This window comes from Delphinapterus leucas, chromosome 3 (genome assembly GCF_059928025.1).
Source record: "Delphinapterus leucas isolate spDelLeu-1000000601 "Yukka" chromosome 3, BTC_Dleu_Yukka2, whole genome shotgun sequence".
NCBI classification, from domain to species: domain Eukaryota; kingdom Metazoa; phylum Chordata; class Mammalia; order Artiodactyla; family Monodontidae; genus Delphinapterus; species Delphinapterus leucas.
Genome location: NC_143131.1, coordinates 8124433 through 8268611, shown reverse-complemented (window position 1 = coordinate 8268611; position 144179 = coordinate 8124433). Strand labels below are relative to the sequence as shown.

General features: G+C 42.5%; 3 protein-coding genes and 1 non-coding gene across 5 annotated transcripts; 3 read left to right on the top strand and 1 right to left on the bottom strand.

Moving 5' to 3' along the window:
* Nucleotides 1-65279: 65279 nt before the first annotated feature.
* MTRR (5-methyltetrahydrofolate-homocysteine methyltransferase reductase) lies at nucleotides 65280-102806 on the bottom strand. Its single transcript, XM_022581369.3, has 15 exons — nucleotides 102712-102806; nucleotides 101549-101710; nucleotides 99721-99874; nucleotides 97851-97968; nucleotides 95526-95904; nucleotides 93112-93234; nucleotides 91463-91616; nucleotides 90280-90368; nucleotides 86585-86765; nucleotides 84637-84679; nucleotides 83896-84082; nucleotides 81024-81142; nucleotides 79502-79594; nucleotides 79205-79387; nucleotides 65280-76962 (listed from the first exon to the last, which is right to left on the bottom strand). Exons 2-15 carry the CDS (start codon nucleotides 101672-101674, stop codon nucleotides 76821-76823), a joined length of 2091 nt encoding a protein of 696 aa, XP_022437077.1. The 5' UTR covers nucleotides 101675-101710; nucleotides 102712-102806; the 3' UTR covers nucleotides 65280-76820.
* A 65-nt stretch (nucleotides 102807-102871) lies between these two features.
* Nucleotides 102872-111387, top strand: FASTKD3 (FASTK mitochondrial RNA regulator 3). Of its 2 annotated transcripts, XM_022581367.3 has the most exons (7): nucleotides 102872-102960; nucleotides 103847-105308; nucleotides 105985-106070; nucleotides 108062-108236; nucleotides 109321-109390; nucleotides 109728-109842; nucleotides 110963-111387. In XM_022581367.3, the coding sequence occupies exons 2-7, from the start codon at nucleotides 103880-103882 to the stop codon at nucleotides 111059-111061; spliced, it is 1974 nt and encodes a 657-aa protein (XP_022437075.1). In that variant the 5' UTR covers nucleotides 102872-102960; nucleotides 103847-103879; the 3' UTR covers nucleotides 111062-111387. The 2 variants fall into 2 exon arrangements, 1 of the variants encoding a protein (XP_022437075.1); XR_016392590.1 differs by having other exon boundaries at nucleotides 109207-109390; nucleotides 109728-111057.
* A 1105-nt stretch (nucleotides 111388-112492) lies between these two features.
* CFAP90 (cilia and flagella associated protein 90) lies at nucleotides 112493-135279 on the top strand. The gene is given in 4 exon segments (XM_089908669.1): nucleotides 112493-121043; nucleotides 133079-133195; nucleotides 133502-133708; nucleotides 135065-135279. Coding segments are annotated over 4 exon segments (651 nt in total). The 5' UTR covers nucleotides 112493-120896; the 3' UTR covers nucleotides 135245-135279.
* A 5425-nt stretch (nucleotides 135280-140704) lies between these two features.
* LOC115802656 (U6 spliceosomal RNA) lies at nucleotides 140705-140811 on the top strand. Its single transcript, XR_004023168.1, has one exon. It is a non-coding gene; the product is annotated as a U6 spliceosomal RNA (small nuclear RNA).
* Nucleotides 140812-144179: the final 3368 nt, after the last annotated feature.

Sequence of the window (144179 nt, the reverse complement as noted above, 5' to 3'; positions counted from 1 at the left end):
AAAAGATTTTATCTCACTCATTCTTATATCCATTATATCTAACATGGTCTGTGGCGTGCACAGCAGGTCTTTCCTGACAACTAGATTCAAAATGAGTAGGGGAATTTCCTGGCAGTCCAGTGTTTAGGACTCAAAACAAGTAAATGAATGAACAGGGACTTCCCTGGCCATCCAGTGGTTAAGACTTCGCCTTCCAATGCAGGGGGTGTGGGTTCAATCCCTGGTTGGGGAGCTAGGCTCTCACATGCCTTGCAGCCAAAAAAACCAAAAAATAAGACAGAAGCAATATTGTAACAAATTCAATAAAGACTTTAAAAATGATCCACAAGATATAATGAAAATCAAAATATATATTTAAAAAAGTGAATGAATGAATGAACAAACAGGAGAATGTTCACCCTTTCTACTTTTAATAATGAACCATTCCATGTGTTGAAATCATATCCTAGGAATGCCTATCCCCACATCACTTGAATGTGCACAAAATGTAGGCTGATGTTTTGTGACGACCACTCTATCTCAGCACACTGCAGACACACAGGGTGGAATTCACCGTCATGTCACAGGTAGTGGGCAGTGTCCAGCCTTTTGTAGATAAGGTAGGGTATCGTTATGATACTCTAAATCTAGTGATTTTTGTTTAACTGAAGGAAAAGAGAATGAATAGAAGAAAGCAGATGTGAAAATCGAGGGGCTGGAAAACCTGTGAACTCAGGTGTCACGGAGGTAAGAACTAGATAACAATGAAGTAGATAACGCGGATGGGATTGCTCAGGACGTAAGCATGTTCCTCTCACATGAAAGTAACACAATTATTCACAATAGGAAGGACACCGTTATGTGTTAGAGAAAATTCATGATCACACATTTTGGGAAATTAAATGTCCAGGCTTGACTAATACCAAGGGCATCTTGACTTTCACTCCATCTTCATCACCCTGATTTGACACCCCAGGTGTTCAACCGGATCTTATTTTGTATCACTGTTTCTAGTAAATTAAGATACAGTGAAATTAAATTGTCTTCAGCAGAACCTATAAGAACCATAACTTCAGCACAACACTGAATTCTGAAAGAGTCTGTGCCTCATGTTTTTGTCTATGAAAATGGATATGATGATAGTGCAAGTGAGGACATCAAATCTACATGCTATGTGAAGCTAGGGGACTGGAGAGAAATCTAAGTCTAATGAAAACAATAAAAATAAGTAGTCATTAAAAAAAGTTTACAAATAACCATGCTCATAGCAACTTGTGATATCTGCATCAAATAGAAACATTTATTTGGTAACCTTGGTTGCAGCAAAAGAGCATAAAGACAAAATTATGCAGTGACTCCAATAACATTAATTTGTGCACAGAAATAAGATGAACCAAAGGATAGCCACTAAGTTTGTGTTGGGCAAAACAATGTCCCCCTCTCCCAAAGGGTCCACATCGTAGTCCCTGGAACCCAGGAATATGTATGTTACATGACAAAGGGGAATTAAAGTTGTAGATAGAATTAAAGTGGTTAAGTAGATGCCCTTAAAATAAGGAGATTATCCTGGATGATTTGGGTGGGTCCAATCACAAGGTCCTTAAATGTGGAAGAGGAGACAGAAGACATCAGGGTCGGAGAGGTTTGAAGATGCTACTCTGCTGGTTTTAAAGATGAAAGAAGGGGCCATGAATCAAGGAACAGGTAGCCTCTGGAAGCTGGAAAAGGCACGTAACAGTTTCTTTCCTAGAAGGAAGGCAGTTCTGTTGACACCTCAATTTTAGTACAGTGAGACCCATTTGGGACTTCTGATCTCCAGAACTTTAAGATAATAAGTGGGCACTGTTTTAAGCCACTAAGGCTGTAGAATTTGTTATGACAGCAATAGGACACTAATATAAAGATGTTTTCATACGATTCATACAACTGTAGAATGTATATAGAACAAATAAATTACTTTCAAATAAATTAAATAAGAAGGAGCAGACTAGAGTTAACTTTTAAACATAACTTCTAATATCTGGTCAACCCTGAAATGACTGAGAATTGTGTCTGGAGGGCACATATTTACTCACTTCTGAAGGAACGACTGCGTGGTTGTGGAGGCTGCTGCAGTGAATGTATCAGAGCTGGGCTTTGACAGAAAACATACAAAAGTGAAGGCTAATTAAGCCTTAGGCTTGGGGGAATGTGTGAATGTGTATATGAGAAAACACTTTTCCCACTTCTGCAGCTCTAAAAAATAAAGCAAAAGTTGATGGAAAATTATGTTGAAAACTCCAAGTATGGGAACTAATTACACTTTATTGATATAGTATTGAATAGCAAAAACACATTCACAGAAGTTCTAAAGGAAAAAACTCAGAGAAAATCAGGCATAATGTAAGTTTACTTGCATAATTCTCTAGTGGAAATGAAAGGCAGGGCAAGGGTGGGTCATGTGTTAAGATTCTTGTTCTGCCCCCCAGAGACAGGCTCTCTCAGCTCTAATTTTGAGCCAACACTTGGGGGTACCCAGTTCCTGTCATGCACGGGTTTTTGCCTCTCCCAGGATAGATGAGCAGCTTGTTTCTAGCGGAAACCCCAAGTATGGAGGAGACCATTTTCAGCTTCTACTCAAAAATAGAACACAGAGTGAAGTCCGCACTCTATATAGGGAAGCGGGCTCTGTTATCCTGCCACGACTGGATTGTGTTCAATTCCTGTTTCTACTGGGTATTTTAAATCTTGACACTCTCTATATGTAGATATGTATCCATATCTCCATCTTTCTATGTATATGGAGCGAAGGGCAGGGCCTTTGACCAGAAGTTTGACCTTATCAGAAATGATGAGTAGCCTGTGGGATGTCTGGCTTTTTGGAGGGAACTTGGAGAATGTTTTTCTATGGTTCATTAAGTTGGGAAAGAGATGTCTTGATCTTTTTATTTTATAAATACATGCAGAAATGAAAAGACTTGAAGAGTCAGCAATGGAGTTTCAGCAAGACTCTTCTTCAGCTAAATTGGATAGTGAAGAAAGTAGAGCCTTGAGTGGTGGCCATCCAGTTTCACATTTTGGAAAGAAGGAGACAATGTCATCTCCTCTATGAAAATGTAGGCACAAGAACGCAAATCAGTGTACACCTTTGTTGTAGCATATTGTACCATGAATTAATATGAATACATTAATAAAGATTCTTTTGGTTGGTTTTGGAAATTTTTTTTCTTAAAAAAAGATCAGTTTTCAAGTTTGAGAAGCATGGCATAACCTAAAAGAGTACAGCTTTCAACCAGGAAGCCTAGGTGGTCTTTTTTTTTTTTTTTTTTTCTATTTTTACCTAGCTGTGTGATCTGAAATGACACAACTAATCCTTTGTTATTTAAATGTTTTTATGCTAATGGAACTAATAGTCTTATTTAAGCCACAGGGAACTAGTCAGTCTGTATGCATATGTTTGTGCAAATTATACATCCTGATATTATGCGGTGGGAGTCGTCAAACCTCAATTTCTTCATTCATAGACACTGCTTTTCCAAATATTTGGTTGGCCAAAAAGTTCGTTCGGGTTTTTCTGTAAGATGTAATGGAAAATTTCAATGAAGTTTTGTCCAACCCAATATTTTCTTCACCATCTATCCTATTGTATTCAACATTGAAAAAACAATTTAATTTTTACTTATCAAAATGTCCTTTTCAACTTGAAAACCCAAATTAACATGCCTCTGATTTTATGCTATTTTTCCCCTTTAGTCAGTGAAAGTTCCTTGAGTTTATGATCTAAGCCTACAATTTTGTACTGTGGGAGTATTTACAATAATACTAAGCACATAGTAGATGACCAATGAATTGTCTTATCTAGTTAGCAGTAGCTTCAGCAGCAGTAGTAATTGTAGTCACTGCATAGATATTTTCAGCAATTTCACTGTTTTAAAGTTTGCTGCTTAACTCTTCCTAAGTTTTATTTTAACTAGAGAATTAGTGAGGGGATTTATAAAATATTCAACATTTGTGCTGCGTTTTGCCAAGAAAGAAGTGATCATTTGTATACAGTAGAATTACAAAGAAGACTTTCTCCCTTTATACTAAGTTGCAAAGGTAAGAAAATAACCTATATCAAATTTATTCACTCAGTTAAATTCAGATTTACACACTTATAGGTGATATTAACATTGGCTTTAAGTAATAATATTTAAGTGAAGAAACAGGAGTTTATGGATGACTAAGAATTTTTCAGTTTTAAGAAATAGAAATAAACTCTGGTTAAATCAAGGATACAGGATGTTTTTATAAGGCTATGATTTAAATAATAAGATGAAAGAGGAAACTGAATCAGCAGGTTCAGCATCTCCAGAGACCTCTGTGGGATGCTCTGATCCTGAGTGTCCCTCTGCTCCAGGGTATCATTACAGGGTAAGTGGGGTGATGGATGTGGTTTGGTCCACATGCATCCAATAAAGGGAGAGTTCCTGAAAAAGCTGTTACTAAAAGAAGTGGTGATGGATGGTGGATTGCAAAAATGACATATGTCCTTTACGGTAAATGGTCAGTTTCCAACAGAGTAGAGAAATTATCATGAAAGCATTTACAATCATATGTTTTTAATTTTGGAAAGCAAATTTCCATTAAACCACAATGGATTTTAATGTTAAAAGGAATTTTGAAAAGAAATTACATTCTGTACAACAACTTAGTTTCTTATGCTGCCCCCAAGATAGTAGGTAAGAAATGTTCCATATTTTTGTGACTTTGACATAAAAAACTTTTAAACTGCTGTATCTGATAATATTTATTCAAATTGCCTTCAGTGAAACAGACAGTACATAGACCAGCAATTGTTGAAGCATCATAAAAGAAAGGGAATGATACCCGGCCACTAAGTCATAGGAAAGGACCAAATGGCAGCTCTTTTGCCTAATGAAATGTCTAGCTTTATTTAGATTCTTATGGATTAATCTGGGGGAGGTAATACCATGTAAGTGAAATGAACAAATAGAAACCTTTCATGAGAAGTGAAAATCGTACTGAAAGAATCTTAAGAGATAAGGGTCTAACAGTCTAAACCAGGAAAAGGCAGCTTTGGAGGCAGAATGTCAAGAGTAGATTTAATGCAGGGACCTCATCTTCCTTGTTCATTTTAACACCCAGATCCCAGAATAGTTGTTACATTGAAGGCATGCAATAAAAAATGCAATGAAATGAATGAAATAATAAATGGAAGGTTGCTGAAGCACAAAGTGCTAAGGATCCAAGTGTGATCTTCTAGCCCTGTCACTGAAACTTTTCTAAGACTAATTTTTAGATGATGAGGTTGAATTAGATCACCTCCAAAGTCTTCCTCAGAGAAGTTAATGAGCAGCACAATCATCATAACTCAGGAGTTCTCCTCCAGCAGCTCTTTTAAATGCCACATGTCACCAGGCACAGGCAAGTTCAAAGCAAGCTTACATAACCAAGGAAACATAAAATCTTCTCTCCCTTTTTCCATCCAGGTGTGGTCCCACTTTCCTTGTCCTCTGCTGCTGATAGTAAAGAGTAATGTATTAATCAATGAGGGCTTGAATTGAGTACCCTTCAATAGTGGACTTTTAAAAATTAGAAGTGTGATGTGGATATCTGAGTAGAGGGTTCTGTCCAGCTCTCTGTGTCAGAGAATCCCATGGTTCTAGCTAAGTGTGTTTGCTTTTTCCACTTCTTCTTCCTAACTCTGCAGGGCATGAAGTCTCCATTGGTCACATTTTCCCTTGAATAGGGGTCACATTTTCCTCTTTCTTTGTAAGTCTGGTAATTTTGGATTGTGTCTTGGTCATTGTGAATAATATGGCATAGAAACTCTTCTGTTATGTTCCTCTGGCAGGTCTTGATTTTTTTGTTTTCACAGGCAGTTAACTTGATTGGACTCAAACTCCAAGCACTGTCTTCCTCCTGGTGGGTAGCGCCCAAAATCTCTGTTCAGTTCTTACAACATTAGCTATGCTGCTTGTGATCTGTGTGCACAGGAGGGGTTCGGGACCAGTAAGAGCTTAGTGTGGAGTTGATATCCCAAATCTGCAGCTCTCCATCTAAGTCTCTCCTTTCAGGGATTTCCCCCCATTACCTTCTAGCTGCTGTAGTTTCCCCGAAATCTGTCCTCTGATTCCTCAAGCCTGTAATACAGCAGGTTTCTATGTGAGTTTTAGACACCTTATAGGCAGGTGACTAAAGCCTGCTTTCTGGTAAAAAGCTTTAAAAAAAGAAGAGGAAAGAAAAAAGAAACTTGAACTTCACACTATACTATTTGCTTCCTTTTGGTCACCCTCCAGTTCCTCTAAGGTGTTGTTTTGTGTACTTTGTTCAGATTTTATGTAGAAATATTCAAGACGGTTGGTCTTGTGAGATATTTGGCCATAACCAGAAGGGGAACTGCTGAGGCATATCAAGGTTAATTATTTCAGAGTCTAAATAAAGTAATGGATTTGAAAGGAGTAGAGAGGAAAGTTTTTCTCCCTCTCTGGAGATGTGCTTACATTTTGTATATTAGTACTGTTTCAGATTGAGCCTCCAGTTTTGGGGCTTTTGTTTTGTTATAAACAGAAAGTAAGACAAAGAAGAAGAAACTGCTCGGAGGACCAGGTTTCCCAGGTCTCTGGAGCAGAAATTCACAGGGCGTTCCATCCAGATCTGTAATGTTTATGAATCAGATAATGGAAGTGGTGTAAATATACCCAAACAAAAAAGGTAGATGAATTGTCTCTTGAGTGCACCTGGTGTTACCTTTATATCTGTCAGGTGCACTCATGAACAAGGATCATTTGAAAAGTCAGACCTTCACAGGCTGTGCTGAGAATGGAAGAAATCAGGTATCTGGACTTGGGACACTGGGGACCACAGATGAATTCAGGCTGGTCAGACACGAAAGGTAGAGTAAGACCCTAGTCATTAGCCATACAACCTTTAGGCTAAACTAGGACACTTTGGGCACTAATAATAATTACTCCAGGATGATTGGTTATAAACTGGGAATGTCTTGGACAGTGTGACATGTGATCATCCACTCCTATGTTCATTTCTATTTCTCGTCTCCAACCATCCACCGAAGCAGCAGGGGCCCTCAACTCAGAATGTGTAGCTCTTCTGTGGTGCAGCCCTGGTTGGTTGACCCTACCTCTGTGCACATGCTGACGGCTTCATTTCATACCTTTGCCACGTCATAGCCTTCTGTGGACCTGGGATCCGTACAGACCTCTTGTCTCTCTTCCTATGATTTTCTCTCTACAGGCTGACAAGAATTTTCCCCAGCAAGGACGCTCTTACTCATTTCCTGGACCAAGGAAGCTGAAAGCTTGAGTTAAATGCAATCCTACCTTTTCAAAATTTCTCCGCTAACCATTTACTGGGGACAATTGGTACACATTCATGTCTTTACCATAATGTGAAAAAACATGAATCTAAGGCACAGATAACAGAAGTGAAATTGACTCTCTTATCCCTGATGATTCCCAAGGGTGGTTGCTGTGTGAGCAGCTTAGGGACCACTATTGCATTTCCAAATTGTGGCTCTCCATTTACATTACACCCTAATATTCTCCAATACTGGTAAATATAATCCTTAGTCATCTTTGACTCAGCCTAGAATATTTTACAATTTAAACAAAGAAAATTATTTGAACATTTTTTTCTGTTAACAGGTTGTAAAATGCAATGCAGTGTTTAAGTAGTTTGCATATGTTCATAATTCCTTGGCGTCCCTAACTTTCATTCTGTGGTGGCTGCAGACCTACCACAACAGAAGAGAACAAAGTGCTTTAACCTTTGAAAGCGTAGAGTCTTATGATAGCAACAAAATTCAAGAGGCATCTAATTAGAATATTCATACCAGCCAATTTTTATTCCACTTCTGCTCTGTATAATTTCCCAATTATGCTATTTCATTCAAATTATTTTATTTTTGAATTTTTAAAGGATATCAGTTTAAAATCTATTTATTCAGAAGGGGCATTAAAAGGTCTTCAAATTCTTCTTAAGCAACGATACTTTTGACCAAACTTTTAGTTGAGCTCTTTTCCCACTTGATTTTACTGCAGATTTTAGTACTAGAGTTGTGAGCTCCTGCCTGGAAGGTATTCGTTCAGTGCACTGTTGATAAAATGAATGAGGAAGCCTCAGGGGGCATGAGGCACTCTTTTGCTGGGCAGGTATGGGCGCTTCCCTACCATGGCCTTATATTCAGGAGACTCATGCATTCAGGTTATTTGCTTGGCTGTAGACCTTTTGGTTAACCCTCTGCTGTAGAAGTTGATTTAATATTCTGAAAAGAAAGACACAGTGAGAGAGAGGACTGGAGTGAAATCTCCAATAGAACAGGAAACAAAAACCAGACAGACAAGCTGGTCTCAGTTACTTCTCAATTTCCAAATCGTACAATTACCACCCATCTCCAGAGCTCAGGCTTTGGGGTCAGATGACCTGAATCTTATCACTGACTCCATCACTTACCCTGTGGGTCAGACACATTATCTGAACTGGTGAAGCCTTGGTTTCTTACTCTGTAAAATAGAAATTTTCACAGCAACATATTGGGATTAAATTAGATTAAATAACATAATGAATGTTACATGCCTGTGCCTGCCATGGAGTAATGAGAGACAATATATATTAATAACTGGGCAAGGGCCAGACCCCATGTAAAGATAGAACTCTGACCCACCCTCTGTCACAACCAGCCCAGGAGGCCTTCTTGTAGGAAGTCAGACCACTATCTCTAGTGACTGATCCTGGAAACCAAACGATAACCCCTGGAACCATCTGCCCTAAATGAGCAGCTGCCCCAATTTTTGTCCTGCTTCCAATTTAAGACAAGTGAGAGAAAGCAAAACGTGCACCCGTAACCAATCATACAGGATGTCCTGCTTCTACTTAGCCCACCTCCCGCCCCCCAGGCCAACAGCCTCCGATCAGGGCACACCTGCCCTCTTTTTTTTTTTTCCTGTAAACCTTTCCCACTCCTCTGCCTGCCTTTGAGTCTCTGCCAAAACACAAGCGATGGTGAATGACTCCTTTGCTATGGCAAGCTCTGTATAAATAGTTTGTGTCTTTCTCATGTGGATCCTCTTTGTGTATTTCCATAGTATTATTCAATAAATATTATGAATAACAATAAAATAATTGTTGAATTAAATAGGAAATCAATGAGTACATCTCCAGACGACTCAGACTTATATTAATTTAGCTCATTTTATGTTCCTATTTTTCTTGATTTTACTAGAATTATTATCTTAAATTCATTTCACTTTGCTTAATCTTGATTTTCTAGGTAAATTATTGATGGGAATTTTGTCCGGTTTACATGCCCTGTTATTGGCTTGCTCTGCTGGGTAACTTTACAGTGAATCTGCCTTTCTCTTCTAAGGTCCCAGCCCCCTGACTCACTGTCTGAGATTGGACCACGTGCAGGAGGGGACAGTGGCTTTCACAGCAGACCGGGTCCTATCCGTTGCTTCTCCTGATCTTTCAGGCTTGTCACAATGCTCAGGTGGAAATTGGTTTGGGCTCTTGAATATATTCTTCACAAAGCCCGGTGGATTTCTCGGCTTAGTCCCTTGTAGTTGTAGAGTTGTGTACAAATTGATTCTTTCACGATTCATTCCAGTATTTCTAATGGGTATTGAATTTGAGCTAGTCATGTCTAGATTTCTGAAGCTTTTCCTTTCAGAGATTTTCTCCTCTTATGTGAAGAAAATGCATCACTTTTCTACCCTTTATCAATCTCTTGGATCCTATCTGCTTTTTCAATAACTGCTGAAAACCCAGTAATTAACCTCCATGATCACAATTCTTAGTGGCCCCATGGTTATCTTATCTATCAATGTTCTTGGTGACACTATGGAGATGAATCACAGATACACACGTTGCAGAAGACACCCCATGTCTGACCCTTTCTATTCTGTGACCTCCCAGCTTAGAAACATCCAGAATCTGTAGGCCTAGACCTCTGACCAACTGTAATGCACAACCTCCTATGAACAAGATCAAAAAACAATTTAGTTATCATGTAATCTGCTACACAAACTTCTTCAGTCCCTAAACACACAGGAAAGAAAGACAAAACAAAACAAATCACTGAATGTGGTTTCAACAGTGTCAATTAAATGGGGATAAAATGAGGATAATTTACAGCAGTAATTTAGTTAAATTGTTGTGCTTAACAATGGGTGGTCTGGCACAGAGCTAGTTAGAAGTGGAAACAATACAGCCTGTAATTTTACTGTTAATTTCAGCCTTGACAGATGCTAAGTTTAAGCAGAGGAAGTCCTGGTCAGGGGGGAGAGAAATGACCTATTTCTAGCTACCATGAAAAGCAGTCATGAGAGGATATAGTTACATATTCATTTTTTGAATAGTTACATACTCATTCAAATGAAACATAAAGAACCCAACTCTGGATGGGATTTTAGTTCTGGTCACTTTGTAACTGAGGGTCTGGAGTAGGAAGAAATCAGTGTGATTTTTTTTTCTTTGTAAAATAGGGAAGAGGAAAATATTACCTACTATCATATCTGATCAGGAGGTTATTTTGAAACTAACAGGAAATGGTGGAGAAGGAATATTACAAAATGTAAAACATTAAGTGCATGTGAGATATGGCTATTATCATCCCCATTGCACTTTGTTGTCAAATGTTTGTACTTTATGTCTGACATACAAATGCAGATTCACGGGTATGTTTGGGGATAAGAAAACACAGAGAGAATTTTTAAATTAAAGGTACTGGTGTTACATTTTCATGAATTAGAAAGTATTTATGAAAGTCAAACCTTCCATTGCCTTTACCTGGGCATTTGCCTTTGCCGACTAGCCAATCAGGCTTTACCCATTTCTTTTTGTTGGCAGTGTCAAGATATCCATGGACTGGTCCAGGGGCAGAAAACTTAAGAGTCAATGGGGTTCAACTCCAGGACTCCGTGGTGAAATAGGCAAGGCTTCCTCCAGTGGATGAGGAAGAGGACGGTGTGGCCCTGCAGAAGGTATAGCTGCCGGGGACGCTACAAGAAAGATGACAAGAGAATCATGCAGGCATGCATGTGTCGGGGCAGCAACACCAGGCTCCGGAAACTTGGAACTGACAAATTTCTGCTCTCACAAGTCTGAGATGGGGGTCCTTGAACTTGCAACAAAAGATCCCTAACTAACATGCATTTTAAGACGCCACCAATTTTTTAAATAAATGTATTCTTTTTAGAGGTTGTTATTAGTAAAATGATAGGTTATAATACTTAAGCCACCAAAATGTAATAGGTTACTTCCTAAATTCATTCTAAAAATATATATGAAAAATCTCCCAAATGCCAAATAGAATGCTGCATTCAAGACCATTTAAAAATGTGGTTGGCAAAATGATGAAGTTCAGAGTCATAAAAATCAGGACCATCTAAATGGCCCTAGAGAGGAAATTTGTAGTGAAATCGCTTTGCCTTGGCTTACCAGCTACTACTGCCAAGTGTGTGTCAACCAATAAATGGAGAATGTGCCCAGAGAGGTCCTCCCAGATTCCAAGGGCAGCAATGTGGCTCCATTTGTATTCCCTGATGACTTTTAGGTCCCAGCCACAAATCCAAGATATGGAAGAAAGGGCACCAAACCTGTTCCTACTTTGTGGGCAAGAGAGACACAAACAAAAGAAATTCCATAGAATTTTTTCCAGGTCTTACATATGGATGTCTATGTACTTAGGACACAATTTGCCCAGGAATCCCACCTTTTCACTTAGCGGTCTGTCTACTGCTCCAGTTGGCTACTGGTCCTGGGCCATTAAGAAGGATGCTGTAATGACAGAAGGTAAATTTGATATTAGTTATTCTGGACTTGGTACTTGACCATGACTGATGAGATTTGTGTGCATATCGTGGACCAATACACATTGTGAACCAATGGTTCATAAACATCTAAACCATGCGTTTCACCAGATTCTGCAGTCAAACCTCTAAGACATTTCAAATATCTTATGAAATTTCACTTGAATGGCTGTGGTTTGCTCAGTAAGACTAAAAAAATCAAAGTATTATAAATCCCTAAAGCAGTCTATTAAACCTTCCCACAGAGAGTTATTATGTTTTCATATCCTACACAGCTCATTAAAACTTCTATTTTCCTCTTTTTAATGTTTGTTTAGTACCTTTCTGCAGCTCATGCATTTATTTTCTGGAATTAGGTTGATTTTTTTCTCATTTGTTGCCTTTCTTTCAAAATGGAAATGGCATTATTTTTCTTATTATAAAATGAATGGGCAGTCACAGAAATAAGTCACATAGGAAACTATTAAATATTTAATCTACCTTTCCAAAGCTTTTTCAAGCACACATACACTCATATACATGCAATTATACAACAGATTATAATACGATATTATTAAATTACCTTACTAGTTTTAGATGCTTGAACTAGTTGACAACATCTGTTTGCCAAAGCCTCCCGCTTTCCTTAGCCTGTGCTAGATACTCTAGTAAGATACTCTCAGCTACCTCTTCCTCAGACCTGTTCTACCCGTGGTCAAAACGATGGTGTAGCTGCCTCAGGTAAGCAAGGAATTTCAGGGTGGTTGTTTTGCATCACTTTTCTGGCCCTCAGTGGCCCTCACCCAACAATCCTTGAAGACCTGATTTCTGAGCCCCTTGAGATTTTTCACTCTGCCTTCTTGGAGTCCTGTTGCTCCTGTCTTTTAGGACTTTGATTTCCTGTTCTGTTGGATCCTTGATGGAATCCAGCTTACACACATGGCTCAGATTCACAGCCTAAAATAAGATGTGCCACAGCCTCAACACAGTCTGATTTGGTCACTTGATCCTGGATCCCTGACTTTGCCTTAATTAGGAGCTTCCAGAACCTATTCCAGGAACAGGAACTCTCACCTTTGCATATTGTCTCAAATCTTACAGTGTTTACAGTTCTGACAACAAAACCAAGTATTTTAATTGAATAATTAGAAATGAGTTGGAAACAACAACATCTGAAGGAATGTATTTCATTTCCTAAGGCTTTTGTAATAGATTACCACAAACTTAATCATTTAAAACAACAGACATTTATTCTCACCCTAGTTCTGGAGGCCAAAAATCTGAAACCACGGTGTCAGCAAGGCCATGCTCCCTCTGAAAGTTCTAGGAGAGAATCCTTCCTGGCCTCTTCCAGGTTTTGGTGGCTCCACCTGTTCTTTGGCAGCATCACTCCAGTCTCCCCCTTCATCTTCACAATGTCTCCTTCCCTCTGTTTCTCTGTGTCTTCTCTTTTTATACAGACACCAGTGATTAGGTTTAAAGTGCACCCTAATCCAGGATGAATTGACCACTAGATCCTGAGCTAATTACATCTGAAAGACTTTATTTCTGAATAAGATCAATTCTAAGATTCTGGATGGACATGGATTTGTGGGTGACTCCATTCAGCCCACTACAGACAGCAATATATGGTTCCATCCCACAACTGGAACAGAACTCGCAGGACATAAGGGGAAATTAAGGACATGTCTTCAAGAGATTCAAATGTCATAAATGTTTTTCAAATAAGTTCACCATCGCATTCCAATTCCAACAAACAAGGATACAGAATATTATTCTCTAAAATTGTTATACAGATCTTTGAGTTATCATATTGAGTTTCAAGATGCCAGTTAGATATTGAGACTGATCACATGCATTTGTCTCCACTGCCTTCCAAATGCCCTTAAGATGACAGTTAAGCTCTAAAAACAAAAGCCAGAGAGGATATACCTGGAAGGCATCAACAAAATTTGGAAGGTGGAAGGCAGATGGATTAAATCATAACTGACCTAAAAGACTCAAGATGCTGATAGCCAGGTACCTGCAGTGAAGGATGCGAAGAACAAATGAATTCACACCACAGAGCCCCAGGAAGGTCCAGGAATCAAGAATAGGTGTGAGTGGGGTTGAAACAGAGGGACTGGTTAGAAGTCTGTACCAGAAATAGTTAAAGCCCCAGATCGCCTTTCTCACAGTACACAGTCAAACAAACACCAAGATCCCAAACCAGCAGAATATTGACATTTCAATTCCCTAAGTAGTTGAATAGGAGAGATGCTGAATTCATGACAAGAGGTGGCTGCAGGAATGAGTGTCATTATGAAAACAGGAGAACTGAATGAAAGTCTACTATAAAATGGTGAGTCATCCCTGTGCCTTTCTAGCTTAACTCTAAAAGCACAGGGGAAAGACCTTATGGCCTAAGCAGGAGCTGGGAGAGTTCTTCTCTTGGAGAACACATGCCCAACTGAAAATCCTCCATGTAAATACTGGGTCTGCTGCTGTGTGCACAGCAAAAGAGTTGGGCTCTTGCATGATTATCCTGTGGTGAAGCCCACCACTCAATAAGCCCTGTCCCTACCCACAGAACTTCCCAGTAGCTATTTATGACTCGCTAGTGGCTATGAGTAGACAATCAATCAAGACCCAAGATTTGAAGAAAACCTCTACCATGAAAGGCGGTATGGAAAGCAACAAATAGAAAATAAGAACTACAGAGACAATTCAGGGAGCAAAATGGAATTATGTAAAAAATAAATAACTGCTTCAGAGAAATACAGAAAGCGCACCATAAAACAAAAAGAGAAGGAATATTTTGAAAGAAAAATACAAAGAACTTGCAAAAATTAAAAACTGACACTAAGGTATTTGTCCAGGATCTCACAATGGTTGGTCTAGGGATAGAGCTGGATCTGCTAATTTCTGGTCCGGAGATCTTTATTCAAAATTGCTTTCTCAAATTTACCTACCATTATTTCCACTTTTTAAAATTTGATGTTTTAATATAACTTTACTAAATGAATGCCAGAATGGTTCTAACATTTGGTATGATTTTAATAAATTTCCACATGTGGGTACAAGTGCTTCCCCCCTGAAGTTGTGACTTAACTTCAGTTCTGTTTTATCTAAGCTGGATGCTGTGAAGATGCTCTGAAGCCACCAGAGCCACTGGTGAGTGCAAACCTGGTGCGATATATTTGCCTCTGAACGGTTTACTAATTGGTATTTCTAAATCTTCAAATCATGGCTTAAATATTCAAAAGATTTTTTCCTTAGTGGTATTTCAGAAATGTCATTCTCAGAGAATTCTGCGGACTTACATATTTCATTTCTCATCAATGTATAATTTCTATGAACCCATCAATTCATAATTCCTATGAAGCCAAGAATGATTTTCACAAGGGCTTGACATTAAAAGTACTGTAATCCTTGATAGACTCTGTGACCTTGAAGAGTTTGAAACAATGACATAGAATGTCTCTCTATAAAAAAATAATATGCATTTTTTGTAAAGAACGTTGATTCTTATTGGCAAGCATTTAGAAATATATATGTTCTGTAAGGCCAAACTCCTCTTATAAAAGTCAGCTATTTTTAACATTATGTGTCACTATAGATATAAAGCTGGCACTTACTGAATAAACAATCGTATTGAAAAACACTAGTTTTCTTTTAAAAGAAATCAGTATCCAAATTCTTAGTATGCATGTTGTGTAGAACAACGGAAAAATTTTAAATGATGTTTCAGTGAGAGTTAAGGTAAACTAACTGCTTTAAGAAATGGTTCCAGTTTATGGTTTTCAAATATTTTCTCCCGTTCTGTAGGTTGCCTTTTCATGCTGTTGATCATTTCCTTTGCTGTGCAGAAGATTTTTAGTTTGATGTAGTCCCACTTGTCTATTTTTGCTTCTGTTGCCTGTGCTTTTGGTGTCATATCCATGAAATCATTATTTAGATGAATGTCAAGAACTTTTTCCCCTATGTTTGCTTCTAGGTGTTTTACAGTTTCAGGTTTTATGTTTAAGTTTCTAATCCATTTTGTATGGTGTAAGGTAGGAGTCCAGATTCATTATTTTGCATGTGGATATCCAGTTTCTCCAACACCATTTGTTGAAGAGAGTATCCCTTCCCCATTGCGTATTCTTAGCACCCTTGTCAAAGATCAGTTGACCATACATGCATAGGTTTATGACAAGGGACAAACTACTATGACTCAACAGCAAAAAATCATAGTAGTAATAACCCAATTAAAAATAGACAAAGGACTCAGACTTTTCTCCAGAGAAAGCACACAAATGGCCAATAGGTATACGAAAAGATGCTCAACCTCATTGTCAGGAAAATGTAAATTAAAACTACAATGAGATACCACTTCATTCCTGTTAGGGTGGTTACAAGGTTAAAAAAAAAAAAGGGAGAAAAGGGTAACAAGAGTTGTCAAGGATGTGGAGAAATAGAAATTGGAATCGTTGTGGGTTCCAATACCCCAACTCTTCGTGAGTATTTAAAATGGTGTAGCAGCTATAGAAAATAGTATGGAGGTTCTTCAAAGAGTTAAAAATAGAACTACTATATGCTCCAGCAACCCCACTTCTAGGTGTATATATCCAAGGAAATTGAAATAGTGATCTCAAAGAGTTATCTGCACTTCTGTGTTCATCACAGTACTATTCACATTAGCCCAGATACAGAGACAACTAAAGCGTCCATAGACGGATGAATGGATAAGGAAACTGTGGTATATTCATACAATGGAATATTATTCAGCCTCAAAAAAGAAGCCTCCAGATATAGAAATCCTGCCATTTGCAATATCATGGGTAAACCTGGAGGACATTACACTAAGTGAAATAAGGCAATCACGGAGGAAAAAATACTGCATGATTCCACTTCTATGAGGTATCAATAATAGTCAATCTTACAGAGCAGATAATACAATAGTCATTGCCAGGGGCTGGGTCTGGGGGGAATGGGAGGATGTTTAATTGTTATAAAGTTTCTGTTTAGCTAAATGAATAAGTGTTAGAGATCTGCTGTACACCACAGTGCCTACAGATAACAGTACAGCACTGTGCACTGCAAAATTTAAGAGGCTAAATCGCATGTTACAAATTATTACATAAATAAATATATATATATATATTTTTTTTTTTAAATGAGACACAAGGAAACTCTGGAAGTTGTTGGTTATGTCTATTACCATGGTTATGATGATGGTATCTCAGGTATTTGTATATGTCAAAACTCATCAAATAGTACACATTAAATACGTACAGGTATTTTTATATCAATTACATGTCCATAAAGCTGCTTATATCTGCCTATCTGTATAAATCCATGGTTCAAGCACCACTGAAGTTATATTTTCTTATTTATGTTTGTTTCTGTTTTTCTTTGTATTTTTGCTCAGATAAATCCTTCCAGGTCAGGAGAGGAGTACAGGGAGTTCTCTGCTCTGCAGTCATTTGAAAACCTAGATTGGAGGGTTTCTGCCCTTGTCCACACTCCAGCTCTGCCCATTTTCAGTTAGAGACACTCCCTGCAGTGGAGGCTTCACTGTGAGATATTTGCCTCTGCCTTGACACCTAATATTAATTCTAGACTAGATATTTTAATCAATTTTTTGAGCTATAAATTACATAAAATAAAATTCAACAGCTTTAAGTGTACAATTCAATAAGTTTATTTCGGGGCTTCCCTGGTGGCGCAGTGGTTGAGAGTCCGCCTGCCGATGCAGGCGACACGGGTTCGTGCCCCGGTCTGGGAAGATCTCACATGCTGCGGAGTGGTTGGGCCCGTGCACCATGGTCGCTGAGCCTGCGCGTCCGGAGCCTGTGCTCCACAAAGGGAGAGGCCACAACAGTGAGAGGCCCGCGTACCGCAAAAAAACAAAACAAAACAAAACAACAAAAATAGTTTATTTGTATTTATGTAGCTACCATCACAAGATGTAGAACATCTACATCATGCAAAAAATTTTCCTTGAGCTTCTTACAATCAATATCTTCTTCACCACCCCCTCTACCCTCCAGCAAACATTATTCTGCTCTCTGTCACCATAGTTTTGCCCTTTCTAGAGCTTTGTAAAAATGGAATTATACATCGTGTAATTTGTGTGTGTGTGGTTTCTTTCATGTCATGTAATGCTTTTGAAATTCACTCATGTTGTTGTGTGTACATGTAGTTTATTCCTTTTTCATACTGAGTAGTGTTCAATTGTATGAATGTACAACAATTTGTAAATCCATCCACTAGTGGACCGACATATTTGGGTTATTTCCAGTTTGAGGCCATTATTAATAAATCTGCTATCAACATTCATGTAAAGTCTTTGGTTGGACATATGTTTTCATTTCTCTTTGACTGAGTAGCTAGGAGGGATCACTGAGTTGCATGATGAGTGTATGTTTAGATTTATAAAAAACTGTCCATTTGTTCTTAAAGTGGTTATATACCATTTTGTTTTATCACCAACAATTTTGTGTCACATGTGAGCACATGTGTGGACCTATTTCTAGACCTACAACAGTAACTTGAATTTCCTACCTTCACTTCCTATGTGCCATTGTCATCCCTCTTTATTCTACCCGTATTAAAATCCTTCAGTATGTTATGACTCAAATACTCATTTTCTTTTGATGAGTTTAAGAAATGAGAATATCTTTTATTTTTTACCCACATACTCTTTCCAGCATGCCTCCTCATCTTATGTAGATCCATATTTCCATCTAGTGTTATTTTTGTTCTGCCTGAAGACTTCAACATTTCTTTTAATGCAAGTCTACTGGTAATTAATTCTCTCAGCTTTTGTCTGAAAAAAAAATCCTTTATATATAGTAGTGTGTGTATGTTAATCCCAAGCTCCTAATTTATCCCTCCTCCCCACCTCCATGTTTCCCCTTTGGTAACCATAAGTTTGTTTTTGAAATCTGTGAGTCTGTTTCTATTTTGTAAATAAGTTCATTTATATCATTTTAAAAATTAGATTCCGACATATGAGTGATATCATACATACACTACTATATATAAAACAGATAACCAACAAGGACCTACAGTGTAGCACAGGAACTCTACTCAATACAGTATTCTGTAATAACCTATACAGGAAAAGAATCTGAAAAAGAATGAATATATGTATATGTATAACTGAATCACTTTGCCGTGCACCTGAAACTAACACAACATTGCAAATCAAAAATACTCCAATAAAATTTTTTTAATCCTTTATTTATAAAAGATATCTTTGCTAAAGTTAGAATTCTATCTTGATAGCTTTTTTCCTCCAGTACTTTAAAAATGGTGTTCCATATTCTTCTACTGTACATAGTTTCCGGAAAGAATTCTGCTCCTATCTTACCTTTGTTTCTCTGTATGTAATGCATCTGTTTCTCTAGCTGCTTTAAGAGCGTCTCTTAAAAATTTGGTTATGATGTCCCTTGGTGTGATTGTCTTCATTTTTCCTCTGCTTGGGTTCTGCTGACCTTCTTGAAACTGTAGGTTTATCATTTATACTAAATTTGGAAACATTTTGGCCACTTATTTCTTCAAATACTTTTTTCTCCCCTTCCTTTCCTCTCCTCTGAGACTGCAATTATAAACAACCACTTCGTACCAGCCACCAGCGTTCTGTTATTTCTTTTACAGCCTCTTCTCTGTTTCATTTGGGATAATTTTTATTAGTATGTTTTTTTCTTCTGCAGTGGGTAATTGGCTTATAAATTTTGAATTTCAGGTATTACATTTTTCTTTTTTAATTTATTCATTTTATTTATTTATTCTTGGCTGTGTTGTGTCTTCATTGCGGTGTGTGGGCTTCTCTTGTTGCGGAGCGTGAGCTCTAGGCACATGGGTTTCAGTAGTTGCAGCACACGGGCTCAGTAGTTGTGGCTCATGGGCTCTAGAACACAGGCTCAGTAGTTGTGGCACACACGGGCTTAGTTGCTCCACGGCATGTGAGATCTTCCCGGACCAGGGCTTAAACCTGTGTCTCCTGCATTGGCAGGCGGATTCCCAACCACTGCGCCACCAGGGAAGTCCCCACAGGTATTGCATTTTTCAAATCTGAAAATGCCATGTAGGTCTTTTAAATTTTTTTACATTTCTTTCTTCATTATATTCATGTTCTCCTTTATGTTCTAGAGCCTATGAAGAATATTTATAATAGGTCTTTAACATTGTCTGGTAATTAATTCCAGCATCTCTCTCATTTCTAATTATTACTCTTTTTCCTGGTTTGAGGTCATATTTTCCTTCTTATTTGTATGCTTAGTACTTTTGAATGATTCTTAGAAATTATGAGTTATTTTATTTTGTCATTTTATGATGCTGATTTGATATTTTATCTTTTAATATTCCTTTATAGAGTGTTGGACTTCAGTTCTGGCATTCAGTTAAGTTACTTTAGATCAGTCTGATTCTTTTGAGGCTTGCTTTTAAGCCATGTTTTGGTAGGTCCATGGCAGACTTTATATAGACTAGTTTTTAACAATAATTTCTGTACTAATCTCTTCAATTACATGTAGTATGAATTAAGAACCCCAAACCAATGCATATTACAGGCTGGATTTTCTGTTTTCTCATGGGTTTCTGTTTTCTAAACATAGCTTACAACTAGAGCTCCACATGGGCACCGGATCCCTAAAGAGTGAGCAGAGGTTTTTCGAGTCCTTATATTCTGTCCTTTTATAAAAAGTTTATTTCCAGTTCCACTCAGATCAAGAGAATATTGTCCCTGCAGGGACATTGAACACCTAGTATTAAGACAATATCTGTTTCTGATATCCCATGTACAATATAATCAATGCCAACTCAGGCTCTGTATTTAAAGCCCCCCTCATTTAAGGCACCTGTGGTGTTTTTATCCCTTGCAATCTCAACTCTGCATTTTAATTTTACATTGACTATATTTATTCAGCATGGGCCAGTTTTTGACATGTGTTCATTGGTGGAAGGTTGAAGAGAAATATATTCCAGGTCAGCACAGTCTCCCTTGGACTAGAATTCTCACGGTGCTGTCTGTCTAAGGGAGATGGTCCCAGAGGCTCACAGCTGCCATGGGTGCTGGAAGAGCTATTGACAACAGAATTTGGGTCTAAATGAGCCTTCATGTGAATCTATTGAAAAATGTCTTGGCTTTTCCGAGTGTCCAAAATAAATGGAACGACTCTTTACAGCAAAAGTTGGTATCTGCTGTGTTACAGAAAGAGAATACATAGGAAATTCAAAAGTTTCATATACCTAAATGTGAATTAGTAATCTACCTGAGGTCACTCTCCTGAGACTTCGCTAACTCTTCATTTCAACTGTGTGAGTCAATGAAACACCAGTAATTTAAACATGGAAAGCAAGAAGCTTTCATCAATATAAGCTCAGTATTGTCTGCCTTAATGCTAATTAGCAAAATCTTCCTTTTTTTTTTTTTTTTTTGCGGTACGCGGGCCTCTCACTGTTGTGGCCTCTCCCATTGCGGAGCACAGGCCCCGGACACGCAGGCTCAGCAGCCATGGCCCACGGGCTCAGCCGCTCCGCAGCATGTGGGATCTTCCCAGACCGGGCCACGAACCCGTGTCCCCTGCATCGGCAGGCGGACTCTCAACCACTGTGCCACCAGGGAAGTCCAAAAATCTTCTGTTTTAATACAACTTAGTTGAAGGGGCGTTAGGCATTTTTTTCATAAACATTTTGGGTGTAAAGTGTTAGGTAGCCAAACTTTTTCTGAATTTGTTTTTATTTTTATTTTCTTAAAGCTATTCTTTGAGTCTTAGCAGAGTGAGCTGTGGGGAAATGGGAGGCTTAGGTCTAGGACACACTGGTCACAGTACTTTGGAGGTGATACAAAAGCAATGTAGGCAGCTTTCCCACAGCAAATAGTTTCTCTCCTCAAAACCCGACCTATCACAAAGGAGAAAATCCAATGTTATTTAGCAGACTCAATAAACTTCTCAAAAGAGACAAAAATCGCAACCTTCTTTCTAATGTATGCATTTGAGAGAGACACATTATCTTGGTTTGCTGCTTCAGGCTGTCAAAGTTTTGTAAACATCAATGTCCAATTCTGGAAGGATGAATGTAGGATTGAGACGGGCTCTGGGTTTTTGCCCTTAATCCCTTGCTCTCCTTTGTTTCCCAACATCTAATCTTTATATATATATATTATATATATATATATATATATATATATATATATATATATTAGTGGGATTCAACTTGGGCCAAGTGGGTAAAACTCTGTGTCCTCCTCGGCTGAATAACAACTCATTGTTGGCTCCAAATGCTGCTGGCCTTCCCTCACAAAGGACCACTTCCACAAGCTGCAGCATCTCATGCCGTCCCAGAAGAGGACCTGCTGGTACCCAGGTCCCAGCTTCATTTTATTACACTGCTGAAACTTATTTTCTGAAAAGCTTCCAGAAAATAACCTGACCACATTGTAAAGTTCACAGTGATGGGTTTTAAGATAAACAGGACGGCTGGCTATTTTCTAAGCACTGAGAGCTCACCCTGGTGAGCGTCCTGGTCTCCAGGCCTGGCAACCTGACATTTGCTGACTGCCAAGGATCGAGGGCCCAACACAAGCCCAGCCCCTGCCCAAGGGGCCTTCCGTGTTCTCAGCACACCTATCTTCCCTCCTTCTTTCTCTCCCTCTAGGTCACAAAGCCGTTTTCCCCTAGCTGTGCTGCGTTTGTCGCCTCTGGGTCTATGAAAGGACCATCCCTTCCCGGTGATGTCTTCCAGGCGCTGATTCTTCCCAGGGCAGCCATGTGGTTGGGAGTTTGGACGGTACCTGCGGCCCTGGCCATGGGTGAGAGCTCGGAAGAAGGTCTCTCTACGCCTCGCCGTACCAGCTCCACTCTTAACTGTTCTAATTGTGCTTCACATAAATTTTATTTTAAAGAGAAAGGAGCCGCACAATTTAAAACGAACAAAACAATAAGGCCACTCATTTTGCGTTGTTTGTGTTTTTGACAAAGGCTCCCAGCGCTGTCTGTGGCGGGCCCCTCCTGACCTTTCTAACTTTCCTCTCACCTGGCTCCACAGAAACGCTCTGTCCCCTCAAACACTGCTTCCTCCCGGCCTCCCAGCAAACTGCCCCAAGCAGCCCCTCGGGCTTTCACCAGCTAATACTCTCTGCTTTGCCTGGACATAGGCTGCTGATTGTGGCACCTGCTCTTCCTCTGCTCGGTCCCCGCCTCCTGGGAAAGCGGCCGCAGGGCCCCATCTCTCAGGAGTCTCCTCCTCCCCGGTCCCGGCGACTTCACACCAGAGCCTGACGCCTCTCCTCCTTCCAGGCACCCAGGGCTGCGAGCAGAGGCCCAGCTGCCCCGCATCTGACGGCCCCTCGCCGCCCCTGTGCCCACAGCAGCCCGCAGAGTGGCCTGCTAGCCGGGAGCCAGCAGTCACCCCAGCTTCACGAATTCCAGTTTTGCATAACTTTAGACAGAGGTTTGCGTTTTCAGGAAGGCATCTTCCGATGAGATTGCTCCTATGAAGGAGTAGGTTTGTATTTAAATTCGGCTGCTGTCAAAGGGATGATTTTGCTGAATTACGTTTATCCGAGCAGGTGCCGGTCCCTCCCCAGGGATGAGGTGTTTGGATGCAGTCAGTCGACCTGATCTGGCACGCGGTCTCCCTCTTGCGAGGACAGGGACCTGCGGATGAATGGGAGGAGGAAGAAGGAAAGAGAAAAGCACCGAATCTGGGCATCTCTCGATGAAGGCCGACCACATCTGGGTGCGGGCAGTTGTGGAACTTACTGAGATGACTGACGCCGCTGTCCTGCTGGCCGTCCTCAAGCCAGGCATTTCCCACGTGGCGCTGGCGTTTCTCCCACTGCACGTGCGGCGGCTGTGCTGTCGTGATCATGCACACACCGTCCCACACTCCTGCTGCCAACTGCGCACGGCGATGCGAGGCTGTCCTCTCGCGCATGCGGAGCTAGCTCGCGCCCATTTCTAGGCACGTCTGGTTTAGCTGTGAGCACTCTCTGGCCCGGGTACCTTTGGGAGGTGACGCGCGGCAGGTGGGCTGGAGCAGATGTGCTCCCGCAGCTGATGGGCACCTGCGGGCTCTGTGCTTCGGCCTCGCCTGCCCCTCAGGTGCTCCGCAGGTGTTCGGCCCGCGGCCACCTGCACCCCAGGACCTCGGGAGCCCGGGGCCGTGTCTAAGGGCAGGACGCGCACCCGTGGCCACACCGCAGGAAGGGGCCCCGTTCTCCTCACCTGGGCCCACTGCCCTCCCTGAGATCAGCACTTCCGCTGCTGCCTCTGCTTGCGGTTGCTACCACTCGACAACCCCCCCACCCCGGGGGAAAGGCAAGGGTCTCGCCCAGGGCACTGCTCTCGTTCCCAAGACCCAGGGCTCAGGAGACAGAGAGCTCTGGGCCTGCACACAGCGAGGGAGACAGTATTCTCCCCACCACTCTTCACTGTGATGGCTAAACTGATTTTAATTTCCCCAAAGAGTCACAGGTCTCTCATGGGAGAGAGTTCATTCTGGAGCCGGCCCCAAAGCATCACATCAGCTGGCCTCTCACTTCCAGGGTTGAGCGGGAAACAGACCCATCACTGTGTCAGCGCTCCTTGCCAGTATTCCCATCCTCAGCACCCGAGGGCTGCCCAGATGCCCCCCAGTTCCTGCCTTCCTCCTCAAAACCAGAAAAAGCATATAAACATGTAAAATAGATCTATATAAATGTCATTGATTTACCCAACAGCTGCTAAACTCTCAACTTCCATCATCTCTTTTGTCAAAAAAAAAAAAAAGACGAAAGAAAAGCCGAACTAAACTAAAATCAAATCAAATCAAATCTACCTGGCCTTAAGCATTCCTGTCTTTCTGATGATCTCAAGGGCAGAGTCTAAGATAATTAGCAATCTTGACTCATTGAGCACAGCTATCTTATCCATAATTTCTCAATGAATTAAAGTATCTCACACTGTTCTTTTGAGGCATACCCACTAATTACGACAGTGTTATCTTAGTTGTAGAGAAAGCCTTCCTTCCTAAAAGCTATATGAATATTATGGGTTTGAACAAGTCCTTCCATCACTGGAGGGCAGGAAATGGCTTTGCTCTGACAGGTTACTCTGTATTTCACAGAACAATGAAGAATCTAAATGGCTTCCTTGATATTGACAACTCTGCCATAGAGAATTATAACTTGTTTACGATTTTGTAGAGCCCTTAAAGACTCCCAAGGTTATATCATTGCCCAAGTTTTATTGACATGTGTTTGTTACTGCTTTTCTAGTATCCTTCCACTCTTCAAAGCTGCGTATTATTTTTCTTTTTAATTGTACAAGCTCCCAGCTGCCCCAAGGACATTTTGGTAAAATATTACTCCTTGAAATATTATTTACATTTACGCTCAATCTAATGATAGTAATAATAACTTACTTTTGTTGAAATTACATTCCTACCTGGCCAGGAATTTTTCTAAGTGATATATATATATATATATATATATATCAACTCAATGAATCATTAGCATGTCCCTATAGGTGTTATAATTATCCCCATTCTGCAGAGGGAAAACTAAGGCATGGAGAGGTCAATTAACATCCTAAGGTCCCAGTAAGTGGCAGAGGGAGAGGTTGAGCCCACGCAGTCCCGCTTGTGCCCACCCACTCAGCTGAACAACCTTCATTCCCATGAATGGACAATCATAGTTCCCTTTCAAAACTTGCCAGATTATTTTGAGGGTATTATTTTTTAAGGGGCCAAAGTACACTTTGGAAGATTTAAAATCCAATATACATATGCAGTACAGTACTCTGATATTTTGTACAATTGTGGCCTTTTACATTTTTTCTTCTCTAATCTTTGTATGGTAAATGATAAGTTAAATAATTTTGAAAAAATACTGAATATAATGTAACAAAGGTTTGGAAAAAATGTTTCAGACTATGTGATCATAATCTCTCAAATTATGAAAATGTGAAGTATCCCCTAGACCTGAATTCACCCCAAAGACCAAATAGTGCAGGAAATTACACTGAAGCTCCCAGTTACCCACCCTGACTCCCCAGGCTTCCTATCTTGCACAGCTCACGCTAACGGGGCGTAACCCTGACCACAGAGGGATAATTCATTCCTGGGGTCTATTTTTCCTAGCTGCTTTGTGATCCTCTTGAGAGCAGGAAATTGAATCCTTTACTTCTTTGTATCAGTGCTGCGTCTCCAGAATTAATAAAAGTTTGTGGATTAGTCTCCTCTCCTTGGCACTTCCCAAGCTAGGAGCACAGAGCTTTCCAACGTCTATTAGCATAGTGAGGTTGGCAGATTCAGGCACAAAGTGTATTTTCACTTCAAGCCGAGACTTGCAGGGATGTCTTCATTTCTACTGCTCCAGGCACTTTGCTGGTACAAGTTGTTTTTCAGATTCCCTCAGATTTATTCAGGTCAAAAAGCCACTCAGAAGCAAAGCCAGACATGGACCTCATAACTGATGGAGGCTGGTCTTGCTCTGAGCATTTGGCTTTTTTTCTAGATTCTTCTTTTCTTAATAGAACCACAGTCCTCTTGCTGTTTCTAACCACAGACACACTATTCCCAGGTGGTGCCAAATGCTGATCTCACTGAGGCCAGGAGCTTCTCCTGGGAAGTTGAACTGATAGAGATGCCCCAGCCTGGACCACGGCTTAGAGGATGCCTTCCCACGTGCATCAATACATGGTGGGTTATTTTGCAATCACCTATGCGTTCCCTTACGATGTACTGGGATCTAGGCATCCTCTCTGTTCTTCCCCGTGGTCGCTTCTCTCTGAAACACAGCTCTGCTCCTAGCAGGCTCGGCCACCCTGAAGCCTGTCCCCTCCCCAAGGTCGTTAGAAAGCGCATTGACACCATCCATCATGACAACCCCAGTGACTTCTCACTCCTCACCTTCGTACTCTAGGAACTGGCTGTTCAACCAGACTCTTCTTCCCCCTCACAGGCAGCTGCTCCTGCCTAGCTCTCTATGAACTGCATCTTCCTTAGTCTCTTGTGAGCGAGTTAGCAAAAGGCCTTCATATCTAGGAAATGTTGCACGTCTAAATAAATTATGTCTCCTGAGCATCCTTTACCCACGACTATGTCAACCTCAAAAGTTCTATGATATATTAATTTTGTAAACATTGGCATTCTCTACTTTTCCTGTTTTTCTTAAATCTTTATTGGCTAACGATTTACTTTGTTTTCTTTGTTCCTTTTCTCTTGTTTCTCCTGACGTTAGAGGCCAATTCTAACCATACCCACCGGACTCATGCCCACTTCAGGTTCTTCCCTTTTCTTTTAAGGGTGTCATTCCTCATTGAATTTGCTTTCTTATACAAAACCAGTCAGTGACATCTTTGGATGCCTTTTGTCAGTGTCTGTAGAGTAATTACCAGGACATCTGTGTTGGTCTTGAGAGTTTATTCATAAAAGAATGTCTGTACTCTAGTTGGACATCTGGTCACCCCAGCATAAGATCTGACATTTCACACCTCTGCCCTTAAGCCTGATTACATCTGCAGTGTTGAGGCTCCATCCTGGGGTGAAATTAAAGCCCCATTCAATTTCTTATCCAAAGACATGAAGTTCACATTTCACTCTAGAAACTTAAGTACTGGGAGCTATTCAATTAGGAAATATCTATCAAGAAATGTTCAGATTACCTCTCTCATGGCCTATGTGTCATGCAGACGTGTCCAACAAGCAGTGAGTCCCTTGTGGAGCTGCTCTGAGGACAGATGTGGGATGCAGATCAAGGAAGACCATCGGACCATGACAGGGTTAGTGTAATGGATTCTACATTGTGCTATGACAGCTGGAGAAGACCTAGGAAAGGAAAGGACATATATGCATACTGGATTACCCCAGAAAGAGCCAGGGTCCATGACTGAAGCTTCGAGAGGAGGAGGCTAAGGTTGATGTTCTAATCAGAGTGGATTTTTATTGTCCCATAAGGGGCGGCTGCCCTCACTCTGATGGCACACAGGTCTCACGAGTCCTGAATGGCAGAGGCAAATCCTCTATCAGTCACACTTCTCCCCTCCTCCCAGGTCAGATTTCTGGTGCATCAGCATTATGAGGGTCCATGGTGCTGGTCTCAGCTTAGGGATGACCAGGAGAGCAAATGAAGAAAAGACAGAAGGGAGCTGTTCTGCCTGAGAGGTTTATGGGAGGGGCACCCAGAGAGGACCAGGTCTAACTTAGACTGTATCTCATGACTCCAAAAGACCAGGAGAGCCTTCCAAAGTGGGTGATGCAACCTCATTTTTTATCCCATATCTGATGACCATAAGATAGCCCTTAGACTGAATTGATCTACTGCAAATTCATTTGTTCACTTAAACACAGAATGCAAGTGTCAAGAGGCAGAGCAAAGAGAAGAGGAAAGAGAGAGAAGGCAAGGGTGCTGGGGGTGGGGTTGAGTAATGTGGGAAAGACCATGAACTGCGAGGTTTAAGGAATAGACAATCCTTAGATGCTGGGTGGGGAGCACTGTAGAGCCAAACGTACTTGGTGTCTAGGCACCCTGGGTTCTGGGAATTCTTTGGATGCATCTATTTTATCCCCATCAGTTCCCACCTGTTTTTACCTCAGCATCCCTGATCATCCCTCCCACTAGCTACCAGGATCAGCAACCATCTTGCCTTACTGTCCTTCCCTTCCATCTGGTCAAAGCCCCAGAAGTGGATAATTTAACATCAAGCACTCTTAAATTCCATAAAAGACAATCTGCAGGTTAGAAAGAAAAGAAAGAAAGAGAAAATCTATTGATATAAACACATTAGAATTATTGTTTATATAACAAGAAAATGCCAACATCTGTTTTGGCATATCTCTAGAACTGGCAGACTAATTTGTTTAGCACTTTTCTACCAGGGGTTGGTGATATTTCAAATGTTAAATGAAAACAATGAGACTGTGTTTTCCATAGCTTGACTCAATCACTAAAATGGGAAAAGGTAAGATATTTAAATTCTAATGTACGGGCTTGGTTGTTTTGATTTATTGAATTGATAGTGCCAAGTACACAGTATCTTATAATTTCTGAATTGAGATTTTTAATTATAAACCATTAGGTTTTATAACATTTATGATAAAGTCTTAAAGACCAACTACTTCACTTAAAGGCAAAAGTAACGATAATCTCTTACAAATGTCTCATAATGTCAACCTAGACCTGCATACTAATTTACCTTGAGTTAAATATGGAAACGTTTCCCACTCTTTATGTGTTTTGTTGTGTAAAACAGCTCTAAATCCCTCAACTTATTTTTTAGCACTTTGATAGATCGATTTAATACTTTTAAATTATACAGAAAGCCCGAATCTTTCTTTGCAAACACAGGTACAATCTCCAGTGCTCAGAAGGACATTTCCATGTGTTGTCTTATATCTGGAGAAGATTTTGGACCATCACCATAAATTAGAAAAACAGAACAATTTATTAGTTTCTTGAAAGGAGTTCAGAAGTAGATACGACATTTTTTCGGAAAGAGAAACAGAACTAAAAATCTGTATGCGGTTAATGAGATAAAATAATGATCCGGGGGTTGGTTTCAATCCTTCGTGTTTGTTTCCCACTCATCTCCCTCAGGATCAGGCACAAAGGATGCCCACCTCAGTTGGGATCCTGACAGCCACCTTTTCCAGTCCTCTCCCCTATCCAGGTCACCTGTTTCTGAGACCCCACCATCTCCTTAAGCCCAGCACTCTATTTACGGAAATCTCCTGAAACCCCTTACCCTCTCTAAACTGCTCCCTCAGCCATCACACTTTTACAGAAACCAAAAGGTTTGCTGGAGGCTGCTTCCACACCTGACTTCTTCCCCCACCTTGGAGGAAGGAGGGAAAGTTTCTTCCTCCTGGCTGCCAGCGAACAGTGTCAGCATAGTGCATCATCGTCTTTCCCACTTCTCTCTTGAGAATCCCATATCACGTGATGATCCCTCTGTATTCTCCAGCGGTGCCATGGCTTACTCCTCAATTCACTACTCCTCTCTTGTTTGGGGATGCCACCCGGGTTCAGCGTTCTTGCCTCCACCTCATCCCTTGCCAGCACCAGAGTTACTAGGGCCTCCACATTCATGCCTCATTCATGACATGATATCAGCTCCAGTAATAACTTCCCCCTGATGTCTCTTGTCTTTAAATGGCATGGCCACACCACAGATGATGCCATTACCCAGGATGGCTCCACCTTGAAAGAAACAGATCTGAAATTCTCTGCCACAATAACAACCCCCTTTCTTTGCCCTTGCCCCGTGTACCATAACCCACTCTTAACCTGCTGAAATTGATTCCTTACATTCTCTAGACCTTCATCCTCTCTGGGCTGTGTTTCTCCCATTAACCACCTGCCTCTCGCCTCACCTTTTCAACTTCATTCTCATGAAGGCCCTATAATCCACCTCCCTGTAGAATCTCCCTCCCTGCCTTGCATTTTCCCCACTGAGGTACCCATTCCTGGGATGCTGAGTCATGCTGGAGAGAAGTGAAGAGCTGCTGTCAGAGCCATTCCAGACTCAGGTTCTCCCAACATGTGCACCTTCAGGGCAGCTGTGCGGTTCTCTCACTCATCCCTGGTTAGTGCATTTTTAACTTCCTCATGATGTTGTACTTTTCTCCAAGGATTTATACCTCCACTAACACCTTTTCACTGCAGATGTTCTTCCTGAGCACCTCATTGAAAATAAGACGTCATTAGCTATGAACTACTTTAGTGCTGATAGGCTTTTCATCAAATTCTGACTTTATTTTCCTTTTTCCTTATCTTTTCTAAGTTAGAGGAAGGACTCTTGTTTCCAGGGCTTACCCCATCACAATCAGGAAAACTTGTGAATACCATGCATCATAAATACAAAAACAGCCACACTTAGGCACATCCTAATTAAACTGCTAAAAGGCAAAGACAAAGCATTCCATGTGGTTTCACAATCATGAAAGTTTCAAGGTGAAAAATAGGGCAAAAAGTTTTGCTCACTTCTTTGCAATGTCGTCTTCTGCAGAATTGTGTGAGGTGAAGTCCTGCGTTTGTTTGTTTTTGGTTTGGCTTGGTTTGGATTTGGTTGTCCTTAACTCCAAACGTGTTTCTCTAAGTCCTATGAAACTGATAAAAGCTTTGAGCTGCTGCTTTTTGCCCAGACTCTAGATCCCTTACAGCTTCTGAATCAGTAATTTCCATAACGAAAAGAAAAAGCACAAAGAATGGACTTTCTTCAATGTTTCCTTCAGTTATCTAATATGTTCGTTTATAAGTGATCTGGATCCTAGAAAATTTGGTCAAAAACTATTTATGGAAATAAAATTTCTTTCAAATGTATGTTGGCTATCAAAACAATTTGATAGAAAGGTTAAACTACATATTCATTGGCTTTCATACACATAGGAAACCATATTGTGGTTTTGTCACCTTTTCCTGAACTTAAAGTGGTAACATTTTTATGTAAGTTTTCACCTTTACTTTTCAAATCCATTTTAGTTAATTATTCCTGTTCTATATTGTGTCAGGACGAATGTAAGGGTATATACACCTGTATAGGAAAAAGATGCAATAAAAGGAATATCTAGCAATTGCGAGATTTAACTAATAAATCAAATTAGGTTTCGAAACTTTTATCAGATTTCTTAGAAAGAAACAAATTATATTTCTATGTATATATGTGTGGGTATGCGTGTATGCATAGTGTGGGTGAATATATAGACAGTGGCTAAAAATCATGGGCTCCAATAACCAACAGTTGTGCTTCTATCCCAGTTCAGCATTGCCTGAGTGGTGCCAATGAGCAAGTTTCCATTTTGCTCCTTTTTATAATTGCTGTCTCTTTATTTGTATTCTCTATGTGTTGAGACACCCTTCTCATACTTTCCTTTAATTGTTTAGATGGCTTTTGTTTTTCTTTTTTTAATTTTTTAAACATATTTGCAACAGCTGATTTAAAGTCTTTGTCTGGTAAATCCAATGTCTGGGCTTGCTCAAAGACAATTTCTGTCAATTATTTTTTTCATATATATGAGCATTAAAGTTATGCTTTCATGTTTCCTTGAATGTATCAGAATTTTTTTGTTGAAAACTAGACATTTTTAATTATATAATGCAGCAACTCTGGAAATCAGATACACACTCCCCCAAGGATTATTGTAGTCACTGTTGTTTATTGTTGATGTACGGGGATAATAACAACCCTTACTTCATAAGATTATAAGTATTTGAAAAATATAAAAGCATGCAGAGTATTCCAGGAACATATAAGTATTCACTCAATATAAGCTGTTACAGTTATGAGCAGAATCAAATGTGGAGGGACATACATAACAGTGTTAACAGTAATTGTCCTTGGGTAGATAGAATTATGGATATATGTTTTTAGCTCTATATATTTTAGGTATTCTATGATGATGCATTTGTAACAAAAAAAGGGAAATATAAAAATATAACAGAGATAAAATCTGTCATTTTTCAAAAGTTTGTAGTTTTCTAACTTATTAAATAAAATATTTAAAGCCAATGATGACCCCTCTGCCTATATAGTAATATTTTTATGTTTGATTGGAAAGTACAAGGAATAAAAGACATAGATCACCTTCAGTAATTTAAAATTCTTCAACAATCACATTTCCTTCTCTTGTACTTATTAAATGACATTCAGGTAGGGATCAGGGATGTGTGCCTGGTTTCCCATGAGCAGCAGAGAGCTGTACATCATTTTGTGTTGGTATCCTGGGGAGGGAGCCAGCTTCAGGTTGTGGTTGTGTATGCACCTTGGGAGTAGTGACCCACTTCACTGGACTAGAGACCCCCCCACTCTCTAGTCACAGTTTGTGACATTGAGAGGACCATGTAGCCTATGGGTGTCTTGGTTTTAATCAGCATTATTAGGTGCTAAAGCACAAGTGGTATCCTCCATCCCCCAATCTTCTGGTTCTATGGACTTTTCTTCTTTGGATCATGGAAGCTTTGCACCATTTGGAGGAGAGAGATTGGGTGGGGAAGGTCCCCAGATTAACTGAGGTTGAAGATTAGTTAACTGATTCAAATATATAAAAGTGAGCTATTTCCTGTACATCTGAGTTTGCGGACTCAGTTGTGAGTGTTGTGGAGTCCTACATTATCATAACTCTCATTGTACATTTAAGTTAATTTCATGAAAAATTATTAAAAATATATATAATTTTTGAAGATTATTTTCTGTTGCAATTATAATTATTAGTACTAAGACAAAGAATAAACTATGACTGGGAGGATTTATTTCTGCCCCTATTGTTGCTTTGACCAAACTGCCACATAGAGCAACTTGCTGCTAACCAATCTGATTTAAATTAAAACATATTTAACTAGATGATGTGCCACCTGTTTCTTCTTATGCACCCATTTACCAGTTTGTTCCCACCTTCCCCCTGCCATCTTGAGGTATCTACTCTCCACTCATCTCTTTGTAAAGCCTTAGATGAAGAGTCACCACATCAGGGCTGTCTTTTCCTGCTCCTGCAATGCTTGTATGCCTGAATTATCATAAAAGGAAAGAAAACATGTCTACTTATAAATAACTTTGTGACACGGTCAGAATCATTTGTCCCATCACAAATTACTGATGAATATGATCAAGTCCACACCCACCAAGATTTTTTAAATCATATTACAGCAAAGTTCTCTCGCTGTTCTCTAGCAAGACTTATTTTCATAATACCAGCAGCAGTTTTTCAAAATATAAATTAGGATTTATCAATAGCAGCTCTACTGATATTTGGGTCTAGATAATTCTGTATTGTGGGCTGGGCAGTCTCCTGTGAATGTTTTGCCTAGTAGATCCCAGTAACAACCCACCCTCCAGTTGTGACAACCAAAAATGCCTGGAGACATTGCAAAATGTACCCTGGGAGACAAAATCACCCCTAGCTAAAAACCGTAATAGAGGTGAGCACTTACTCTTCCTGTACATTGTACATAGAACAATTTTACAGAGGATTATCTTTGAATTTTATTTCCTCTGTGATTCTTTCAGTAACTGCAATCTTAAGAGCTTTGAATTCCCAAAATGATGTTTATCGCATTCTCGTTCTCACTGTGATTTGCAAAGGTGAGGTGAGAACTTCAAATCTTTCCACGAGGAAATTTATGCAAAACAGATTGAGAGAAAAGCAATTTCAGATTTTATTTTCATATCTACTATGAAAAAATCAATCAAGTATATCCTCCCTAAACGAAACCGGTTCAGATATTATTTTAAAACAATTTCTGCTTGTAGTAAACATTTATGGAGATGCAGTGGGTGCAAGCAATCATTTCTGCTATTCTTCACACACTCTGGGCTCAAGGAAACACTTTTATTTATTTTCTTTTTGCGGTACGCGGGCCTCTCACTGCTGTGGCCTCTCCCGTTGTGGAGCACAGGCTCCGGACGCGCAGGCTCAGCGGCCATGGTTCATGAGCCCAGCCACTCCGCGACATGTGGGATCTTCCCGGACCGGGGCACGAACCCGTGTCCCCTGCATCGGCAGGTGGACCCCCAACCACTGTGCCACCAGGGAAGCCCAAGGAAACACTTTAAGTGGAAAATTACACTATATATTTCAAATACGCCCAGACAGAAATTTTAAGTTACATTTCACATTTTATTTTATTTAGAACAAATGAAGCAGATTCTAAGTAGAGGATTTAGATACACGAACATCATGTGAAACCATCCAGGTTCCAGAATATAGACCTCTATAGCTGCAAAGGAAGTTTCAGAAAAACAAGAAGCAAGAAAGCAAATTTCTTCATCCCACTCACCTTCTGAACTGAGAAAAAGGTGTAAACAATTACTGGAATTCTTCAAAAGTTCAATGCTTCATTACTTGGTGTTTTGGGTGTTTTGTGGGGCCTTTATATTGAGACTTATCTTGTCTTTTTGATCAACTGAAGATTTCCATGCAAGGTTTGTTTCGATGGATGTATTTACTACCTTCATTGTGGTGATGATTTCACAGTGTGTACATATGTCCAAACTCATCAAACTGTATACATTAAATATGTACAGTTTTTTGGTATATACATTATACCTCAATTAAAGCTGTTAAAAAACAAAGAGAATAACCTTTTTTATGCAAGGAGGAACAAAAGATGGTGTGCTGGGCAGAGGGTCAGTATAATAGGACTTAATAAATCAATCATCAACATGACCAGGTACCAACCCCTTGTAAATTAAAAACCTGGTTGACTTTCCTTACCTCACATCTCCTCTGGAAATATTTGTGAAAGTTGTTTGCGACATCACAGAATCATCACAAAGCTTGTTGGTCCCATCCGGGCCTCACCCAAGAGTCCTTAGGATCTGTTCACACAGGAGCGTGTTATGGGGTTTACCCACGAGGTCCTCTGCAGCTTCACTCTGATGAATGTGCTTCTTAAAGGTTTACAAGGATCTTTAAGTAGCAAGCACATCTGGGACACAGGGGCCACTGAGGCTACACAAAGAAAAATGCCACTAAATTGTTTCCTAAATGGTCGGATTTATCTCAATGCTCGCTTACAATGGAATGAGACAAACCATTTACATAAAGCTTAAGTACAAAAAATATAATACATTTTTTGCTGTACATAATCAGGATTCTCTTATTTTGTCCCCCAAATGTTGGCAGATAGAGATGAAGAGGGGGCTGGTATGGAAGGAAGCTTGGGGGACTGTTGGCAATACTCGGGATCATCCTTCATGAATCTATTGTTTATAAGAGATGCAGAGGTTTGGGTTATAGAACCTGGCAACTCGCCAAGAGCAGGGAGTGAGCGGGACACTTTCACTTCGGGGATACCAGCTCAAAAATATGCCTGTTTTCCTCTGAGTTGAGGCTGGGAGCCCATGAGAGTTGGTTTCTGCTGACTGGCTGGGAGACACCTGCCCGCCACTTCCCCGAACTTATGACATTGATCCAGGGCAGCGGGCAATGGGCACCCTGCCTGCACTGCCTCAGCTGGTGTCTTAAACTGATTTTGAAAACAACGTATCTGTCTGGTGTCATCAGACAACTTTCTTAGATATAGACCTGGACAGCTCTCAAGCGAGGATTTAAGACCAGTAAGTTGATGAGCAGAAAAGATGAAAGTGAAGACCACTGGAAATCTGTATTACACATTCCTAACCACCAAGTTTCCAATGACTGTAATAATTAAGATCGTAAGAACTGAGAAACTGAACGGTGCATCCGATGACCCAGTGAGGAAATACCCGGCAAAACAGGAGCATTCCAACAGGACAACCAAAATTCCATTTTCTCCTTCAGCTGAAGGGAAAGGCAATGCTATTTCATTCTACAAAAGCTCCACTGTAATTAATATAGGCTGCTTTTTTTTAAAATGTAATTTTTGAGAATAGGGAGGTCAGTAACTTCCTGCACTTTTCACCGAGGCCTGAAGTTGGCTTTAGAAAATGTCCAATGACAAAGTAAAACAATTCCAAACAGGTTTATTGTGTATCACAAAACAAGCAACAGTATTTAACACAGAATGAGGCATTTAACAATTCATGTCTTCAGAAGTCACATCAAATGGTAAAACATGCAGTTATCGTCACTCACTTTATAAGAATTCTGCATTGGACCAAATGTATGCATCTTCTCTGAGGAGGATGTAGAATTTCAGTAGTGAATCTAGATGCTCCAACTGAAGGGTTATACCGCATTTTTCTTCAAAGTGCAGAAGTTCAAGTCTAATGTTGGTCAACAATCGTGGTATAGGGGAAAAGCAATCAACTTAGCAAAAAATCAAAACATGAACTTTTTTAGCCAAAGCTAAGGATGACACCTTTTGGAAACTTGTGAAGCAATTTGAAGTCGACTTCAAAGAAATAAAAAGTCAGGCAATGTTCTAGGTAGTTCTCATTTGTCCAATCATCATATCTGTAGCAGCTTTCACCAGCCTGTCTCTGACTTTCCTCTATCTATGGATTTGCCTGAAGAGGAATCCTAATAAAACTTCTAATTTCTATATGCGTCACATTGACATCCCTACTACAGAACAGACACTACAGTGGTGTGAGGGGTTTGTTTGTGTTTGTTTGTTTTGGAAGGTATAAAAGTTAGAGGGATGTCAGATTCTGGAAGACTGAGTCTGGGTAACCCTAAATTCTGAACATGACTTTTCTGGCACCACATCCCTCGTGGGGATGGGTTGTGTTCATTGTTTTCTGTTCCTGAGTACAAAGACAGTTATAAGAACAAATTTACTTAAAGTATAGCCAATCGGTCCTTTGTTTCTAACTGGAACCAGTAATATCCAAGTGAAATGATTAATCATCATCTTAAACTAGGCACTGCCAACTTTTTATAAGAAATTAAGCCATTTAGGGAATTCCCTGGAGGTCCAATGGTTAGGACTCTGCCCTTTCACTGCCGAGGACCCGGGTTCAATCCCTGGTCCGGGAACTAAGATCCCGAAAACCGAGCCAACAAGATGCACAGCTCGCCCAAAAGAAAAATAATATATACCTACATGGTATATATTATTTACACTTAAGAGAGGGAAGCTACTAGGCAGAAGGATAGTTTGGACTTTTCAGAATCCAGATGTCCTTCCGAGCTTGTGAGTCTTTCACATTGAGCCATTAAAATTTTTCATGTAAGTGAGGATCAAATTGCCTCTGATTGCTGATTAAATTAGGAGAAGTGGCATACAGCAGAGGTCCCCAACCTTTTTGGCACCAGGGACCAGTTTCGTGGAAGACGATTTTTCCACGGACCAGGGGTGGGGTAGGGGGGATGGTTCAGGCGGTAATGTGAGTGATGGGGGGCCGTGGGGGGCCATGGAGAGCAATAGGGAGCAATGGGGAGCAGCAGATGACGCTTCACTCGCTCGCCCACTGCTCACCTCCTGCCGTGCGGCCCGGTTCCTAACAGGCCACAGGCTGGTACCGGTCCTCGGCCCGGGGGTTGGGGACCCCTGGCATACAGCCTCTTCTTACCTGACTTACACTTCAGTTTAAGAAATACTATCGACTGATTTTCTACCACCACGGCCGTGCGGTAAATTTGACACTACTTTTCTCCTTTCTGGTCTGAGAGAGCTCCTGACTGGCTGGCTTCATCTTGTCTGCGCGGTAAAATAGGCTTATCTGAATTAGATCTGATATCATCTTTTTTCTGTACGTGGGCCTCTAACTGTTGTGGCCTCTCCTGTTGCGGAGCACAGGCTCCGGACGCGCAGGCTCAGCGGCCATGGCTCACGGGCCCAGCCGCTCTGCGGTATGTGGGATCTTCCCGGACCGGCGCACGAACCCACGTGCCCCGCATCGGCAGGCGGACTCTCAACCACTGCGCCACCAGGGAAGCCCTGATATCAACTTTTTTCATGGGTAATAAGCTTGATTTTTTTCAATGGCAGAGCTAATATGATCTTTAGAAAAGGCTGTATATGAGGTGATTTTTGCTAGGAACTGTGCAATTGGTGTCAGGCTCTGAATTAGGTTTAATGGGGCTCTAAGTCACTTTGCTATGGGAACTATTTTCAAGAAGAGAACAGGTCTCTATTCCTGTTGATTCTGATACCAAATTTTTGATAATAAACTATATTAAAGTTGAATCAAACCTTGTTCCATCTAAAAAAATGTATAATTCACCTTTAATGTAAGTCCATTTTAAAAAGAGCATGGAGGGAATTCCCTGGTGGTCCAGTGATTAGGACTCTGCACTTTCACTGCCAAGGGTCTGGGTTCAATCCCTGGTCAAGGAACTAATAAAAAACATTTAAAAGAGCATGGAATACAGTCATTTAAAAAAATCACTGCCGACACTTCAGCATTGCGGAGAGGCAATCAGGCAGGGATAATATATCTCATTCATTGTTTTTCAATATCCAAAAGAGAAAAGAAGCAAAGATCAGAGCAATATATTTTCTTTGGATTTGTAATTTCAAAACAAATAATGAATGCCTTGGTTCTGTCTTTATTGAGTTACAACACATCCTTAAGTCAATTATCAATCAATTATTATGAGTGATCTCAATAGGGGAGAACAGCAGAAATAAATTCCAAACTAGTGCCCAGGCTGCAAATATTTTACCCTACATGGTAATGCACTGTGCAATATTTGGTATTCCCTTTTGTGCATATCTCAGGTCAAAGTAAATATTACTGTATGTTCTCTCATTTCACAATCACTGATCAGAGAAGCAAGGGAGTCAGAATGGCTTTCTGGCGTCTGCTATAGATAATTCACAGGTGGGTAATCAAATATTAATCAATATTAGCTACGCCGTGTCAATAGAATCTCCAAATACACCATGGATGAATGGATGCCCTGGACATGATTGATGCAATCACCTTAAAAAGAATAGTAAGAATTTGGATATGAGTTGATTTAAGAGCATCATTTGAATACTCTATTTATGTGGAAATTTACTACTGAGGCAGTGGTACTTGAACAGGAGCCCCCCACGTGCAGAGTGGTTATTTCTGAGGCCAACATAGTTGAGTTCATTGTATCTGCTCATGGTAGCTGTTGTCTGCTGTTATGTAGCCATCTTTTGATAGACAAAGGCTGAATTCGGATATAAGCAATGGAGGTACTTCAAATACCGCACACATGAGAAAAAAAAAAAAAAAAACAACGAAGACTCCCTAGGCCTAAAGAAAGTTGATGCCCACGGAGCAAAGTCAATGCTGAAAGTGGTTTGACAGTGTTGGGGTAATGGACATGATTGATTCTAAAAGTGAGGGAAATCTCATAAAGGGGCACTGGGATATTTGTAAATTCAGACACTAAGGAGGCTGCACATCCAATGTGTATTAAGGACGTGTTTACACAAAATGACTAGCTGAACGCAGACCTGATATATTTTTTAATAAAATCTCCTTTGATCTGTGGTTACACAAACAGCATCCCTTCAGGTAGCCCCTGGGATTCCCCTGCTGAGACTTTGTCCATAACTTGAAAGGCATCTGACTCATGAACTCTACCAAAGTCTCCAGTGGGAACTCTCACCACACAGGCTTTGATTCCCATTAATTTCACCCTTTTACAAATAAATAAGGAAATAGAGGCACCTTCGCCTGCACTCTGGGCAGTTGATCCTGCAAGATCCAGGAATCAGCCCACAGGACTGTGCAAGCGGATCGTGGGTCCCCACCTGTGAATGTCCAGGACATCTGGCTGGGAGGGACCAGGTCCCCTTCTTTTCAAGGTCACCTTCTCCCACATTCGCTTCCTTTCTCTTTGCATCACTGGTGAGTCAATGGGGCCAGACTTGTGGCTCACGCCATTCCCATGGGCTGAACCCTCCTGGGGGCAGAGGCTTCTCCACGGCAGGGAGCCCTCACGTCCACTCACCCTCTACTCCTCTCAGTTCCCTTAAAATCTCTGCCCACCCTTGACACACACAGGGAACCCTCTTTTTTCCCAGTATTAATGCCGATTCTAGTCAGAATCTACAGGCTTAGTGAAATGTCTCTGAAGGAGCAGGGAAGTTCAGAACCTCCCATAAGCGTCCAGGGTCAGCAGCACAGAAACATGCCTAAAGCGAGTCAGACAACTGGGTAAGGAAACACCCAAGTCTGGGGATGCTGGGTCTTCACGCAACAGAGGCTGATCCTGTGACCCCCAGAGCACCTCAGAATTCATGGAGTCCATGTCATTTGGGATGACAAAGCCCTCAGTGTCATCAAAGCCATCATCTACAGAGCTATTTGGGGGAGGCCACCCGCTATGCAGCGAGCAGGGATTCTGTGGCACTGCAGGGTTGATTTTGGATATTAGAGAAAGCACTGAACACTGAGAATCACTTCCGAAGAATTTCAGTGTGAGACTAAAGCCAGTTTCCTAATGAAAACAAGCCAAACTTCAACTGTATCCAGAAATAACCCTAGAAATTAAACTGTGATTAATATTGCCGTCTAGTTCCTTTAGCACGATTAAGTTGCTTAGTGCAGCTTAAAGTATTCAGCTCTAATTGTGCTTCTTATGGTGGAAAAAGAAAAAAGAGTGAAAAAGTCACACAGAAATTGAAGATGTGACCAGTGTTGGCAGGAGTCCCAACCATCGCAGCCTAAGGAAGAACTGCTGTGTGGAGAAGGTCCCAGCAGAAGTGTAGACACCACCATGAACGCCCACCGCATGGCGGCTTCATGGGGCTGTGTGGAGGGGAGGCAGCAACAGTCGATCAGTGATGGGAAAGCAGAGAGTCCACGGGAGGCTAAAATGCTTGGACTACAGCTAACACTATTCTAAACCAATTGTTCTTCTGTTAAGTAATCATTCAAAATGATAACACCCACATACCACCACGCACCCACTGGGACGGCTAAACTCCAAAAACTCGGCAATACCAATTACCAGCGAGAATGTAGAGCAAGAGGAACTCTCCCTCATTGCTAGCGGATGCAGCCATTCAGCCACTTCAGAAGACAGTTTAGCAGATTTTACAAACCTACCGGATCCTGATTTAATCAGAGGGGACCAACGGGGAAAAAAGCAAACTGGTTGGAAGGAACTTTAATTACAAAGGGAAATGACGTGGGTAGAATGGGGGAGGGAGAGAGCAAATCATTTCCTAAGACATTATTGTCTCCCATTTATAGATGGAGAAATGGAGACTCAGAGGGTATGAGCCACTTTCTCAAGGTTACATGGGTCACTTGGGCCCAGGGTTAATGTCCCTTGCCCCCTTATTCCTGGGGGCTAGAAGGAGACTAGCCGACTACACAGAATGCCTGGTTTCAACACTAGTGGCGTAATAGTCTACTGCAGAAGAAAAAATAACAAAATGCACCACCTCAATTGCCTTACAGGGTGCAGAGGACCTTTGCTGCGCTTGAAAAAGATTCGAAGGCGGAGCTGTAAACAATGCAAACGTTGTCTCAGGGCGCCATCTAGGGGACAATTCGTGAAGTGACACTCTTTTCCTCAGATGAAGACGGCAGGTCTTCAGTTCTTGCTTTTCCCGTGTTCCTTTGGAATCTGTGTACCCAAGGCGACGTGCCATGGTTTCACAAGCAAAGTTAACAAGGCAGTTCATCATCAGGGGGCCCTTTACCTTGCCCCCCACCCTGTCACCTGCGTCACCACCACTGAGCTTTGCCGGCAGCCCCCAGGGTCCACCTGCCTTCTCTGCTCACCTGGCTGGGGGGGGGGGGGGTTGCTGATCCCTTGCCTTGATGGCGTCCACCGAGTCACACGTGTCCAGCTTGCTGACGTGGTTAGTTTTGTGGCGCTGCGATGGGCGGTTGCGACGGGCTAGCCTGGCAGTTGGGGCGCCGCCGGTTTCTCTGGCAGTAGGCTTAGACCGAGGATGGGCGGCCATCACGTGGACCACAGGTTTGTCAAAACAACGTCAGTTCCTCTGCCCGACGTTTTCCTTTTCCCCTGCGCCCTCTCTTCCTTTCCTGAACAATTCAGTCCTCAGTGCAGAGCCAGGTAGGCACGTGAGATGGCATCAGGGCGCGGTGGGACCCAGCAGGTGGCCGGCATCCCGGCCTGGTGGGGGGGGGGTTATGCCATCCACTGGGGCGGCGGCCCCGCTCGGGAGGTGGGCCCTGCTGCGCACACCGTGGACCCGGGGTGGCGTCACCAGGCGCAGAGCGAGGCCCCTGGGGAGAGCCTGCTGATTTGTCCCCTGTGCTCAGGTCCCCGGGGTGTTTGCACCCTCACCACCCGGGCTCCTCCCAAGCACTCTCTGAGCCACCTTCGCCTCACCTGCTATCTGCAGCACAGGTGAAATATTTCTCATCTGGCCCTAAATCCGGGGCTTCTCCCTCTAAGCTGAGGCTCTTCGATGCTCCTGGAACCCGAGGTCCTGCCTGAGAGGTGGATTCGCTCCCCGAGGTGGACGGACACCCCTTGGTTCTCTGCAGCTGTAACCTGCACGGAGACTCCAAACAGAGAGGCTCCTCCTCAGCACCGGCAGCTGCATAATCCAGGAGGACGTTACTAGAACATTCCACCAATATCTCCCACTTCCTGACATCCACCTCAGCTTTTCACTTCTCTATTATTTGGTCACTGGTGTAAGAAAGTGAAAGGAATCCATGAACCTTTGGCCTTTCCTGATTTTGTCTGAAGCCTCCAGGGCTGGACAGCTCCTAACCTGGGACGGTTGGATAAAGTATCCAGGGGTCATTCCACCAGCAACCGCTAGAAGCTTCTACTCTAACCCTGAAGCTGCCCTCAAGTTAAGCAAGAGTGATATCACGCCTGTTGTCATTTCTCGATACTTTAGCCATTTGGACTCCCCAGGGTTAATGTCATGTACAGATAAAAGTGCTTCTGCTGCACTAACATATTATAACACGTGGAAGATGTATGACTCTCCCTATGCAGGTACTTTGTTATTAGTCAACTGAATCATTCCTGCAGGTGCCTGGGGAAGTCTGGGGCCAGCTGACATCTTTATGATGATTATGTAATCTTTGTGCCTCATGCAACTAAAAATAGCTAAGTTGGAACATTTCCATAGGCCCACATTTTTTCTGCATAAGTGAAAAATGTGCTTATTAAGTCTCTCGAATCTGCTTAGCGTGGCTCTTTGCTTTAAATATGCTTTATGCTGTTATTGGTCAGTAAGCTGGCCTGGAAACCCCACAGTTAGTTAGGTGGCTGATTTTCTGTGCAAAGTCTAACTGATTTCTCAGCAAACAAAAGAAAGAAGTCTGTATTGTCTCCCTAAGCATCCTATAGCATTGCTGTTGGATAACTGCTTGTGTTTACCTGCCAGTCCTAAAATGAGATCCATCCAAACTCTTACCTGTCTCCTTGCTGATGTGTTAACATGAGCAGCCTAAAGAGTTAGAACATCATTTCTGAGGATTATAGAGTAATTAAAGTTTCTGTACGTTCAATCAATATCCCCATGAGGCATGCTTCTGGGCTCTATCGCCAGTTGGTAAGTTTGGCTCAGACACAAGGAAGCAGCATTTCAGTACAGGCATGAGCTTTCCCCCATGTTGTCCTGGATGCTCAATGCCCTTCAAGGACTCCTGTATCCTAACCCAAGAGGGCCAGCTGGGGGAATATCTGCTGTCCTCCTATCCAGGTGTGTTTGTGACATAGACAAGTACTTTAGTGGCTTATGGATGGCACAGACAGAAAAGTTGAAATTTGTAGTTGATGTGAACCTGAGAATGTGTTTTTTTATCATCCAGTATTGAAGAAAGTTTAAAGGATGCAAGTGAAAGCTCATACCTCATTATAATTGAGTCACCCCAAAGGCTGGAGGCTTATATTGATTGCCATGGATCTGCAAAGCAAATGTACATAAATGCTTCAGTCCCATTTTACTCTTGGGAAATTTAAATCTAGGTATCAATTATTTAATACTGGAATATGTATAATTAATGTTCAAGGTGTTGGGCGGTCTATGCAGTGTCTTCAGTCTGTTAATCTCGACCACCGGAAGAAGAAATAGTTTATAAAAAGAGGGGAGGAGACATGATCAGAGACTATCAGAAAGTAAGTAGACAGTTGAAGAAAAAACTGACCTACCTTTTCTACATACTGGATCTTGCTACAGATACCTCTGGAAGAACAAAGTTTATAGAACAATGATGATTTTAAAGCTTCTCTGTAAACAGACCTATTTTTATTTTTACATGACTGGCGGTTCTAGAATCTTGTTTTATGATAAAATTGCAATCTGTAGGTGCTGATGTTTTCTACATAGGGTTTTATATTTGTTGTCTACACAGCTGTTTTTGGAGGAGGGGCAGGACGTTGCCTAGTGCTGCACCTTGTGCTGAAGCCATGGCATCAGCCTCAGCCAAACCCCCAAATTTTGTACTCAATTTCTGGTAAAATGCATGCTTCCAGCTATGGAGCCCTAGACAGGGCTTGCCTGTGGTCCATAGTGTTACTGCCTCAGCTCTTTTGTTTCATCAAAGCCAGTGCTGTCCCACTCCCTGGAGAGGGGTATCAATCCATGAGCTTGTCCACATGCACCTGGTAATCAGCAGACCACCACTAGTCATTAGACAAATGCAAATTAAAAGCACAATGAGAAAATGAATCTAGTCACAGCCCTCACACCCTTCACAAAAATTAACTCAAAATGGATCACAGACTTAAATGTAAAACATAAAACTATAAAACTTTTAGAAGAAAACATAAGAGAAACTTAGATGACCTTGGGTATGGCAATGACTTTTTAGATGCAATGCCAAAGACATGATCCATGAAAGAAATCATTGATAACTGGGACTTCATGGAAATTGAAAACTTTTGCTCTGCAAAAGACAGTATCAAATGAATTAAAAGACAAGCCACAGGCTAGGAGAGGATATTTGCAAAAGATACATCTGATAAAGAACTGTTATCCAAAATATACAAAGAACTTTTAAAACTCAACAATAAAAAAAAACAAGTTAATTAAAAAATGGTCCAAAGACCTTAACAGACACCCCACCAGAGAAGATGCAGATGGCAAATAAGTATATGAAATTTTGCTCCAAATCACGTACCATCAGAGAAATGCAGATTAAAACAACAATGAGATACCACTACACACCCATTCGAGTGGCCAAAATCCAGAACACTGACAACACCAAATGCTGACAAGGATGTGGAGCAACAGGAACTCTCATTTATGGCTGGTGGGAATGCAGAATGGTACAGCCACTTTGGAAGACTGTCTGGCAGTGTCTTACAAAACTAAACATACTCTGACCATATGATCCAGAAATTCTGCTTGTTGGTATTTACCCAAACGATTTTAAAACTTATATCCACACAAAGACTTGCACATGGATGTTTATAACAGCTTTCTTCACAATTGCCAAAACTTGGAAGCAACCAAGATGTCTTTCAGTGGGTGAATAGATAAATAAACTGTGGTACATCTGGACAATGGAATATTATTCAGAGTTAAAAAGAAATGAAAAGAAAGAAATGATGTTGAACCTTCAAGATGGCAGAAGAGTAAGACATGGAGATAACCTTCCTCCCCATAAATACATCAGAAATACGTCTATATGTGGAACAACTCCTACAGAACAGCTACTGAACGCTGGAAGAAGACTTCAGACTTCTCGAAAGGCAAGAAAGCCCTCGTACCTGGGTAGGGCAAAAGAAAAAACAGAGAAAAAGAATAGGGATGTGATCGGCACCAGTGGAAGGGAGCTGTGAAGGAGGAAAGGTTTCCACACACTAGGAAGCCCCTTCGCGGGCAGAGACTGTGGGAGGTGGAGGGCGGAAACTTTGGAGCCGCGGAGGAGAGTGCAGCCACAGGGGTGCAGAGGGCAAAGTGGAGATATTCCCGCACAGAGGATCGGTGCCGACCGGCACTCACCAGCCCAAGAGCCTTGTCTGCTCACCCGCTGGGACGGGCGGGGGCTGGGAGCTAAGGCTCAGGCTTCGGTTGAAGCGCAGGGAGAGGACTGGGGTTGGCGGCGTGAACACAGCCGGAAGGGGACGAGTGCACCACAGCTAGCTGGGAGGGAGTCCAGGAAAAAGTCTGGACCTAAGAGGCAAGAAACCACTGTTTTGGGGTGTGCAAGGAGAGGGGATTCAGAGCACTGCCTAAACAAGCTCCAGAGATGGGCACGAGCCGCGGCTATCACCGCGGACCCCAGAGATGGGCATGAGATGCTAAGGCTGATGCTGCCGCCACCAAGAAGCCTATGTATGAGCCCAGGTCACTACGCACACCTCCCCTCCTGGGAGACTGTGCAGCCAACCACTGCCAGGGCCCTGTGATCCAGAGACAACTTCCCCGGGAGAACACACGGCACGCCTCAGGCTGATGCAATGTCATGTCAGCCTCTGCCGCCGCAGGCTTGCCCCACATTCCGTGCCCCTCCCTCCCCCCGGCCTGAGTGAGTCAGAGCCCCTGAATCAGCCACTCCTTTAACCCCATCCTGTCTGAGTGAGAAACATACGCCCTCAGGTGACCTACACACAGAGGAGGGGCCAATCCAAAGCTGAACCCCAGGAGCTATGCGAACAAAGAAGAGAAAGGGAAATCTCTCCCAGCAGCCTCAGGAGCAGCGGATTAAAGCTCCACTGTCAACTTGATGTACCCTGCATCTGTGGAATACCTGAATAGACAATGAACCATCCCAAATTGAGGAGGTGGAATTTGGGAGCAACCGTATATATATATATATATATATATATATATATATATATATTTCCTTTTTCTCTTTTTGTGAGTGTGTATGTGTATGCTTCTTTGTGTGATTTTGTCTGTATAGCTTTGCTTTTACCATTTGTCCTAGGGCTCTGTCTGTTCATTTTTGTTGTTTGCTTTTTTTTTGTTTTTTTGTATAGTTTTTAGCTCTTGTTATCATTGGTAGATTTGTTTTTTGGTTTGGTTGCTCTCTTCTTTCTTTCATTTTTTTTTTCTTATTACTTTTTAACTTTTAAAAATTATTTTTTAATAACTTTATTTTACCTTATTTTCTTTCTTCCTCTCTTCCTTCCTTTCCCTCTCTCTCTCTCTCTCTCTCTCTCTCTCTCTCTCTCTCTCTTCTCCTTCCTTCTGTCCTTCCTTCCTTCCTTTCCTTCTTTCTCTCTTTTCTTCTGAGCTGTGTAGATGATAGGGTCTTGGTGCTCCAGCTGGGTGTCAGGCCTAAGCCTCTGATGTGGGAGAGCCAAGTTCAGGACATTTGTCCACCAGAGACCACCCGGCTCCATATAATATCAAATGGCAAAAGCTCTCCCAGAGATCTCCATCTCAATGCTAAGACCCAGCTCCACTCAACGACCAGCAAGCTACAATGCGGGACACCCTATGCCAAACAACTAGCAAGACAGGAACACAACCCCACCCATTAGCAGAAAGGCTGCCTAAAATCATAATAAGGTCACAGACACCCCAAAACACACAACCAGACACAGTCCTGCCCACCAGAAAGACAAGATCCAGCCTCACCCACCAGAACACAGGCACCAGTCCCCTCCACCAGGAAGCCTACACAACCCACCCACTGAACAAAACTTACCCACAGGGGGTAGACACCAAAAACAAGGGGAAAAATGAACCTGCCTCCTGTGAAAAGGAGACCCCAAACACAGTAATTTCAGCAAAATGAGAAGACAGAGAAACACACAGTAGATGAAAGAGCAAGGTAAAAACCACTGGACCAAATAAATGAAGAGGAACTAGGCAGTCTACCTGAAAAAGAATTCAGAGTAATGATAGTAAAGATGATCCAAAATCTTGGAAATAGAATGGAGAAAATATAAGAAACTTTTAACAAGGACCTAGAAGAACTAAAGAGCAAGCAAACAATGATGAACAACACAATAACTGAAATTTAAAATTCTCTAGAAGGAATTGATAGTAGAATAACTGAGGCAGAAAAATGGATAAGTAACCAGGAAGATAAAATAGTGGAAATAACTATTGCAGAGCAGGATAAAGAAAAAAGAATGAAAAGAATTGAGGACAGTCTCAGAGACCTCTGGGATAACATTAAAAGCACCAACAGTCGAATTATATAAGTCCCAAAAGAAGAGAAAAAGAAAGCGATTGAGAAAATATTTGAAGAGATTATAGTTGAAAACTTCCCTAATATGAGAAAGGAAATAGTTAATCAAGTCCAGGAACTGCAGAGAGTCCCATATAGGATAAATACAAGGAGAAACATGCCAAGACACATATTAATCAAACTATCAAAAAGTAAATACAAAGAAAAAATATTAAAAGCAGCAAAGGAAAAACAACAAATAACATACAAGGGAATCCACATAAGGTTAACAGCTGATCTTTCAGCAGAAACTCTGCAAAAAGGAAGTGGCAGGACATATTTAAAGTGATGAAAGGGAAAAACCTACAACCAAGATTACTCTACGCTGGAAGGATCTCATTCAGATTCAATAGAGAAATTAAAACCTTTACAGACAAGCAAAAGCTAAGAGAATTCAATACCACCAAACCAGCTTTACAACAAATGCTAAAGGAACTTCTCTAGGCAGGAAACACAAGAGAAGAAAAAGACCTACAATAACAAACCCAAAACAAATAAGGAAATGGTAATAGGAACATACATATCGATAATTACCTTAAATGTAAATGGATTAAATGCTCCAACCAAAAGACATAGACTGGCTGAATGGATACAAAAACAAGACCCATATATATGCTGTCTATAAGAGACCCACTTCAGACCTAGGGACACATACAGACTGAAAGTGAGGGGATGGAAAAAGATATTCTATGCAAATAGAAATCAAAAGAAAGCTGGAGTAGTAATTCTCGTATCAGACAAAATGCACTTTAAAATAAAGACTATTACAAGAGACAAAGAAGGACACTACATAATGATAAAGGAATCAATCCAAGCAGCAGATATAACAACTGTAAATATTTATGCACCCAACATAGGAGCACCTCAATACATAAGGCAAATGCTAACAGCCATAGAAGGGAAAATTGACAGTAACACAATCATAGTAGGGGAGTTTAACAATCCACTTTCACCAATGGACAGATCATCCAAAGTGAAAATGAATAAGGAAACACAAGCTTTAAATGATACATTAAACAAGGTGGACTTAATTGATATTTATATGACATTCCATCCAAAAACAACAGAATACACTTTCTTCTCAAGTGCTCATGGAACATTATCCAAGATAGACCATATCTTGGGTCACAAATTAAGCTCTGGTAAATTTAAGAAAATTGAAATCGTATCAAGTATCTTTTCCAACCTTAACGCTATGAGACTAGATATCAATTACAGGAAAAAAACCTGTAAAAAATACAAACACATGGAGGCTAAACAATACACTACTTAACAACCAAGAGGTCACTGAAGAAATCAAAGAGGAAATCAAAAAATACATAGAAGCAAATGACAATGAAAACACGACGACCCAAAACCTGTGGGATGCAGCAGAAGCAGTTCTAAGAGGGAAGTTTATAGCAACACAATCCTACCTCAAGAAACAAGAAACATCTCAAATAGACAACCTAACCTTACATCTAAAGCAATCAGAGAAAGAAGAACAAAAAACCCCAAAGTTGGCAGAAAGAAAGAAATCATAAAGATCAGATCAGAAATGAATGAAAAAGAAATGAAGGAAACAATAGCAAAGATCAATAAAACTAAAAGCTGGTTCTTTGAGAAGATAAACAAAATTGATAAACCATTAGCCAGACTCATCAAGAAAAACAGGGAGAAGACTCAAATCAATAGAATTAGAAATGAAAAAGGAGAAGCAACAACTGACACTGCAGAAATACAAAGGATCATGAGAGATTACTACAAGCAAGCATATGCCAATAAAATGGACAATCTGGAAGAAATGGACAAATTCTTAGAAAAGCACAATCTTGCGAGACTGAACCAGGGAGAAATAAAAAGTATAAACAGACAAATCACAAGCATTGATATTGAGACTGTGATGAAAAATCTTCCAACAAACAAAAGCCCAGGACCAGATGGCTTCACAGGAAAATTCTACCAAACATTTAGAGAAGAGCTAACACCTATCCTTCTCAAACTCTTCCAAAATATAGCAGAGGGAAGAACACACCCAAACTCATTCTATGAGAACACCATCACTCTGATACCAAAACCAAACAAAGATGTCAAAAACAAAGAAAACTGGGCTTCCCTGGTGGTGCAGTAGTTGAGAGTCTGACTGCCAATGCAGGGGACACGGGTTCGTGCCCCAGTCTGGGAAGTTTCCACGTGCTGCAGAGTGGCTGGGTCTGTGAGCCATGGCCGCTGAGCCTGCACGTCCTGAGCCTGTGCTCTGCAATGGGAGAGGCCACAACAGTGAGAGGCCTGCGTACCACAAAAAAACAAAGAAAACTACAGGCCAATATCACTGATGAATGTTGATGAAAAAAATCCTCAGCAAAATACTAGCAAACAGGATCCAACAGCACATTAAAAGGATCGTACACCACGATCAAGTGGGGTTTATCTCAGGAATGCAAGGATTCTTCAATATACACAAATCAATCAATGTGATACACCATATTAGCAAACTGAAGGAGAAAAACCATATGATCATCTCAATAGAAGCAGAAAAAGCTTTTGACAAAATTCAACACACATTTATGATAAAAACCCTCCAGAAAGTAGGCATAGAGGGAACTTACCTCAACATAGTAAAGGCCATGTATGACAAACCCACAGCCAGCATTGCTCTTAATGGTGAAAAACTGAAACCATTTCCACTAAGATCAGGAAGAAGACAAGGTTGCCCACTCTCACGACTCTTATTCAACATAGCTCTGGAAGTTTTAGCCACAGCAATCAGAGAAGAGAAAGATATATAAGGAATCCAAATCGGAAAAGAAGAAGTAAAGCTGTCACTGTTTGCAGGTAACATGATACTATACATAGAGAATCCTAAAGGCTCTACAAGAAAACTACTAGAGCTAATCAATGAATTTGGTAAAGTGGCAGGATACAAAGTTAGTGCACAGAAATCTCTTGCATTCCTATACACTAATGAGGAAAAATCTGAAAGAGAAATTAAGGAAACACTCCCATTTACAATTGTAAACAAAGAATAAGGTACCTAGGAATAAACCTACTTAAGAAGACAAAAGACCTGTATGCAGGAAACTATAAGACACTGATGAAAGAAATTAAAGATGATCCAAACAGATGGAGAGATATACCATGTTCTTGGATTGGAAGAATCAACATTGTGAAAATGGCTATACTACCCAAAGCAATCTACAGATTCAATGCAATTCCTATCAAACTACCAATGGCATTTTTCACAGAACTAGAACAAAAAATTTCACAACTTGTATGGAAACACAAAAGACCCTGAATTGCCAAAGCAATCCTGAGAAAGAAAAATGGAGCTGGAGGAATCAGGCTCCCTGACTTCAGACTATACTACAAATCTACAGTAATCAAGACAGTATGGTACTGGCACAAACACAGAAATATAGATCAATGGAACAGGATAGAAAGCCCAGAGATAAACCCACACACATATGGTCACCTTATGTTTGATAAAAGAGGCAAGAATATACAGTAGAGAAAAGACAGCCTCTTCAATAAGTGGTGATGGAAAAACTGGACAGCTACATGTAAAAGAATGAAATTAGAACACTCCTTAACACCATATACAAAAATAAATTCAAAATGGACTAAAGACCTAAATGTAAGGCCAGACACTATCAAACTCTTAGAGGAAAACATAGGCAGAACACTCTATGACATAAATCACAGCAAGATCCTTTTTGACCCACCTCCTAGAGAAATGGAAATAAAAACAAAAATAAACAAATGGGACCTAATGAAACTTAAAAGCTTTTGCACAGCAAAGTAAACCATAAACAGGATGAAAAGACAACCCTCAGAATGGGAGAAAATATTTGCAAACGAAGCAACTGACAAAGAATTAATCTCCAAAATATACAAGCAGCTCAATATCAAAAAAGCAAACATGCCAATCCAAAAATGGGCAGAAGACCTAAACAGACATTTCTCCAAAGAAGATATACAGATTGCCAACAAACACATGAAAGGATGCTCAACATCACTAACCATTAGAGAAATGCAAATCAAAACTACAATGAGATATAACCTCATCCTGGTCAGAATGGCCATCATCAAAAAATCTACAAACAATAAATGCTGGAGAGGGTGTGGAGAAAAGGGAACCCTCTTGCACTGTTGGTTGGAATGTAAATGGATACAACCACTATGGAGAACAGTATGGAGGTTCCTTAAAAAACTACAAATAGAACTACCATACGACCCAGCAATTCCACTACTGGGCATATACCTTGAGAAAACCTTAATTCAAAAAGAGTCATGTACCACAATGTTCATTGGAGGTCTATTTACAATAGCCAGGACATGGAAGCAACGTAAGTGTCCATAAACAGATGAATGGATAAAGAAGACGTGGCACATATATACAATGGTATATTACTCAGCCATAAAAAGAAACAAAATTTAGTTATTTACAGTGAGGTGGATGGACCTAGAGACTGTCATACAGAGTGAAGTAAGTCAGAAAGAGGAAAACAAATACCATATGCTAACACACATATATGGAATCTAAAAAAAAAAGGGTTCTGAAGAACCTAGTGGCAGGACGGGAATAAAGTCGCAGATGTAGAGAATGGACTTGAGGACATGGGGAAGGGGAAGGGTAAACTGGGATGAAGTGAGAGAGTGGCATGGACATATGTACACTACCAAACATAAAATAGATAGCTAGTGGGAAGCAGCCACATAGCACAGGGAGATAAGCTCTGTGCTTTGTGACCACCTAGAGGGGTGGGATAGGGAGGGTGGGAGGGAGAGGCAAGAGGGAGAAGAAATGGGAATATATGTTTATGTATAGCTGATTCACTTTGTTCTAAAGCAGAAACTAACACACCATCGTAAAGCAATTATACTCCAGTAAAGATGTTAAAAAAAAAAAAAAACAGAGGAATGGATAAAAAGAAGTGGTACATATATACAATGGAATATTACTCAGCCATAGAAAGGAACGAAATTGGGTCATTTGTAGAGACATGGAAGGACCTAGAGACTGTCATACAGAGTGAAGTAATTCAGAAAGAGAAAAACAAATATCATATATTAATGTATATATGTGGACTCTGAAAAAATTGGTATAGATGATCTTCTTTACAAAGCAGAAATAGAGATACAGACATAGAGAACAAACGTATGGATACCAAGGGGGAGGGGGAAGGGGGGTGAATTGGGAGATCGGGATTGACATATATAAACTATTGATACTTTGTGTAAAACAGATAACTAATGAGAACCTACTGTATAGCACAGGGAACTCTACTCAGTGCTCTGTGGTGACCTAAATGAGAAGGAAATCCAAAAATTAGGGATATATGTATACATATAGCTGATTCATTTTGCTGCACAGTATAAACTAACACAGTATTGTAAAGCAACTATACTCCAATACAAATTTTTAAAATTTTAAAATTTAAATAATAGTAGAAAAAAGCAGGGTTGTAGCAGTTGATCAATGAGCATTTGTTGGATGGATGAGTGGAGTGAGTGGATGGATGGGTGGATGGATAATGGATGGATAGGTGAGTGGATGGTGGATGGATGGATAGATGGATGAGTGGATGGGTGGATGGTTAATGGATGGATGACTGGATGATGGAGGGATGGATAGGTGGATGGATGATGGATGGATGAGTGGATGATGGATGGGTAGGTGGATGGGTGGATGGATGATGGATGGATGAGTGGATGATGGAGGGATGGATAACTGGATGGGTGGATGGATGATGGATGGATGAGTGGATGACAGATGGATGGATGGATGAATCAACATGTACATTAAGCTGAAAACACAGCTCCCAGCTTTGTAGCTGGGCCACTCAGTAATGTCCCTGCTGCTCCAGTCCTCCGCTGTCTCTGTCTGTTTCTCCAGCCTCAGGAGACTCTCCGGTCTGACCCAGCTTTCCCAGCCAAGTGATGCTGAGTGGCTGAAAAGGTCACAGAGCCCATTCTTTCCCACAGCCCCAGCATGGAGAGTGGGAGGATTCCTCCCCTGCAGCTGGGAGGGAGACTGTGAAGTGACATCACTCGATTAGGGTCCATGCTGTAAACTTGTCAGAATCCCACCCTCGCCGCCTCAGGCTCCAGACACGATTCCTCGCCGTCATCAGCAGATGCTTGGGGGCTGCCAGGGACAGCACTCCTCTCAGAGACACCCTGTTAACATGGTCTGCTGGCTGTTTTTACTGTTTTAGCCTTAATATCTGGGTCCCACAGCTGTTCCTTCCCACCCCCTCTTGCTAAACCTGAATAGCTAAGCCTCAAAGGCTGATAAACTACAGAAAAATTCCTTTCTTCTGAGAACCATCTTTGATAAGATATTCCAGAAACTAACTAGACATAGGCTGACGCACTTGCTTCATCATAGAAGGAAAACTGAGAGACACGGGGTTCTAATACCTGTCGACTTGGGGACTCGGCTCAGGTCAGCTTTGGCACGTTGGAAGGAGGAATTGAGCCCCATTTAGGCATGTTTGAGTCCCTCTAAGAAAACCAGGGCATTTACTCCTCTGTGGGGAACTATTTTGAATTTTGGCTACTATTACTTCATTTATCCAGCAAGAGGAACAGCAGATCTGATATTCTAGGGAGAAGGTGGGCAAGAAATATCTCCCTTCACTTTTCTCTTGACCTTTAGATTTCACAGTCAACGATGTCGTCTACCAGAATTGCGACACGTGCTGGGCACTGGGTCTGAAATTATTAAAGCCCATCAGTGCATCCCTAAGTGCATCCCCACAAGGCTGCCTGGTTAGCAGTATGGTCCCAAATCTCATTGGAGCAAATCACACTCATCCTCTGGGTTTTTCTAGTCCAGCTCAAACAAAACCCTCCCCAGTTTATTCCTTTTGACTAGTAATTAAGCAAAAATGCAGGTGAGCCATAACCTGCTACAACCCTAGCTTATTTAACGTAATGGCCGTTAAATAGTGTTCAAATGGGAAAATAATCTGTGCATGTGGCTAAGTCTCCTCGCTGCAGTAGGTCTCGTGACAGTAGTTCACATATCTTCCTGAGAAACTTCTTACAAAGAAAATACAGGTTTCTCACTTCCCCTTGAAAACACTGAAGAAAAAAAATCTTAATAACCTACAGATACGTTCTGAAATAAAGGCAGAATTTAACTGCTCTTAGACCCAATGGAGTCATGCTCTTTTGTTAAAGTCATCCACCTGGAAAAACAGAAACATGATTTAGAACTTTTCCAAACCTGTTCCTTTACCTGTTAACCTTTGGACCATGAATTAAAGCTGGTGAGAGGTGCTGAGTTAACTGCTATTGAATCGAGGGCCAGGGAGACAGATGTGTGCTCTGGAACCACGCAATGGGGTGGCGCTTGCCAGGGAAATGAGAAATGTATCAAAGTGACCTTGCCATACATCAAACACACTTCTGGAATTCAGAGCACGCCCAGCCACAAAGGGGTGTTGCAGGAATAAATGTAGAAGTTCTAGGGGCAGGAGCATAGTAGCAACAGGACTAGTATCAGCAATAAATAGCAGCACACTGTAAATCCTTATTTTGTATCTGGCATAGCTCTAAGGACTTGAAATCTGTTAACTCATCTCATGGACCATCATCAAGATTCCTGTTCACTTAGGTTAACCTTTCTACCCAGTTACCAATATTGATAAAGGTTTAATAATTTTCGCAGAAGATAGACGGTGTGACACAGGCTTTCACACCAAGTCTACCGGGCAGAATTCTAGGTCACGTGAAGGCAAACAGACCGAGAGATGTATGTGCCATTAAGCTGCACCCCGCTGCCATTTACCCAGAGCTGCCAGCTCAAAATACTGTCGGGATTCTTTGCAGAGAAAAAGATGTGAGGTATCACTCCGTGTACATCACTGACTTTATGATTAACCATTAAAGAAATACTATGCAATTAAGTCTCATCCTGCACAGAGTAAAAGAGTGTCCTGTTGCCTTTTCAGAAAACCTGTATCAAAAGTGTGGATGGAGTTGTGAGGAGAACTTGAAGCCATAAAGACCCGCTAAGTTTCCAGGCCATTTTAAGCCACATTTGTCTTACACCATTAGAAGAAATGAAAGGTGTCTTTTATAATGAATATTGCACTTGTCCTTGGCTTATAGTCTAATACTTATTTTTAAAAAATCAGCTTTTCTTATATGTATTTGAAAACTGAAGTTAAAAAAAGGTGAATGTTCAGAAACTAGAATGTAATTAATACATACAGAAACACCATCATACATTTTCTCAATTTGATGCAATTTAAAAAACTAAAAGATCCGGGCAGACTGCTTTGCAATCTTTGGATAAAGGGCTGGGGTGGTGATCACTGGTCACCGTGGAGCTAAGTGTCTTACCGTTGCCAAAGCGCATCCGGGCTCACACCAGCCACACAGGCCTTCAAGAGGATGTGTGTGTGACTGTGACCATCCATTTCCCCCTCGACCTTCACGGCTGCCATGTTGCTCCATCAGAGCCTGTGCGACCCTTATGGCCAAATTACAAGCCCAAGGGAACAAAACAATCCTGACCAAATTCCACTTCGTATTCTGCTAATATATTACAGCAGACATGAAATTCCACTTCAGCAACCTCACACCCACCAGTGGTCATTCAGAGGCCGTGTAAGATGCTAAACGATGAAGAAAGTGCATTTTTTTTAATGACAGAAATAATGAAAGCAAAGGAATGATGGTCATGTGCTAGACGTTCTATATTCCAATTTCTTTATCTTAACATAGTAAAAAAAATTATCGCATGTTAAGAAAACGGTAAACATTTTAAATCTTTTTCTTTTTCTTTCATTAGTTTTTTTTTTTCTTTTTTTTTTAATGAAAGACTTCTTCCTTCCCAACAGAAAGCACCTCCCCCACGAAGCTGTGTTCTTTATTATTATGAGCCTACAATACTCCTTTTTACTGAAGCCAAACTTCAGGTCAGCAGCAGCCTAATTAACATGTCAGACACCTGGTAGATCATGGTTTACCATCACCTCCTCTTTGTGACAATTATTTTCAGTAGTAGCTATGTAGTGAAACACATAATAATAATGGTAAGAAAGAAACACAGTAAAAATTTCCTTTTATTGCACTTGATATACATATAATCATTTTTAATTATAAAAATTAAAATGAAATAAAATAAAAAGATAAATAGCAATGAATTGTTTCTTTTAATTGCACTAATGCACTTTTGGAAGAAAAGGGGAAATTTATACCTACATATGAGCCTAATGCCTTAATAAATTACAGTACAGCATCCGCTTCAATCTGTAACTGCTGCATATTTGCCAAAATTAACATTCTTTGCATATTCATGTTCAATGGACATATAGCAAGATTTGTCATGTCCCTTTCCCCATAGGTAATCGAAAAACACTTCTTAAATGTTAAGTTTGGAGTTCCGGCTGAGAGCGCGGTGAGAAGCGGATCTCGGCCTTCTGGCCCGGGGCCCTCCAGGCCCTCCGGCCTCCGGTCGGCAGGTGAACTGGGGGTCCCCCGGGACAGGCTCAGGCTGTGTCTTGCCGAGCCCCAGAGCCCTCGCCGCAGCTGCCCACTGGCAGCGCCCGAGCCTGGAAGCAGCAAAGAACTGCTCCCCCACCCCACCTCCGCGACCTAACGGCGGCGGCCCCTCGGAGCCCAGATCCCGCCCACCGCCGGGTCTCTAGACTCCACGCTGCAGGGGTTAGGCGAAGCCTCCGGCAGGCCACCGAGGACGTGGCACCTTTGGGCATCAGGCGTGGCAGGGAGAGAAGCATGGCGGCCATTGGAGAGCCTCGAGGGCCTGGGAAGGGGGGGTCTACGTGGACGCCAGCTTGGCCACCCTTAGGCCTTGGAGCCCGCGTGATCCGGGACCTGAGGGGACCTCTCTGTCCCAGTGGGATGAGACCTCACCTCGTCCAGACAACGACGGACGAAGGCCTGAACGGGCCCGGAAGGTGAGCGGAGCCCCGGTCGACGACGGGTGGAAAGTTAGCAGGTCATAGGGCGGTTGGTCGTCGTTCTACCAAGACCTCGATGTCGGAAGATAGAAATGGTAGAACCACGTACCACGTGCGGCCAATAGGAAGTGCCTGCCACCCTTTGGGAAGACTTACTGGCCGTTTATAGAAGGCCTGTGTATATAATATGAAAAAGCTGCTCTCAACTTTCCCCCCAACCTTTCGAAAGAAAACTTTTCGCTACATCTAGGCCTTCTAGATGCGAAGAGGTTAACGACATATGATAGAGTTAGAAAATCACATGTCTTGTAAATGCCATTTGTTTCTTTAAAATAAACCGTAGAAAAGTAATGTCTTCTGGAAATGACTTTTCGAAATGGAGTTGTTTGACCGCCTCTAGAGGCGACATCAGGAGCCACAGAGGTCCACGTTTGTTCCGTGGGTTAGAGGACATGGAATGGAAGACGTTGAGGAGGAAGAAAAGAAGGTTCTGTGCCAGACTGATCACAGTTAGAAGACATTTGCGTATTAGAACCAGTTTTGTGTGTGCATTTTACTCCTTACTACTGTATGTCTAGTTGACAGTAAGTACTTTTTTGAAATATCTAGTCTTTCTAGATCTTCTAAAGTCCCTGATATATGTTCAAAGTAGAGGTAGTAAAAAGACATTTTGTAAATATCTTTTTGTTAAAATTCGTATGAAATGTTGTTTTGGGGGGGAGGGGTGGCCAAACCATCTTTTTGAACAGTACGCGGTATGCACTGTGTTTGTTTGTGCACTGGTGCAAGGTCGGGGGGAGGAGAAGGAAGTGCAGAGAGCTCCGTGCCAGTGTGTTTATAGTGAGGCAAGATTAACCATTGTCTTTTTTATGTTCCTGCATTTTGTTTCACTTTGCTGTGTATATAGTGTATATAATGGACAAATGAGTCCTAATTTACAACACCTAGTCTTTCTAGATGTTAAAGAGGTTGCCAGTGTATGACAAAAATAGAGTTAGTAAATAATACATTTTGTACATTTTGTGTTAAAATTTCTAGGAAAGATTGTCTTCTGAAAATTTGAGCATTATAGCCCTCTGGATTGGTGGAGGGGGGAGAGAGAGAAGGGGATTGGTCTTAGAATGGCTAGAATGCTGGTATTTTGAAGACACTTTCAGATTACAACTGTTACATGTGTGCAGTTTGTTCAATACTGCTCTGTATATAGTGGACAGATTAAGTCCTTATTTGAAACATCTAGTCCATCTAGATGTTTAGAAGTGCCCAACGTATGTTAAATGTAGAGGTAGTAAAATATCACTTTGTAAATATCTTTTTGCTAAAATTCACAGGAAGTACTCTCTCTGGGAATGTTAAATGTTAAACCACCTCTCTGAGCAGTATACTATTGTCTATACTTGTTCAGTGGTTTGGAGGAGGGAGGGAAAGAATTGCAAAAGGTAATATGCTAGTGTGTTCAGACCTGGACATTTTCAGACAAAACCATTTTTTGTATGTTCATTTTGTTTTGCTGTGTATATAATGGACAAATTGAGTCCTAATTTTGCTACATCTAGTCTCTAGATGTTAAAGGGGTTGCCAGTGTATGACAAAGTAGTTAGTAAGATTAGCACATTTTGTACACTTTATTGAAATTCATAGGAAAGCTTGTCTTCTGTAAATGACTTTTGGATATGAATTTGTTCAACCACCTCTGAGCATTACACATGCATGTACTTGTCCACGGGATTGGCGGTGGAGAGAAGGAAGTGAGGGAGGAAATGGTTCAGGCCAAAATGGTCATATTTAGAAGATACCTCAGATTATAACCATTGTTACATGTGTGCAATTTTATTTAACAGTGTTGTGTACATAGTGGACAAGTAAGTTCTTACATGAAATATCTATTCTTTCTAGATGTTTAGAAGTGCTTGATGTATTTAAAAGTAGTTTTAGTAGAATAATACTTCTTGTAAATAGCTTTTAAAAACTAATGGGAAATACTGTCTTTGGAAATGGAATTGTTAAACCTCCTCTCTGAACAGTATACTCTATGCTTGTTCATTGGGTTTAGGGAGGTGGGAGGGAAGATTGCAAAAGATGTTTTGCTAGCAGGTACTAGAACATTTCAACTTATCCATTGCTCTATATGTTACATGAATTTTGTTTAACTTTGCTGTATATATTTTGTATATACTGGACCAATGGGTCCCAATTTTATAATATCTAGTCTCTAGATATTAAAGAGGTTGCCAATGTATGACAAAAGTCGAGTTAGTAAACTAACACATTTTGTACACTTTGTGTTAAAATTCATTGAAAGGCCGTCTTCTGGAAAGGACCTTTGGAAGTGAAACCGTAAATCACATCTAAGTGACACCTGTGCCTATACTTGCCCAATGTTGGATGGATGGCAGAAAGGAGGTACTGGGAGAAATGAAGTGTTCTACATTAGAATGTTCCTATGTAGAAGACACTTTCACATCTAACCATTGTTACATGTGTGTAGTTTATTCAACACTACTCTGTATATAGTGGACAAACTTAAGTCCTTATTTGAAACATCTAGTCTTTCTAGATGTTTAGAAGTGCACAAAGTATGTTAAAAGTAGAGGTAGTGAAGTAACATATTTTGTAGATATATCCTTTTGTTAAAATTCATATGAAGTACTGTCTTTTAGAAATGGAGTGATCGAAATGATCAAACCACCTCTCTGAGCAATACACATTATTTTATTTGTGCTGGTTCAGGAAGAAAGAAGAAAGTCTAAAGGGCTTTATACCAAGACTAACCATTGTCCGATATGTCTCTGCGTTTTGTTTTACTTGGCTGTGTACATAGTGAAGGACAGAGGTCCAAATTTACAACATCTAGTCTTCCTAGATGTTAAAGAGGTTGCCAGTGTATAACAAAAATAGCCGATAAATACATTGTGTACACTTTGTGTTAAAATTCATAGGAAAGACTTCTGAAAACAACTGCAGGAAGTGAAATTGTTAAAATCCCCTCTAAGCATTACAGATGCTTATTATTCTTGTCCACTGGGTTGATAGAGATGAAAAGGGGAAGTGTTCTAGGCCAGAGTGTTCCTGTTTAGGAGACACTTTGTGACTATAGCCTTTGTGTGCAGCTTCTTCAGTGCTACTACATATATATATATATATATATATAGTGGACAAACTTAAATCCGTATTTGAAACATCTAATCTTTCTAGATGTGTAAAAGTGCACAACATATGTTGAAAGTAGAGAGTTAAAAGTAACACCTTTTAAGTATTTTTTTCTGTTAATTCATAGGAATGGTTGTATTGGGGGAGTGGAAATTGTTAAACTTGAGTCTTGGAGAGTGAGCTGACTATTCACTGGGTGGTGAGGGGGCGGGAGCGGACAGGGAAGGAGGTACAGAGATGGGATCTGTGCCCATGAATCTTCAGACAAGTTCAGATTGTCTAACCATTGTTCTATTTGTGTGTTTTAGTTAATATTGCTGTGTATTAAAGAATAAGCAAGTCCTAATGCCCAAAGTATATTAAAAGTAGAGGTAGTAAAATAACACCTTAATAAATGCCATTTTGCTGGTTTTTAGGAAGGGCTGTGTCTTCTGGGAGCGTCTATGTTAATCCACGTCTTGGAGCTAGATATAGTCCTGTACTTAGTTGCTGATATGCTGGAGGAGGGGTAAGAGGAAGGGTGAAGGGAAGGGCTCTTGGCTAATATCTCCATATCTAGAAGACAGTTTTAGGTTATAACCATAGGTCTAAATGTGCATTTTTGTAAAGTACCAATGCTTACTATGGACAAGGTTCATTCATTATTTTGCAACACCTAGGTTTTTTAGGAGTCCTGAGGTGACAATGTATGATAAAAAGTAGAGCTAGTGAATTAACCAATTTGTAAATATCTTTGTTATAATTGATAAAAAAAGTAGCATCTTGGACATGGAATTGTTAAACCATCTGAGAAATGTACACCAGGACTTGTTCATTAGGTTGGCAGCAGAGGGGCAAAAGGAAGTATAAAAGGGAGGGAAGTATGTGGATGTGTTTCTTTTTATATTTTGATGATAACCATTGATGTGTGTGAATTTCTTAGCTGTACTATAGGAATACATTGTTAAGTAATTCAGTGGAAACATACCTCCTTGCTAATACTTCAGTAGTTTAGATCAGATAATGAATCCTCTTAAAAGCATTATACTTTGGGTACTCTGTTGCTTTATGTCTCATTTTTAATTGAACGTGAAGGGAATATAGTATTTTAATCATAACTTTGCCAATATCTTTATCTAGATAGAGGCCTGTTGCCATTTTTGTCTTTTCTGAAGTTTTTGTCGCCAAGAAAGGATTACATTTTTTCTCCTTCCAGATTGAGTTGGTGTAGTGTATTTTTGGTTATCAAAATACTCATAGCTTTGGGACTTTGAAATGTAAATATTCATGATGTGTGAAAAAGCATGATACATAACTGTATGATCTTAATTACATAAAAATGGATGCTTAGTTGTGTTTAAACATACAAACGAGACCTAGAAGGACACATCAAATGGTAAACTGCTTGTGATGATGGTTGACTTTGTTTTTTGCTTCTTGTGTTCTTTGGTTTCCTATGATGCACATGTTAACTTTTAAGAAATAAATGTTATTTTAAAAACCTTAAAAAAATGTTAAGTTTGGAAAGTCTTTTTCATGTAAAGAAACAGATATATGAATTGTTAGGAAAAGTCTTAAATGTAAGTTTGTCAGAGATCCATAAAGAAAAAAAATCACATTTCACAATAAATTCCAGAAATTGAAATACTGTTATTGTCTTTGTTCCTTCAGGACTGATTCTAATGGCTTTCAAATGTCTCTGCAGTCAAGAATTTCCTCTAACATACCTTCACCATAAATTTCTATTAAGTGAAAATGTCCAAAAGAGTCTGAGAAAAGGGCTGGATGTTAAGAAACATTGAGAATATTTAACCCATTGCTTCAGAAGAACTGTCCAGTTCTTGGTGAAATTAATAAAATACTCAAATGTGCCCTGCAGTTCCTTCTGGCAGCACAAGGCCAGCCCCTTTTGTCCTTTCTCCTGACGTTCTGCCTTAAATTGGATTTTTTTTCTGTACAAATGTCCATTTACTTAAGTTTTATTGTTGCTTGGTTAATGGTTTTCTCCACAGTTTCTGTGTGCTGATCTTCAAGGAACAGTTTTAAAGTGTGGGTTTCACTATATCATTTTTAGGGTTGATTCTGGCTGTTTATAAATATTTTTATATCTGATTTACTTGATTTAAAAGTTTACACCAGAAAAGAAAATGGCTCAGGGGAAAAAAAAATCACATACAGTAGGGAACAAAATCTGAGAAGCACCTGTTGTGTCCACGTTAATTTTCAGACGGCAACGCACGTCAGAGGTTGAAGTGGATGTCCCAGCGTTGGTCTGTAGTCCACGCAGAGCTTCTTAATGAGCACATCATATGATCACGGCTACACCTATATTTCAAAGCATTTTTCACCTATAAAGGAAGACTGAAGCAAGTAAGTGTTTTCCAATGTTAAAAAAAGTCACCATGAAGAAAAACTTCAAGTGGTCATACAGAATAACAAAATTCAAGTAACTCAGGTTCTGTCTCTTTGTTTCTATCATCTCCATGCCATCCTTTGAAATTTTGACTCTCCTGTTTGAATGCGGTAACACGTGACGCCACGGAGACCGCAGACGGGACAGTCCTGAAGCTCTAACAAGGCTGAGCTCCTACTAATTTACTCTCAAAATAAGTGCACGAGCTCTCAGCCATCACTGGTGGGAATGCAAAACAAGACAGCTGCATTGGAAGACAGCTTGGCAATTTCTTAGAAATTTTATTTTTTAAAAGGAAAATAAAAGCTTAGCATCTGACCCAGAAATCCCACTCCCACATACTTATCCAAGTGAATTGAAAACTTATGTTCGTGCAGAATATTTCTTTCAATCGGTGAATGAATAAGCTTTTGTATATCCGTGCAACGAAATATTACTTAGCAATAAAAAGGAACTAGATGTCAATTCACACAATCACATGGATGAATCTTAGAGACATTTTGCTAAATGAAGGAAGACCCACCCAAAAAGCAGCCTGTTGTATAATTCTAATCAAGTCACAGTCTGGAAAAGGCAAAATTAGAGAGATAGAAAAGAGATCAGTGGTCATCAGGGGTTCTCTAATAGAAGGAATCAGGGCTCTTTGGGAAAATGTTTGATTGTAACACTGGGGCAGGGAGAATACAAGATGATCCTGGAACACCTCAGAGTGCCAGAAAATAAGGAAGTACTTAGAAAATAAAATAAAGGGGCATATTGCAGGGACACAAGAGTCAACCTGAAAGACCTTGCAGTAGTCAAAGATGAACAATTTGAGCAAAAAAACCATAATATTATAACCCATAGTATTTAAATAAATACCCATGAGTCGATCTGATAGAAACAGATGACAAAATAAAATACATAACTTGGAGAAGGGAAAAATTTCCTTACAAAGCATAAAAATAACATATATATATAGATACTCCTCCAGGAGGTCAAGCTTAATTTCCCTCCCTTTTAATATGGGCTGGACTTAGTGACTCATTTCGAAAAGGAAAAATAGGAACTTCCCAGTGGAGAAAGCCAGCAGGTTCCACCTTAACCAAGTGACAGGGTTAACCTCACCAGTGATTAATCATGTTATACCATGTGCTCCCAGAAATAAGGTGACATCTCACCTCTGGTGTATTCTCTAAAAGCCACGATCCCAGTGTAACCATAAGTAACTATCAGGCAAGCCCCAAACAAGGGACCTCCTACAAAATACCTGACAAGTGCTTTTCAAAACTTCAGTGTCATGAAAAACAATGAAAGGCTGAAAAACTGTCACAGGCTGGAGGAGACCGAGGAGATAAGAACACTAAATGTAATGTGGTGTCCTGCGTGGGGCTCTGGAACAGAAAGATGTTAGTGAGAAAAGCGGCAAAATCAGAATAAAGCCTGGAGTTTAATTTTTCTAAGCCGATCAGAATTAATTCTACAATAATATTATTATTGTGTGGTTTAGTAAAGCTATTTAATATTATTTGATAAATCTCCTAAATTCCTATGATTAATATTATCTGTATCCTATTTTGAAACTAGCTTTTTTCAAATTCTAGAAAGTCATTTAAAGTTTTTAAAAAGTAATTTAAGAATCACAGAATATCCAGTGTTCCTAAGAATAAAATGAACAAAAGATGTATAAACGCTGTGTGAAAAAAATTACAAAGCTTTACTGAAGGACATTACAAAAGATTTAATCAAATGGAGAGCAGAATCATTTTCAAGATAGCAAGCAACAATATGGCAGAGATTTCAGTCCTACCAAAATGTATTCAAGGCAATTCCAATTTAAAAATCTCATCAGGATGTTTTGATGAACTTGAAAAGCTGATTCTAAAACTTACAAAGAATAACAAAGACCTGAGAATAACCAAGACACTCATTTAGAAGAAAAATAAGGTTGTGTGAGTTTATGGAGCAGTTAAATCTTCTTAGCCAAACCTTCTCATTTGCAGACTAAGAATAACAACACGTATCTCACAGAATCTCAGTGATGACTCCGTGAGGCCCACAGGGTTGACACACAGGGGTGGATAAACTCTGTTAACCCTGGTATGAGACACATGGCAGAAGTGGGCAGACCAAGGAACCCTAGGTTCTGAACTGGGTTTCTTCTCAGATCATGCCACCCACTGTTTACAATGGTGGGTTTTGCACACATGTACACTGAACGTAATAAATGCTGAAGAGAGACTGATCAGACAATAAAATGCATTCAACATACTTCAGCCAACTCTAGTTTAATATTCTTAACCTAAAAGAATACTTCTAAAAGTAAAAGTTGTCCTAACCTTAAAAAACACAGCTGAACCTCAGGTCATGAAAATTTAATGGATGTCAAAAGCGATATTTGGATCTCCATGAAATGTCAATCAACCTCATTTAAAAAGAAAAATATTAGCATTAAACAAAGCATAGATGAAAGCCTGGAAGAACTGATTTAACAACACTGTGAGTAACACTGCTTTTAATAGTGTTTAACTTGAGGATACGGGGAGGGGGAAGGGTAAGCTGGGACAAAGTGAGAGAGCGGCATGGACATATATACACTACCAAACGTAAAATAGATAGCTAGTGGGAAGCAGCCACATAGCACAGGGAGATCAGCTCGGTGCTTTGTGACCACCTAGAGGGGTGGGATATGGAGGGTGGGAGGGAGGGAGACGCAAGAGGGAAGAGATGTGAGGACATATGTATATGTATAACTGATTCACTTTGTTATAAAGAAGAAACTAACACATCATTGTAAAGCAATTATACTCCAATAAAGATGTTAAAAAAAAATGTTCCTTCCTGAGTGGGAAAATTTATCATATCCATTCAAATATTCAAATATTGCAAAAGTATTTAAATTATCTCAGTTTTCAACTTTGATGAAAATAAGCCACCTTGACGTGTATGTCCACACACATTTGGTAAACTGCATCACCTGAGTGACTAGAAGGACTAATCTTTGTGGCTCACAGAGCAGGAGGGAAACCAGAACTGACCAGACCTTGTCACATGGGACATTCTACATGGCAGTCAGCATGGGATGCAGGGCATTCATTCATCTCACCAAAAATTGTAATTCAGGCAGCTCTGGGTCTGTGTAGAGCTATTTGAAATTGTCCATATTCATGAATGCTTACTTTCATGTTTGAACCATTAAATATTTATCACTAATACCTCAGAAGCAAAATAAACTGAGAATCTTACAGGACCAGAAATTATCGTAGTTTATATCTCGGCATTTTATAGAAAAAAATGGAAATATATATCACAGAGAAAACAAAAACAAAAATCTGAAGTTGTTATCATTAATAGCAGTTCCACTTATAAAGGACTCACTGAATGCCAGGAGCTATTCTAAGCTCTTTATATAAATTAGCTCATAATCCTCATTTAACAGACTGAGGCAACGAGAGGTTAAATAACCTGTTCAAAGCCATCAACCACGCATGAGAGCTGAGTTTCAAACATGTGTCTGTTTCAAACATGTATTTATGCTATTAACTACTGTGCTCTCTGTCTCTCCAAGGAGCTGCAGCTCTTAAGTTTCTGATTCCAGACTATGAACTTTCCCCCCATCCCCACCACAATGCCCCTCAAGCACATACTGAAGCTGAATGAAACTTTCCATCACCAAACATGAAAAAAGAAAATCATGGAAATCTCTGTGTAAACCAGAATGAGCTAAGCACTTCAATTAAAAGAAAATAAATAAATGGATAAAAATTTAAGTCCCCAATCATGGCAAAATACAAATCCAGTTGAGATAACTTTAAAGTGTAATTAGTGCTGTGATTAAAGAACTTAAAGCTTAAATTTATTAATGTGGATATTCTTTCCAGTATTTTATTAATCTGACTGATTAAAGATGAAATTGAAGTACAACCCACTCGGTGATAACATTTTAGGAAAATTCAAATAAAGCCAAGTCATGTCCAGTGAAAAAAATCCACAGAGTGAAGAAACAGTCCTGAATAGGCAAGAAAGCAACACACCTTAGAAGCCCCAGGTTATTGGAAATTGTCTTATTGCCATGGGGATTTTAAAGCCAAGGTATAATAGTTTAGGCACTTGGGAGCAGCGGGAGATCAGAAGGACACACTAAAGTTTGATCAGAAAGTCCAGGTTTAAGACCTACTTAAACTTACTTAAGGTAACTGTTTATTTTTCATGTAGCAGGTTTTAAATTTATAGTAACAATCTGAATGTACAGAAATGCAATAGCCTTTATTTTTTCCTAAGTGATCATAGCTTGTTCATAAATCTCTTAGTCCAGGCTTGGTAACCAAACTGTTTTCACTCACAATGCTTCTGACATCAAACGTGCAGGTATTTTCTTATTATGTTGAGGTGCGTTCCTTCTGTACCCAATTTGTTGAGAGTTTTTATCATAAAAAGATGTTGAATTTTGCAAAACTATAAGACATAGATGAAAGAAATTGAGGAAGACACAAATAAATGGAAAGATAGTCCATGTTCATGGATTGGAAAAAAATAACACTATTAAATGTCCTACTATCTATAGTGATCTATAGATTCAGTGAAATTGCTACCAAAATTCCATTGGCACTTTTCACAGAAATTGAAAAAACAATCCTAAAATTTGTATGAAGCCACAAGATATCCCAAATAGCCAAAGCAATCTTGAGAAAGAGGAACAAAACTGGGGACATCACACACCCTGATTTCAAGCTATATTACAAAGCTGCAGTAATCGAAATAGTATGTTACTGGCATAAAAACAGACACACAGATCAATGGAACAGAATCTAGATCCCAGAAATAAACCCACACATACCCAGTCAACTAATCTTTGACAAAGGCACAAAGAACACACAATGGCAAAAGGACAGTCTCTTCAATAAATGGTGTTGGGAAAACTGGATATTCACATGCAAAAGAAAGAAACTGGTTCCCTATCTTATACCACTTACAAAAATTAACTCAAAATGAATTAAAAACTTAAATGTAAGACCTGAAATCATAAAACTCCTATAAGAAAACATAGGATAAAAGACCCTTGACATTGGTTGGCAATTATTTTTTGTTATGAAACCAAAAGCAGAGGTAACATAAGCAAAAATAAATGAATGGGACTACATCAAACTAAAAAGCTTCTGCACAGCAAAGGGAACCATCAACAAAATGAAAAAGCAGCCTATGGAATGGGAGAAAATATTTATAAATAATATATCTGATAAGGGCTTAATAATATCATATATATATATATATATATAAAACATACAACTCAGTAGTAAAAAAAAAAAAAATTGCAAAAGACAACAGACATTTTTCCAAAGAAGACACAAATAGTCAACAGGTACATGGAAAGGTGTTCAATATCACTAACCATCGGGAAATGCAAATCAAAACCACAATGAGCTATCATCTCACACCGGCTAGGATGGCTTTTATCAAAAAGATAAGAGATAATAAGTACTGGTGAGAATGTGGAGAAAAGGGGACACTTGTGCCCTTTTGGTGGGAATGTAAATTGGCATGGCCACTATGGAGGCTCCTCAAAAACTTAAAAATAGAACTACCATATGATTCAGTAATTCCACTTCTTGATATACATCCAAAGGAAATGAAATCAGGATCTCGAAGAGATATATGCACTCCCATATTTCTTACAGCTTTATTCACAATAGCCAAGGTATGGGAACAACCTCAGTGTCCGTCGACAGATGAATGCATAAAGATGATGTGGTATATATCGTTACATTAACTAAACAGGGAGGTCGGTAGGCTGAGGTGGCTTTTTTTTTTTTTTAAACACTTAACAATATTTTTGTTTATTTATTTTTGGCTGTGTTGGGTCTTCGTTTCTGTGCGAGGGCTTTCTCTAGTTGCGGCGAGCGGGGGCCACTCTTCATCGCGGTACGCGGACCTCTCACTATCGCAGCCTCTCTTGTTGCAGAGCACTGGCTCCAGACGCGCAGGCTCAGTAGTTGTGGCGCACAGGCTTCGTTGCTCCGCGGCATGTGGGATCTTCCTGGACCAGGGCTCGAACCCGTGTCCGCTGCATTGGCAGGCAGATTCGCAACCACTGCGCCACCAGGGAAGCCCTGAGGTGGCTTTAATGCCTTGGCAGCCTATGTAAGCCACCAAAACCTAAGCCTGTAGAGCCTCAAGGTTAAGAAATCAAAACCTAAGGACAGACAGCCAAATCAGAAACAGCCAAATAGGATTTCCCAAATAACGTACCTGCTTAAGCCATAGCCAAGCAAACAATTCCCTTGCTTTGCTTCCTCATCTTCCTCATTAGTCTTTCCCTAGTTTCCATAGGTGGAGCACTCCTGAAAGTTTCCTGTTTGGTGCTGCCTGGTTTGAACTGATTTTTGCTCAAATAAAATCTTAAAATGTTTAATATGCCTCAGTTTATCTGTTAACAATATACACAATGGAATATTACTCAGCCGAGAAAGCAATCCTGCCGTTTGCAACATGAATGAACACAGAGGACATTTATGCTAAGTGAAATAAGCCAGAGAACAGCAAATATTGTACAGTCTCACTTATATGTGGAATCTAAAAAGAACAAAGTCATAGAAATAGTAGAATGGTGGTTACCCCAGGCTGGAGGCCGGGGAAACGGGGAGATGCCAGTCAAAGGGTACAAGCCTTTGGTTATAAGATGAATAAGATCTGGGGCTTCCCTGGTTGTGCAGTGGTTGAGAGTCTGCCTGCCGACGCAGGGAACGCGGGTTCGTGCCCCGGTCCGGGAAGATCCCACATGCCGTGGAGTGGCTGGGTCCGTGAGCCATGGCCGCTGAGCCTGCGCATCTGGAGCCTGTGCTCCGCAGCGGGAGAGGCCACAACGGGGAGAGGCCCGTATACCACACACACAAAAAAGAAAAAAAAAAATGAATAAGATCTGGGAATCTAATGTACAGCATGGTCACCATAGTTAATAATACAGTATTGTATACTTGAAATGTGCTAAGAGAGTAGATCTTAAAAGCATTCTCATCACACACACTCAAATACGATAACTATGTGAGGCAATGAATGTGATAATTAACCTGATGTGGTCATCATTTCACAAAGTATGCATAGACCAAATCATCACGTTGTACATTATAATTCTATACAATTTTGTTAATTATACCTCAACGAAGATGGAAAAAATCTTAAACAATTTTTGCTTTGCTGGTTTTCTCTATTATACATTGTTTTTTCTATTTCATTTTCTTTTATCTTTACTACCTCCTTTCATATTCTTGGTAGTTAACGTACTGATCCTTTTCTAACTTCCTAGTATTAAAGCGTAGATCACTGACTTCTGAGCTTTTTTAATTTTATAAGAATTTAGACGCACAAACTTCCCCCAGAGCACTGATTTAGCTGCATACTACAAATTCTGGAGTCTTTTTTCATCTTCATCAAAATATTTTCTAATTTCCTTGTGATTTTTCTTGACTCATAGGTTACTTTGTGTTTCTTATTTTCCAAATATTTGGAGGTTATTCTAGTTTCATTTAGTTATTGACTTTTAGTTTAATTCTCAGAAAACCTATTGTACAGTTTCTATCTCTTTAAAAGTTGGTCTATTCTGGTAAATATTCAATGTAAACTAGAAGACAAGTTCTATTCTGAAGTTGTTGGTGTTAGTGTTTTATATATGTCAATTAGATTCTATTGTGTTGTTAAAAATCTTTTAAATGCTTACACTCGTTTGCTTGTTCTTTCTATGGTATAACTTTCCAAATGTGATTTTGGATTTGGCTTTTCCTCCTTTTAGTTCTGACAATTGTTGCTTTATGTATTTTGCAGATTTTTTATTGAGTGCATGCATATTTAGGATTTTCATGTCTTTCTCATCAATTGACTTTAATCACCATGAAAATCTCTCTTGTGATATTTCTTGCTTTAAGCCTCCTTTTTATATGAATTTAACTACACTTGCTTTTCTTTTGTTTGCATGGTATTCTTTTCCAAACCTTCCAACTTAAAGTCTATCTCTTCGAAATAACATACGGGTTGGTTTGCTTAATAATCTTGCTTTTATTTGGATTGTTAGTACAATTACAGTTAATATAATTACTGAATACTTTTGGTGGGAAGTCCTTGGTTTGTCTACAGTGCTCACCTAGATAAACCTAGGATGCATAGATTTATAGGGCTTGGCGTTCCAGAAAGTGTTGCATTAGCTGTGTAATTTTGGGCATATAAAAGAGATATTCCATGACCTAAATAGTCCCTTTTGTGTAAGTGATGCCCTATTTGCAATGTATGCGTTTTATGATAATCTCGGTCTGCAAGGGCCTAATGCAGCAGGAAGATTCTAGGGAGTGGTGGAGGCAGTCCTAGGTTTCTCCCTTCTCCACGTGTCCTGCATTTACCTGCATCCTTGACATTAGTAAAGCTGGAGAAGGTTAAGATTTCTGACTCTCGTGAGTCTGATTTGATGACCGGACCCTTTGTATTATGTCAACCCTCTAAGTGATTTCAATGGTTCAATCCTTGGCTCTTTCAGTTCAGTCTCAACCACAACAGCCAGAGTTAAGTCCTGCAGAATGTAAACTATCAATAGATCATGTGATTCCTCTGATCCAATGGCTTTCCAGTCACTAGGAGTAAAACCCAAAATCTACAATGACCTCAAGGCAACACATCATCGGATTTCCCCATTTCTTTTCTCTCCCTCCAACTTGCCAGACACCGTCCTACCTCAGGACCTTTGCACGGACTGCCCCCTGGCCTGATATCCACAGCAGCCGGCTGCCTGCTCTCTTCCAGATCTTTCCCTTCTCAGTGAGCCCTTCCCTGACTGCTCTGTCTGGTTGCACAGCCCTTCCAACACCACATACCAAAGCCCCTTTAGCCTGATTTGTCCTTCTCCATACCAAAGCCCCTTTAGCCTGGTTTTTCCTTCTCCATGACGCTTATCACCTTCTCAGACATCGTAATTGGTATTTATTTATTCATTCATTTACGGCTCTCCTCAAATAGAAATGTAAGCTCTGAGAACAGAGGCATTTTACCTACTTTGTTCACTACTGTATCAACAGTACTTCAGTACCTGGCAAAGTAGGCCCTCAAAATATCTGTGAAATGGATGAAATTTCCCTCCGGGTGTTCCTTTGGCCACAACCGTGTGTCCAGTTAGCACTTTAGAAGAAACCAGTCCTAAATCTTCTGTCGTCTAGTTTTATTTCCTATGCCATGAATCATTTGCATGTGTTTAAAAATTCTTCAATGTGGCCTTTGTGGGCTGCTTTTTATAGTTTTTAATTCTATTAGGATCAGCAAACAACACCTTATTTCATGCAATCTGTTGAGTTTTCCTTTATGGCCAAGTCCATGGTCAATTTTTAAAATGTTTCAAGCATATCTGAAACCAAAATGGGTACCTAGTTTGTTGGATGCAGCATGTACATCATCTACTTTGCTAACTGCAAAAGCCAAATTCTCCGAGTTTTTTATCTGACAGTTTATGACTAAATAGATTAGTATCCCAGTGTTACGGTGCCTGGAATTCAGTCTAGAATACTTCAGATACACAGGTGTGTTAGAGAGTAAGGAATCCTCGGGGTGCAGTTAGCATTATAGTGAAGAAAACCTTAATGCAGACAGCTACCCCAAGCTCTTCTATTAATAGATTTCATCACTGATCAACATTATGTTACTGACAATAATGTGTCCAATAGTAGATTCTTAGAAAAACTGAGGTTAGAAAAGGGCTCTTACTGAATACCTAGCACTATTAAGATATGATGGAGTTTGAACAGATTAACTCAGAGGTACTCTTCACTGCAGCATAAACGAGGTCAAAGACTTTTTCTAGCAAGACCCTTGGGGTAGCGCCTGAGGCATAAAACAGCACTGTGTGCAGCCAACGGGTTGGAGCGTAGCTCACAATGCTGCTAGGAGAAACAAAACCCTGCTCCTGGAGTAGTCACAACCACCTTGAATAAACTGACACAAGATGTGAAACTTTTTATGGAAGATGTAGCTGGCCCAGCTAGAGAGACAGGGCTGGAACTTCATTAAGCTTACATGACAGGCTGTAAGATGTTTTATGCCTGACTGCTAGTACACTATTAAATACCTGCCATGTGCTACAGAATCTGGCCTGGGATCTAGTTTCACCATCACTTGCTGGCACACTGTGAGGCAACAGCTGATCAATACTCACCTGAAATTGGGATCTAACAACCTAACAGAAATAACCCGGATGTTGTGCATAAATCAGATGGCTCGGGTCAGGTTCTGGGGCCACTACAGACACTCCTCAGTCTGTCTTTAGGGACCTATCAGTTTTGGGGTCACGCATGGACAGACAACAAAATGGACAAAACTTTTTTTATTCGAGTACAGCTGCTTTACAATGTTGTATTAGTTTCTGCTGTACAAGGAAGTGAATCAGCTGTATGTATACATATATCCCCTCCCTCTTGGACCTCCCTCCCATCCTGCCCATCTAGGTCATCACAGAGCACCAAGCTGAGCTCTCTGTTCTATACCGCATGTTCCCACTAGCTATCTGTTTTACACATGGTAGTGTATTTATGTCAAATCTAATCTCCCAATTCATCCCACCCTCCCCTTTCCCCATGTCCACACTTCCGTTCTCTACATCTGCATCCCTATTCCTGCCCTGGAAATAGGTTCGTCTGTACTATTTTTCTAGATTCCACATACATGCGTTAATATACAATATTTGTTTTTCTCTTTCTGACTCGCTTCACTTTGTATGACAGACTCTAGGTCCATCCATATCTCTACAAATGACCCAATTTCATTCCTTTTTATAGCTGAGTAATATTCCACTGTATATATGTACCACATCTTCTTTATCCATTCATGTGTCGATGGACATTTGGGTTGCTTCCATGGCCTGGCTATTGTAAACAGTGCTGCAATGAACACTGGTGGGGAGATCTTTTATTGACACACCTCCTAGAGTAATGAAAATATAAACAAAAATAAACAAATGGGACCTAATGAAACTTAAAAGCTTTTGCATAGCAAAGGAAACCATAAACAAGACGAGAAGACAACCCTCAGAATGGAAGAAAATATTTGCAAATGAAGCAACTGACAAAGAATTAATCTCCAAAATATACAAGCAGCTCATGCAGCTCAGTATCAAAAAACAAACAACCCAATCCAAAAATGGGCAGAAGACCTAAATAGACGTTTCTCCAAAGAAGATATACAGATTGCCAACAAACACATGAAAGGATGCTCAACATCACTAATCATTAAAGAAATGCAAATCAAAACTACAATGAGGTATCACCTCACACCAGTCAGAATAGCCATCATCAAAAAATCTACAAACAATAAATGCTGGGGAGGGTGTGGAGAAAAGGGAACCCTCTTGCACTGTTGGTGGGAATGTAAATTGATACAGCCACTATGGAGAACAGTATGGAGGTTCCTTAAAAAACTAAAAACAGAACTACCATACGACCCAGCAATCCCACTACTGGGCATATACCCTGAGAAAACCATAATTCAAAAAGATGGACACAAGTTCTTAATTGTCATATATTCTTGTTAGTTATCAATAAGGAATATTGTTCTTTGTCCCCTTTCATGTTTTCACCTTGAGTCTATTTTGGCTGATATATATATAACGTATGCATATAATTCTGCTTGCTATGTTTTCTTATGCCTTTTGTTTTTTTGGAAATATTTCTATTGTAAAATATATGAGATTAGAGATTATAATAAACAGCCATGAAGCCTTAACAAATCTTAAGATTATATAATATTTCCTTCAGATCTTCATTTTTCAAAATGACCAGAAACCTGTGACAGGTGAAGATTTGTTTTTTAAATGCCAATCTCTTTCATAAAAAAAACAATATATACCTGAGAGTAGGAGAAAAGTTTTCATACCCCTTTTACATTTTGATTTCCATTCTGACAGAATCTTAAAAGAGAACATGTCACCGGGAATTGTCTTAGTCCATTCGAGCTGCTGTAACAAAATACCACCGGGTGGCTAACAGACAATAGAATTTCTCACAGTTCTGGAAGCTGGAAAGACCAGGTGCCAGGGTTGTCGGGTTCTGGTGAAGGTCTCAGGGTTGCAGGCAACCGACTTCCACGATGTCCTCACAGGGGGAAGGAGTGGGGACCTCTGCGGGGCCTCTTGTAACAAGGGCGCTGACCCCATTCCTGAGGGCTCCAGCGTCATGACGTAACCATTCCGCAAAGGCCCCAGCTCCTACCACCATCACACTGGAGTGAGGATTTGAATATATGAACTTGGAAGACATAAAATATGCAGACAATAGTAGCAATTTTAAAAATACAAGGATATTAAGTAGGTATTTTAAGCCCAGGTTACAACTTGTGTGATATCATGGAGGTAAAATAAATTATGTGGAAAAACTAAAAAATATGCCAAAAGAGCAGAAATGAAAAGGTGGGGAATGGGGGTGGGCTGGGGGCTGGACAGAGGACGAGAAAAGGGTAGTAGCTTTACTTAAATATGCATTTGCTCGCATCTGTAAAGTGAATGCAAATTCCCTAAATTCTGACACTGTGATATTAAAAAGAAGTAATTGTGGTAAATAAATCACATGCCAGAGTGGAATTTCAAAATATATTTCAGATTTCTAGCATAAAAAAAATCCCTATAAGCATTACCTTAAAATATTTTTTTATCAGAAATATAGTTTTGATAATAAAAAAAATTTGATAAAATTATATAATCATATAATCAGATATGCTATACATATGTAATTTTAATGTGCTAATATGAATATTTTTATCGTATATTTTACATAAGAATATAAATTATTTTTAGATTATTTAAAAAGAAACGGTGACTAGCTCACAAGATTTAACTATCTACCCAGGTGACGCTCGTGCCCATATCCTGTACTGAGAAGCCTTCACATGTACTGCTAGAGATGCCCTGTGATCTGGTCGCAGTCCCTGCAGAAGCTCTCCCGGAGGGAGAGGCGCCCCGGGAGGTGCTGGCGGAGGAGTGCGGGCTGTCTTTTTCAGCTCAGGGCGGTTTGGGGAGGGTTGGGGGGGCAGATATGGGAACCTGAATTGAAAGCTTCCTACACTGTGAAATGGTCCACTCCCCATGCCACCCCCCGACCTCCTCCAAGAAATGGTGAAAAAAAATTTTTAATTTTAAAAATCGGAAGTCTCAAGCTTCAGTAAAGTTGTCTTTTAGTACTTTCAGCCAAAAAGCTTAATTCTCTTCCTTTATTTTCCAATTTTATCACCAAATATCCTGAAGATACCGTTTTTCTTCTTTTAAAGTGGCCAATGTTTTCATTGCTTCTAGTTTTTCAACTCCAACCTCTTTGCTTATTATCTCCACAAGGACATCATTTACATCCTTGGCCATATTCTTAGCATCTCTAAAAAAAAGAATAACGGTATTACTGTTTAAGAAACAGTGATTTTTACCAAATCCTCCTTAATTCACGAACCTCACTGCTGAGACTCTGTCACTACACCTTAGTCCTCCCTCCATTTCTCTGGAAAGTGTCCCTCAGGTCTCCAGGCACCTACTGCTCCCCCAGGGACAGGCCTCCGCCCAGGACCACTGTCACATGCAATGCTGACCACCCCATTCACAGCTTTAAACACTTCAAAGGCGTCCGTGCTCTGGGAGCAGCCGAAATCTTTAAATGTCTGAGGACCTCACAATCGGGCCCCTCCTCACCTGTCTTCCTCTATTCTCAAGGCATTCCTGAGGGCAACAAGCTCCCGGACACGTCTAAGCCTTCATATGCACGTGTGCACACGCTGAGTTATTAACAGACACGTTTACTGAGAACTTGCCAAGGGCTGGCCCTCTATTAAGTGTGTTTCCACGTCCCCGCTCTTTCATTTGCAGGTCGGGCAAGGGGCCCCTCCTGTGCGCTCCTGTGGCCCCTGTACAGCACCCGGTATACCGTGAGCATCTGCTGACCTGGCTTTCCCACAGGGAGCAGGTGGCTTGGGATAGGAGTGCATCTCATTTACCATTTGTCTCTCGACGTCTGCACAGTGCCAAATACTTAGTAGGCACTTGAATGTTTATTGAATGAAAGTGTCTGACAGGACTCTAACGTCACAGGAATTGAACTTGCCCTGCCCCTCACAGTAAAATTTCCTGAGAAAGTTTTAACGGCTGTCATGCTCTCCCCTCAAGCACTCTGAGATCACTTCTATCCCCACGGCCCTTCCCCATGTCCCGCGGCTGCAGCTGCCACACCTACTGGCCCCTCTGTCTGCTTCCCACCTGACTATCAGCAGCAAAGGCTCCCCTTTGAGTCAGTGTCCCCTGGACTTAGGGACAAGTTCGCTCCTTCCTCAGTGGCTGTTCTTCTCAGTCTCCTGTGTTCGGTCCATGTTAGAGTGCCGTGGGGTGGCCCTCTGAGCCCTCACCTCTGACCAGCTATGAACGCTATCAGCTTCACTTCACGGATGTGAAAAATGAAGCACCAGTGACGGTGCAGAGTTATTTCTGGGTTACTGTTTTAGGAGTTTTTTAAGATGTTTAAGAACCCCTCCAAGTTCTCAATTACCAGTTACTCATGTATTTGTACTTATGTTTGCACAATGGACTTCACCTCCAGTATCAGAGCTGCATCTAAGCCTTCAACCTGTATCTGACACTGACAGCACTGTCCTCTGCAAACAAAGAAAGATCAAATGCTTCACTAAAAGTAAATGAAAATGTAAACCAACACAGCGTCCAGAAGCTCTGCCCTTTCTGACCTAGAGCAGCGTTTTCTAGCTGAGGAGTCGTTAATGGGTCATGAAATCAACTTTGTAGCCAAAGTCAGACTTTTGTAAAATGATAGAACGAAATAAAAGTTATCAGAATGTGTCATAAAAAGTAAGTAGAAAAAGGAAGTTTTGTTTTGTGAACCTTTTCAATTATATTTATATGTATTCTAGGTCACTATGCCAGTAGTTCTTTCTCTGTATCATAGTTTAAAAAAAAAACCTGACCTGATGACTTACGGAATGTTTTAAATGCCAGGGATGTGTTAGGATAAAAAAAGAGTAATTTCTTATTTCAAAACTCCTTTTTAACTGGTAAACATTTTTGAGTTCCATTAAAACAAGTAGCTAAGTTCCTAAAATTTTTATTTTCTATGGCAATCTTGGGTTTCTATAATGGATCTTATGTCAAAAAGTAGATGAAACATAAGAATGACTCCTGGCTTATGTCAACTTTGACATCATAAATTATGCCTTAAAGAAAAAGGATCCTAGACCCACATTTTCAGAGTCAAAACCAAAGCTGTTTTCCTTGGCTAGGTCGACTGCACAAATCACATATTCACTATTTACTGATACAACAAAATCAATCCTGAGACAGAATGTAACGTTCAGAGGCTAAAAACGTATTTAAAACAGCACAAAGTATTCCCCAATGCATGAGTTAATTTTCTTTTTTTGGGCGGGGGGGCACGCTGGCCAACTTCTTGGCTATTAAGTGTATGTTAAAAATCATTTTAGAGCTTGTATTTCTATTCCTGTATTTAAGAATCAAATCTCTCATCCATACATGTCCAGATCATTAACCAATCGGTCCCTGGTCTCTTCAATAAACATTACTGACTGCCCTCCCCTCCCCGGCACTTGAGCATGATGGCCACTTACCCACACACGTAAACATGACCATTCTCCTGAAGAAGGACCCTTGCCACCTGCTTGCTGTGACGCTGGATGCTGTCTTGCACATACTTTGCTGGGGCTTCTTCCTCCCCCACAGGAGCATCTCTTGAGAAGGAAACTTTCAAGTGAGTGAGAATTCCACACTTAAGGAAATGTCTGAGCTCCTCTCTGAAATACAATATCTAATAGGTCACTGGAAGGTTTGTAATTTAAAGTTGAACAAGTCTGAAATTAGCATTGTACGGCATGGCTGAGTCTTACAATGCTAGAATTGTGAAGTACCTGAATAAATAATCCCTATCCTTATGTCTGCAGCCAAAAAACAACCACATTGCTCCAAAGTGTCCATCTGGGTGATGTTCTTGCAGTTTCTCTCTAAGTAAAAAAGAAAGTTGAGATGTTTGATACAAAGAATAGGTAAAAGCAATCTTTCTTTTTCCTTTTACCTCTCCAGATAGGTCTGTAAAATCCACCTTGGCAGTCACTCCAAGTCCATGTACTGAATTAACATTTCACTACCCGCAGGGTACCTGGGCCACTCCAGCAGACACTACGAAAAGTAAGCTTACCTACGAACTGCAGACATCTATGAGCTCTATATGACATCTCTGTAGTGAGGATAATTCAAATTATCACATTGTGAAACCCAGACTAATTTCTACATTAAATATTCATAACAATTTTATGAATAAAAATTAACTCTCAATTAACATAATAGAAAAGTGGCACCGGGATTTTTTTTTTTAATAAATTCATTCATTTTCTTTATTTTTGGCTGCATTGAGTCTTCACCGTTGTGCGCGGGCCCTCTCCAGTTGTGGCGAGTGGGGGCCACTCTTCGCCACGGTGTACGGGCCTCTCGTTGCAGCGGCCTCTCCTGTTGCAGAGCACGCGTGGGCTCTAGGTGCACGGGCCTCAGCAGTTGTGGCGCACGGGCCTAGCAGTTGTGGCTTGCAGGCTCTAGAGCACAGGCTCAGCAGCCGCGGCACACGGGCCCAGTTGCTCCACAGCATGTGGGATCCTCCCAGACCAGGGATCGAACCCGTGTCCCCTGCATTGGCAGGTGGACCCTCAACCACTGCGCCACCAGGGAAGTCCCGGCACCAGGCTTTAAAAGGTAGAATGGTCTGCTGTGAAATGTTTCAGAAATGATGGACACGCCCTACTTTTTTGATTTCTTAAGAAAAAAAAGAAAAGAAAAGAAAACAACAAAAAGACTTTGTACAAAGGATATTACTCCACTGTCTGGGGAACATTACCTAAGAATTGTTATTTCACAAACAGGGAGAGAAGCACAGTATTATTTATTTATTTTATAAAAAATAGTTGTGTTCTGATACAAAGATACATGTACTAATATCATTCTGTTGAAAATTACTGATGTTAAGGGTTTAACTTTGAAACTGCTGGTGCACTTGGATCTTTGTGACTACCAATTTTATCTAGCTAAGGAACAAATGGGACAGCTGCACATCACCACAGCATAAAGGTGTGCTTGAAATTTGTCCCCAAATACATGCACTGTAAACTACGGTTCAGCAGGGGAAAAAGAAAAAGAATGTACTAGAATAAAAATGGAAGTTCCAGTACAAAGCACAATTTCTAGAAGATATATTTACTTTTCCCATGGTGACAAATTATGCTATGCTATCACATATTTGATAATAATATTTTAAAATAAAAATTTTACAACCAAAGTCCAATATCCTCAAAACCACTGAAAAAACAAAAAAGCTCTCTATTACATACTTCCACCCAGGACCACAAGGGACACATTTTCTCACCAGCCAAAGAAAACACATACCTATGTTGCAGGAAGCCAATGAAAGGTGCTATGCCGGTTCCTGGGCCCACCATTATGATGGGGACTGAGGGGTCATTTGGTAAATGGAAAAAATTTGTTGCCCGAGGAGATATGGATATCTGAAATATTAAACCAATGCTCATAAGTTCGGAAAAAAAACAGACAAAAGCATATAACCAAGGTGATGCCTGCTAAAGAAATCAGAAAGTGCAACTTCCCCTCAAAGAAGCACCATAAAATTAAATTGTAGCATTAAATCTTACTGAAACCACAAACACATCTGTCAGTGCAGAGAAATAAACAAGTCTGTCTTGTAAATTTTTCTTTTCTATCCAAATCAAAGGTATTTTAAAAATGACAGGCACGATATTTCTGAGGTAGAACACTGAATAAATAATAATTGAGTTGTTTTTCTAGGCCCAAGAAAAAGATCTGCTTCCTAGTAGGCAACCCATTATAGGTGTCATGAAGAAATGCACAAAAAAATGAAGACATTCTTCTTCATGTTAGGACATAAAGGGGCAATGAAGATTAACATCAAGGTGGGGTGAAGGTTTTCAGTGAAAATTAGGCAAGCGAAAGAGGAATTAAGGGGCTGCCCCAAAGATACTAGAGCACTGCGCTACATTTGCTACTCTAGGTCCCATGTTACCTGTGTTTGTTGCAAAACTAGAATAAGTGATATACAGATAAACAAAATCTTTTTGCTATAATTTCAAAAGGGTTTTCTTCTAAATCATGTGCCAGGGATACTTAAGGGAATCAATTTGTAAATATATTCATCTTTCAGTTTCACTTTGCCACATGCTTTAGTTACAGAGTGATACTAACAGTTAAGAAGGACAGGGATCTTCCCTCCATTCCCTGCTGGTATAATTGCATATATTTTAACCTTTAATTCAAGGAAAATTGTCTGAAGTTCATCAACAGGATGAACACAGTGCTTTTTAAATGGAAAACTGGCAGAGCTGTATCAAATGATTGTTCTCATTTTGGAGTGAAACTGTAATTAATATTATATTAGCCTTATTCACTTGATTCATCCACTTAACAACAATGTTATTGAAGGTACTCAATATGACAAACTCTAGGACAGAGAAATGAGCAAAACCAAATCTGTCTTCATGGGACTTATATTCTACTGCGTGGAAAAGACAATAAACAAACATATATTTATAGTATGACAGGTAATGATAAGTCCCAGGAAGCAAAATAAAACAGGATAGGATGGGCATGGCAGGAAACTGCTAAAGAGACCACACTTCCTATGTTCCAGGGACGGCAAAGAGACCAGAATACTAGTCAGCTCCTGCTGTAAATCTCCGATGGCTTACAACAGCAAACGCTTACTTCTGGCTCTGCTCAACGGCTGCAGCTCTGCACCATGATCTCCATCACTTGGATCCAAACCCAAGGAGCATCCCTGACCTGAATCATTCCATCCGATGTCAGAACGAAAGAGCAAGAGAGGCAAGCCACAGCATCTTATTAGGTTCAGAGCGCCTGCTGAGATGTGGCATAATCCTGTCTGCTCACCTTTCACTGGCCAAGGCTGGTCACATGGCCAGGCTACACATGAATGGGAGGGAAAGTCTACTTTTCCTCAGGGGGCAGGGGCATCTGTGAACAACAGTACTATCTACCAGTCGGGGAAGGGCATGCGGTGGATGGATCCTGAATAAAATATGGTGCTACACGGCACAACAAAATTTAAGTAGCTTTAAATTATATCCTTTCTATCTGTACCTCTAGTGCCTCAACACTGGGTAGTCAACAAAGGTCTGTTAAAATGTGGAAAGAAGAAGAAAAGGGCAGGAGGGAGGAAAGAAAGAATATGTGAAAGGCACGCAAAGGTGTCTGTAATACAGCATCAATATGCGTTTTTTTTTTTTTTTTAGCTTTCTGGAGATCATGTGCTATTTTTATGAGATCACGAAGTGACACAATACTTTCATGTCAGTACTACAATATTTCTTTACAAAAAAGAAGTTTCTCATGTTCTCAATATTTTGTTGATATGAGGGACACACACGGTAAAGAACCTGCTCCAGGCAGCAGATTGGGAAAATACCAAGTTGAAGGGCAATTTTAAGCCCTAGTCTTCCCTTAAGCTCACTCAAGTGTGTATCAGAAGTCTTAAATCCCCCTAAGTGCTGTCAACGTTTTAACTTCAGTAACTTACAGCAACCAAACCAGTAATAAGATAACATTACAACGGACATGTTCATTCTTCAATACCATGGAGAAGACTTCATGACAAAGACTGAAATTTCTTTTAAATTTCAACCATCCTTGTGGGTGAGGAGGGAGAAGGTAATTGCTCCCTATGTGTACGGTCTCGAGTGAGATTTTGCCAAGTGTGGATCAAAATATAAAATAACACCACGGCTCCAACAAAAGGGGAAGAAACGGGCAGGGGAAAATCCTACCCCAAACTGAAGGACGTAAAATTAATCTCTGGTTGTCAGCTGCCACTTTAAGATGACTCCTTTGGGGCACAGGACACCGACTGAGCACAAAATGAGGCTCTTCCTCATTGCCAGCCTTCACCGTGCACTTGACTCCTCCTGTGCCAAGCTACCAAGAACACTGACGCAAAGCTCTTCTCCTTTATGAATGTGACAAGCAAGAAGCAAAGAGCATATGTATTATACAAAACTCATGCTTTACACATTTAGGAAACACATGGACTACACTGAATGAAAGTAATGTTCTCCTGACTTTCCAAAAGAGATATTAAAATTCAGGTAGGGCATAAATTTTCCTTTGAATAATTTGAGGGGAATGGACAATGCAGGGTACCCTACATTGTTTTTTCTAATTGGGCAAAGAGCACACTTCTAATGATACCCAAACTGCCCACTCCTAGTACCTCGGGCGCCAGGGCCTTCTCGCCGTCTGCCCGGGAGGCATGTGTGTTCGGCTGAAGAACCGATTCAACCAACGTGGCCAGCCAGCCCGTGCACACGCCCTTCCGCAGAGCCACCGCCGTGGTGTCAGACCCAAACTCCACGATGTTAAAAATGAAATGAAGCTTCCCTGGGTGAAACAGACTCGAGCTGCAAAGACACAGAGATAAATTTGTAAACTCCGCCTCAGGACTAACACATACAGGCCAAGCTAGGCCTTTTTTACTGCATGAGGGTATTTCCTAATGGGCTCTAAACCTACCTTCTTCCTCTTCAGAAAACAGTTCTGCTGCTTACACTTCAAAGCCCCCCCGCCCCGACCTAGTTTTGTGATGTCATTCAGGACAGTTTCTGGTTACCTGTTTGCCGCCAAGACTGAATGAGATTTATACCAGCTTTCCTCCCTCTTCCCTACGTCCACCCAGGGAAGGTGGCCGGGCACACCAGTAAAGGCCACAGGTGGACGACCTGCAGACTCGCTCAGTGGGGACACGGCTCTGGACCACGGGAGCCACACCCTATGAACTCCAGGAGGACACAGTCCAAGCCTGCTCTTCTTCACTCCGCATCACGCCTGCTACTGTCCTGCACAAATCTGCTAAGTTTTCAGTAAATGGATTTGTAGTTACTAAGCATTTGGAAGTCAGAGTTTCATTACATTTTAGGAGAAAGAGGCTAAGTATTATGTTAATAAAAGTCAGTACCTTGCACATGAATATGGTCTGGGTTGGAGCTTAGGAAGATGTTCTGGAAAAAAATTAAAATAAGCAATTATTAATTCATTCCTACTGAAAATAAATTATATGTATATATGTAAATTATATGTAAAGATCTGAATTTGATTCCTATTTTCTTATTTAGAATTTCTAAATAACTTGTTTTAATTCTAAATCATATTTTAGAGCACACATAAATTCACTGTGTCTAAGTAAAATATCACTAAATACTTTTTTCCAATTCTTAAAGACCAGACATATCGCATTTCCCCAATCTGAACTCAGTATTTCTACCTAAAAGCTGTTTTATTTTTTTTTTAAACATAAAAGGGCAGTAAGAGTAGGGTCCATGAATGGGCCTCAGAGTCAAGGAACCAATTACACTGTTTTCTGGGGTGTGTCCAGAGTTTCCAGATTTGAAAACAGATCATGACCCAAAAAAGATTAAGGACTATGGAAAATACTTAGGCTTGAAATATTTTTCCTTCATAATATTTATATGATAATAACAAAAAACAGGAGTGTAATGGTGGACATTTTTCAACCAAGTTATCCAGAAACCTAGTGGTACACAGGTACTCTTTTAAAAGAGGTTAAGAAGTCAGTATTTGAATATCTGATTGTCCACTATCAAACCCTGATAATTTTTTGTGCTCCGTATGTTATATTTTTGATAGCTATTTAGCAAAAATTTAGAAAGACCTTTCTAAAATGTCTTACAGTTGTAATATCAGGATAAGGTTTAATAGAGGGCTCACCTTAATGCTTTAGTTATATTAAGTTTTCTTACAGAAATTAGAAAATAATTAAAACTTTTATGTCTCAATGTCTTTAATTCTTTTACATAACTGTATAATAAATGATACATATAAGCTTAAAAAGGTAACAGAAAATCTATAAAAAGAATTGGAACAATTTTCCCATGATTAACAGCTTTACAAGACTTCTTATAACTTCCCTAATGGGTGTTCTGGTTGTTATCCCAACACCTCTATTAGCTCAAAAGACTCAACTGAGGAGGGGTAAGAGTGTTCATTCGCACAGGAACGCAGGAAGGGCAGCCTCAACACTCTGAGGAGGAGGAAAGAGAATACTAAGAAATAAAAAGGGAAAGGGCAGGGCCTGACTTGTAAAGCGGAGTGTGCTTAACCGTACTTGGCATCAAAAGGGACCTTGGGTAAAAAGTACATGTTTTCCTGTCACCAAACACAAATGTAAATTTTAAACATTTTACTATTTATCACCAAGGAAAACAGAGAGGAGACGACAAAATCACAAGCATAGGAAAGTAACAAGGGTTTTAAAATCCTATAAGATTCTTATAGTCACTGTCCCTAGTAAACGTCTCCAATTCCTGAGGCCAGTTCCTCAGGGAAGATCTTAAACTCTCTTCTGTTGGAGTATGAGGACCAGAAGACACAATCTGGGCAAAAAAACAGCATATGATCTTTTTACACCTGGATGTTTTGTCTCTCCCAAGGCTAATGCCCCGGGGCACCGTGAGTAAGGCCACTTGTTTGTACTGGTGGACCTGCCCAGGTGGGAACATTTCTGTACCCTGCACACAGAGCACACGCTTCACCAGACTCCATCAATTATCACTATCTTTGAAAAAGATCCTTTTCTTGGCAACCTCATTTTTAGATAAAATTTGGCTAAGAGAATTAAGGCTGGCTATATTAAGAGAGCAAATGACAGTGACAGTGGTAGGAAAGAAAAATTAAAAAATAAAAATTTAAGCTTGGAAGAGAGATTCTTCGACTTCAAGAAGGCAGTTCAGCTGTCAAGGCAGCGTGAAGAGCAAGCTGTAAGACGCTTACTTACTGATCACAGTGATCGAGATGCACTCCCACAGGCCTGCAGAGAACTCAAAGGTGCTCTTACCATGGAGGGGCTGCCCCCCGGGGCTGGGGTGACTGTGACAGCATCCACTCACCAAGCAGGAGGCTGAGCGGAGGCTGGCAGGACGGAAAGGCCAGCAGGAGGTCTGAAAGGCAGGCACGGGAGTCTCTGACGAAGCGGTTGTAGTCGGCCGCCCCCTGCCTGCTGCACAGCTCCTGCAGCCGTCGCTTCTCCGCGCCGTCGCCAGTGTGGTCCACGAGGGCTCGCAAGAACGCCTGTGGCCGAGGAAACCGACTTAAATCACCACGCGCTCTGTGGTTACAGCTGTTAGAACGCTGGCTGAGTACCCACCTGGGGATGTGCCCAGTTATCCAAGAAAAAGTGAGTGTGGTCACTAGGAGTGTGGTCAGGACAAGAGCATTTCATCTGTTATTTGTTTTAATGGCAGCCTGTTAGGCAAACCCCACTTTCATGTTCCATTTTTGGTCACCTTCCCTATATCTTAAACCAACCCAATCTCAAATTACATGGCAGGTATATGTGAGTAATCAGGAAGTCTCACAACTTAACGTTTTTATCTCGGGACACGGTACCTGTTCTCGCCTTAGCTGATGATTGCAACCCAGATTTCTACATTTATTTGACCACTGTTATGACAGGCACTGGGCAGGTAAAGCATGGGGCAAAGGGGACACCTAACTTGCCCAAAAGGCTTCACGGGCGAGTGAGAGCAACAGAAGTCAAGAAGTAACCAGTGTGCGACAGGCTGCCTATCCACCAGGGCACACGGACGTTCAGGGCTTCTAAGGCCAGAGGCTCCCAAGAAGGCAGGCTTGAGCCGAAGGCGGGCTGCACGGAAGAAAGGAAGTGACGGGCAGCCAGAGATGGCAGAGCCACAGGAGGGCACGGGAGGCAGGCAAAAGCACGGCTCCTGGGGAACACGTGCGCTTCAACACAAATGCAAGGAAATGCGGACACGGGCAGAGGCTGACAAACAGTGAGGGCCAGAACATCCAGACCCCTGCACAGGGACTCTGAGTCACCTCGGATCCATCGTGGAAAGAGGAGGAGAAGAACATAAATAAAGCAAAACAAGAAAGTCCCAGATCCCTAGTCTCAAAGACTGAACCAAGTCCAAACTCTTGGGCAAAAGACCAAACTTGCTAATGACAACTTCTGGTTCTAATGCAATTCCAAGCACATCCATCATGGCACACATAAAACTCTCATTACTCACGGGAAGCAAAGAACTTCGGCAAGTCATCTGCATCAAAGCTACCTGAAACGCGAGTGGGCACCACTACTTTTTATTCCATGGCTCCCACATCCCGGAGGGCTGGATGCCCTTAACAGGGAAAATGAGATCCATGTTCCTGGGAGGGTCACGGGTTTCCACTGGCCCAGCCAAGAATCCCTGCTTAAACTATCCAGATACCAACAAATTACATGGCTTCTTCAAAGTGCTGGACATAGAACAAGCACCTGGGAAACGTCGTGGCGTAAAGCCCCAGGTCTCTGCATGGATCTCTGGTAAGACAGGAGTTTACCAAGAACACTTCACACCACGCTTTCTCAAGTCAATAAAATTCCCTAAATTACAGGCTAAAACAGTAGCAATTGTAAATCCTTTACAATATTTTTTACTTTACAATTACAGAAACTTCATGGTACTAAAACAGGAAATACAGCACTGTGCAGAAAACAAACTGACAAACGTTACTAAAACTTAAGTTAGAAATATTTTTAACACAGTAATTTTACTCCAAGGAATTTATTTTTTAAAAAAGACTTCAGGGGGCTTCCCTGGTGGTCCAGTGGGTAAGACTCTGCCCTCCCAATGCAGGGGGCCCAGGGTTCGAACGCTGGTTGGGGAACTAAGAAGTCCGCATGCATGCCGCAACTAAGAATTCGCATGCTGCAACTAAGACCCGGCAGAGCCTAAATAAATAAATAAAAATAAATCTAAAAAAAAAGTTAAAAAAAATTTTTTTTAATAAAAATAAAAAAGACTTCAGGTACTTCCCTGGCGGTCCAGCTGTTAAGACTCCACGCCTCCAATGCAGGGGGCATGGGTTCAATCCCTGGTCGGGGAACTAAGATCCCACACACCACCCAGCGCAACCAAAAAATAAATAAATAAAAACATAAAAAAGACTTCAAACAAGTGTGCAAAGATGAATTAGAATGTTCACCTATGTAGGTTTTTTAAATAGTGGAAAACTGGAAACAACCAACTGTCCATAATCAAATCAACAATTGTTTTTTTCTTAAAAAAAATTTTTTTTAATTAATTATTTATTTTTGGCTGCACTGGGTCTTCGTTGCCGCGTGCACGCTTTCTCTAGTTGCAGCGAGCAGGGGTTACTTTTCGTTGTGGTGCGCGGGTTTCTCGTTGCAGTGGCTTCTCCTTGTTGCAGAGCATGGGCTATAGGTGCGAGGGCTTCAGCAGTTGCGGCACGTGGGGTCAGTAGTTGTGGCTCTCGGGCTCTAGAGCACAGGCTCAGTAGTTGTGGTGCACGGGCTTAGTTGCTCTGTGGCATGTGGGATTTTCCTGGACCAGGGATCGAACCCGTGTCCCCTGCATTGGCAGGCGCATTCTTAACCACTGCGCCAGCAGGGAAGTCCTCAATCAACAACTGTGTTGCACCCATAGCATCTTTTAAAAATATCTTCAGTACCTTTCCATGCTGGCATATCCAAACTCATTTCCTTTTAAGTAAAAAAAAGGCATGTTGCAGAACAGCACATATACTACATGACCTCATTTTTCCTTAGCAAAACAAAATCCAACTGTTAATTGCAGGGGTTTGATTATGAAGGACTTTTGCTTCCTGAGTTACTAACGTTTGTGTCCAGACTTTTTATAAGCATATTACTTTTGCAGTAAGGAAAGATATATTTTTAAATATGTACTTCACGAAATTTTCAGAAACGGAAGAGTTAAACTAAAACTGTGAAACTAATTTAATCAAGGAGTTCTCATCACAGTGAATCGTAGATTTACTCAAATTGTATCTAGGACTAAGCCTCTCCATAAAGTAGTTCACTTCCCAAAGACTACAAATGCAGTAAACACAATAATAAAATATAGAATAAACACTGCATTGCGGACAGGGTAGCTGAATAATAGTACTATTTATGCTCATTGGCAATACAAGTTTGGTAAAGCACAACTTGGAAAGTTTACCCATGAATATCCACTTGAGTAACATGGTTATAACAAAATCAGTAGTTCCCGGCATAACACTGACATCTAGTGGATCTTTCTGTCTCCAAATTCATCTAAACATCAATATAACCTACCAAAACCCTTCAATGTTCCCTGCAGAATTCTGACATAATAAATAAGTACAGGTTTTTACACAAAAGGGGTCTTCACAACATTAAACAGGTGGCAAGCAGCGGAAAAGCCCTACACGCCAAGCTTCCTGCCACCAATTAGAAAGAAAAAGTGTCCACGTACAGCTGGAAAACACATGCTACCTAGGGCCACTTTCATCACTAGTTACCGTGCTACATCAAGTTAGTGTCTAGAAAAATAAGATTAAGAAAAAGCCCTACTTTAAAAATCTCATTTCAGTAGAAAACAAAAAATTTCAGTATAAGCACAACATAAAAATATTTGTCCATGACAATTACAAAAGCACTGCACACCTTGGGAACTACTTTGAACACATGCTGTGAAGAACATATTTTCTAAGCCTTCAAAGGGCAAATACCAGATTTAATAAACCCTACAAAGAGGTGAGCATATTTTTAAATAGTCACCCAAAGAAGAAAGAAAAATACCTTCTTAGGAACCGCTCGTATTTCAAGGCACCAGGTAAGAAGGAACTGGAGAGAACACTTCTCAGGTATATGCTGGGGCAAGGTTGCTCCTTTTCAGGCAGACGGGAAAGAGTCAATGACACAGAAAATAGAGAAGACAATGTTTTCCAACCCTAAAAACACTAACAGCTGTAATATTTTACATTATGGTGCTATAAAAGTACTTGTGGCAATATGACTTGTGGCAATGTTTATTCAGTCAAAAAATTTCCTCAAAAGGAATACAGAAGAAAAAACCTACTTTACAAAAACAATGGTTATAAATTCAACAGCATTATTGTACCAGCCATACCTACCAAATCTAAGTACACCGAACAAAAGAAAGGGAAATTATCCAAAACCACTGAACAAAAGAAAGGAACAAAAAGCCAAAAGATGGCAGTGGTCCAATAACACTGCCTATCATCCTCAAAAAGAATTTCAGAACTGACTGAATTCCAGTTCAAGATTCTAAGCAAATAACTAAAAAATAACTTCCTTTAATTATGGAGCAAGCAATTATTTTCATATATTAAATAAGCAAAAACAAATATGCTATGAGAAACAAACATTAAAAAAAAAATTTTTTTTTTTTTGTCCGTGCCATGTGGCTTGCAGGATGTTCCCCCGACCAAGGATTAAACTTCAGCCCTGGCAGTGAAAGCCTGGAGTCCTAACAACTAGGCCACCAGGGAACTCCCACCAAAAGACTTTTAAAAAAGATTCATATAATACAGTTTTTTTTGCGTGACAATATGCTAACCTAGAAACAAAATAATGCTGATTGCAAAAAACAGCCTAACAAATCAGCCCTAGTCAACTAACCAACCTGCTTCTCCAAAACCAGTTACATTCATTTTTTTAAGCATTCCCCAGTTTGCTGCAAGCTTGCTGATTTCCAGAGTTTGGAAAAAGCTGATTCTTCAACTTCACTTTTAATGTCTGTAAGCATCCAATAAGCATAAACTCTATTACCATCTCATTCAGTGTAACTGACTCATTCAGGGTACTTGACGTGAAAGTTAAAAACCTCTAAGATCAGCAAGTGGCTGTGTTCCGCCTGCTGATCCATGGCTGACCCCCGGGCATCTGTGCAGACTCTCCCTGATCACCTCCAATCCCTTGGCCCAATGACATCCTGGGAAATAAAAGATCAGGGCTGTACCTTTCTTCTTCGTGTCAGCCTTAATGTTCAAGATGACACAATGTTCTCTCCTGTCTGTGAGCTGCAGTCTTTGGAGTAGGTGCTGTACCTCTGAGTCACTGTTGGGACAGATCACGTTAAAGGCATCTCCAGGCTGGTAGGAAAAATCTGTTTTCTAGAGAAGAACCAACATGAAATACAAAAAATTCCACATGAGTTAAAAGAGTTTTAGTTGTGGGGTAACAGAGTTTTAAATATATGACCACTTGAATAAATGAATTAGTTCATTGCAACTAGAATTATTTTGTTTCTGACAAATAAGCCCAAGTAACCAAACAAACATACTTTTATTAGGGGTTATTTTTTAAAGAAATTCTGTAGTTATCCAATATTTTGCTTTACACTGAGTATTCATAGACTAGAAATTAAGACCCTCTGCCTCTTCTAAAAATTAAGGTGCTCTGGTAAGTAGTGTTTTAATAATCCATGTAAAAGTCCTCTCATGAAAACACACACACACACACATTAGGAGCAAAAGAAACTACTTAAGGCCGTCTGCACTGGTTTTCAATTTCCTTTCTTTACCCCTTTTCTCTGGGGAGGAACAGGGGTCGGGGAGAGCAATTTCTTTTCCCTTAATGACACACGACGCCAAACCGCCTGGCTCGGTACTGGTCGTGCACAAACCCGGGCTCCAGGTGGAGCCACCTCCCACAGCAGGTCTACTTAGAGCAGTGCGGGGTGTGGAATGCTCTGGAGAGGGGCTTCTGGCCACACATGCTCACACCTCTAGCCTGGGAGGGACACAGGCTGTCCCTACCAGGCGGCCAAACCTTGCCTCTTTATGACGAAAGTACAGAACAAGAGTGAAATGGTTTGGTGTACATACGATATTTAGCAATATGGATTAAAATGTTCAAAAGGAAAATGGAACTACTCAATACTACGTAAGCAAAACCATCTAGTTCTGACTCCCGTCACATTTCTTTCTTTCTATGAGAAACTCAATTAAACCCACATCGACGGCCTTGGCGCACCCTCTTCTGAGAGCCCAGCCCACGGAACCTCGCAGGGCCCTCGTCAAGGGTTGAGCTACGTGGCTGTGAGGACGTACAACCACAGTTTCTTAACCTGAGGCCAACGAGGCAGCGGCTGGGGAAGCCTCATGGATGGGGTTCAGAGAGGGAGCACATCAACGCCCAAAAACTGTGTGCAAAGTGTTTATATATCATCATTCTTCTGGAGAGGGGGTCCATGATTTCTTCCAGATCCTCAACGGAACAAGGACCACCACTCTGAGAAGTGAATGTCACACGACTGTCTAGTCTGGCTCTACTTCCAACCAGCCGCTGACCTCAGGTAAACAGCTTCCTTCCCAGGGGCTCTTATACGGAAATACTGCTCTGATTCCATTATTCTTTCGTGGCTTAATGAGTAAGGCAGCAACACTATGCTCTCAAGCAGAATCACCTCCAGTCACTCATTTTAGGCCCTCCTTGAAGTGAAAAGAAAAGGTATGAGGCAGAGAGAAAAAATGATGGGTCAAGAATAAAAAGGCCGCTGTCCAGCCACAGACCTCACTCTTCCTGAGTGTGTAGATGAGGACACAGCACAAGTCTCTGCACTTGCTGGCAACATCCCTGCGCTCAGAAACACATTCTGTAACTTACTGAAATGTCCAATTCTATCAGAAGAGTGGTTTTTATGGCATCATTCATTGTCAGTTGAACTGCCTTTGAAATTGGAACGTGAAAAATTGGATCCACTGAGGTCACAGGTGCTTGGCTTTCCTCCTTGAGAAACAAATGTGATAAAATATTACTAAATGCAGTTTTCAATTATACTTACCACTGCTTCACTTAGTGACAAGATGAGAGCTACAGGATCTTTTAAAATGCCCGGCTATTTAAGTATTCTTCCCTAAGGTAAATGGCTACAGACATACACCTCTCAGTCTTTCAGAAGAGAAGCTCATCTACACCTTAAACTTGCCTATTAGACTTTAGAATTTCTGAGATATACGGAAAATATCAGATACTACCGTTTTTCATGTAAAGGTCTAACAGCCTTCCTAATGAACTATGCAAAAAGAAATAGCACGTGGCATGTGGACAAAGGTTTAGCTAAGGTGCTCTTTTCCATCTCTATCCATAAAGAGGACTAGACATGTTCACTTTCACTTGAACATTTACAATTTTGCCCCAAGACCATGACATCGTTCCTGCTTGCTGGTACAAGACAGTGCAAATGAATGCAGAACATCTGGACACTCAGCAAAACATCACACTAGTCCACAGTATCAACGCCATTATGCTAATGAGATGATGCTGGAGTCTTCTGTGCCTTATGGAGATTGAGGGCCTGTGGTGTAAGTACAATTTTTAGGATTCCAATGTTTGGTGCGTGTCAGGACATCCCCCCCAAGTAAAGGATACACTATCTCATCCTGCACTTCACTTCACCTAGAGAGATGCATTACACCTGGCAGGCCTCTCTTCAGGCTCTGGGATACTGAGATACTGCTCCAACCCAAACACCAGGTGACACAAAAGTGGCCAGCTTTGAGGGGGGCCCGGAGCAGGAAGGAGCTCTGCAGCAGGACCCCGTGACACGCTCATCGGAGGCTGTGTTGCTTGTACTACACAGTCCAGGAGATCCCACGGCGTTAGAGGCAGAAGGGATGGGGAGACGACACTGTGTGGCGTGAGTGGGTCCAGCTGAAGGCTTTCTTATTGCTGCACTGAAGCTCAGCTTCCCACTCAGCCAATCCTGCTTCTACCCTCCCCTCTCCCACCCACCCTGCCCCCAAGGTGATGATCCCAAGAGGATGCCCTAAAAAAGGAAACTTTTTTCCCCAACCCCTTATCCTCTAGGTATATCCTTTGAACAGATTTACACAAGTTTCCCTTAAATAGTTGAGATTTTTAAAAATCTTTTAACCACATTACCAACAACTCAAGCCTATTTAATGATACCTACCATAAAAGAAACTCTCAGCAGATTCTCAGTGAAGTGCCTTGTCAGATCAGTCAGCGCTCACAGCCTCTGCCACATGCACCCGTCCTTGCAGCGAGCACACGGGGGCTGGCTCTCCACAAGTCCATGCACCCTGCTCCCACCAGCCCGGCATGTTTACTAGAGCCACCCATGCCTGTTCCCAGCCCTGACTACAATGTACTTACTGTGATTTACCCCACTTAATAAATAATGGAAGTATAAGTGCAAAGGCAATAACCCACGGCTGGTCATATAAAACCATACCTGTTTATCTGAATGCATTAGAAAAACACTACTAAAGGTGTGGTTTATGTGAGAAAGCCCCTGTGGGACTCCAATCAGCCACTCTAAAAAAGAGGGCTTGGCTCTGCATTACAAGATTGGCTGCACTGGAAATTTATTCTAAGCATGCTGGAAGAAATTTCAGGGTACCATACACTGGCAATCATGGGGTAATATTAGCTATTATTCAACTTGATGTTCAAAAATTTACAGACCACTTTAAAGTCATTTATTTATTGATAGGAAAAATACTCTAGGCAAAGAGAAAAAGACTTAATATAGACAAAAATATATGTGTAAGATATTATCAAGAAAAAGAAAAACCCACAAAGTGAAGTAACCCAGAATACCAAAAATCCATACTGGAAAAAGATTTTCCTATAAATGAGTCCTCTGAGTTTAGCTGCTGAGATAATTTCCTGACTGCCCACAACAACTTGCCCTCATCTGGCCAACACATAAAGTGAGAAACCAAGAAGTTAATTCTCCAAAATAATGGAGAAACTGAGCTGTTAACCATTTCCTTCTTCAAAGAAAAGGAATGTAACAACACAAGCAGGTGTGCAATGCGTGGAGGTAGCACCTCTCCAGTGACTACTCAGTTCTGCCACTGCAGTGCAGAAGCAGCCACAGGCACCGCGTGAATGGAGAGGCATGGCTGGGTTCCAATAAAACTTTATTTACAAAAGAGAGGTGGGAGACCACACTCTCCCTGCACGCCACAGTCTGCTGGACTCCATCATAATGTAATTTAAAAAACACCACCACCACCACCACCCACGGCACATAAAGTAAAACTGCTTACCTGGCCAAAGGACTCCTCCAGATGCACCTGTAAATATTCTGGTGGTAAAGCAGGAATATTCAGAGAGGCCTGTGAAAGAGGGGGTATTGAACGGGCAAGCGAGGGCTCAAAGTCTGCAACCAATGTATTCGATTGACCTCTGTCCACTGCACTTTGCTCTAAAACTTCAGCATCCTTTCTTCTGGAATCATCTAATCTCAGAAGTCCGACCTGTGATTCAATGTGTAGTAATTCCGGTGTCACGGGGTCTGTCCTCCGGGAGGCATTAGATGCCATTGTGAGAGTTCCATTCATCCCCTCTTTTCCTTTACTCAACAGAAAATGCTTCGCCAGGGCAGCCCAGAGTCCATTAATCCATGGCTCAACCACAAGTTCTAAACTGGATTGTTGTAATAAAAAAGGAAAAAAGAAACAAATGCCTCAGTTCTCCATTTAAATACATAACAATTGGATAATGGCAGAATCTGTCCATTTGACAGAATGCTGTGCAACTGTCAAAAACACTAAATATGGAGGCTATTCAGAATACAAAAAATACTTATGAATGATTAAGCTAAAAAGCAGAACATTAATGTGTTCATTAGCGCTGTGCTGTACAAAATTCAGAGAGCAAAAATGAAGATAATTTAGTAAAAGGTAATAGGAGTGTGATTCCTCTTAACTTCCTAAAATAAGAGTTGGTAATTTAAGAAGCTGTAATTTTAGACAGGCATGCTAAATTCTGATGAGGCTAACAGTACTTACCCAAAATCCAAGTCTACTCTAATATCACAAATGGTAATTACATCAATCGAATGCACCTTTTATTTTTTTTTTTTTGCCTAGCCAATTTACTGATCTTTGTTTCCCACAGATTAAAATATTACCAAGAAACCACTCCAGATTAATGCTCTTTTGACTAATAGTTCAAACCTTCGATCAGTTCTGAGCAATTATTCCGGTAAAATTTCCAGGCAGGCTGACCACAGGGGAAAAAAAGCAATCATCCTTTAGGAGAGCTGAATTAATCATAAATACAGGGGACTTCCCTGGTGGTGCAGTGGTTAAGACTCCAGTCTACATTCTTAACCCCTTCAATGTGGTGGTACTTTAAGCCAAGATGTCTCCTTGAAAATATTTTAATTTTAGAAAAGAGTACTTAGGTTGACAACTTAAGAGATGCAGGCTGCTGAAATATACATACAAGAATTTTAATGCTCGATCCAATAAATGATCAGGGAAACCAAAAGCCTTTGAAGTAAAATATGAACTGAGCAATAGGACTAATGGATTTATAAGTGTTTAGCAATTAAATAGCTCATACAGGACAATAAACATTTAATGCCAACAAGCTTCGGGGTTGGGGGGAAGCCCAATACAAAGGGACAAAACTAAAAGATAACGTGCAAGGAAATGTGGTAGAGCTTTGTCACCAGACAGGACATATGCCCTGGGGAGATGGAACAAACCCACAGTATCACAGCTGCAGAAAACGACGGATGTAGTGGACTCAAAGGCTGAGTTATGGGGAAATAGAAGTGTCTCCAACACGCCCGGGCAAGGTGATATACGTAGAAAAGCACGACCTTTGCTGAACTTGTCATGATGCATAAACACAGATCTAGTGGGTGAGATTTACTTAGTACATAGGCCTAGTAGAAAAAGAGTCAAATGCGTGTGTGTGTGCTGTTATCTGGCTAAAGCAGTTCAAGGATAAACAACAGCATAAGTTGTAGCACAGTACCTGTAAGGTTTCTGAATTAAGACATTAGGAACATTTGAAAGGTGGCACATAGAGTGAAATGCTGAATTGTAAAAACAAGAAAAAAATAATGAAATAGAAATTATATTTCTGGTTGGCATGGTGGCAAATGGCCAATAGGAGGGAGAACACCAAGGAGCCGGTGTGCCAAGAAGGCCTCTGACCTGCATCCTCCAACCGTAACTCGTGGCCTGCTGGGCACCTTCCACGTGGGAGGTCCTGAGTCCAGTCGCTCCCGTGGGCACACGCTACCCAAGTGCCTAAAGAAAATGCTGACTTTTTGCAAATACCTACACATTTTTAAGACTAAGGTAACTGTACTGGGGCACCTCTCCTAGTTTCTTCCATTAACAGATACTGAGATGGATAAGGCACATAAAAAAAAAAATCAGCAAAATAGATAAGTGAAACTCTGGATGGTCTTCTCTGGTGCTAGAATTAAAAACAGCTAACAAAACTAAAATAAGACTTTCAAGATCGAAGTTTAGTGCTAAATCAAAAGTGAACCCCTTTTATAAACTCACTAACTTTCATCATGTACAAACAAGGTTTACTGGAAATGACAGAAAATACGTTGCTCTTACCCTACACAGTCATCCGCGTGGCCAGTGTCATAGAAACGCTGGGCACCAAGCTCTTGAAATCGTTTATCAATTATCTTCCCCCCATTACAGAAGTACGTGTATTCTGAATCACCCAGACCTAAAGAGACCAAATAGGTTATTAGTATGCAATAAGGTTTAAATTTAACCACATACAGAAGAGAGAAACAAAACATTTAAAACAATACCATTCCATGCTGTTGTTGATGGAACAAGAAATAATGTGTAGCTTCACGTTTTCTTATTTTTTCCTTGAGAAATACTAAGTATACAAATAGAAACAAATAAATTCTTTGGACCACTATTAACAGAAATAGATCTCACATTTTTGTTTCCATGAATCTGTGTAAAAATATGGCAATCTGTAAACAAGGATTAAAAACATGTAATATCTGTATTTGAAGACTTTTCCAATCTACTGAAGGGTCTGCAAACTATAGCCTGTGAGCCAATTACCACCCACTGTCTTTGTAAATAAAGTTTTATTGGAACACAGCTAAGTCTACTGGTTCACACCTTGTTATGGCAGGTTCAAGCGACAACAACAGAGATAAGTAGATGGTATAGAGACCAGTGGCCTGCAAAGCCTAAAATATTTACTATCTTGTCCTTTACCGTTTACTGACTCCTAATCTAGAACATGAAGAGGTTACATCTGAAACACAACCAACCATTTATTTGCTCTGTTTCTGTGTTGGATAAATTAAGAATTGCTTCTATGTTTCCTGGTAAGAAATGGACTAATATTTCATACCTAGTTGAAAATTTAAAATTAAAAGCTTAAATTTCTTAGTTGTTTAATTGTCTTCCTGGATTTTTCCTACAAGAATGAGGTAAGCAATTGGTGGGTCCATATATGGGCCTAAGACTGACTAAAACGGTTGGATAAGCTTCAGTGTTTCCTTTTAAATAATTTTTGGAGGAATTTTTAAAGCAATATGTACAGGTCCACTCTTGAAAATAAAGAAACTGGAAAAAAACAAATTAAAAAGATGTGAACACTCTAAGATGCTCTCTTGAATACATTACACGACAGATCTTGGCCAGGGTCACAACCTCAAATCTCTAACCAATTATTTATCATAGCACATTCCATCCTTCCTAGATACCTTCCCCAAACTAGTTCTCAAAGGTGAATACAGATCACAAACCAGGCAAATGGACCCTGAATTCCCTCTCTCGTGTCCTATCTTGCTGAGCTGGTCCTCTGATCCTTTAATATTTTAAACCTATACTTCACAGAGCCCTAGGCCAGTGCTTCTTAAGCTGGGATACATATTAGAGTCCCCTGGGAGCTTTAAAAAATACTGATACCAGGACCCTACCTCAGAACAATTAAGTCAGAATCACTGGAGGGGGGCTCAAAATAATGGAATTGGAAGGAAAACTCCCCCAGCAGATCCCAGTGCATGGCCAGGCTTGAGAACCACATCCTAGGGGAATGGGTCTTCCCCTAGGGAAACTATCACACCCACCTGAGAGCTTTAAAACAACAACAACAACGCCAAAAAGCACCAGCATGCCAGGTCGCTCCTTCAGGGATTCTGTTCTGGCAGGTTTAGGGTGGGGCCTGGCCACTAACATCGTGAAAATATTTCCTGGTTGAATCTGGTGTGTGCCTGGGGTTAAGGTGCTACTCAGGGGCTCTGCAGAGGAGCTGCTGTGGGGTGAAGACTGGGGAAACAGCACCTTATTTACATTCGAATATTATACATACATAAAGTATTTATATAAAAACCCAAAAAGGACAAAACCCAGGCAATTATACACCATGGCTTTGAAAGATACATTTAGATACTAGAGTTAAATCCAGCAGCAACAGTACAGTAAGTGCACAAAATACAGTCCACACCTAGTAATCCATACCACAGGTGAGCAAAGAAGTCACCCGGCAGTGTCTTGTCCTGTATGGCTTTAACAAACTTGCGGGCTGTGTCTGGCAGGTCTCCGTCGCCCGTGGTAGAAACCACCACCACAAGAGGCGCTGTTTCAGTTTTCAGATCATACTATAAAATAAGGGTGTCATGTCAGAGATCTATTACTATATGTATTTTTGACTTAACACATCAGCAAAGCAATCAGGTTAATTTTCCGTCTTGTTGTCTGTATTGCATAACAGCAGAGAGGTACACAGAGCATTTTAAAGTTGGCAAAGAAAGTGTTACTCCTCAGAAATCAGGAAACCTGGCTGTCAGGAAGGGCCCGACTCCCTCAGGGTTCCAGAGAGCCGAGAATATCATCAGTGGTAAACTGAGATCATCAGTGTTTCCGAGTCTTACAAACCAAGTTTCCTTATTCTAATTCTCAACTAAATCTAAGTATTTCCAATAAAGCACTTGCCTGTCTCTATTCGTATCGACTCCATGAGCTCTGCTCAAGAATATCATCTAACTTGGCACAAAGGAATTCATCACTTTATTTTTCATGCTGATATAACAGGTAAAGACTTGAGCTAACATTTTACCATGCTTATAGGACACAGCACAACTCCATGCAGTTTAAAGTCACTTTAGTTTGAAAAAGACTACCATGATCTAGGAAGCAGAGCTGTCAACTGGAGAAATCACTCAGCTGGGAACAGCAAACAACATGACTATGGCGGCAGCAAAAAAATTCACTACTCACCTAACTTTCAAATAGCTGCTGACCCCAATGGGGTCACTGGTGAGGGGGCCAAACCAGGGCTGGTTATATGATGCTGATGACTTTGTAGTAACAGATACAGACTGTACTCCACCCTGTGGCAGCAGCAATGTGAATTCACTTTGAAGATGCTGTAGAATCACGGAGCCTGTGATTGCTGGTGTCCCCCAGGACCCTCCCTGCTGGGTGACTGACTCCATCGGGGCCACCCTAGCCCTGCTGCATCAAGGAACTTGATGGTTTCCCTGCTATGCACTGAGTTTATAATTCACCTCTGCTGCTGACAGGCTAGTCTTTACAACTAGAGATGCGGGAGGGACCAGAGGAGGTTGTGAACTTGAGAGTGCACTGCAGGGGTGGGTTTTCAAGTACAGAGCTGAATTCGAGGGCTTAGTGGCTGGCACATCACTGTGTGGTATTAGGGAGGAGCCCCTGCTCGTTGCTAGGGCCTGAACTGTATGAAACTATAATCTGAGGGTCTCAATCAAACCAGTTAGTCTGGGCACAGATCTGTTACGATCTCACGTATCCTAAGGTGGGAACTTCTGCAGAGACTGAACGTGATAAAAACAAGCAGTCCCAAGTCTTCTGCAGATCCTTACACCTCCACTTTAACTTCTATTTCACCAAAGAATTCAATGGTTCTTCACTTGGAGGAACTCTGGCATGAATTTCAGGGAAGTTACAAATGGGGCAGCAGGATTCGTGAGGTGGAAAGCTCCCATGTTCCTGTGAACACGCACAACTCCAGGCACCCCGTGAGAAAAACAAGGCGAATACTACTACTCCCATTTACAGTTGAGAGTAGTTATTTGTCTTAGTTTTTAAGACTATGTAGTTTAATTCAAAACACACACACACACACACGTAGAAAAAAACTGGCAGGAATCTTGCAACACAGTTGATAAAATAAATTTCTAAGTGTTAAAAAAAAAAAAAAGGATCATGGTGGCATTCAGCGTCCCACTTCGTTGTTTAACGTCGCTTCCCAACCAGAATACTTCGAAGTATGAAACCCCGTAAAAACCATGACTTACCTTATGAGACTCACTAATACAGTGAAGATCTGCAGAAAAACCATATGCAACTGCTTTTTCACTTATTTCTTCGGCTATGGCCTTTGCCTGTCCTCTCTGTGTAGCATAGAGTAACAAAAACCTCATCACTTCAAAGCATCTGCTACAGCTGTGACAGTTACACTGACAAACAGAAAAGGGAAAAAGGGATTTCCCTTTTAATGAAGTAGTAATCAACCTGCAGGTATGAATTCTCTTAATTTAAAATAACTGCAACAATATCCACAGATAATACGAAATATACTCCTAAGTTTGTTTGTTAGCATTAATTCTAAAGGTTGAAAAGAGAGAATTCATTAAACCAAGGAGGATACAAGGTATGAAGCTCGAATTCCGCGGCACACAAATCACACTCTGGGGCCAGACTACTGGGGCTTGAATCCAGCCACGATGGATCACTCACAAGAGCAGAACTTTAGGCCAGCTTCTCAACTGACCGGTGGCTCAGCTCCCACACCTTCAGAGCGGGGACGATGACCACAGCCACCCGACGAAAACAACGGTTGATGGAAACGGCACCGCTTATTATCATAGCTAAGGACCCGGAGCACTTCCCAGGAGCCACGCACGATCCTAGGAGCTTCAGAGAATGAGCCCCTCAGCCCCACAACGACCTCGTAGAGCCTCTACTGCACCCCGCAATTCTCGGGGGCGGCTCGCCGGCACCCGCAGGACAAGGTCCGGCGGAGAAACAGCGGAGCATGAGCCTGCGTCCGGCCGGGTCCGCGCTCCCAACATTCCTGACCCTCCGGCGCCCCGTCCGGACGCCCTCGCCTGACCATGCGCCCGAATGTGCCCTTTGACCCCGTCTAGAAAAGTGCCGACGGAGGAAGGGCCCACAGGGACCTGCGGGACCGGCTCCGCTGTGCAAACGCCGCGGCGCCGCCGAGCACCAGCTCCCAGAGGCAGTGGGAGGCCTCAAGGCCGAGTCCCCGGCGCAGCCCGCCCTCCGCGCGCGCCGCCCGCAGCCACGAGGGGCCGGGGTCCTGACCGACCCGCAAGCGCCCAGCCCGCCTGGGGGAGGGACGCGGAAGCCGGTCCCCTCGCCGACCCCAAGCCGCCCACCCTCAGTCCCGTGCTGGGCGGGCGCCCACATCTGGAAGCTGCAGCCCCCTTGTCCTCACCTGCCGGGGTCCGGCGGAGACGCTGGGGAAAGCGCAGGTACCCCGACGCCTGCTCCCGCGCCTGCGCACACAGTCGGCGCCCGAGACCAATAGGAAGCTCGGGAAAGGAGCTGGGCCAATCACGGCGCGCCAGACGTGGGGCGGCTCCTCTCCAGGCGCAGGCGCCGAAGCGCTGGGCCCCAGTGCGGCGTGCGCGTACGGGGCTCCAAGAGGCTGCTGTGCCCTGGGTCCCCCAGCGAGCCGAGTCAGGTAGGTGTCCACGCCGGGTTTGGGCTCGGTTGTTCCGGCCCGGTGTGCGTGGCCCGCGGCTTCGCTAAGGCGCCCGCGCTCGCTGGCTCGCCCCGCTCTTCGGGCGCCGCTCCCGGCGGTTTAGGGGGGCGCCCGGCCCGTGGGGTCCTTTCCCTCCAGGGAGGACGCGGTCCCCGGGGTCCCCCGTCCTTCCCGTCCCGCGCACTCGTGTTCCCAGGTTCCACAGCGGGGGTGTTCAGGTGTGGGCGCGCCACCCACCTTACCCCGTCGTTGACCAGCGTCTTTTTTTATTATACTGACATTTCTTTCTTCCCATCTGTCAAGCTAGACCTCCTTGTTCCTCAGTCCTGGAACAAGATCCTAACTGAGGGGAAACCAACACCTCAAGGCCCTTTAAGCGCTTTTTTCACCCTTGCTTTGACCCATCCGAATTAATGGCCACTTTACCCGTTGCCTCTTTTGGGGAAGTTGAACTAAACGCAATTCCTCCCATCAACCAACACATAGGAGGCGTACTTAGGATGCAGACTACCTGAGTTGAAGCGTAGCTCTGCCCCTTAATAGCTGTGTAAACTGGACCACGTGACATCTTTGTACTTAAGTTCCCTCGTTTCTAAAATGACATCGAAGTATTTAATTCGTTGTGTTGTTGGGAGAATTAAGTACAGCATTGCCTGGCAAATGAGAGCGATTATTACGAGATCCAGCCGCTGTTCTAAGCTCTAGGGTGCAGAGACGCTGCTCTTCTGGTACTTCTGTTTGAGTGGGAAATGTTTAGTGGGAATCATTCGTTTTGGGGTACTCATCCTTAGTTCCATAAGCATTGATGTTGAATAAACTGTGTTCTAGTATATTTGACCGTGTTATTTTTGTTCTTTTAACATAGTTATAAATCAAGAGGAGTTGAGAGTCTGGTGGCATGGCTTTAATTACCTTGCGGAGGAACCTTTGTCATTTATCTGATTTTCGGATACATGGAACTCTGGCTGGTCTGAAAACTCAACGTGTAAATTGTGTTCACAAGACAGTCAAGGAGCATCTGTGTCCATGGTTCTGGTCACTGCAACTTGAGCCTGTTAGGGTCAGGTTCCATCATGCCCATTCTAAAAAGTTCCATTCAGAAAATGGAAATGACCTTCATCCAGTTGGCGAGCCAGCGTTCTCTCAAGCACACGCTGGGGACAGGTCTGAACACAGTGTTAAAAATGTGGATGAACAGATATTTTACAGGAGACTAAACAGCTTCACTTCATCGGAAGAAGTCTTGCATTATATAAGCACACTGCAGACTTTGCCTGATACTATGGCAGCAGGAGCCTTACATCGGATTTGTGAAATGGAAAAAAAAGATGATGATCAAAGGTTGCCAAAAGAAATACTGGAGAATAGCGCCTTTCAAACTTTGTGTAATCAGTTTGCACAGGACCCCTCAAACCTGTCAAACACGGGTTTGGTGACTGCTTTGCAAGCCCTGACCCTGTATGTGGATCCCCAAAGTCGCTTGCTGCTAAGCCTCCTGGCAGAGTGCCAGCATCGTCTCGAAATGGGTAGCCTGGACATTCACAGTCTTTGTATCCTGGGGGAATGTCTGATTAAACTGCAAGGTCCAGGTTGTTCGACACTAGACCTGATTATATATCAACTGCAAGGTGAAAATTTGGAAGAATTTACCCCCGAGGATATTGTGACCCTTTACAGAATACTGCAGGCATGTCCTGAAAAAGTTGACCAGACGTTTTTACATAAGATAAATAACTTTTCTCTGTCAGTAGTTCCCAACCTGAGTCCTAAGTTGCTGAGCCAAATGCTCACCGCCCTGGTGGTCCTTGATCAAACTCAGGCACTTACGCTGGTTATAAAATTGGGTAAATATGTTGTGAGGCATATCCCCCATTTCACTAATGAAGAGCTCAAAGAAGTCTTAGAGGCATTCATCTACTTTGGGTACAATGACAGATTTTTTACAGAAGCCCTAGAGCAACATGTTGCTTCCCTCTGTCTCACTCTGGATCCTGAGGTTGTCAGCAAAGTCATGGAGTATTGCAGTAGAAAGCTGATTTTTTCAAAACCCATCCTCAATGCAGTGGCAGAAACTTTTGTTTGTCAGTCAGAAAAATTTTCACCTAATCAAACTGCTGAGTTAATTGAACCATTTGGAAAACTCAATTATTTGCCACCAAATGCCTCTGCTTTATTTAGGAAGCTAGAAAACATACTGTTCACTCGTTTCAATTATTTTCCACCCAAAACACTATTGAAACTTCTCCATTCATGTTCACTTATTGAATGCCATCCAGTCAACTTTATGGCCAAAATATTCAGCCCGTATTTTCTTCAGCAGCTGCAAGGTGAGTTGGTTATTACTTCTGAAAGTAGAAAACTTAGCGTTTGAACTTGTGATGTTTTCAAGTCACGTATGTACCTTTTTTATTGAGCAGTGCTTTCTTTGCCTTTATTTTTTCTTCCATAACGATCTAACGAAGAAATCTGAAGCTGCAGATGCTATTATAAACACAGAATTAAAGAATGCTAGAACATTGCATGGAGAGAGAAAACAGTTCCGGGTAAACAGACTCTGCTGCCCTAGCTGAGAAACTGAGTCTTCTTGCAGGGATCTGGTGATGGCTGAGGCAGTGTCACAATTACATGTTAGCGTCTTTGATGAGAACAACTGTATCACTCCTTTTTTTTGAGAAGATGTTCATCTTAATTCAAAGCCACCCAAATATGCCGGAATCTAGATCTCCGTAGGTAAAGGAAATTCCTACAAATTCTACTAACATACATTTGTCACTTTTAATTATATTCTCTAGTTAGGATCATGCGTTCTTGGAAGCCAAAATGAGATTTCATTGAGATGGGAGGCAAGAAGGTATAATTAATTCTAACAAGTTCTTTTCCTAGTGTCCATTTAAAAGTCCCTTACTGGAGTGAATTAATTAATGTGCATTCTGGATATTCTTTTCTCTTATTACACACACCAAAGTTCAAGCTTAACTATGACTGGGATGCTTTTTATTTCAGGTGAAGAGTCCTATTTGGACAGACTGAGCCTAGCACAACTGACCCAACTTTTCTTAACCGCGATTCTAGAATGCCCGTTCTATAAGGTAAAAGCATGAGCTGCATTGCTTTATTTCCCTACAGGGATGGTATTCTTTTGCCTCCTCCTTCCTCTCCAGCACCTCCCCCGCTCCCGAATCTTTTAAGTTCCTTCTCTTTTGAGCTGTCTCAGTAACCTCATTAGAAAGCAGAATTTTCATTCACTTGGAGTAGTTACCACCAGATAGCCTTTTCTCTAATAAGTTGACCCTATTCCTGTGTTCTTGTCCTTGAAAGACCCACTTCGTACCGTGTAAGATTCTTAGAAGGTTTTATCAAGTATGGCAGGCTTATGAGTCTTAGTGCTCTTAGACTTTCTCTAGGGATTTTAAAGGGCTTTAGCATTCCCCATGGCTGTTGGATATAGAGGTGTGAATTTATGCACTGAATAGATCCTGAATCATTACTGAGTATGTTCTTAAACCAAGCAGAAGTTTCACTCTGACGTGATAGAATTCAGTTTACATGGAGTTCGAGCTTTGTATAAAGCTTTCTAAGGATTCATTCTCCTAACTTAATCAGGCACGTTGTTTAGGATCAGAAATGGTACCTCCAGCTTGCTCATTCCTGCCTGTTCTCCGTACTTGACTGAACCATGTTTATGAGTAGCTCATAAACACCATCTAGTTTCTCTCTTTTCATGGAATGGGACTATTCAAACTACAATTTGCTTTTATTCCCAGTATATCATGGACATTCTTCGGGGGTAACAGGTAAAGATCAAATGTATACTTTTAAAGAATGGTCTGATATTTCACGGTATTTATTCTACTGTCCCACCATTGATGGATTTTCAGGCTTTTTCAAACGCTTGTCTTGATCAGCCATGCTGTCATAAACATACTTACATATCCTGTCATACTGGAACCTTTTTGTTGTTTTAATCTAAAGACTAGATTCCTGAATGTGGGATTACTGGATTAATTTTCAATAGACTGACATTTTTTTTTCCCGTATAGTTGTAGATGCCATATTTCACCAGCAGTGAATGAAGGTGACCACGTGTCCCCATTTGTGTTGCGGTGTGTTCTTAGTCCCTTTAATTTTGTCATTTGACTCAGTGAAATATCAAGTCACATGCTTCCGTTGCACTTTAACGAGCGATAATGAAGTTGAGCATATTTTCACATGTTTATTGGTCACTTACATTTGCTATGAATTGCCTTGTTACACCTTAATTTCTATTTGTGTAGGGTTTTTTGTCTTTCTCTTTTGTATTTGTTTTTTGTCCTAGAACACATTGTAAAACATATTAACTGTTAAGTACGTTGTACATATTTCTTCCTGGTTTGTGGTTTAAAATTTTTTTAGTTTTAATTTAATATTGTTTATGATGCCTTTTTGCTATACAGAAATTTTTAAGTTTTCTGTAGTCAAATTATTCATTTTTTATAGCTGCTGGGTATTGTTTAGGAATATTTTATGACTCCTAAGGTAATATAAATATTTTACTAAATTTAAAAAATATTGTTTTCCATACTATATTTAGATCTTTAATCTACTTGAAATAGATTATAGTCTGTAATGTGGGGCAGAACTCTTAGTTCTTTTCCAGATGGATAACCAATTGCTAGCACCATTATTACATAGCTGTCCTTTTCTTTCTAAATTGAAATGTCAGCTTTATTACAATTTCCACTATTAAAAACTTCAGCTGTGTTTCCTCAAGGCCCTTAAAGCAATTCTGAGAGTTCCAAAGATGTTTCTTGAGCTTTCTTTCCTTCTTTCTTTCTTTCTTTCTTTCTTTCTATCTTTCTTTCTTTCAGTGACCATTGGCTACATTTAAACACATTTAAAAGATATTTTGGACTATTGGGCTTGAACTATAACAAGAATATTTGGCGTTGTCATTTTGAGAAAGGTATTTGTCCTAAGTCCTGGAGAAGCATCATGCCTATAAAGTAATATTGGATCAGACTTTTATACTCAGGCAACCTTCATTTTATTCTCTGATTTTGTATCTTATTTTTCTTTCTCATGTTTGCACATACATTTTTAGGGTCCAAAACTTCTTCCTAAATATCAAGTGAAATCATTTCTTACTCCGTGCTCTTCCCTGGAGACCCCCATGGATTTTCAGCTTTATAAATCTGTGATGGTTGGACTGATTGACCTTTTAGGAGCAAGATTGTATTTTGCTTCAAAAGTGTTAACACCCTATTGTTACACGATAGGTAAGTAGTAGGGAGTTTTGTTGTTGTTAACTAAACCTCAGTGTGCTGTCCTCTGATGGAACACGTGGGGCTTAGTAGCCACCAAAGGTCTGGAAACAAAATGAAGTTGGCCCTTCCCTGAAGGCAAATTGGAACAGGGGTGGACGGTAGGGCTGAAGAGTCAGGACTCTATGTTAGCCACATAGTAGCCGAATGCCTTTGGGCATCCTTTCGGGGCATTCATTTGCTTGTTCTCATCTGCAAGATGAGAGTAAGAGGAGTAGTGACCTCAAAGACTTGTTTAAGGACAAAATGAGGTAACTCAGACTAATACCTGGGAGACAGTAAGTGCTCAGTAATTGTTAGCTGCTCTCATCCTCTTGGCCAGTGCAGTCCAATGTAATAGCCACACATACCAGTAGCTACTTAAATTTAAATTAATTCCAATTTTGAAAATTCACAGTTCAGGTCCCCAGTTGCACTAGCTGCACTTGAAGTGCTCAGTAGCAGGTATAAGCGTCTGCATCATCGCGGACAGCGCTGACTACAAAGTCCTTCTCCTTTCAAATTGATGAGTAAAGGACAGTGAGCTCAGGGAGGACAGTGTTTCTAGGCTTCAGGTGGTCACATCTCACTCCCCTCCTTTATGGGCTCCTTTAACAAGGAAGGAAGGGGGAGCCTGCCGGCGCCCAGGGCCCACGTGTTGGGCTGCCGGCTGCTTCACCTTCCCTGGGCACTGGAGCTCCAGGGATGCAAGGTGCCAGTTGCGCAGGTGTCTGACTTTACTCAAAGGATTTTCTTCACTATTCCCACCAGTTGTTATAAGGAGAGTAAAAGTGTGTGTGATTCACATCATGCCCCAGATACCTTAAGGGCCCCCTCCTTGTTTTAGTGCAGTGAAGGCCCTCTTAGTTTAAAGCTGACTTGGTTGGGCAAAGCTCTGATTAAATTAAAATTCTCACCATTGTCTGGTGTGGTCATTACTTTGCAGCCTTCTGCCCAGTTGATAAATGCAGTATGGAAGAAATCAAAACAACAAGGAGAAAAGGAAGCTAGTGTTTGTGAGGGTATCACACGAAGAATTTTTCCTTTCTTCTCTTACCAGATGTTGAAATTAAATTAGATGAAGATGGATTTGTATTACCATTTACAGTTGATGAAGATATACATAAAAGGTAAAGAAAACTGTTGTGGTTTATATGTTATAAGACTTGTTGAGGTTAATACACAGGGATTGTTTTCTTAAGAAAGTGAAAAAAGTAGACATGCTTCTGAAAATTAAAACACTATGGCATACCAGTTTTGGAAATTCCATGTAATATCTTGTGAACCTTAATTTAATTAAGTTGAGTTCTTTTTCAACAGATTAATGGATAACAGTCATGATTCATTTGAAAATAGTATTGGCACGAAGGAATAGCCAAATCCCAAATAAACTCTGGCAGCTAAAACCATATAAATACTTCAGATTGTTTTAAAAATTAAGTTTCCCTCTCCTCTTTGTTTTTTTAGGGTAGCACTGTGCATTGATGGTCCAAAAAGATTTTGTTTGAATAGCAAACACTTACTGGGAAAGGAAGCTACTAAACAAAGACATCTGTACTTACTTGGTTATCAAGTTGTCCAGGTATGGTTTTGCCTTTTTTTTTTTTTTTCCTAAAAGCCATTTCTAGTTCAGATTTGCTTTTTCCAGGATACTAAGTAGTATGCCAGCCCAGTGGACCAAGCCTCTTAAGTCTGGTTTAAATGCCAGCTTTGTTCATTAGGCTTAAGTCTCTTGATTTGTAATTTGAAATCACGAATTTCAAATTTTCTCTTTTCCAAAAGTGAGACATACCTAAATTCTGTATGAGCTGTGCTTTACTTTGCTTTTAGAATTACTAAATATTGGAATATCTGTTTTGTTTTAATTTCCCTTTGATTTAATGATGAGAATGTACAAGATGACCCATTAAAAGCAGGATCTTCATTGGTTTTTAATGTTTAAGACTCTTATTTGTATTTACATCGTAGATCACTTAGCAAGGTCTTAGGTGATGAGCCGTGATGAATGTCCATGGAGCTTTCCATTCTCTAAGCTGTCTACCAGTCTCCTCTCTGCTTTCCTGTCTGGTTACTTTTTTCCTTTCCGTCTTGTACATACCCAGATTAATTTTCCTAAAGTGAATCGTGCCAGTGTGTGCCTAGAAACCTTCATTGTTGCTTTACTGCTTATGGGATAAAGACTACATCTATATCTCAACATTCTAGACCCTTCGAGGTCTGCCCGCAGCCAGGCCCTCTGCTCCCAGCTCAGTGGTCTCTTCTGTCTGGCCTTTCTCCCTTGCTGATGCGAGTCAGGTGGTCCCCACCTCTCTGAGTGTCTAAATTCTGGCTGTTCATCAACTCCCAGCTCAGGTTGGCCTTTCACCCTAATCTGAAGTGTCGACTCCCTCTCAGCACTAGAGCACCAATTTGTTTTGCATGTTCTGCTTAGTATTACTGCCTACTTTTTGTATATTTTAAGTTAGCACCTAACTTGTAAGTTCCTTGAGGGCAGGGATCATGTCTGATTCTTATTTAGACATTCTACCTATTGTTGAGCCTCTGCTACCTGGCAGCACCGTCACAGGCACCGCTGGGATCTCTGCCTGCGGGGAGCCTACACGCTGCTGTGGGGAGGGTGTGGTAGGCAGAAAGGGTAACCAAACCCAAGGTAATTTCAGATTATGAAGGATGAGGATGGATTTATTTTCCTCTCTTTACAGATTCCCTATTACGAGATTGAGATGCTAAAATCAAGAATTGAATTAGTGGAATATTTACAAAGAAAACTATTTTCTCAAAACTCTGGTGGTCACTGGTAACAAGAATGAATACTGACTTCAGAACTCAAATAGTGAAAGAACTTGCAAATTAGCCGTTTATTTATGTACTTTGGTGATCTGAAAGGGGTCTCTAGTTTCCTTATACCATGTATACGCTTATCAGTAGCAAATTTAAAATTAATTTTAACCTTCATTTAATACTGGTATCAGATACTTTTATACATCAAACAGAATTGATCAAGTACAATAAAGGAATGTAATGAGTAAGTGTCATAATTTTAAGTCTTGTGTTTTGTGACAGTTATTGCTAACTGAAAATATATTCTTGAGAGACCTTTGTTTCTTCTTCTAACAAATATAAGGAAGAAATTTTATCTCCCGGTTTTTTCTTTTGTATTTTGTTAGAGGAAGTAATATATGGTAAGGAAAAGGAGCAATGAAAAATAGACTAGTACTTTGGATGTAAACATTTATAACTGTAGACTTATGCAAAAATAACCCTTTAGTTAATAATATTTTGTATCAGTATAGGAGCTTTATATAGATATATATATATATACACATACACATATATATTATAATTTTTTAAATAAAGGAATAAAGATGTAAAAAAAGCAACTTAAGTAGGGTTTTGGGGGGGTGTTTGGAGGGAGAAACTTCTAAATTTTAAATTAAGCATGGATTAAAATTCTTTAGTTCATTGCAGATGCTTCATTGTCCCATTATGGTCAAGTTAAAGTTTCGGGATAAAAGGGTTCTGCACCCAACTACAGTGTACGCGTTGGCCAAGGGGGCGGGGTGTGGGTGTCCCACACAGCACTCAGCAATGCTCCAACACCAGCTGGGGGCCTGCAATTCAACTCCATTCTGACACCATCTACCTGGAGGCAGCACCAGCTCCCACACGTTGAGGGCTCAGTCCCACAAGACTGCCCGCTTCCCACCACCCCCCTTTCAGATGCCAGTCACAAGTCCAGGTTGTCACATGACCTGTGCTTCTGACCAACCAGCTATAGATTGGGGGGTCCAGTGACCCCCTCCTTGGGCTCTGTTAATTTGTTAGAGCAGCTCATAGAACTCAGAGAAACATTTTACCTACCAGATTACTAGTTTATTACAAAAGGATATAACTCAGGAAAGCCAGATGAAAGACACTCTTAGGGGCAGGTATGGGGAAGGGTGTGGGGTTTCCTTGCCCTCTCCAGGCAGCACTCTCCCCTAAACTCCACCTGTTCACCAACCTGGAAGCTCTGAATCTGGTCCTTTTGGGTTTTTATGGAGACTTGATTACATAGACTTAAATAGCCACACAAAGAGGTAAGAGCAGTCTGTTATAAATGCTATGAAAAAAACAGTATAGCCTAAAACCTTCTTCCTCCGCCTTTTCCATTTATCTAAATCCTTCTCCATCGGGACTTTTGTTCCTGGTTGCCCTAATTGGAATGAGATGCTCCTTCTTCTGCACTTTTAGTTACATCCTCTCCTGAGCCTTTGTCTCATTTAGCTCTCCCTTACCCTCTTCATTAATTCATTCATTAAACATTTATTAAAGAGCTGTGATCATGCTGGGTACCCACTGACTGTTAGAGCTGCAGAGGGAAGCAGAAAAGAGCTCCTGCCTGGAGGGGCTATGGGTGATTATAGTGATGAGCCAGCTGGCAGTCCTGATGCATGAGCAGGACCCTGGAAGGCAGAAGACGTTAGGCCAGCCTGGGGTGCAGCAGGAGGCTTCTTGGAGTGATCTGTGAGCTGAATTCAAAGAAAGGGAGGCAGGTCTCTGGTGGGAGAGCATTTCAGGCATCGCCATGGCCAGAGCACCCAGCACAAAGCAGACGGTCGCCATGGAGAGTGAGGCCAGAACTGACTTTGTTTTAAAGCAAATTTTAATCCTGAAAATGTGCATAGATATGCTATGAAAATAGTTTAGGCTAATAAACAGATACAAGAGTGCTGATTTCACCAATTGGAGTAAATTTGGCAAGCTCCGTAAGATTATACAGCCATATGTCCTTATAAACTGAATCCTCAGGCCACTAATATTTTAATGTTTACCTATGTAAGTAAATATGACGTGAATTTCCTTGTTGAAATTACATATACAGTATGATAACTCCTGGCACCATATATTAATAATGTTTTTAAATAAGACATACTCTTGATGTTGTTTTTTAAAAGTAAAAGCAAAGCAAGGAAAAAAAGTAAAGCAAAGAAAGAAAAATAGGTGAAAAAAATTTAACTTGCGAGCATAACCCCTGAAGCAACAGTGATCATCTTCAGACCAGCCGCGAGAGGGCAGCAAAGGTGAGGACATCTATTGGGCTTCAGCAGTGGAACCGAGATGATCCCTGGTCCCAGGAGGAGAGAGTGTATCCTGCGCGCCTGTTGGCGTGGGGAAGGGAGGGGGGCGGCAGGCTGGAGCTGTGGAATGGTGCGGTGACAGTTCTGCCTGAACAAAACAGGCAATTTTCCATACCTTGACCTAAAGAAGGAATGCTGTTTGGCTGAACCAAGCCTAGACAGGGAGGGTAGATGGTATCTTGGGATGAAGAGATGCTGGTTGGTTCTTTGACCAGGATTCTACCTGCTGACTCTGTACACCTGGGTGCATTTGGAGACTTGGTAAATATTCATTAGGTAGAAGAAAGAATAGGAAGGAGCAGAACTGAGCATATTTGATAGAATTCTGGGGGGTAAAAAGTCAGTTCCCTCTAAAAAAGCTGGACCCTTCCATGAATTTGTACACAAATTCAGGGAGGGGGTCTTGGCACCATGGTGGTGAATAAGCCTCCAAAAGCTGAGATTTCCCCAAACTGGAAACATATCCAGACCCACCTGGAGTCTAAATACATAGTGTCGGATTGTTACCAAACCAAACTTGGGTCTGCCCACCCACGTGCAGCAAAGCCAATCTCCTGACACGGGGCTGTGGTGAAGGAAAGTGCAGCATCTATGGCAGGCACCAGGCAAGGAGTCCAGGCAGCTGGTGCTCAGAAAGCCTGAACCCCCCGATGGGGGTCAGCAAAGCATTTTTAAAGGCCAAGTGAGGGAGGGGGTGTCCCAGGATCTGTGATCAGCTGGTGCACAATTCTCTGATTGGTTGATGGTGAGGTAACAGGGTGGTGTCGCAGGGGTTAATGTTGTCAGTCCTCAGGTGCCAGTTAGGTCTGGGGGTTCCTTCTCATGGTCATCAGGTAGTTAATTTCTTCCATTTAGTGGTGGTTTTAGCATCTGTAAAACAACTCAGGAAGCGTGCATCAGATACCATTATCTATTATCTGGGTACTTCGGAGAGGAACTGCAGCAGAGGACATGGGGGAGGGGACTGTCCCTGAAAGGCCTCTTAGGGTCCTGCTCCGTTTCAGGATCATGAAATAAGTCGTGCCTTGTCAGCTGTATGGCCAGTACCTGGAAAACAGTAAGTGCTCAGCGAGCCATGAGGGCTCTTGTTGTCATTGGTACAAGAGTTACGTTGCAGTCAGACTTCATTGTTACAGCTCGTGGAGATGGAGCCCATCAGGGATGCTCTATAAGGAGGAGCACCATTGCCTGGACGGTTAAGACTCCTGGGGCAGCAGCTTGAACCAGCGGCCACCCCTTTTGCTAATTAGCATCACAGACACCCTGCTGAGAAACCTCATTCTGTAAAACCTTTGCTGTAATAAGAATGGAACACACCTCTGTTGCCTGCAGGATCTGAGCCTCCTGGGTCATTCTGGTGCAGAGAAGCAGCCTTGATTTCCAAGACGATGCAGAGCTTCAGATAGAGGGTTTGGGACACAAACCCCCTTACCTTTTTCTTATCTTTGAGCATCCTGGGTCGTCTTCTCAGGCCAGGCCTCATGTTAGTTCTCTTACACACAAGCTTGCTCTCTGCATCTCCAACCCAGCTTTGTTCAATTTCACCCAAATCCTCTACCCATCCTGTCATCCCTCTGCCTGGTTCCTCTGGTGTGCCGGCTCCCTTGCCTGTGTAGTCAATAAGCCTTACCTTTTGTTGGTGTTCTTTGGCTGTTGGCTCCATCATAAGAAATTTTGCCTTAATATACTTGAAATCCCATCTCAGAAAAAATCTAAACATCTCTTCCCACAGTCTCTGGTATATAGGGCACACTATTTGTGTCTTGAACTAATATTCTGGGTTCTAATGTTTGCAATAAACAATATCTCAGTAATTCTACTGTAAATTTTATTATGGAAAACACTGAACACACATTAAGTGTAGAAAGAATAGTATAATGAATTCACATGAGTCCCTTTATTCAGCATGGCAAAATACCCAAATTTTCCAATTCTGTTTCATCTATTTACTCCCATATTCTTTTTTTTCTTTTCCTTTTTTATTGGAATGTTTCTTTAAAAATCCAAGCTATCATATACTTTTATCCTAAATACTTCAGTATGAATCCATAACCAAAAAACTTTTTTCTTTTTTATTTAACTATTCTGCCATTATTACAATGAACAAAACTAATAATTTTTTTTTTTTTTTTTGCGGTATGCGGGCCTCTCACTGTTGTGGCCTCTCCCGTTGTGGAGCACAGGCTCCAGACACGCAGGCTCAGTGGCCATGGCTCACGGGCCTAGCCGCTCTGCGGCATGTGGGATCTTCCCGGAGCGGGGCACGAACCCGTGTCCCCTGCATTGGCAGGCAGACTCTCAACCACTGCGCCACCAGGGAAGCCTAAAACTAATAATTATTACCTGTGATCATTTAATACCTGGTCTATATTCCAGGTTTTCTATACTGTCTCAGGAATATTTTTTAAATTTTTTTTATTGAAGTATAGTTGATTTACAATGTTGTGTTAATTTCTTCAGTACAGCCAAGTGACTCAGTTATACATATATATACATTCTTTTTTATATTCTTTTCCATTATGGTTTATCCCAGGATATTGAATATAGTTCCCTATGCTATACAGTAGGACCTTGTTGTTTATTCACTCTATATGTAATAGTTTGCATCTACTAACCCCAGACTCCCCCTTGGCAACCACAAGTCTGTTTTCTACGTCTGTGAGTCTGTTCCTGTTTCATAGATGGATTCATTTGTGCAATATTTTAGATTCCACATATGTGGTATCATATGGTATATGTCTTTCTCTCAGAAATATTTTTTAACTGTTGATTTGTTTGAAGCAGGATCTGAACAAAGGCCACATACTACTTTTAGATGTTATACCCCTAAGTCTTAAGTCTCATGTCTGTAACTGTCCCCCTCCCTCACCTGGTTTCCATGTTATTAATTTATTGGAGAAGTTAGATCAATTACCTTGTAAAATATCCCACAGTATTGATTTGACATTTTCTAACTGGTTCCTTTGCTATATTTCCTGTTAAACTAAAAGTTACATCCAGAGGCTTGCTTAGATTCAGCTTAATTTTTTCAGCAAGGATGCTTCAGAGGAGATGCTGTGTATTTGTTTTACATCATACCGTAATGTCTCGTTACCCTCTTAGTGATACTCATTAAGATTGATAGCGGGTTCCTGGATCACCACCAGCCTGATCCATCCACCATATAGTCCCCGTCAACCTGTCACCTAATGGCTTCAGCATCTGTTGATGACTGTTGCCTAGATTCATTATTCCAACAGGTGTTTAAAAAAAAGGATTTCCTAACGCTATCATTCCTTTACTTGTATTATTTTTATTATCCTTTTATTTTATTCCTTTACTTGTATTCATCTATAAAGAAGAAATTTCTCCCATCAACTATTTTTGAACTCTAAAATAAGGTTTATACACAAACTTATGGTTACTCAGGGGAAAAGGCGGGGGAGGGATAAATTGGGAGATTGGGATTGACACACGCACACTACTATGTATAAAATAGATAACTAATAAGGACCTACTGTATAGTACAGGGAGCTCTACTCAAAACTCTGTAATGACCTACATGGGAAAAGAATCTAAAAAAAGAGTGGATATGTATATGTATAACTGATTCACTTTGCTGTACAGCAGAAACTAACACAACATCTTAACTATACTCCAATAAAAATAAGATAAGGTTTATACAGAAAAAGAAAATGAGATAAATGTGTCTTTCCTTGTATCAAGGTTTAGAATACAGAGGTGGTTATCTGGTCAGTATTTTGTTTGTTTGTTTAGGATATTTATGACTTCATGACATTTTATATACTTGATGTGCTTCAGCCCATTACAGTCATCTTTTGGATGCATAACTTGTCCTGTTTTAGATCGGTGGGATACCCTTCAGGATGGCCTCTTTGTCCTTTTGACCTTGACACATTCGATTTTGAAAATTTCTCGGCAGAAGAGGATGTCCCAGGCTCACTTACCATTTCCTGTCTCAGCCCTGGGGTCCAGCCTCTGTAAGGAGCTCTGGTTCTGGCACGTGGTCTTGCTCACTGCTAGAGCCGTCGGTATCGGGGGTTTTTCATTGGGGGCATCTATAAAATCACATTCATTTTGATTTCAAAATCGACAAGGTGAACAAGCCAAAATTAAATTTGCACTTATATGTCTTGATTCATAAGTTTGATGCTTAATGTGACTCCAAGGGACTCCATCAAGTGAGTGACGCAGCCTACAGGAAAAACCTGATGACAAACATGCTTTCTAAGTCTACCAGCAGTACTCACGCCTCGTTACCAGGGAGGAGGTGTCGAGTGAGGTAAAGGCGTGTTACCCCATCACGGACCACTGCCCGTGCCCCAGAGCCTGTGGAGATGCTTTGGAGGACGGGCAGTGGCTCCCCTGTCGCAGGAGCCAGGGTCATGCAGTTACTCTCACTGTCAAACAGCACTGATGGGGGATCCGGAAAAGGTGCAGCAGGAGCACCCTTTCATACCCCTTGAGTTCATAATGACCTTTAGGTTTGCTGGGTACACAGACGGGCAGTTCTCCTAGCCGGTGACGGATATGTGTGTTTGTCCATCCACCCCTCTTAACTCTGAACCATCATAAAAGCAGAGGAGTACTTAATCCAAGGGATTTTAAGCTGTTTTAAAGCCTGTGAATTAAAGTCCAATTATGTTGGGCCACTTAAATGAGTTTACAGTGACATTTACAAATAACATGATTGTAAAAGCTTTCAAACTTAAAATGGAGATATCAACCTTGTTTGAAAATTTCTGCATTTTCAACAGATTTTTTAGAAAGATGTTGGCATTTTCATGTATTCATAGGTGATTTTCCCCCCTCTCTCCACCTCAGTTAACAAAGGTTTACAAGGTGGAGAGGAGGCCATCTGGACACTTTGTTCCTTGGCTGCGTCAGTGCGCTGGCTGAGAATCGCGGGCTAAAGCTTTGTGCTTTGTCCAGGCTGTGGCCCCATCTCTGAATGGTCTGAGGGCTCCAAAGGAGAAAACCATTCCCTCAGACCAGCCCCTCCTTTCCAGATATTCCATACACCTTTCAGGAGTGGCACCCACTGCCCTGTCACCTGCATCAAGTCACTTATCCTACCTACATCTCAGTTTTCTCATCAGCATAAAGAACCAGAGGGTTCTTCTGAACTTAACAAGTCTGTGGGCTCATGAGGACTCATGATAAATATAACACACACACCGCCCAAGATGTGCTGAAACCACTGCTAATGTGACGTGACATGCTAATGTCACACAGCATTAGCTTTCTCCTTCCCTGCCTCAAATTAACAGAACTTCTTCCTACCAGGTCTCCCCCTGCTTACATTCTGCCCAGAGGTCAAGAGAAACGGGACAAGTCCCAGCTGCAGTTTGGACTAGGCGCCTCCAATGCTCCCATGAACTGCCTGAGTTTCTGCAGTGGAGGCCGCCCTCCAGTGTGTCATCCAGCGGGGAGCTGCAGGCAGCCGAGGCCCTGGTGGACCTGCAGAGCAGGCTGCATGAACAGTAAGCGGTCAGTACGCCCATGTCAACCTAAGCCAGACCAGTGCAATGTCATCACCCAGCGTCAGCTGCGGGCGCCGGTGTATATCCATGAGGCTGGCATGGGATTAGGGGGGTAGACATCCCAGACTACTGAGGTTGGCATTTGAAACAAAGCTCATCTGTGCACCCTTCGATAGCTCAGCTGGTAGAGCGGAGGACTGTAGACCTGAACATGTGAAACAAAGCTGATCTGATCTCCTGCAGAGTTAACTTGTACTCAGCGTGACTTCTTGTACTATTAACCCACTTATTTTAAGAGCAGGGTTTTCATTCTTTTATCCTTCCCTCCCCCCACGCAGAACTTTGCAAGTACAAGTCACAGACACAGGGACTTAAACACATTAGACTCTTTGACCTTGGATTCCACTCATGTCCCCAGAATACATAATAGGATCATAGAGGAAAAATGTTATTTTATAAAGGAACTCAAATCCCTTGATAATTGAAACTGGCAAAGTTGGTCTTACCTATCGTTTCCTCCACCTCTGCTTCCCGCCCTGCAGCCTCTCAGCCTCACATCTGAATCCACCCCAAGGGTGGTGGCCGTTCCATGGAGCTGCACCCACCTCCTGACAGCAGCATGCCGCCTTAAGTTGATGGCTTGTACCTGTCACTGTCAGCCCCAGGGCTTCTCTGGCACCGAGGAGACCCACAGGGAGCCTAGGCAGCATTGGGCAGGGGTCCTACAAAGTCAGAAGTGAACAAACCAGAAGGCAGTCTCACCCCAGGAGGACTGGGAACAAGAAATAAAAAGCGCCTTCATGTTGAACTGCAGGTGGTTCTGAGAGGCTGCTCCAGGCTCCTCAGAAAGTCTTGGGCAAGGTCGAGCTCCAGCTGCCCTCAGGGGTGACCTTGAGAATTCAGACTTATACAGACTTCCCTGCTGCACTCACTCCTCTGGTCCCTCCCGCCTGCTCCTTGGAATTACCTCCCAAATAAAGCAAGAACATCCAAGCCCTTGTCTCAGACTCACCTTTAGAAGGTACACAAGCCATTATGGCAGCTGTATTCCATACTGAGTCACCAAGTATCTGTTGAGTACCTACTGTGTGCCAGACTTGAGCCATCAGAGAGAGTGTATGTGTGCAACCATGCCCTGTGCAGCTGTCAGTCTGGTGCAGAACAAATTGAAATTGAAATCGAAGCTAACAGAAGCACGTCCATACAGCTGTGGAAAAGGATTTTTCAATGAAACGATTTCGGTCTCACTTTTAACTGAGGTCTCAAGATAATTGGTGTCGACTGCTCCCATTTTGCAAAGTGTGAGATCAGATCACCTGTGCAAGGCTTGTGAAGACTCCTGACCATTAGCTGAGCTCCTATATCCGGTCTTTAAAAGAGATTGGAGAGGTTGAAAGTGGCAGTAGACTATAAGAGGTTTTGTTTTTTTTTTTCCTTTGCTGGTGCTTTTATGAGGACCTCTGCCCAGGGGAGGATGAGAGCAAGGTTGCCAGAAAGTTTTACATTACACACGCGGCCCTCTCTATCTTCTTACTGAGCAGCACTGTCCCAGACCCTCTTCAAGTTACTTGCGTTTTCACACCTATCACCTATCTTCGTCACCAGTCTGTCAGATCCCAGTGGACAAGGGCTGCGTGGTTCAAGGCTACATCCCCAGCGCCGGCACTCAGCAGGTGCAAGGTCATTTAACTGCCCAGCGAACAATGGTCTCTGAGTGAACGAACCGACACTGCGTGGAGAAGGGTAAGCAGGGTGGAAAGTGCGGATCCCAGTGGTGCCTCCCACCCGGGAACCCTGCAGCGGTTTTAGCAGGTGAGGCTCCCCCGACGCTCCAAGAAAGAAAGACCCGGGTGTGCACAGAGGTGCCGGGGGGGCGGGGGAGGGTCGGCCCCACCCCCTCCCCGCCCCGCAGTCCAGCCTAGCTTTGCGCCCCCTCGGTTTCCAGGCAACGGCCGAACGCGGGCGCCGGGCAGCCTGCGGCGGGCGGACTGGGACCGGGCCCCTCGGCGGGCGGGACCTAGCACTGCGGCCGGATGGAGGACGACGAGGAAGAGATCACCGCCGCCACGCTGCGGGGCAAGCCCCGGCCGCCGCCCATCTCCGCGCTGTCCGCCTTCAGCTACGTCCCGCCGCGGCGCCAGGACCCCAAGGAGTACAGCTACTACTACCGCCAGGGCAGGGTGAGCGGCCCGGGGCGGGGCGGGCGGGGCGGGCTGGAGAGCAGGGAGGGGAGGTAGGGGGGGGATTGAGGGCGGTGCTACACTGCGGGGGAGGGGCCAGGGAGGTGCTGGGGGCGGGGTTACACTGCCTTGGAGGGGACGCGGGGAGGGGAGATGGGACGGGGCTACCCTGCGGGGAGGGTGCTGGGGGCGGGGTTCCACTGCCAGGAAGGGGTCCTGGGGGCATGGCCGCACTATCCCGGAGGGGCCTGGGGGAGGGGAATGGGGCACCTCCGGGGAGGGCGTTAGAGGGAGAAGGGATGGGGCGGGGCTACACTGCCCGGGAGGAGGCTGGGGGCGGGGTTACACTGCTGGCGAGGGCTTCTGGGGGCGGGGCTGCAGGCCGGGCCGCCCCGCGGAGTGTGGAGGGCCGGGGAGGTGGGGCTGCAGATTCGGGTTAGGACTCCGGGCACGGGGCTGCACAGAAGAGCTGGGGCGGGCTTGAGCGGCACTGCCTGTGCGGGGTTCGGGGCGGGACGCAGGGAGTCAGGGGGCATACGGGTCAAAGGGGGTGGGAGGGTGGGAGAGTGGCCTCCCTCTGGGGCTCCTAGACCCGAGTACCGCGACTACGACCACCGGCGTAAGGTGGACCCCCGCGCCCCCCACGAGAGCATGGGCAGGCGCGGAGCCGGGTGTGGGGATGGGGGGAGGGGAAAAACGCTCACCTGGAAGGGGACTGCGAGGCCGGGCGTGCGGGCTGGGCGGCCGGGATTGCTCAGCGGGTGTTCGGAGCCTTTTAGGGGTGGGTTAAGGCCGAGTTTTCCCCCGGGAAGTGAGGGAGAGCCCCTGGGCTTCTACTCCTTCTGCCGGGAGCAGCAAGGTGAGCCTGGTGCCCAGGATCTGGAGGAGGGTCGCAGGAGCGCGGGGCCACCCAGCCGGCAGGGGCACCGCTGCTTCTGGGGTCTGCCTGCCGCAGGCCTGGGCCGGCCCGAAAACAGCCACTACCTGAAGGCTTTCGCCGCAGTGACTGCGCCCGGACCGCCCAGGGCGCGGAAACCCTATTAGAAGCCCGCCTGCGAACAAGGAAACCTCGAGGCACGGCTGAACTGCCGCTGGCAGGGAGAGCGCGGCTGGGAGCGTCCCAGGATTGTGGCCGGGCCTCTCCAGGCACACACGAGTCGTGGGGAAAGCCTGAGGGTCTGCGAAGGCCACCCTGCAGCCGAAGCAGGAAAAAAGCGAAAGGAAAAGAAACATTCAGAATTTGTGGGGGTCGCTTATTCCTTTCTTCTCCATGTTTTCCTAAAAGTCTCCATCCAGTGTCTTGTACTGTACGTTGCTGCGGCCTGTCTTGCAGCTGGGGAAGCAGGGGCATCATTATTCAAAGGCGCATTGATTGGAGATGCTCAGCCTGCAGTGATAAGGGGTGGCCTGAAGAGGGATCTATAACCAAGTGCCTGGGAGGAAGGAGGTCTTTCCCTCCTGATGTGTGAGGTGTTCCCACCAAACACATCCTTTTCTTCTCCCTACCCACAATCCACAGAGCCCAAGTGAATCCCCATTTAGATCAGGTCAGCACACATTTGAGTACTTGCCACATGTGAAAGGATACCATGGAGCTTAGCCGTGCAAACAGAAGCAGTAGTTTCTAGTTTAGACAACTGTAAGGGGTTGAACCGTGTCCCCCTATTATTCTTATGTTAGAGTCCTAATCCCCTGCACCTCAGAATGTGACTTTATTTGGTGACAGGGTCTTTACAGAGGTAATCAAAGTGAGGTCATTAGTGGGGGGCCCTGATCCACAATGACTGCCATCTAGGAAAAGAGGCAATTTGGGCACAGAGACAGACCTGCGTAGAGGGGAAATGATGTGAATGGACAGGGAGAAGACAGCTGTCTGTAAGCCAAGGACAGAGGCTGGGGACAGATCCTTCCCTCACGGCCCTCAGAAGGAACCAGCTCTGCTGACACCTTGATCTCTGACTTTGGCCACCAGAACTGTGAGACAGTGTATGTCTGTTGCTTAGACCCTGGTTCTGGGTACTTCGTGTTTTGGCAGCCCCAGCAAACCGACACATAAACCTCAGCCAGGAGGATCTCTTGTATCTGGTAGCGCCTCTCTGCTTGACTTTGACGATATGGAAGGACAAAAGGACAGGAGGAAGAAAGGGGACGCCTGTAGCTCATCTGTCCTTGCCTCCCTGTTTCCTGACTGGCCCGGGCTTGAATATCTCTGCTGACCATTAAGACAGGAACGGGATTGAGAGCAGTGGTTCCCAACCTCACAGCCACCATGGACCTCATATCTTTTCCTCCCATGAGCAGCATATTTTGAAAGAACTTCTTGCCAGTGAATTTATGAGTCACGCATGGCATTAATGCACAGCATGAGAGAACCAGCCAAAAATCAAGGAGTCTTGATGTTTTAAGTTGGTCCACGCTGTTTTATTGAAAGTATATAAGTATTATCCGGCTTCTTGACATAATGAAAAAATTCACAGTACACCATTTTATGTGTATCTTTGAGGGGTCTTATTGATGACCACTTTGAGGCTATAGGGAAATAAGATAAAGGATTAAGCAGGTGGGAGCCAAGATACATATCTGTCAGAGAAAAAAGCCAGGGTGCAGGATCCCGCTAAGGACTCTGGGCAAATGGGTTTGGGCCTGGGGAGACTGAAGCTCTGAATCAGATGGATTTACCCATCCAGCCACTAGAGCTGTGGGCGCCGGAAAAAGCAGAGAAGACCCCTCTACCCCCTGTGGGCCAGACACTACCAAGGGAAAAGGGGCAGAGTTGAGTTTGGCAGACTCAGTTTATTCTTCCTAAATTCACCAATCTGGCACATGGCTCCACCTTTCTGGGGCCAAATCAACGAAGGGGCAGAGAGACGCCCAAGGTATGAGGTGACCAGGGTTCCGTACTTGAAGCAGATCGGAAGTAGGCAAGAAGTGTACCCCTCTGGTGCAGGGGCCATGCACAGGAAGCCTCCTGGGCCAAATCTGCCCTGCCACCTGAATTAAGAAAGTTTTATTAAAACACAGTCACATGCCCATGTGTATAGTATTGTCGGTGGCAACCACACAGAGCTGAATAGTTGCAACAGCGACCATGGCACCTGCAAAGCCTAAAACAGTGACTATATGTCCCTTTACAGAAAATGCTTGCCAACGTCTGCTCTGATGTCTTACTGCCAGTGGAGGGATGGGCCTTAGACAAATTAATGCAAAGTAGATTTTAAGAAAAAACATTCAGTACTGTTGATAGCTGGGGTCACAGGCAAATTCAAGTCCTGAGGCCTTTAGCGTCACAGGGAAAAAAATGATGCAGGAGAAAGCTTAACAACTAAATAAAAAAGCCTTCAAAGCAGCAAGAACAACAAAAGACATTTCAAAGTCCATTTGCAAGCCAGCTACCAATGGCAATAATGACCTTGTATGTGCTGGTATTCAATCAGCTACAGGATTCCAGAAGCTGATTCTCTGACCTTGAGATCATTTGGACTAAAAAGGATGAGCTCTGTATCACAGGTTTGCTGGGGTCTCACCTGCCCCTAAATTCTTTGTAAATAATTCCAAGCCCCGCTCAAAGCTGGGAAGAAACATTGCAAAAGTAGCTCTTAAGTCAGTTGCTGTGTGTCACACTCACCGGTTAGTTCCTTAGTAGCACAGGCCCAGGAGTCCTGCATTATTAGTCCTCTGTGTTATTAGTTCAAGTCACAGACCAAACACTCTGTCTCACCTTGCCCGTCTCGGGATCAGGGATTGAACAGCACCAAATGCATGGAGCTCTTATGAGAATTAATTTAATTAATGGGTGGAAAGTGGCACGTAGTAAGCCCAATGTAAGAAGAGCTCTTCTTATTATTATTTGTTCTTCTTAGCGATGATTAGAGTTTCCTTTCATTGAGGGACCGGTCCTGGGGCCTTTTATCCTCCATCTTGTTCACTGTTGGAAATTAACGCAGGTGAGGCAGGTAGTCTGCGTGTCAATCTGGTGGTTCCTGATGTTCTATAAGGCATCTCCCCTGCAGGAGCCCAAAGTCAAAGCTCTTGCAGCAGCACACTTATTTAAAGCCCCAGTAATACCCTGGATCTTAAGACAAATTTGTCCTCTAAAGCTGCCAGCGAAAATGCTATCAAGTGCTGTCCTGCTCCCTAGGGAGCCTCTAGCAGTGTGGGCTTTTTCTACGAAATAGTGTTCCATAGATTCAGTTCAATGGTGTTTTTAAATTACTTTTTTCTTCTTCTGCCTTGTGCAACATTTCTGCTACTGAAATGGAAAGGATAAGTCAAAGGAGAATGCCCTTTTATGACAGTTTTGATTAAATTTCTCAAAGTCTAAAAGTTACATTAAAAAAAAATCTTAGGCAGTTTTAGAATATGCTTTCCTTCATGCGAATGTGAATTGTGGGTAGCTGTGTCTTGAGTGAAGCTTTGCTCAGAAAATCTAACCTTAGTGTTGGTGGGATTAGCCGACTTTCTGTGACGGTGTGTGGTGGAGAGAAAGAGGCAAGGGGCTGACTGTTTATTTACCCTCCTGATACTGAATTTCCTTTGCCTCATGCAGCCAAGCGCTTGGTAAGCATAATGATGGGTGTTGACTGCACAGAGGTGCAAAGGGGTGTCCCTATGCCCACGTCCAGGATACAGGAAGCGTTAAATACCAGCTCCCCAAGCCCTTCCTGGACCCTCTTCATCTTTAGGCATCAAGTACATCTGCCATACAGGCTTGGCCACTCCTAGGGGCTGTGGAGGACACATGAGCTCCAGTTCTGTTGCTGGGCCACCTGTCAAAATCTAGGCAAGTTTCTCTCTCTTATCCATCTTGCACCCGCATGCCCTCCAGTCCCAATGTGTACTAGCCAAATGCAAGTATGCCCGCCCCGCCCCCTGCCCACCAAGACACACTCCCCATCCTGCCTGATCTCCTCCTTTGCATGTGTTAGTATCTAACCTACTAAATATTTTACTTGGTTATCTTGTTGGTTTTTTCTCTCCTATTGAAATATGAGCTCCATGAGGGCAGGGATTTATTTGTGCGACTCCTCTATCCTCAGCGATAGAAAGAGTGCCCACAGTCTCATAGTTGGTGCGTCACAAATAGCCGCTGATGGGCCAGTGAGGATGAATCAATGGATGCGGACTTTTTAAGCAGAGAGACAAGTCACCGATTGATGAGCTTAGCTTCTTAGACTAAACAGAGGTTTCCTTTTGGATTATCTGCTGTTTGGGTTATCCTTGACCTTGCTCTTCTCCTCGGGGGACTAAACTTGGGAGTGGACTCTGGTTGCCTCTCTCTGTCTGGGCTGGCTGCACTTGTACTGTTCAGTGACCTGCCCCTGGGAACTTAAGGCCTGGAGGGTGGGGCTGAGTGTCTTCCTCCAGGGCAGGTGGAAGGCGGGCAGGTCACTCAAGAGGGAGAAAGGAGTGAGAGGAGAGGTCATGTGTGCCCTTCTAGCGGAAGTGATTCCTCTGGAAGGAAACACCAGGAATAGGGAATTTCCTACCAGTTGGTCCCTACCAGTCATGACCACCCATGTGAGCACATGGTGCATGCCTTTCCACATGCGTTTATGAATGCAGTCATGTGTGTCACACTTTAAAATATAAGAACATGTTCACACACGATCACGCATCTATGTGTATATATTTGCAGCATGGTCTTTTCATTTAATAGTGTATCTCAGACATTTTTTTCAAAACCATCCCCTTTTAAGAAGTACAACAAGCAAATGATACATGAAAACAAACAGCATTTTCCCCAATATATTTGACCAAGTGACAACATGTAAGACTAGATTCAGGTTTCAGCCCCTGTGGATGGCCCTTTCTTCCTTGATGTGAATTGCTGGGGGGCAGGGGGCGGAAGAGGGGGCGAATGGGGAGCTGGTAACAATGGAAGAGAGAAGGCAACTGGCTTCATTCTTATTAAATTGATAAACTATTCAGATTATTTGGAAAGTTATGAAAATTTCCCAAACTTGTGATCTTAACACACCAGAGAGGAAACACAATCTTTGCCACAAACCAAAGAGAATAGTTGAGTATTGTCCTTTTAAAAAAGTTATCATTATGTCCTTGACAAGCTACATTTCTTCTGAGAGATAGAATTTTGAACAATATTAAAATTTATGAAAACATACTCCTTAAGCTTCATACACTGCTTGACTCCCAAGGAGAAGCACTGAATTTATCAGAAGTAAAATGAGGCCCTTATGAATCAAAGAAAACCATTTTCAGTTACCTTGGGAATTTTCAGTTTTAAAAGTAGGTCACAAAGCTCTGGGTAGGCAAACAGTACCTGAAAGCCTCCAGGTGAGAGGTAGCAGTACTATGGCCCCTGAGGAGAGGAGATGAGAGTAGCTCGGTCATAACATTATTAATAAAGGTGGGCTAGGATGTGCTATGCAAACAAATGGACCCCAAACCCTGAGAGTCTTAACTAGTGGTGTGTCAGAGCCTGATCATACTGACAAAGAGGGGATTTTTAGCATCTCTTCTGAACTCTGCATTCAATTGGAAGCCTGAAATTGGCCATGATGGGAGTATTTACACCACAGAAATTAGCAAACACTACAAATCAGGTCTTTTTTCTCCAGAGAGCAGGTTGTTAACATAAGTGCACCGGTGGCCTTAAGCATATAAACATAATATAATGAAATACAGCCCAACATGTATGTTTCTCCTGGGCGGGTCTTCTTAATGCAGTTAACTTGGGAAACTGAGCTTCTCTGTTTTAGTGACTCCATTATTGCCGGGGCCTGGGAATCTTTGGGACTTTGGGTCTTTCCCTGGATCCTTTAAATTGCTGGTCAGTGAGCAAGGAGAGAGAGTGTGGAGGCCTGCTGTGAGTTTCTTAGGGACCAGACCTAGGAGATGGCGCCCACTGGTTTCACCCACATTCCCTGGCCAGAGCTGGTCACTTGGCCCTGGCCTAATTGTGATGGAAACTTACAATGAAGAATGCATTAATATTCAAAATGGTCTGAAAGGGAGGAGAAAATAAAGGACTTGAATCTCAGTTTGCTCAAAATCTTCCCCCAACTATTTGTGTGAGAGTTTGTGTAACTTCTGGGAGGAAGAGAGCTTCCAAGTTTGGGAGGAGGCACTGGGTATAATAAAGCCCACAACCCCAGAAGAGACAGCCCCCAGGCCCCCTGTGGGCTGGAGGTGGTAGGCTAGGACTTCTTCCTTGTTTATGAACTTGCATTAGTCATGATAAGCTAGGTTATGCTGCAGTAACAAACAACCCCCAAAGTCTCAGTGGCCTGAAACAAAGCTTATTTCTCATGCTAAGCATCCAACAGGGATCAGAAGGGTGACTCTGCCCAGTACCGTCCCTCAGTGGCCACCGTGGAAGCTGCTAACACCTCAGTCTGAAGCTTCAGGAGTCCCTGGCACCAGCTCTTAAATACTTCTGATGGAAGAGTCACACGTCACCTCTATGCACCATTCATTGGTTAGAACTGGGCTCATGATTTCACTAACCTAAAGGAGAGGGAAGATTAATCCTCTGTGTAGTCAGTAGAGGAGCACTGAATATTGGTGATGTCTACCAAGCCAGTAGGTATACCGATTCAGTTTATCTGAGCAGAGTGCGCCATGGTTGGGTCTCTGGTTCCACTGCAATAACCTTTGTACTATCTCTATCCTTACTTTCCATCGTTCAAAAGATGGCTACTTCTCCTTATCGTGTATGTTGTTAGAGCTGCTGTAACAAAGTACCACAGACCTGGCTGCTTAAACAACAGGAGTTTATTGTCTCACAGTTTCTGGAGGCTAGACGTCTGAAATCAAGGTGCTGGCAGAGTTGGTCCCTTCTGAGGCTGTGAGGGAGAAGCTGTCCCCCCGCCTCTCTCCTTAGCTCAGCTGTCTTCTCCCTGTGTCTCTTCATATCATCTTCACTTTCTGCCTATTTGTGTCTGTGTGCAAATTCTTTTAATAAGGGCACCAGTCTTATTGGACTAGGGACCCACCCTATCCGAGTCTGACCTCAACTAATTATGCCTTCAGTAATCTCATTTCCAAATAAGGTCATGTTCTGAGGTACTAGGGGTTGGGACTTCAACATATGAATTTAACACACAGGGAGCTTACTCCCCAGTGGCCTTGGCTACAGTGGTGTGGTCCCTCCTGTCAACTTCATTTGCATCCACTTGTTACCCCCAGGCCAGACAAAAGCTGATCTTTCCTTCTTTGATGCTACTGTACTTTGTACATACCTCTGTTCCTCCCTGGGTGTTATGTTGAGATATTTTAATTAGTGGGTTTATTTCCATTCTCAGCCTTTAGGTGGTCTCCTTTATAGTAGGGTCTCCCTATTTCTGTTCCAGAGTCTAGGACAGTGCCTGGCACAAAGTAGACCCAACGTGCTTTGGAGGCTGAAAACTGAAGGCCCCCACTTGTCTTATGGCATCAGCCCAGGGCTATAGACTGCAGTGATTTTTCAGTGTTAAGAGTAAGGGTCACCATAGGGAAACTGATGGTGGGTGATCAGACACCACGACCAGAATAAGACCAGAATACATTATAACGATACTCAAAACACAAAGGAGCTAAGGAAATCATGAGAGAAAAATAAAGGGGCTCTGCTTTGCCTTTAAAAAAAAAAAAAAGTCATCTGTGAAATAGAGGAAATCCCTTGAGAGATTTTAATAGCAAAATATCAGGAACCCAGAAGCTCTGTTTTGTGGCAGCATCTAAATCCAGTTTGGCTTTTCTTAATATCATTTTGCTTCAAATCATAAAGGAATAAAAAGGACCGAAAGAAGAAAGATTAATAATTAAAATCCGGGAAAACCCAGATTTTTGGTTTCATTAGGATTTGGAAATGGACAGTCACATTACTAACTAAGGCTGCCTGCCTGGTGATGGATTATTTTTTTCTTATTTTTCAATGATAGAAAAAAAACTCGTTTTTACTCTGGAAAGTCCTGAGTAGGCAAAATCCCCACATAGAAGACTTAAAGATTCTGATCACATCCGTCAGCAGTGAGATTTCTAATAAAGACTCTTCTAAGATATAGTAGGCTGTTGGTACCTAATCCTGGGGATGGGAGTCCGGCATTGCTGCTCATAGATCTTACTTTCATAGAGTATTTTAGGAGACCCAATTAGAATGACAAGAAATAGGCATTATTCTGTAAAGCTGCATATTGCAGTGGGTTTCTCCATCATAGGGGACAGAATGAAGCACGCTTCCTTCCTCATTCAGGTAACAGCGATGGCATTCTCATTCTGTTCTTGAGTTCGTTCCTCCCTCTTTAGTCTTTCTCCCAGGACAAGTCCAAGGACCCCAGGGGCTTACTCAGTTCAGGAGGGGCAGGCGGGAATGGGCCACCTGCACAGGAAGCCAGCACAAGGGGGATCCCTGTTTCCCCTTCTGTCAGGGCTGCCCCCTTGTGGTGGGGCTGAGCCGCACACCCAGGAGCAGCTAGTCACTGCAGGGAGCAGAGACTGGCCGCTGGCCTCCTCCTCTCTGGCCCAAAGTTCTCAGGGTGCAGAAGGGCTCTGGCTGCAGGTGCAGCTCCCACTCAGGTGCTTGGTCCTAGGAAACCAGGTCATTCTGTTGCCCACGGCAGCTCTTTCCCGAAACACACCCATTTCATGGGTCAGTCAGGCCAGGAGGGATTCCAGTGACAATGGAAAATCTACATTATGACCAAGAGCCCAGCCTACATTACTGTGTAAATGCGGGCGATGTAGGGGTGATGGGGTTTCAAGTTACTGTTCGTGTCTGCCTCTGCCAGGCCTGGCCAGTAGCTCTGAACCCCAAAGGGAAGGGTCTGCATTGCAATACCGCCTTTACAGAAGGCGAGCATGCTCCTTTGGAGAATTTGTGTCCCACCATCCCAGCAGAGTGGGTGGCATCCTTGAGCTTCTGCTGTGTCTCTGCCGGACCCGCTGGCCCGGTAGCTTACCCAGAAAAAGGTTTCCTGTGAGGTTTGCTTAATCTCTCTAGGCTAGAAGTGAGCACCCAGCCAACCCCACCAGCTTCTGCTTCTGTGGACATCCTACACACTGATGTTAAAGATACTGAGATTTCTTCTTCATTTCCTGAAGGTTTTTTAAGTTTGAATTTTATTTGATAAGCAAATGTCTGATTTTTACATGGGCAAAGTGATGGATATTTTCTTTGTGATATTTCCCCATTGCTTTCTTGCCTAGAAGGTCCCTTGTGGGTTTTCCTTTCAGTTATTTTTCTAATCCATCCAGAGTTTACTTTTGTCCATAGTGTGATGTGAAGACCCAGCTTTCTTTTTCTTTTTTTCCCAAAGAGCTAGCCAATGTTCACAGTACCAAAAGCTGAATAATGTATCACCTCTCCACTGATTTGGGTCTTTTGCTTTTTAATCCCATGAGTACAAGGTTACCTTCAGGAGGTTGTAGGGTGTAGGTGGCCTTCAGTAGGTGTGAAAGTCAGGGCCGGCCAAACCAATGTGTGCACAGGCCCAGCAGCTGAGTGGGGGAGGGAAGACAAAGCCAAGAAGAAGCTCCTGCGAGGTGACCTCATTAAATGACCATCAGGGCACGGATTCAGAAGCCATGGCTCCTGTCTCTAGTCACTTGGAGTGACTCGGAACATAGGCAAACCAGGATTCCAGCATCACTGAATAAGTGCCTTGAACATGGTGCCACTGAAATTCTGAAGAACTTGAAAATAATGTTTCTAAACAATGGCGTTGTTTTCCTGACTAGATGGCTAATGGCACCAGGACAGCAGCCGTGTCTGAGTTATCTTCAAACCTTCCCGAGCTGGAGTGGCACGTCGTGCACAGGATAGATGAGCTGTGAAGGAGTTTTCACGGCTGGGCTGAAGCTACATCACACTCCAGCCATATCCGCTGTTGTCAGCAACTCTTGAGTTCCCACACTGAGAATGGGCGGGATGTGTTTTCCAACAGACTGCACACAATGTGCATCCTTTTCACCGTTACCTTCTACCTCTGTGTCCTTCCGTCGGAGGGGACTCTTCTAGCATTACTATTCAGGATAAAAACAAACAAGCAAGCAGAGGTTAGAGGCCCCGCAATCCCAAATTCCAGTGAGGTGGCGCATCTGCCTTTGCTGCTGGAGGATTCAAGGCAGCTGGCACTGGGCTGGAGGAACAGAAATGACAGGCCTGACTTACAAGACGAAGATTAAAGATCAGCTAACACGTGGATTTCTTTTCCTTTTACTAGTTACCAAATGAGGTAGTTTTATTTTTGTAGTAAGAAAAATTGGGGATAAAAAAATGGAGATGTTACAGATGGCAGCTCTGTTAATGGGATCATTTTCTAACACATTAGAGCTGTGCGTGTGAGTATTTTATACTATGTTTGGATATATGTGTATATTATACATATGTATATATACACATATATAACATATACCAAATATATGTGTTCATATACATATGAATTACAGTTTTTATAGCTGCCACATATGATTAAAGAAAATATTTCTCTCTAGAGAGGGAGAACTTCTATTTGGGTATATTGTCCTAGTATTCAGTTATTGTTAGCTTTTCAAAGCAGTACAAGCCTATTATACAAAATTTGAGAAATTCAAGAAAAGTAGAAATGAAGGAGAGGGACTTCCCTGGCGGTCCAGTGGTTAAGACTCCAAGCTTCCACTGCAGGGGGCGCGGGTTCGATCCCTGGTCAGGGAGCTAAGACCCCACGTGCCACGGGGCACGGCCAAAAAAAAAAAAAAAAAAGAGGGGAAACACATATATTGAATGGATTATCATAATTTTAAGACTTGAGCCCTAGGGTGGAGTCAGGGAGAGCCAGGAGCCTCCTCTGGGAAGGAGGAGTCTGTAACAGTCTAGGAAAAGTGTCCCTGGAAACATCTACACCCTGTCGGGCCTCTCAGGAACTTGGGGCCTTGCGTCCCTGCTCTGGTCACTGCCCGAGGGTGGTGACCTTCCCCATACACGTTCGGTGCAGTCGGGGAATCTCTATACATCTCCACTCTTCATCAGGGGGAGAGTTTGGGCTCTCAAGCCGCATGAAGCTTCCACAGCTCAGCCCTTGAATAAACCATGGCTTTCTTTCTCTTTTTATTCCCAGACCGGAATCATTTCCCTCTATGACTGTGTTTTTAAGAGGAACCCAGGTTATAATCAGAAATTGCACCGAGACGACAGAGAACATGCAAAAAGCCTGGGACTTCACGTTAACGAGGAGGTAATAGTAAGGCAGGGTATCGCTGGGTGTGAACAGATTCACTGTGTGTGTGTTTATTTAGCACCGTGTGCAGTTGGCTGCACGTAACTCGCCTTTGTGAGGCTCTCCTCTGTCTCACTGTGCCAGGAAGTGAAGACCAAGCTACTGTCACAGCTCACTCCATTCTGCCATGTTAAACTGTGTATTAATTTTTGTGACTGTTGGTTAGTCCTCTAGAATGTAACAGTTCCATGACAGCAAGACTCAAGAGTTCTTTTCAATAGATAAATAGGTCTTTGCTTAACCTCCCAGGCCTGGCTATCATAGTTCTAAGAACACTGGCCTTCCAGGGATGAAACCACACATGCAAGAAAGAGTATTTCTCCCAAGTTACCAGGCCACTGTATGTACCACATACGGCTCAGTTCTTCTTTTATCTCTGCATGGTTTTCTGAGAGGAAGGGCTTTGCTTCTCGTCAGCTGCACAGGGTAGGTGGTGACCAACAGAGGGAACCAAACTCACAGGGTGAGAAGGTCAGGCTCACAGCAGGTACAGGGGGTTGGGTGGTGGGTTGGAGGTGTGGGCGTAGAGAGGGGGGTTGATAGGGATGGGGGCGGGGGAAGGAGGCTGTGCATCCCCTTGGCATGGTCGAGCCCACCTGCCGCTGTGTTAGACCCTCTTCCACGCTAGGACATTGTCTCTTTAAATCTGATCCGAGGACAGTATGTTTATTAAAATCTGGATTCTGTATTAATATCATAATCTTTATACAATACACAGAAATCTGGATGAAAAAGCTTCTGGTGGGATTCCTTTTTGGATCAGAGGATTTTTGCCTGTGGCAGCTAATGTTTAAGAATACCACCGTGTCACTTTCAAAGAAACTTTTAACTGCTGTGGAATTAAGTGATGGAGGTACTATGAAGTATCACCACTTAAGTCACTGACATTAACTTTTTTTTTCTGTTGTTTTGGTTTGAGTTAATTCATTCCAAGTTGGTAGTGAAGTTAGTGCTTTTCTCTCATAAGCACACGCCTGGCATGACTTAGATCCAGTCAGAGTTTTTGAGCACCTCCCATGTGCCACTGAGTATAAAGGGAAGAAAACAGAAGTGTCTGTCCTCCTAGAGCTGACATTCCCATGAGGAGACAGAAAAATAAAAGCCAAATAAATAATGACCTGGATGTCAGGTATTGATAAGTGGTATGCAGAGAAATACAGCCTTTTAAGGGGATGGAGAAAATGAAAGGGATGAAGGGGGCTGGGGACATGATGGGGGGCCTGGGGAGATGAGGGTGTCTGGGGGATGGAGCATGGGGAGATGGGGGATAGGGGAGATGGCAGATCTGGGGAGGTGAGAGGTCTGGGGAGATGGGAGATCTGGGGAGATGAGAGGTCTGGGGATATGGGAGGTCTGGGGAGATGGGAGATCTGGGGAGATGGGAGATCTGGGAAGATGGGAGGTCTGGGGAGATGAGAGGTCTGGGGAGATGGGAGATCTGGGGAGATGAGAGGTCTGGGGAGATGAGAGGTCTGGGGAGATGGGAGATCTGGGGAGATGTGTATCTGGGAGAAGGAAGAAGGTGGACAGAAGACAGGCAGTAGGAGCCGGGGGAGAAGGGAGGAGACAGGGAGGAACAGGACCCTGAAGTCAGTGGGTACCTGTTGCCCCGTGCGAGACCTTGGTCTTTCCTCTGAAAGACTTGAGGACAGCGGCAGGCCCTGAGCAGAGGGGACAGGGTGTGAATTGGTTAAAGAGGTCCCCCTCCCCCGGCGTCAGCGTGGAGGGGTCCTAAGAAGCCAGGTGGAGGTGGGGCGCAGATGCGCGGCGCGCGGGCTGGACAGGACAGGTAAGAGCGCTCTGCTCCCTGACCCTCACCCCCAACAGGAGCGCGAGAGGCCAGTGTGGGTGCTGACGTCTTCTGTCTACGGGCGGCGCATCCACCAGCCTGTGGAGCCCCCGAACCGGGATCACAGCCGCGCCGGCCACGTGAAGGCCGACTTCTACCGGAAGAACGACATCCCCAGCATCAAGGCTCCCGGCTTCGGTCACATTTCTCCGGCCTGACGCCCTCGCATGGCCCGAAGGGCACGGGCGAGAGGGATGGCACTGGGGGGGGGGGAGGGGAAGGGGGGACGCGGTTTGGCGCCGGCCTCAGGGTCCCTGTGTGGACCTCCCGGGCCAGCGGGCGACCCCTGATGTGCCCCCGATGCGCTGGGGCCGCGGGAAGGACCGCACAGGGCTGCTTCCCGCACGTTTCCTTGGCGACCAGCCTGGCCAAAGGCCTGCGAGTCTGAGGATGGACAACTACCTAGTATGACGGTTTTCACGCGAACCGATTTCAGATGAAATGATGCTGGAGACTGATCCATTATGAGCATCTGAATACAATGAAAACCTTGCTCCCCCTTGACAGCGGTCGGGCTGATCTTTGTTCGCTCCTCTCCAAGTCTGCGAGTCTTCCTGGCGGAGGCACTCGTGGCAATGGTGCGCAGGTCCTTTTCTTACCGGTTATGGAAACCGCTACCGTCTCACAGCACAAACAGTACCTAATGGGGAGATAATGAAATTGCCTTTCGGCACAGCTGAACTCTAGTGTCTACAGCATTCCTCCCCCCACCCCGCCACAGGCCTGAGCCACAAATAACAGAATTTTGGACAACCGAGGACAACAGTCCCTAGTAGGATGGGTGGCCTCGGTGGCCAGCAATGCTGCTGTCATCCCTCGGTGGAGAAGCAGCCAGAGGTCACAGGAAGAGATGGGGCTTTGGCGCTCGACCGACTTGGGTAACACTGTGGCTCCTGCATCTTCTAGCTGCATGGGGTAGGGCAAATTGACTCACCTACTTGAGCCCACATTTCCTCAGCTCTAAAGTGGCAGTTCTAAGCCTCGAGGAGTTTGTGTGGGAATCCATAAGCCACTGGAGTGTGGTCTTAACCTGCACGATAGGGGCTGTGACTGTCACTTCGAACAGTTTTCTTTTGGGAAGCAGCTGCTGCCTTTAACCAAAGTTAGAAATGTTTAGTTTGGAGGCGATTTGAAAGTTATTCCAGCATTAAGCTATTGGCTGTGTTTTTAATGAATGGATTTCTTGCAAGAAATCATCCCTCACCTATCATGATTAAATTTTCCACAGCTTAGCAGTTAATGGGCAGGTGATCTAATTAATTTCAATGCTGAGTCCTCCATTGCTGGTTTTATTGTCTTGATTCTCTAAGGACTTACGACACTGCGTTCCTGGCAATTTCAAGGCTGAATGATTCTTAAATACTTCCTTATACTTTTGAAAATGTTTTTTCACTGTCGGTGTCTCCTATGTTTTTTCAAACAAATAGCAGTTTATTTGGAATGCCTTTGGGTGCATTAAGCACGTTTATAGTAACATGAGAGAAAATATATAAAGTTTGGGTGATGGAAATTTTTATAAATTATTCTTTCTTCAGTCTTGATTACCAAGAAAGACAAGCCATCTCTAAGAAATGCCTTCGGGGCTTCCCTGGTGGCCCAGTGGTTAAGAATCTGCCTGCCAGTTCAGGGGACACGGGTTTGAGCCCTGGTCCGGGAAGATCCCACATGCCACGGAGCAACTAAGCCCGTGCACCGCAACTACTGAGCCTGCGCTCTAGAGCCCGCAAGCCACAACTACTGAGCCTGTGTGACGCAACTACTGAAGCCCATGCATCTAGGCCCGTGCTCTGCAACAAGAGAAGCCACCGCAATGAGAAGCCCCTGCTCACCACAACTAGAGAAAGCCCATGTGCAGCAATGAAGACCCAACACAGCCAAAAATAAATAAATAAAAAAAAAGAAATGCCTTCATCTGAAAGTAGTTGCGATAAATTAATGTCAGATTATTTTCAGTTACTTCAAGTCAGATTCTACTCCCTTAACCTTCTACTACTTTTAAAAAGCAGGGCTTTAATTGGGCAAGCTTTCAAAAGCACTCATGTTTATTAGGAAGCAAAGGAAAATTATATTTCTTTCAGCATCTTGACTTTTACACCTTAAAGCCAATCAGTGAATGCCCATTAGTCATCTTATCAAAGAAAAACGTACATTAAAAGAATTTGTTTTGATTTATTAAATTTCCATTTGTCAGTGTTTTTTCAAAAGCAGAGTGTTGCTGTCTTTAGGAAAGCACACTGAGCTGGGAAAAAGAATAACGTGGAAGAGTCATGACAATGTAGACTTTTCTAAACAGATGTATTAAAAATACTGCAGTGTTAAGGGGACTGGACTCACAGTGTTTTTCATGAGAGGGAGGCTTCCTACAAGACTGAGAGGTTAAGGAGGGTTTTGAGGCAAGATTCTTACGTGTTATCAATGCTGCAGCCATGATGGACATGGCTGATGAATCCTCTCATTTGCATGATTTGCTCACAGCAATGTCCGTAGTTGCCTGAACTTAGGGAGCCTTGACCACAAGTCACACGTTCAGATTCAGGAAACAGGCAGTTTTCCCTTCTAGTCTCGTCTTAGTCACTGATCAACTGGGAAACTTCGGACAAGCCCCTGAACCTCTCTGCACCTGGTTCCTCTGTTGTAAAATGCTGGGGGCCTCAGGCTTGATTGGGGATCGGAATCACGTGGAGGACTTGCTCTGCAAAGTACAGGGAGCGTGCTGGGCCCCCACCAGGATTTCTGAGTTGGCAGGTCTGCATTGGGGCCTGAAAAATGTACATTTCTAACAGGTTCCCAGGTGATGCTGATACTGCTGGTTGGGAACCTCACTTTGAGAGACACATGTATGCACAGCCCTTTGCGAGGTGGACTTTGATAATGACTCTGCTTGTTTTAAAAAACCTATTGTTTGATAAGGCTGGAGATACAGCTTTGGGGAAAAACAGTTCTCCTTCTGCATCTGGGGCAGGGGCTGAGGGGCACAGTTAAGGGCACTGGGTGAATCACCCATCTGCAGGTGTCTACCGTTAAGGGCAGGTGACAAAAAGAGCCCCAGGATGGATGCTGTAGGCTCCAAGGGAGGAAGAACCCACAGGGGCAGTTCGAAGTCCCTGAAACCTAGGGCATCCTAGTCCAGATTTTGGTTACAGTGAAGAGAAATGCCCTTATACTATTTTTCTTCTCTCAGTCACCTTTTCGGAGAATTAGATGTATAAAGGTCAATGCTGAGTGGCAATTATAGGATCAAAAACTTTCTGACTGGGGCAGACAGTTGGACAAGTCATGCTGTATTCCCACTTTGATGATGAAGGCTGGTTATTAATTTCGATAAGCTCTTTTTACCCAGTATGAGCCAAAGCCCTGGCAGGGTGGCCATGTTGATCCTGCAATGCACTGGGTCCAACAAGCTGGAGCAAGGCCTGGGTACCTGCCAGCCTCTCTCACGGTCATTAGCTCTTTTAATCAGATCTGAGCCCATGAGCTACCAATGAGGAAAAAAGTCCTAAGAGAAACTGAAAAATGTGTTCAAAGTCTCACAGCTAGTAAAAAAAAAACCTGAGTCAGGGATTAAACGGAGGGCTCCTGCTTCAAGTCCGAGTTCCCAGCCGCTTCCTAATGTATCACTGGGGTCCTCGACTTCTTACAGATGTATGGTGTGCCCAACCAGGCTGGCATTTGCGGCTTTGCTCTTAAACGTTTGATTATGCATGACCTATTTTTCACCCTTTGGCAAAGTATGATTTCTTTAGGGGAAGAAAGAAACCAAAACTCTTGAGTTGGATTTACAAGAACACAGTTTTCCAGGTCTTCTCTCTTCAAAAATGCATCGAGGTTGGCTTTGGGCCCTCTTTTTTTTTTTTTTTTTTAAGGTTTTTTTTTTTTTTTTTTGATGTGGACCATTTTTAAAGTCTTTATTGAATTTGCTACAATATTGCTTCTGTTTTATGTTTTGGTTTTTTGGCCGCGAGGTCTTAGTTCTCCGACCAGGGATCGAACCCGCATCCCCTGCATTGGAAGGCGAAGTCCTAACCCCTGGACCACCAGGGAAGTCCCTCTGCCTTCTTAAGTCTCCTCAGACATAACAGGCAGCTCGTGGGGCTTTGGTGGCTTCTCTCGGTAGTTCAGACTATTGTGAAGCTGATGTACCTAGTTCCCAATTATTCGGTGCCTCATAGCTCTACCGACGTATTACAGTAGATCAGATTATGTGGATGGAGTGCGTGCCGCTGCTAGTAGAGAATCTTTTTACTAGTAAAATATTTTTCCCTGCAAATATTCCCTAGAGATGCCAAAGTGAAAACAGACCACCACGTGACACAGTGAAGCATACTGTCTTTCTTTCCAGGGAGTTGCGTAATCAATGATCGACATCACAAACTTTGTCCCGATCTGATTTACCCAAGGAGAGTTCAATCTCTGCTTCTGAAACAACTGCCCATGGGAGAATCAGTGGAAAACCAACTCAGTTCTGGAGCAAACCGCAGGAGAAAGAAGAAGAGGGGGCAGGGGCGGGAAATATACAGACTATCAACCAAAGTACATAAAACTTTTAATGAATTAACCTTACAAAAGACAATGGCATCAAAACATCAGACGTGTTTGGTACAAAACTAGTCCTAGGTTGTAAGAACTAATTCTGGTGATGGATGGTGACGTGCTGCTGGCACGAGACACGACAGAGCAAGGTGACGGAGCCATGGATCCCAGCTGGGCCCGTGGACAGTCACTGCAATGAGACACGTGGGTGAACACAGTCGGATTCCATGGGGGGTGACAAAATCAACTTAGTCACACATACTGTGTGTTTTAGTATCAGACTAGCAGATGCGGTTGGCGAGCTACCATATTTTTCCAAAAAAGAACATGCACCGGAAGATAATATACACCCCCTAGTTTTATTGCCTTAAGAATTTTTGTCTGTTTTGCCTCTCTCATCTCTGTCAGTTTCTCTGAAGGCTTTTCGGCTGTAATGCGCACTCCTTTCCCTTCTGCTCAGGAGTAAGCACGGTGCAAATGGCAGGGCGATCTTGGCACACATCAGACACCAAACGGCAGGCCACCGGGTCACAGGAATGAGTCTACAGAGGCTCCAGAGGACAGAACAGAGCACACACATCACAAACGAGGGACAAAAGTGGCAGTCAGAAAGTGCATTGTTATCTTCCTGAAAATACAGTCTTCTTGCCAAAACCGAGGCGACGCTTCAGGATGCCAGGTTGCTCTGGGAAAGGGACCGTGACATCTCTGTGTTCACAAAGTATGTCTTCAGGTCCCCCTTTCCTTTCACGTTGATTATTCCTCGACATGTGCACGTGTATCCCAGGGTCTGCAGAATGAGGCTCGTCTCCTCAGTAACCTGGAAGCACAGTGACAGAGGAAGAAGTGCTTAGGGCCGATGTGGACACAACCCTTTCAAAGGGCATTTGACTACAAGAATAAAGAGCCCCCAAATGTTCATGCTCTTTGACCCATTCATCCTACTCCTGAGAAATCAGATGAGAGAATAATCCATGAGAGGAAGAGCTTTCTAAGGACAATGTTTAATTCAGTGCTGTGAAAGTTAAAAACTGGGAACAACCTAAGATTCAAGTAAGCTCCAGGGTTAAGTAAACTACGATGCCATCGTGCTTGCTTCAGCAGCACATATACTAAAATTGGAACGATACAGAGAAGATTAGCATGGCCCCTGCGCAAGTATGCCACACAAATTCATGAAGCGTTCCATATTTTTGAGAGTTAAACTTGGGCCAAACGTGCAGTAAACATTTATTTAAAAATGACTATTGACTACTGTTATTAGTTACAGACATCAGTTACAATTTATAGAACTGAAAAATAATGACATGTTTAATTATAATGATTTTAAAATAAAATTCAAATTTATGGTGTCCTGAAGAAAACAAAAACAAAAAAAAAACTACGACGCTATCATGATCAATGTCACGGATCAGACGATGAAATCATGTCGAACTATTTCAGCCCCCAAAAAAAGAATTAACCCTGGATCCGTGCCATGATTTTAACCACATGAAGATTATGCTTTCACATGTAAGAGACCTGGAAAAAAGGAAGTAAACCTATGTTGAAGTGGTGGGATTTTGGATGATGTTTATAAATTGTTATTAATGTCATTTCCTAAAATAATAAATGTTAATGATAGATTTTAATATAGATAAGAGAAAACACACGAGAAGCAGCACAGTCGACTCTGCAAATGGCCACGTGTTTCAGGTTTAATACACATGAATAAAATGACCTAAAACTGAAAGAACCTTAGGAATTCGCACCAGCCTAAGGGCGGACAGGATGCTCTGCGTCAGGTCTGGAAAGTTTCCCCACCTCATTGGATTGACTCGGGATGCTGAAAGGAGTGACCCCTCCGGGGCAGTCTGTCAATGTGACAGGACTCCTGATTTCCTGCCACTGCACCACGAGGTGAGGACCCCATCTCTGCACTACGCCCTGGTCCTGCTGGGTCAGTGGGCAGGGAAACCTGCTGGGTAGGACGGATCCTCTCTCCGAGGGGAGGGGAGGTGAGTTGTACTGTCTTCAGCTTGAGCATGCGCCGTGCTCTCGAGAGAGACCACACCTAGGACCGAGGGCAGGGGTCTGATGCTTGCGTGTCAGAGGAACCTCCTGCAAAAGGCATCCTCTCAAGCAGAGAATGTGTGAGGTGCACCGACTGGGCTACAAACAAGACCTCAGATTCTGAGGTGAGGGACCACCCATCAGGAACGTGGTCCCCCAGCCAGGCCCCCCAGGAGGTATCTGGGACCTGAGCAGAGAGGGAGGGAGCTATTTTCCCAGAAATCCCTGGTAACACTGCTCTGGAACCATGTGAAACAGCAGGCGAGGAGGAGGGATTTCATCCCACTTCATCAGAGGAAACGGCCATGCCACCTGTAGGGCCCGGCCACCTTGGGTATGTGGGTGACGCACATGTGCTGGGCGTGACACACGTGTGCTGGGCATGCCACACCACAATTTTGGTTCTGGTGTGGACACCGTCGGGGGGCCGTGTGGTGTTGGGGCAGCAGCAGTGGCAATGAGCCAGCCCCTTGGCGGCTGAGAGAGGCCTGGAGGATGGACACTGCCATGGGGCAGAGGTGGCAGCACATCAAAACCACAGGAGGGCTGGGCTTCTAGAACCCAGGACAGCATCCAGGGGGACCCAGAAGTAAGGCTGAAGTGTGTGTTGTGACGATCTCAAGGGCAGGCTGTGGGAAAGAGCTAGAAAAATCAATCTGTCTTCTGCAGTGTGACCCAGTGGCTGGCCCCTAGCAAAGGGGCCAAAGTGTGGGTCTTTCTGAGCAGAGCAGGAAGGAAAAGGGGGATGCAAAGGCCAGATGCTCACGTCCTGCCCTCCCCTGGCTGGGCCCAAGTCCCGGAGAAGGAGGATAGGTTGTAGCTCGGGAACATTAGATAAGAACTGAAAAACTATGGACATAGTCAAGAAAATCAGATGACAAATATTAGCGTTCTTAGGGGCAATCAGAATTAGAGATTGCTACAGACACTTGGCTTCCGGTCTTCCACGCAGGGAGCAAACACATCGTTTGGAGCCTTGCAGGGTAATTTTGCAGTTGAGGCTGGTGCTGGGCAGCACACCCTTGGCATTTCTGAGCTGGCCATTGGAATCTGTATAGCCAACCGCACAGTTATCGTGACATTCAGAGAGCCATCAACCTAATGAACTCCAGCTACGATTCCTCCAAGTCCAGGGCAAGCCTGGCTGGGGGACGAGGGGCTTCCTATGCTGTTCTTGGGGGCACAGGAAGCATGGTGGGAGTGTAAATCATCTTGAATAAAAAGAACTTGTTCTTCAGGCCCAGGGGAAGTTTTAAATATTCTCAGCATCATTTTCAATTCTTCCTGGCATCTCACTACTGGGTTTTTCACACATAAATGGAAATGAGAGGCTAGTGGAGCTGGGGTGAGCTCTGCCCTCCGGAGAAGAAAACCTACCCAGATGCAGACCCTCCAGCCGCTGAGCTGAGTGAACACACAGGCCTGCGGAAGACATCCCTCACTCTGGACGGGCTGAAACCTGTCTTGTTCCCTCCCCGGGCTCAGAGAAAGCGCACAGAGACGGTCCAGGTGGCTGCACGGCACTAAGTCACACGGACTTTTATGAGGCCCAGTTTCCTCTTAGAGACACACGTGATCATTGTCAACATTGACCTGTAGGGGATTTATGGTCTCCGGGAGGGCACGTTCCCCTGACCGGCCTCTCTCAGATTACTTTTGATACTTATCCTAAGTGCTCGAAAAGTGCTTGGAGAGTCGGGAAGCATGTGGAACTACCATCCATCTTCCGAACATTCCTGGTGTGCGGTGGAGGCCTAGGTTGGCCCACGGGTGGGCGAATGTGTTCCTGGTAGGAGCCTGCCTTTCTCCCCACCAAGCAGAAGACCCGGGCTGCCCAGGATCGCTGGAGCATCCCTGGGCACGGGGAGCGGCCAGCCATGTACAGACAGAAAGCCCTAGTCAGAGGAGCCCCGTTTTTGCTGAGAGCTTGGTCTGGGGCGGATCCCGAGAGAACAGCCGGCTCTATTTTTCCTTGGCAGTGGCCAATTTGGCCGGGAAGGCCTGGGATACTTCCTCTCCTCCTCCACACTCCTCTTTTCTTCTCTCTCTCTTCTCTTTGTTGGATGGTTGCTAACTTTTCAGCAACTGCTGACTCATATTCTGACTGCAAGGTGAACATGTAGAAGTCACGTGTGTCACCTTCCATCTAAAGGTCAAGCTCTGCCTGAGAAAGGCCACAGAGACAGGATCCTCTAGGAGGAATGAGGTAGAGTCACACTGAAAGCAAGCGAGCTCTGCAGGGGTTTCACGAAAAGCCCCTTCTAGGTGATGCTGGAGCTGACAGCTCCCTGCAGAGGTTAACAATGGGCTCCAGGGTCCATCGTACTTTTGGGAGGCAGGGTTATTTGAGGATTTCCGCCAAGCTGAGGTGCAGAACAGGGGCTCAGGGAATTCTCTGAAGAGGACAAAAAACCGATAAAGCCTGTTAGCTGTGTCCAGTGATTTTCATACAAACTTGCCATTTGGCAGGAATTTATCTTCCAGAAGACAAAAAAGCTGGGGTGAAATGTG

Coding starts and splice junctions, on each gene's coding strand:
- FASTKD3 (XM_022581367.3), top strand. CDS start 103,880: ATGGCTTTAATTACCTTGCGGAGGAACCTTTGTCATTTATCTGATTTT. Junction 105,309..105,984: donor TTTTCTTCAGCAGCTGCAAG/GTGAGTTGGTTA, acceptor TTTTTATTTCAG/GTGAAGAGTCCTATTTGGAC. Junction 106,071..108,061: donor TAGAATGCCCGTTCTATAAG/GTAAAAGCATGA, acceptor ATACATTTTTAG/GGTCCAAAACTTCTTCCTAA.
- MTRR (XM_022581369.3), bottom strand. CDS start 101,674: ATGAGGTTTTTGTTACTCTATGCTACACAGAGAGGACAGGCAAAGGCC. Junction 91,617..93,111: donor TGATAGAATTGGACATTTCA/GTAAGTTACAGA, acceptor GTTCTTCTCTAG/AAAACAGATTTTTCCTACCA. Junction 81,143..83,895: donor AGAAGGCCCTGGCGCCCGAG/GTACTAGGAGTG, acceptor TTAATATTTCAG/ATATCCATATCTCCTCGGGC.